Source organism: Macrosteles quadrilineatus, unplaced genomic scaffold (assembly GCF_028750875.1).
Source record: "Macrosteles quadrilineatus isolate MER2022 unplaced genomic scaffold, UCM_ALF_1.0 Scaffold_1__1_contigs__length_201487025, whole genome shotgun sequence".
Lineage (NCBI taxonomy): Eukaryota > Metazoa > Arthropoda > Insecta > Hemiptera > Cicadellidae > Macrosteles > Macrosteles quadrilineatus.
In genome coordinates this window covers 180,483,473-180,612,607 of record NW_026542594.1, presented here as the reverse complement: position 1 = coordinate 180,612,607, position 129,135 = coordinate 180,483,473, and the positions used below count along the sequence as shown (strand labels likewise).

The 129,135-nt window shown below is 34.7% G+C and overlaps 5 protein-coding genes across 7 annotated transcripts; 2 read left to right on the top strand and 3 right to left on the bottom strand.

The window, feature by feature from the left end:
- Window positions 1-7,483: 7,483 nt before the first annotated feature.
- LOC128990983 (inositol polyphosphate 5-phosphatase OCRL-like) lies at window positions 7,484-34,686 on the bottom strand. Its single transcript, XM_054413677.1, has 19 exons — window positions 34,589-34,686; window positions 33,240-33,315; window positions 31,022-31,202; window positions 30,065-30,193; window positions 29,442-29,545; window positions 28,538-28,677; window positions 26,838-27,011; window positions 25,399-25,561; window positions 23,620-23,798; window positions 19,149-19,370; window positions 18,406-18,541; window positions 17,918-18,097; window positions 17,411-17,507; window positions 16,838-16,975; window positions 16,106-16,203; window positions 14,623-14,809; window positions 13,906-14,033; window positions 13,080-13,191; window positions 7,484-11,935 (listed from the first exon to the last, which is right to left on the bottom strand). The coding sequence occupies exons 2-19, from the start codon at window positions 33,309-33,311 to the stop codon at window positions 11,772-11,774; spliced, it is 2,604 nt and encodes an 867-aa protein (XP_054269652.1). The 5' UTR covers window positions 33,312-33,315; window positions 34,589-34,686; the 3' UTR covers window positions 7,484-11,771.
- Window position 34,687: 1 nt separating this feature from the next.
- LOC128990993 (deoxynucleoside kinase-like) lies at window positions 34,688-44,140 on the top strand. Of its 2 annotated transcripts, none has more exons than XM_054413698.1 (6): window positions 34,688-34,777; window positions 36,746-36,923; window positions 38,056-38,234; window positions 40,393-40,511; window positions 41,041-41,237; window positions 42,304-44,140. In XM_054413698.1, the coding sequence occupies exons 1-6, from the start codon at window positions 34,743-34,745 to the stop codon at window positions 42,415-42,417; spliced, it is 822 nt and encodes a 273-aa protein (XP_054269673.1). In that variant the 5' UTR covers window positions 34,688-34,742; the 3' UTR covers window positions 42,418-44,140. The 2 variants fall into 2 exon arrangements, with proteins under 2 accessions (XP_054269673.1, XP_054269663.1); XM_054413688.1 differs by lacking the exon at window positions 34,688-34,777 and adding an exon at window positions 35,952-36,165.
- Window positions 44,141-54,523: 10,383 nt separating this feature from the next.
- On the top strand, window positions 54,524-58,922 carry LOC129002988 (bone morphogenetic protein 1-like). The gene is made up of 4 exons (XM_054431157.1): window positions 54,524-54,571; window positions 56,101-56,324; window positions 57,086-57,267; window positions 58,531-58,922. The coding sequence occupies exons 1-4, from the start codon at window positions 54,524-54,526 to the stop codon at window positions 58,920-58,922; spliced, it is 846 nt and encodes a 281-aa protein (XP_054287132.1).
- Window positions 58,923-61,355: 2,433 nt separating this feature from the next.
- On the bottom strand, window positions 61,356-82,227 carry LOC128983286 (adipocyte plasma membrane-associated protein Hemomucin-like). 2 transcript variants are annotated; one of them, XM_054402526.1, is made up of 9 exons: window positions 82,006-82,227; window positions 78,913-79,029; window positions 77,491-77,696; window positions 72,922-73,038; window positions 72,504-72,672; window positions 71,372-71,506; window positions 65,110-65,383; window positions 63,823-64,021; window positions 61,356-61,505 (listed from the first exon to the last, which is right to left on the bottom strand). In XM_054402526.1, exons 2-8 carry the CDS (start codon window positions 79,020-79,022, stop codon window positions 63,824-63,826), a joined length of 1,209 nt encoding a protein of 402 aa, XP_054258501.1. In that variant the 5' UTR covers window positions 79,023-79,029; window positions 82,006-82,227; the 3' UTR covers window positions 61,356-61,505; window position 63,823. The 2 variants fall into 2 exon arrangements, with proteins under 2 accessions (XP_054258501.1, XP_054258503.1); XM_054402528.1 differs by lacking the exons at window positions 77,491-77,696; window positions 78,913-79,029; window positions 82,006-82,227 and adding an exon at window positions 73,264-73,438.
- Window positions 82,228-87,945: 5,718 nt separating this feature from the next.
- LOC128990975 (RNA-binding protein 45-like) lies at window positions 87,946-113,313 on the bottom strand. The gene is made up of 11 exons (XM_054413665.1): window positions 112,966-113,313; window positions 110,036-110,150; window positions 106,888-107,085; window positions 106,546-106,766; window positions 105,660-105,841; window positions 103,987-104,120; window positions 102,890-103,029; window positions 93,741-93,867; window positions 92,913-93,069; window positions 89,351-89,464; window positions 87,946-88,927 (listed from the first exon to the last, which is right to left on the bottom strand). Exons 1-10 carry the CDS (start codon window positions 113,147-113,149, stop codon window positions 89,360-89,362), a joined length of 1,563 nt encoding a protein of 520 aa, XP_054269640.1. The 5' UTR covers window positions 113,150-113,313; the 3' UTR covers window positions 87,946-88,927; window positions 89,351-89,359.
- Between the last annotated feature and the right edge of the window lie 15,822 nt (window positions 113,314-129,135).

Sequence of the window (129,135 nt, the reverse complement as noted above, 5' to 3'; positions counted from 1 at the left end):
AACTTTATTTAAAAATTAGTCTGTTCAAACAAACAAGGATAAGTTTTGCGTTGTTTTCAAAATTACATGAAAGCTTAAAAAATACGCCAAATTACACTTAGGCCTATAGACTTACAAATATATTTACACTTGTACTGTTTACTCACAAGACGATAAATAAATATAAAAGATGGTAAATGGTGGTCGATTTCGATTGGACTCTCCAATCATCATCAGACCATACAGGCGAATGACAATTATCAAAATGGCGCTTCCTTACTATATACCATTGGCTACCAGAAAACCGGCCAGTAAGTTTATATAAGTACAACTGAAATCACAATTCACTTGTTCATTAATTAGCTTATTTCTATTTTAACATATTCCCTCGTAAATTTACAATTCTTCCCAAGCATTCATCACATATCCTTTCATACAATTATTTAAAATACATACATTGCCTTCCATTTTCTGTAATGAGTGGCCATTTCGTAACAAGTGCTCATTTGATCTTTCCGGTTTGTTTTTTGTCCATGCAGAGACATGGTTTTTGAAACGTTTAACAAAGTTTACATTTTGTCCTATGTAAAAGCTATCACAATCGTTACAATTTATTTTGTAGAATTTCCGAAGCGTCAAATTTTTTATATTCTTCTATTTGCGGATGCAATACTTTACTCAAGGTGTTCTAAGCTCTGAAGGCTATTGATATTCCATATTTCTTGAATTTTTAGGGGTCCTTTGTGTCTTGGGTCCCGTGTAACTAAATGTAGCATATCTGGTGTTTTTTTCTTTCATTTCTTCCAACTCCTAACTTTTTCTGGCTCTCAATTTTTTGTTCTCGTATTTTAGCGATTTCTTCTTTTGTTTTTACTTCAAATCCGTTAGCCGCAATCTTCTTTATGGTGTTCAATTCCTTACTCCTACTGGCTTCATTAAGTGGAATTATTAAACCTCAGTACAACATAAATCTGAAGGCTGTAGTCTTGTGGGTCGTTGGATGAATAGAGCAGTTACTAATCATTGTGTCCGTTTGCGTTGGTTTTCTGTAGATTTCAAAGTCTATCTTGTATTCTTTTCTTTTCATTGTTACTTCCAGGAAGTTGATTTTGTTGTCTTTGAATTTGTTAAAAACGTGAGGTTTGGGTGTTGACTGTTGAATATCTGCATCATTGTATCGTGCTCTTTCTCCTGGGTTTGCCTGAAAATAACAAGAATGTCGTCCACATATTTAACATAAAGCTTTACATCATGACTGAGTTTTCTAATATTTCTTTTTCGTGATGTTGTAAAAATACTTCTGATAAAATTGCCAAAAGTGGGCTTCCCATTGCCAAACCATCTGTTTGTTCATACAACTTGTTGTTTTCAAAACAGTTGTTAGCAGTTTTACAATCTGAATTACTTATTCATTTTCTAATCCATTATGTATAAGCCTACATTTGACAAGATACACAGTTTCAGTTACAGGTATGTTGGTGTACAGATTTGAAATATCAAATGAGACTTACCTACTGTTTTATTCTATATCTATGTTCTTAACACGTTCTTACTTACTCTTACTCCCATGGCTATTTGTACCCTAAGTGGTACTTAGCCTCACCAACACACTGCCTCCACGTCGCCCTGTCTCGTGCGGTATCTTCATAACTTCCATTCTGGCCATAACTTTCTTTACTTCATCCGTCCAGCGTTTCCTCGATCTCCCTCGTGGTCTCCTTCCCAGTGGGTCATTTTTCCATATTTGATAAAGTGTGCTAGTTTCCTCTCTTCTAATGATGTGGCCCGTCCAGCAAAGCCTCCTGCGTTTAGCCTCTGCAATTATATCTGGCTCTTTGGACAGGTCTCTTAGTTCCTGATTATGTTTAATTCTCCACACATCTCCTTCTTTAGTAGGGCCAAAGATTTTGCGCAGGACTTTATTTTCAAAAGTAATAAATTTTTTCTCCGTGTTTTTATCCATAATCCAGATTTCAGCTCCATAAAGAAGGACAGGTCTTATGATAGTTTTGTAGATTTTAAGTTTAGTGTGATGAGACAATAATCTTGATGATAATAATTTGTTTAGAGCATACATACTTCTACTGGGTAGGTTTATTCTATGCTTTATTTCTATGTGTTCCTCACTTAGTGAGCTGACAATAACTCCTAAATATTTAATAGACTCTACTTGTTCATACTGTTGTTCTATTTCTGTCATGTTCTCCTCGTTCTCTGCTCCCCTTCCAAATCTGACAAGTTTTGTTTTGTTGTCATTTATTTTCAGGCCCACTGCTCTTGTTTCTCTTTTAAGGATTTCAAACATTTCCTGGAGTTCTTCTCTGGTCTCTGCAAACAGTACTACATCATCTGCAAAGGCGAGCACGCTTATCTTCCTTCCAATTCTTATGCCATTCTTCAGCTCTTTAAGTGCTCCCTCAAGAGCTATATTGAAGAGTGTAGATAAAATAATATCTCCCTGCCCAACTTCTGTTTTTATGTCAAAGGATGTTGAGTAGTCATTTTCTATTTTAACCTTGCTCTTAGAGTCATTAACACTTAAAGTAGCCAATTTTATTAGTTTATATGGGATTCCAATACTTTCCATTCTATCCCAAATTTTTTCCCTATGAATGCTATCATACGCTTTGCTAAAATCGATAAATAGGCCATAGAAAGATTTACCAACATCCCATTATTTAACTATTGTTTCCTTAAGAATGTATATATTTGATCTGTTGTAGACCTGCCCCTTTGAAAACCAGCCTGGTGCTCTTCAATTATTTCCTCTGTGTATTCCTCAAGTCTCTTCTGGAGTATCTTTGACATTACCTTAATAGGAAGTACTTAGTAATGATATTCCTCGGTAGTTATTTGGGTTCCATTTATCACCCTTTTTGTGGATTGGGATTATTATTGCATTTCAGGGGCTTTGTTTTTTTTTTTCATATTCTTAATAGTTTCCTGTACTTCTTCTACAGTCGGTGCTTCAATGTTTGGTTGAACATTCATCTATTTTGGAGCATTCACTCTCTCAGTGTCCTCATCTCCATGTAATAAATCTTGAAAATAATCCTTCCAGATATCTAACACTTTGAATTTCTCAGTGACAATTTCTTCATTTTTCTTAACACCATAAGAATTGGGAATATATCCTCCAATAAATAGTTTGACTGTCTTATAGAAACTTCTAGGATTCTTATCACTTTCGTTTTGTGCTTTCTTAACACGTTCAACACAACAAATTTATAACTGTTATTTACATTGTAAATATATTATTATTCTAGATCGTTGCTGAGCTTACTTGCTAACATTTACAAAACATTGATGGCAGGGGCAAAGTTAACTAAGGGTCTGATTGGTACATTCTTCTTTTGTATTTTCGGGATCCCTTTAATCACCGGTGCTTTAAATTTAGGATGTTCATCTTCTGTCAACATTCTTTGGGAATCACTCTGGTGCACTTCTTCTTGACATCGGACAGCTCTTTTTGGTACCTCTGAGTAGGGTCCTTGATTAGCTCTTTCCACGTTATTTTCTTTGATAAATTCTTCAATCTTTTTTATTATATTCTTCTTTTCCTAATAACATATGGCATTACTTTTGTTTGCTTTTACTGCAATTGAGCTGGTCTCTTCCAGTTTCTTCTTTATTTTGTTGGATGTCTTCAGTTCTTCATTTTTACATTTTTTCAGATCTATGGGTCCTTGGCTAGTGAAAGCGTTTGATGTTACTTACTTCCAAACGGTATAATGGTCTGCATCTTTGATTGATTTTGGGTTGGGATTTTTCGTTTACCTTTGTTTGACTCAACTTCAGTGGCTAGTAGTTCGTTTTTGTCTTTCTTCTTCATTGTGAAATTGTGCTTCATTCTGTAGTTTAATGTATTGGTTTCTTCTTTGCTGAATTGAATGTTTGTAAGGTTGATGACTCTCAGCTGGAAATTGTGTCCTGTACTCGTCCTTACCAAATCTTTGTTGTCTTTATTCTTCTTTGCAAGTTTATCAAATTTGATGTTTATTCGGGTTTTGCTCCATTAGGACAAAGGATCGCTAAAAAATTTAAGAAATATTGAGTATCAATAGCCTTCAGGACTAAGAACACCTTGAGTAAAGTATTGCATCCGCAAATAGAAGAATATAACAAATTTGATGCTTCGGGGGTCTTTAAATTAATTGTAAAGATTGTGATAGTCTTTACATAGGACAAAATGTAAACTTTGTTAAACGTTTCAAAAACCATGTCTCTGCATGGACAAAAAACAAACCGGAAAGATCAAATGGGCACTTGTTACAAAATGGCCACTCATTACAGAAAATGGAAGACAATGTATGTATTTTAAATAATTGTATGAAAGGAAATGTGATGAATGCTTGGGAAGGATTGTAAATTCACAAGGGAATATGTTAAAATAGAAATAAGCTAATTAATGAACAAGTGAATTGTGATTTCAGTTGTACTTATAGAAACTTACTGGCCGGTACTTCTGGTAGCCAATAGTATATAAGGGATGTTGTTTTGATTCTTGTCATTCGCCTGTATGGTCTGATGATGATTGGAGAGTCCAATCGAAATCGATCACCACTTACCATCTTTTATATGTATTTATCGTCTTGTAAGTAAACAGTATTATTATAAGTGTATTTTATGTGCTTTCAGGTAATTTAATAAAACGTACATTGCTAAATAAAGAAGTTATACTTCAAAATGAGTCTAGTGAGTCATATCCATTGTTTTAAGAACCAAATTAGCCTACCAACATGTAGCAATTTTGTTACAATTTAAAATTGTTGGATTACAACAATTGTACGTTCCTATTTAATATTAAAAATTATTATGTGCATTTTTAATCTATAGGCTAAAGAATTTGTATAGTGGCCAACATTTTAAAACTGCGTTAAGTTTGCTATGGAACCATAGTTTTAAATTTTGAATAAAATGTGCATTTAAAATTTGATTGTGTTTTATGTAAATAATTTTATATTTAGTAAGACTAACTCCATCCTCACTGATCAATAATTGATCATAGTTATGTTTATCTGCAGTTTGTTGAAACAGTTCATGGACATTGTTATTTCAAATTTTTTGGTGCCAATCTTAAGAAGTTTGTTATTCTGTCTTATCTCAACGAAGACCAATCTTGTTTTCAAATTCATGAGAATTCCAGTTTATTTTTTAAAAACTATTTAACTTCTTCAATGTTTATATTGGTAGGAGTGTTCCCACAGAATGAGATAATGACTAAGATGTAAAAAGGAATTTTGTAAATTTGTTAAATTGTAAATTGTAAAATAAAGTATTTTTAAGTTTGTTGTAACTTTTTACCTTTTTTATACCCCATTTAAATGTATAACAGGGTGTCCACATTCTGGAAAGTCAGGTATAGTCAAGGAAAAAAATGCTGGTCATTGAAAGTCATGGAAATGGGGAAAAGGTCATGGAAATCCCCATTGATAGATGGATTTCAGGGGACCTTTCAATGCTCTAGTCGGCCGTAACCCCGACTATCGTAGCATTTTTCAGAACTTTTTACAAATGTACGACAATTCAATTTATACAGTTGTATTAGTTAATTGGTTTGAGCTTGTAGTTGTATTAGTTCATTGTTGTACCTATTGTACTCCATGTTATCTTTTAATATATATTTCAGTATTTTCTGTGAAATAACTTGTCCAGGCAGTATTATTCAAGTGTGAATCTAATGTAATGTGAATGTACACATTATGTAATATCTTATTATCAACTTCCCTATGCTCCCAACGCATTCACAGTATACTGTATATATTGTTCACCACACTACACGGTAAGCAATCGATTTCTGAACTCTTTGTAGACCAGAAAGTCCTTTAGAGAATGGGTCATTAAAATCAACTGGAGTCAGAAAATTTACCACTGTTTCAAAAAGATTGACTTTTTCAGTAGGCAGGCACTAATTTAAACCTTAACCAAGCTATACAATAAATAAATATTCGATAGACATGTTAGGACAGTCACATTTCACTAGAAGTGTAAATATTTAAACAAGTTACCTTATGTAAAAAACTCAAATTCTATTAAAATGTGTTTAACTTAAATATTGTATTTTATAGCTTCGTTTAGGTTTAGTGCCTACTGAAAAAAACTCATTACTTCTTTGTGAAACAATGTAAATTCACCCCCAATCCAGCTGATTTTAATACACATCAAGGTGGCATCCTGTATCAATTAATGATATATTTGTTGCTGGTAGTAAAGTAGAAAAGTATTGTATTGTATCCTTCTCAAACAGGAATGTGTTTAGTACTCACATGAAATCCCTATCATTCTCGTACCAAAAACACCTACTTACCGGCCTTTGTGGTGTTAAGTAAAATACCTACGGTAAAAATGGCAAAAGAAGCATCCCCATCTTTGCATTTAGTTTTCTTGTTCAACTAACCCATAAGGTTACAACTATCATTTTTGTGACCAATATTAGAAATATTCAAGGAATCAATCATGCTCAAGGATATTCAAAATATCACAAAGTTGTATATTACAATAAACAGATACAAACAATGCAAATACAACACAAACATATAAATATATCTTTAAATAAATTCTCAATGTACAATTATTAGTGTCATTTGGTAGGTGTCAATACAACAGTGCAGACAGTATGTTTACAAATGAAGTGGGCATATAAAAATATAATAAAGGACACTTTAACTTATTTTTATAACTTCCAGGCAAATATTCAGTTAAAGCTAAGTGTAAATATTTTAAATATCTCCGAAGTAATTTAAAAAATTTGTGGGTCTGATTAAAAATAATATTATGTTCCAGCAATTGAATACAAAAATATTTACCAACAAAAACCAAAGTATGAAAGTGATTAATTACCGTCAAAAAATTAAATACAGTATATGAATTGCCTTGTACAACACAGGAAGAATACCCTGTACACTTTTTAAATTAAATCAATTAAATTTAGAAGAAGCTCAATATAGGCCTAATGCAGAGGCAAGTCATTGATGATATTATGCTCTACTATTTTACTATATTTTATCAATACAATTATTATATAGTGCATAGAGTGTTCTGTGCCATTTATTCATTAAAAACATGGATTATTAAGTAACTACAATGGAGTCTCATATCTTAACGATTATGTGAATTTAATTATTTTTTCCTCGACAACAGAAACTCTGAAGATAAACAACTTTGTAACGAACAAAATAAAACTGAATGCGATAGCTATTAATTTTGATACAATGAAGTTATGGAGTGATAATGACATCCTCCAGGAAGATGACTGTCAAAGTTGAAACTAGTTGCAGTTGCGGCATTAGCAAAAATTTGGATAACTACAAAGCTGGTATTAACAATAATTTACTTGATAGGTTACATTACTATAAATGGAATAGCTAAGTTTTAGTGTCTCGTTCATAACATTAAAATTATTAATGTTAATAATATTATTTATTACCCAGTTAACAAATATTACAAAATTAAAAATCTATTGACTGTCCCAAAATAATATTTTTAATTTAATAGCATTCAATTAGTTCAGTATTTGAAAAAAAATGGTCGAGTAATAAATGCATTGAAAACCGTCGTTGCTGCAGTATTTTAGTGTGGTATTTTTCCAGGGGTTTTATGCAGTGCAACAAATTAAATTAAAAACATCGACAGATCAAACCAAAACTGACATACAGAAATAATCAACAATTCAATCAAACCTGAACATGAAAAATTGAGTCCAGCTTGTGAAAGCAAAAAAATTAACCAATAATGATTAAAATTTGAAAATTTCAGTTCATATCTTCATAAGTTAATGAGCTTCCACTATAGTTACTACAGAAATTTACTAAAGATTAAATAAATTACTTAATTTTATTAACGAGATCTCCTACTAACTACTATGAGTATTTCTATTATACTTTGAAGCTATTATGTATGTTTTTGTACTATGAGTGTGATGAAGGATGTTTTATAGTCAAACCTTGGTAGATAACAATACACATATAAGAAATTCCTAATATAACATCTTGTACCCCCTTCAACTTTCTGTAACATCCAATGTGATTTTCACATCTTCAAAGCAAATAAGGCTGATGTGAAACCTCAATGCAGACAAATTTTATAACACCAAAATAAATAAATTTATTTCTGTGAAATGAATGTAAAAAATAAATACCCTCGCCGCAGCAAACCTGCAGACTAAGCGAATTTCCATTTACCTGGTTGGATTTCTACTCAAATATTCCCTGAAATTGTGAGATTTATTTCCTGTTTAAATACTGTAACATTAATTTTAATGAGTACCTAGGTTTTCTGCTACAGGGAAGGTATTGAGGTGTGTTTTATTAAAATGTTGATAGCTTAGTATGAAATAAACCATATAATTGCCTAATTTGATAAAAATATGTCCATAAACAAGCAAACTACAACAGTTAGTTTATTCTCCATAAGAATAACATGTGAATTTAAAATTTAAAGTTTTTTTAATTATCTCCGTAACCGTTGGGCATATAACGACGCTTCAATATACAAAATTATTTTTTTTAAGCTCTACAAAATGATCTGAAAGAAATTGTGAATTTTTTAGAGTCAAAAACGGGAAAAATTAATTTTTATCCCATAAAAACCCCCATAAACCCCCGTTCCTATAGTCGGATCATGCTGGTTCCCAAACTCGTTTGAATAAACGTAGGTTTACACGTTTGTACCAAATTTAATCAAAATAGGATCATTTTTGCTCAACTTATCGTACTAACGGACACCTCACACACAGGAGGGTGTTTTTGGCCTGTGGGAACCTCAAAACTAAAAGTAAATCGGTCCCGGGTCTAGGTCTTACCATGAGACCTACGGTAATAGCTTATTCCCTATATGGGAAATACGCCAAAACCAACACATATGTATCAATGGAACTTCTATATAACAAACAGGGCTAGTTTAAACCTGAGAATAATTAAGTTTGACAAACATAAATTCCCACGGTTTACGAACATAAAAACCACAATAATAGGTACATCAAAGTAACAAATTATTTGATGTAATTCAATTGTCGATTCCCTTCAGATTGGTACCACCAAGGTTTGACTGTACCAGGATTATTTTTATATGGCGCTAGTAAATTTTGTTAGCAAGCTGACAACAACCAGAAAGCTTTGAAGACTAGAACGTATGCATCAAGCTTAGCTAAAGATTACAGTATGTTAGATTAAGCTACTCTATTGGCTTACATTCTACAGAACTGGTAGAGATTTGATTGTAGCTTTAACAATGTTCATAAGAAAATTTGTAAACTTGCAATTAAGTTCTATTTCGAGGAAAAGCTCTAAGGCTGATTAAGGAGTGTTTTTTTAAGAATAGAGTTCCGCTAGCTTACATCAGAAAATTATAGTCAAGACATAAAGATACCCATAAAAGACACAGGATAGTACTGATATTTTGTCTTAGTGTAGGGCTTTTTCAGAAAGTAGATTAATGAGAAAAGGATGAACAAGTCCTGAAATTTGGGAAAATTTGTATAAAATATATCTGCAATTGTTTGGCGGAGTTACATTCGAATTAAATAGGGATTTTCTCGGACCGGGAATATTTCTCGTTATATCCAAAAACTATAAGCTTATCTATGCGCTTACAATAACGCATCTTGTCTATGGAGAAAATAACATAAGTGCCATCATGGATATCATGGATCATGGATCATGGATAATCATAATGAGATTGTATGTTCATCTGTACACATTACACTCTTTTTACCTGTGTATTTTTAACCATTGTTGGTTTTTACAACAGTGCAATTATGACTGAAATTGATTTTCTTCGTCGTTATTGATATTTGCACGAATATTTCTTAAGTTTTTTAGAACGCACTTGTTACACAGGAAGAAAAATGCAATTTTGAAAATCACGAGGTAAATAAAAATCCCTTCTCGTCCTGCACCGAACTGAAAGAACAATCCCGTCCATTCCTGGTTAAAACTAACAATGTACTATAACATACAGTTTTCCCTACTTTGGTTATTATTGGACATTGTCTAGTTGCACATTCCATTTACCATCACTGATTTAGTATTACTTCCGATGGTAACCACACTGTTGCTAATCGTGCATTGCTACAGTTTAGGATATTTTAACTGACTTCTCTTCAATCGACTCTCTAAAGAAATCCTACACTAGGATAAAATATAAATAAACAAATGTTGTGTAAATGTTTTGTACATCTAGAAGCTAGTAGACAAATTTTCTCATGTAAGCTAACTAAAACCATAGACAAATAGAATTAAATATTGACCGACAGCAATGCTACGATTAGCATAAGTTCTGGCATCCACCGACGCTCCTAGCATTGGACGCCAGAACTTATGCTAACGGCAGCAATGCTGTCGGTCTATACATAATTCTAATTGTCTATGCTAAAACATACGTCCTTCCAAGAAATGTAATATTCTCAAACTCTTTAAATAGTAAAATTTTGGCATCCCGAAAATACTTCATTTCATAAAAGTAGGCAGTTATAAACAATTGTACACGGAAACAATATTAACTAAACCCCCTAAGAAAACATACATTTATACCTGTCAGTCCAAAAATTAGAACCACATCTCTACTATATTCATATGCATAAACATATGTATATTGGATATTTATAATTTCTTAAATAAATAAACAAAATCCCTGACAAACACTATGATAAACCCGTCAGTCTAAATAAAAGAGTCAAACATCTTTCATATTACAAGCTTTTACGTATATCTAAATTTACACAATGTGTGTTACTCTAATAATATGCTATCATATATTAATACATTTGACTAAAATATTCAAACACAAACACTAAAATAAGTAAAGCAAATTACGTTCTATACAAATATCATCAGAGCCGTATTTTACAAAATATCATGTTAGACTAAAAAATATGAGCTTTTTAAGATCAAAAGTTTATTTCACCTTAATTGTATTTGAGTTTAAAAATTAAATGAAATGTTTAGATGGTTTTTATTGTGTTAGATGTTATGTTGCAAATAATCAGTGAAATATTACCTGTAAGTAAGTGTATATAAAATTTGGTGGTAGCAAAATAGATTCATCATCCACCAAAATCATTGATTCCAACAATAACAAAATTTAGCATTTGACATTACCATAAAAATTGCTAGTATTTGAGAGATAATATTAATATTCCACAAGAATGTTTTAATTTGGTATGTAAATATTACAAATTTAACAACATCTTTGATTGAAAAATCTCTAAACAAAAGAAAAACACCTTTTAGCATTTTGCACCATCAACTATAGGAACACAACTTCAGAAAACAATTTTCTAATCGTCTTCTTAACAGTAATATTGTAGTTATAACAGTAACTACAGTATAACATCTTCTGATCATGTAAGAAGTTCAACTTAACCTTTACATTTCCGACTCAAGCCATAAAACTTATTTTATAAATAAATTTCAGGCTGTCTAAATGTTATGGAACATCTGCCATTTTTTACCTCTGGTAACAGTTAAAAATAAAACACAAACCCAAAAGTAAATAACGAAATAAACTACAAACTCAGATGATGTCTAGTAGGTATTAATCATTGTTAAAGAATGATTTTGTTAGGATAATCTAATTATTTAATGCTGTTATGAATGAAAAAATGCTTATTCGGATATCTTTAAAACTGTTTACGAATATCTCAAAATGCTTTCTGATAGGCCTTTCCCAAAACGCTTTAGCAGATATCTCAAAACTCTTGAAACTCCAAAATGTTTTTGGGAAAATCTCAAAATGCTTTTGTGGGTAACGAAATGCGTTAATACCGGTACCATACATTTTTAGGTTAAAAATATTTACGAGCATCCCATAACCAGTTCACTAGTGTCATTGACAAGAAAATGGTAAACAAAATTAGCCTTCTTGCGATCGGCCTCTTGTTGGTTGGATTTTGACCGAGAGGAGCCGACATTTCTACTTCGAGGAGGCTCACGCATGAATATAGCCCCAAACAAGGTCGCTGGAACAGATGTAAGTGATTAAGAAATTTAATAGATAACAAATAAATAAGTTGGTGTGGCCAAATCTGTCTTTCATTTTAAGGTTAGTTACGAGCTCCTTCAAACATATGTAAAAATTAGGTGTGTATTTGTCTTTCCATCATACAAAAACCTCTGGAGAAAGTAGCCTAAAATTCTGCACAAAGATAACCTACATAATCTGGATTACAATAGGCCTATATCAGATTAGATACTGACCTATTATATCAGGTTTTAAAATTCCGAGGTAAAATTTCAGGAGGTAAATATTGATTGGTTTGTATGGCAAAAAAGTGCAAACAACCATTTTTATTTTATCACTTTATTTATAACTAGCTGCTGTGGCTGCTGTACTTCGCAACAGGATGATGTACCATACCACCTAATCCAAAGACTTGTTAAGTAGATTGAATTTATGAACAGAGAGCCACCAAATTTTTACAAAAAAATAGGACCTACACTGTAACTGTCCTACTGTTTACAGTTTACATTAAAATATATCAATAACATAATTTTCATAACTAAAGCCATAAATAAACCTAAATTTGTTTGGGTCAACTGTCTGAAATTGTGAAATAAGCATTTAGCAGTTCTGACTGTTTTACATTGAAATGTCAACGCAAAGGTAAACAAAGTTTGTTAATTTTCTCATGCTTCCATGGAGACCAATTAATACTGTTGAAAACCTAACCTCAAATCTTTGGACATCCAAGGGGCGTAGCCAGAGAGGTACGTGAATAGTCCTATGACATTCCTAGGTATGTGGACAATCTTTGTGCTTAATTTGGGCATTATTGGTTCAGTATTTCAGTCGTGGCAGCCGGACAGACAGACACCACCTCAATTTTATAATAGTATAGATAGATGGATAGATTACTCGGCTATTTGGCAAAAACTGTTTTTTACTCTTAAGGACTGTTGATTTTTTAATAAACCCATGCTACAACATTTTGATTTTACAGGAATAAGTTTAACAAATTGGATTCTATTAGAAAGGGTCTATGTTATATTTAAAATCTGCAGCCTTGTCTAATGCTTTCTCAACCTGCTGTTAAGCAGGAGTAAATCTAATAATGTAAATAACGTAGAGACAATATATTAATTTTAAAACTGAACAGCACTTACCTAATGTTTTTCCATCAAGTTGGTTTTCACTTGAATGTGAGAGAAGTTCTTGCAGAAAAAAGCAAAGGTAGAGGAAGACATTTTTACTGGTGTCTGGTAACTGCATCACAAACTGAAACATCCAATATTTTATAGCTGAGGTCACAACAGTTATTTTATTTTTTTAAGTGAGTAAATTTAATACACAATATTAGAGTAGAAAGTATCAGAGTTAAAATAAATTTTTCTTACTGTGGATACGTCAAATATGAACTCCACGTTGTTCCAACAGGACATGAAGCTCTCTTGGGACGTCAATGGATAGAGCCATGGGAATCCAAGTGAAGAAATTGAATAACGACACAAATCAAAGCACCCGAATTTCTCAAATCAAAAGAATCTAGACTGCTGAGGGTTCAAGTTTTTTTCCAACATTTTCTAAGAGAAAATTGGATGCGTTTCGGACTTCAAAGTGTTATTAAAGCTTCGAAACGGCACAAAACCTATTTTTACTGAGGAACAAAATATATCACATGCTTTAATTGACCAAATGAACAAGGAATTGGACACATTGGAGAGTGACCGAATCATTTCACATGTAGAGGCTAGTGATAAGGGATCACTACTTGTCGTTTTTCCCAAACCAGACGTAGTAGCGTAGAGGTTACCGAGCTTTCCTTTAAAACAAAATTTAGTTCGATAACACATTAACCAATTATCGTAGTACTATTGTTGTTGGTTTCTTACAGGTCAAAATCAAATACTTTGAAGACCAGGGAATGGGCTGTTTCCTTACAAAAACGTAAAATCGCTGAAATGAACACAACCTTTTGAAAAACCAATCTACCTGTTTGCACGCGAGGTAGTTGGATGATGCGCCCAAGCAGCCATTTTGTAAGTTGTATGGAATGATGGGTTCTGCCGTTGACTCTAACAGCAACAATAGAGCCTCTGCGACAGAGTGTACACTTCCAGCTGATCAATGTGTTAAGGTCCTTAAGTCATAACTGTGTGAGTCATTTCAATCATACAGAATTAATAAAAGCTCTGTTGACTACCTATAAAGTTGTGAAAAAGCTGTACATATTGGATATTAACACATTGTCTGATTATAGTTCGGGGAGCTGCCAATGCCCTTGTGAACAAAGCTCAAGTATGGAAGGGCATCAATATTTCATTTTTTTATATTTTCAAATTTTTTATTCTAGCCCTAGTATTGTTATGTTATATATTATTTTTGTATTAAATATTTTTCTTTAATACTTTAAATACTATATTCTGAAATGGCGATAAGAACACCTCAATATTTGTATCATATAGAGGAGGCAGTAATAAAATCTTTCCTCTTTAATCATCGTTACCTCCAGGATTGATAATATATTAGAAATAGGCCTACTTTTCTCTTTACTGTCAGAAAAAAATGCGTCTCATATTTTAATTAAAGAAGCTACAATGAATCATGATGAACACTTGCCAATTTCAGATTTTAGAATTATAAGATGGAAATTATGACAAAAGCACCAATAACTTGGTCTAAACAATCAACAGCATTACAAAAGGATACGTAACGGATCGTTTGGGCTCACATCAAGCCAATTTCTGATCTGTATCAGCTCGCTGTGAAGCCCCGGGTTTTCAAACAGGTGCTGTGTCTTCAAGGCGTGCCGATACAAATGGTCAACCAGGTACCAGATCTCCTTAGGCACCATGTACGGAGGCGACCCACTCAGGCCTTCACCCTTATTGTTCTCCTGAATGAAAACAAAGAATTAACGCTACCGAGACCAGAAGCTGGAATACAATTGCAAAGGGTAATGGAAGTCAGTGTCAAATTGACTTGAATCTTGGTTGAATTTCTCGCCAAATTCCAAAATATTTATAAGTAATTAGTTGAATTAAAAAATAGAACAGGAAAAATAATTTGTCTAAAGTTAATGTTAGTGATGTTAAGTTGGTGTTTTTATTTTTTGTTTGTTTTGTGTGTTTTTAAGCCAGTGGCATTTTTTTACTTTTTGCAAGGGAACGGTCCAAAACCTGGTTTTGATAAAAGGACTGTTGCTGAGATTTCCAATCACAGAAATTTTATTTGAGTTAAATTTATACTAAGCAGTTACAATGTATTGCTTGCAAAGTTACTCTGCAGTTAAACTTTTTACCGATGTTGCACGAAGAAGTCAATAAAATACTTTTTATAAGCTTGACACGGTGACGGTAACTTAGAAGGCAGGGCAGAATCATAAGCAAATTTTAAGGCAAAGAATGGGCCTTTAAATACAATATGATTTAAAGTAGACATTCCATCCCCATGTTAAATTTGTAGCCAGCTTTTTTATAAAAATTGTCGTAGTTGATGCGAGCCACCTACAGATTGCGCTGATCTAAATTACTAAATTCTGCTGAGTACACTATCTTTTTAACCAAGTCAAACTTAATGACTTAATGATGAGTTACAGCAACTGTTATGACCCATCAACCTGGTCAGCAATAAAAAATAAGATATAATATAGAATTTTTGACACTAGCGCATTGTGTGACTGGCTCACACAACTACATTCTTTTTTAATAAAAAATTGGCTACAGCTGGTCCATATAGATGAGAATTGTGGTTATTTTAATTGTGAGTAATGTTCATACAACATTTTAGTGCTCTACTTTTTTTGTAGTATAGTCACAAACTTTGGAAATTTAAAATTTAGAATACTACAAAGACACTAGCCAATACTAACAATTTTGGGGGAGCGAGCTGGTCTAGTAGTTAGAGCACAGGACTTTGGTCCCTGTGGTCCCAGGTTCAAATCCTGCCAAATCACCATTGAATTTTATCTAAGTGATAATGCCGCAACCCCTAGATATAGCCTGAAGTAATGCGAAAAACAATCCCTTGCTCGTGCCTAGTGTCCTAGGACAAAATAAATACTAACAATTTTGGGCCCTTACTCTGCTTTCAAACTGTCCAGTAACATTAAAGAAAAACATTAGATCAACTTTTTATACTTAATAGAGTGATGACAATTAGTTTTTTCCACAGTCATTCGATAAAAGCTTACCAACTCAATGATTTTTCCTGCAGGAATCTCCCGAACTGGAACATTCATGTGTACCAGCGCTTCGATGGAGGATCCGAAACAGCTTCTTTCATATGTTCCTTTAAACAGGAAAACGCATACTTAGGATGGAATATATATATAAACCATTGAGTTGAGTTAAGAAACTTCTCCGACACAATATGTCCATTTTTATCTCAAAATTTTAGTTAACATTTTAGTTTTAAAATTTTAGTTGTACTTGTTTATTTTGTATTGTTTCTTTTAAGGAATAAAATTGTGTCAATCTACACATAAAGATATTCCTCTTTTTTTGCTTTACGATGGTTAGCTTTTCAATTCAAAATATTTTTCATCGAATAATGTTCAAACATAATCTGCTTTGAGATGGTACCAAGTTCACTACGTTTTAGAAGAATCTTTTCTTGCCTCCATCCAGGTTTGTTAAGGCACAGAATTCTTCTTCTTCAAAGAACTCATTCCATATTTTATCGTTGACTTAAAAGCCTTCAAAGTATGAGAAGTTGTTCCACTGATTAAAAGCAAACCTTTTAATATATAAAAAAAATTTACCTGTGGTTTACCGTTTATGTAAACGGTTTAATTAACTGCATAAGGAGGTGGTAATGTTATGGTATTATGTCAAAGATTACTTGCAGGTATTCAAACGATCAAATACAAATCTTTGTAACAAAATTTCTCGACTAATTTATTTTGTTTATAGTTATAACCTACCAGTGACAGTTATGAAGATATCCTTCCCCCCCTCTAGGTGCAGTACCAGAATGTCGTACAGCTGATCTTGTCCCGAGTTCATTTTGCAGGCTGATTTCTTGTCTACATAAACCTCCAGTCTTATGTCACATTTCTCTCCTGTTATTAAATCAAGTTGTTTTAAAATTGTCCCCACAAAACATATTCATACATTCATTTACAAATAACAATTTTCAGGAAATGTAGTTTCCACAAAGAAAAATCCTGTGTGTGGACTATTTGATTATAAATCTACAATATTTACCATAAACATCTTAGAATTTAAAATCAACGAAAGTAGAGAAGAGAGATACATAAAAACACTGGCAAATCTACAGGATTATTATCGATATCGTCAAATGTATCACATTGAATCATTGAAGGAAGTGGCTTTATAGTGTTATCACATTAAGATGAGATGGTTTGATGTTGTACATTTGAGACTTGTATTTCAGTATCATTTATTAGTTACAGTAATTATGTACATGCTTAACAATTGTTTCAAAATTTGCATCAAAACAAAACCACTTCTACTAGACTAATAGTATTGATCACCTGGCATGATGAATCCGGAGTTAGGTTCGATATTGAGCCACTCTTTGCAATAATTGGAGTCATCAAGCTTCTTGATAAACTCAAACTGTACTGGAACCTGTAATTTAAGAAAACAATAAGATTGATTAACCAACAAATTTGGTTTGGTCCCAAAAGATGAACGTAGAATAGAAATATTTGATCAGTGCACAAAAAATTATAGTTTTTTCAGATAAAACCATTCAAAGTTTTAATCCTTGTCTTAAAAACAAAATAGGATGCTAATAATGTGTCATTAGGCTGGACCTTAAGTGACAATTTTCAATTCTTGAGACAGGGACACACACTATGGTGAGTATTTAAAATTTAAGTAAACAATGCTGTTATGTGAAACTTTTAAACTCTTAAAACTGAACTGCAACCAACGGCTACTTTAAAGACATAAACAGCTGTTCTCAACTAATTGTAATCACTAACCAACTGTATTTTCCGAGTGTGTACAATGTAAGATGTGGTCTAAGATCCAACCTGGCCTGTGTTGGCAATGATGAGCTCCCTAGTCTGTGCCTCGAGGAATCGCAAAGTGTCAAATATGATCTCCGTGTTGTCGACCATGACTTGAGGTAGAAACTCGTTCTCCAGTTTGTCCAACTTCTTCATGACGTCCTCGTGGATCTTGCGAAACTTGACAGCATCAATCACCCTAACCTACACGAGTAAAAAAGAATTTTTAACTATATATTTTGAATGGTACAAATAGTATACTTTAGAAGCAAATAAATTACTTTTGTATTGAAATTAAATCTGTTAAATAAATTTTAAAATTACAACCGGAGCTTAAGTGAGGGGTTTTTAAAATAGGTATGCACTACGCATGCAATCATAGCTCACACATTATAGAAAAAAAAATCTATTTGAAATAGCTTGAGGCTTGAAACTTCTTCAAAAATATTTGCCAATTAGGTGTTTGATAAACTAAATATAATGAACTTATCTCATTGTCCCCTATAACTTACGTCTGATGAGAAGACTGCGCTGACAGGCTTGTGGTCACTTATCCTTAACACTGGATGACTGCGGTACTCAATCTGTCTGATTCCTTCCCCCTTCCATAGCACTCGATCACACCATGCTGGCGCTCGATTCTTCTCACTATAAGTGAAACAGAGAACTTTTTTTTTAATTTGACCATATTCATTTTTGATTAGGATTTTTATTGGAAATTTACCAGGAAAAACATGATTGACGTTTATTTATCTTGAAGGAAAAGTAGTAAATTGGTTTCAAACAGTCAATTTAAGTTTTAATTATTAATTTAGGTATATTTTGTGTATTAACTGTTAAAAACTTGGAAAAAACTAAATATCTACTAAATATATGACTACTGGTACAGAAGTTATGTTTAGAGTAAGGTTGCCTAAACATACAATAACTGCTATGAATCTTAATAAAAATCAAATTTTCCCATATTTTATTGGTTTTTATAAGAAGAACACCATTGAAAATCTAAATTTCCAGAAAATGAAAAACCGCCTAGAAGCCTGTACAAAACTTACGACTTACCAAATTTCACCAAAATCTGACCATGTGTTGTCTTAAGCTCTGTGTACACATAGACACAGACATTGAAAACCACTTTTTCCAAAAACGGATACATCCACCCAAAACTCAAACTTGAAAATGTTGATGTAAACAATACTTTCTCCATATACTATGTTTAGTGGGAGATAGCAACAAACAAATGTAGTCAGCATCTCACCTAGAGTCCCAGTCGTCACTGCCGGGGTCATACTTGTACGTAGGCCTGAAGGTAATGTCTCCCTCCGTGTATCCAACAAACACCGCCTTCTCCCGATGTTGTCGCCGTAACTGGTCGTACTCCAACACTGGTCGGTAGTTCTGCTGCTCTATATACTTCTTCACTATGTTAGGCTCCAACTCCGTTATCCTGTAGTTCAGGTCGCCCAGCCAATACACCTGGCTAACACAGAAATTGTTTAGTGAGTTTTTAACTTTATTACCTTTGACATCTTCCACAACCAACAGTGTTGTTGTAGGAGCAAGCTGGTTTAGTGGTAGAACGCGGGACTTTGGTCCCTGATGTCCCAGGTTCAAATCCGCAAAATCAATTTTTTTTCCCCAGGACGCTATGCATGAGCCTGGGATTGTTATTCACATTACTTCAGGCTAGACCTATGGGTTGCGGCATTATCACATAGATAAAAACCATTGGTGATTGGGCGGGATTTCAACCCGGGACCTCTTGTACCAGAAGTCCCGCGCTCTAACCACTAGACCAGCTCGCTCCCCCACAAAATCAATAATGGATTTGATCTAAGTTATAATGCCACAAACCGTAGGTCAAGCCTGAGATATGTGAAAAACAACCCCGGGCTAGAGCCTAGCAACATGAAAAAAAGAAAAAAACTATGAATATTAAAATTAATTTATCTTTAAAGTTTGTCAACTTTTAATCCCTCATTATTAAATTATTTCTTACCCTCAATCAGATTCATATGATTAGGCAGTGTTGGGGAAGCTACTTTTAAAATGTAGCTAGCTACAACTACTGCTACATTTCCAAAAAAGTAGCTTAGCTACAGCTACAGCTACAGTTCCGAAAAAGTAGCTAGCTACAACTCCGAAAAAGTAGCTAGCTACAACTACAGCTACAATGAAATGTAGCTACAGCTACAATTTTAGCTACTTTCCCAAAGACGTTACTTTTTATTCCACACACATTAGGTAAATGTAAAATTAATTGCAACAACATGTTTATTGAACAAACATTTAAACAAGAAATGTCAGTATTGTATCTAACATTACTTGGAAAACAAATTATTCCTAGATTTTATTTAATTTGTTGGCATTATAAACCTAACATTACAACAACAGCATCTAATAGTTGGGTGTCCCATCATATTTAGTACTTATTTTTAAATATTGCATTATTTTTAAGCATCTTATATGTAAATTTCATTAAGTTCAAAGGACATACAACCAAACTATATTTTAAAAGCTCATTTTATTTCTTTAATATAGATTCATTTAAACAACAACTAAACAATCTTAAGCAAATAATTAATTAATCTTAATTAAGCAATCTTGTGTCTTATATCAACAATTAAGACCACTTAAACTGTAAAACGATTATTTAAAAATACTTTTTTGTGTTACAGAGCCTAGTCTATTGAAATTGGAGTTTATTGCCTTTCTTTACTTTTAATGTTAAAAACTTTTATCCATAGTGATAAGTTACTTGTTCTATGAATAACACTTTTCAATGTCAAGAAATCGTCCTTTATTGTCATTATGCATAGGGCAAATTGTGCTTCAACCTAGTTGGTACAGAAAACAGTATTCAGCAACTTATCCTGAAATCGGCTTTTAGTTTAAACACGTTGAAATTTGTAAAGTAAAAATAACATGTAGACCTACTTGGCTATGTAACAAGTTGGCTATAGTAGCTTTGTTCTTGCAAGGACTAATACAAGAGCTGTTAGCAGGAGCAAACTATGCTATTTTTTAAACTTAAGTTTCATGTTATATGGAGATTTTTTCGTCATAATTATCATGTAGTCTAGGCATATCTTAAATCTCATCAGGTAATTTCCTCTTTGTTAATTTAGTAAACCTTTGAAAAATCTTTGTAATCTAACCAAGGAAGGGCTTGTGACGATGAACCGCAATCAACAGCTGAAGCAAAGGTTGATAGACCAGCTTTCTCATTATTTTAAGGTTTAGTGTTGGTTTCCATTAAAACCCTAGTTAAAACACTATCGATATAACAAAGAAACTAAATTGATTACTAATTTCCTTGTCAATCACTTGCAAGCATTCAATAGCTTCTCTTGTCACCGGTGACGTTTAAACGTCGTCTGCATCTAGCGATTTTATTTTATCTGACAGTAATCATAGAGTAGTAAATCAAGGAAATGAGAGCTAAAAATGTGGATAACACTCATTTAATGGCCTCCATGTCCACACAACGTTGTAATAGGGAATGAAACGGCTGCAACCAGCTGTATGAAGCCAAGAAAGTAGGCCTAATTGTTTTGAAAATCTCAGTTTGAAAGATGTTGTTTCACGTAAGGTTGAGGTTATGGTAAAAATCACTATCTCAAACAATGTTAATGTAGCGAGAAAAGTAGCTAAAATTCCGCTACAACTACTTTAAAAATGTAGCTAGCTACAGCTAAAGCTACAAAATCTTAAAAGTAGTGACGCTACAGCTAACGCTACAAAAAAAGTAGCGCGCTACTGTAGCGTCGCAACTTGTAGCGCGCTACTTCCCAACACTGTGATTAGGATCTCAAATTCTAAAACTTATAGATTGATGAAGCAAAAATAGAGCACTAAATTTAGATGTATAATAATGGCAAAGTCTTTTGGTGACGGGCTGGACGTCGAATTAGTCCCACCAACAGTTATTTTTGTGTTATTTTTAATTGTTTCTTACGAGCACAAATTTATGACGAAATTTCGGGTTGAGAGACAAAATTGAGATTTTATAGTACGTGATTGTCGTCTCACCTGAAATTCTTTCACACCTTAAATTTGTCCAGATAGCTTAGCCTACAATGAGATAGTCCAGGGCTCTAACGTGTTTGTTAATTAATTATAGTTTCGAGTTTATTGGCTCAGAATTAAATACAACAATAATGCTTACAATGTTAAGCTTACCTTTAACAAGTGTTCATCATAGCCACTCGAAAATACTGGAAGTTAAATTTAGAATTTTGAATAACCTATTATGAATGCGAATAACCTAATTAATTAGAAACTTAACTAAAACGAGACTCGGTCGTTATACTTGGTAATCACCAAAGTAAACGTGTCGGGAAAATTTGACTCGGTCGATCACCAGAGTCGGTACGGGGTTTCTTAAACCAAATTTACGTAGGACGGTCCGGGGTAACGAGGTAAGTCGTACGTAAACCGTTCCGGCAACTTAACTGATTTCCGAAGCTGGTTTAAGACAAAAGGTAGTGTGCTCGTACGTGAAAAAGCGTGCGGGGTGCGCGCGACTGCGGCACAGTAAAATAAAAATAATAAAACTTCTCTAAAAATGAGATTAAACAAAATAAATTCGGTAGCACACTAACCTGATGACTTATGATTCTACCAGGAACGGGGGAAATCTTTAATTGACCAGAATTTAGGAGGTTATAGACTGTTGGATTGTCTCCAAACAGCAAGCGTGCTGACGGTTCGGTAGCGGGTGGACGACTGACTGTGAGGTCTGCTCTTCTGGTCCTTCTTCGCCATCGCCCCTGGCGGCGGGGTAGGTAACTAGCGTCATCCCCTCTACGATGACGTAGGACCCTTGTCCCTACGATGCCGCTGACAACGCGGGCGCGGCTTACCCCGAACGTAGAAAATTATAATATTTAAAATGAAACTTTGTAAAAATCGGGTTTTTACCCCTTGACGGGTTTTGGGTCGTTACAAATTCTTATACCTTTAAAGATCACAAATCAAGCCTTACATTTTTTTCATGGTGGTGCAAACTTCACGATGGTTATTGGGAGCCACAAATAACTTACTATGACATTTCTGAGGTTTTACCTTCCGGATTACTTAACAATTACTAATCTAGAGGTTGTTGCCAACGTAATCGTTGGTAGACGTAATGGCTACCAGTTTTGACACACTTATGGTATCATTGTCAAACCTAGACGCAGTTGTCGCTCCTAGATCGTCAAGCCTTGGAGCAAAAACCACGTCTAAGTGTGACGAAACCAATAGCCATTAAGTCTACCAAGGATTATGTTGGCAAAAAGGTATTCAACCTCTAGATTAGTTTACTATGACTGTTTCCCACAATGAAAAATTTTACAAATAACTCTAGCATAGATTTTTTTTATTTACTATCATCATTAATTGTCAAAGTACTCCTGAATATTTATGGACCTGCGTATTTACAATTTTGTATTAGCAACTCATTTCCAAACACAGACGGATAGTCTACTTGGGAATTATTTTTGCTGTACATACACAGTTTTAACAACATGTGACATTTATTCAGGAATAAAGAGATTTTGATTTGATTTGATTTGAGATATAAAAAAAATGTATCTCAAGTTATTGATTAATTACTTTGGTTAAAGTTGTTGAGCTCGTGAATTTTTACTCTTGAATACTTGATACCTTACAGTGGCAAAAAAATTAAAGAGCTTCAATCACTGCAAATGATGAATAAAATTTACAAGCAAGCAGATTTTACTCACTCGTGATCCTTGATGCCTTTCGGTGGCAGGAACGTGGAGAAGCTGGTGCGGGAGCAGATATCGTGAAAGTCCTGATTCCGTCTCTCAAACTCCTCAACATGAGCTGCAAGATGGGAGTTGACAAAACACAGGGACGTGTTGTGAAGCTCAAACCTAACACTGACTCCACCCTTGTTGCCCTGAACAAAACGTCAAACTGTCAAGTACCAAGTACATTCATTCCCGTAAACCAAGGACCATTCATTCCCGTTTCATTCGTAAGGTGGGGATGGAAAAGTTAAGTTTAAGACAGAATTGTAACGGGTTTTTTATTTTCCCTTAAAAATATTTGTAAATCTTAAAATTTGGGTAGTAGAGGAAAATGTACAAAGTTTGGAAGTAAATTATATATCTCTTTAAGATTTATAATTTTACTATCAGAGTACCCGTACGTGGCAAATAAGTATAAAATGCTTATTGCAGTTATACTCAATCTTTGCGTTTGCAATGTGAGAAGACACGGAAAATTTGCTTCCTCAAATTTACGGTATGCTATAGTATTACACATCTACCATAGCCATACTGTTTTACCACTTCACCTACACAATAGAGAAAGATAGATTATTAAGAAATATCACAAATTATTCATGAAATTAAAAACATAACTATAAACAATCCTACTTTGACAGTTCTCATTGTGTATAACAGTTTTTTTGTTGCTGCTATGTTCAAATTAGCTGTTTTCATAAATAATGAAAAAAATAATAGTGCTGCACCAAACACCTTGGCTTTTGCCTTTTTTTGGGGTCTTTTGCTGTTGGAAAATATTATAAATTTTTAATGCTTTTGCATAACATAGAACCAACTCTTTTTGTTGAAACAGCTAGCTAAATTCTTTAATTCCCTTTAAATATACTCATAAGGTTAACTTTGGGAACTGCAAAGCCGCTGGGGCGGAGCCCGAAAGGATTTTTGAGATAAGAATATGCCTATCGGGAATGTGAGCTATCATCATGCCAAATATCAGCCCAATCCGACCAGTATTTTTCGTGTTTACTTGTCACAAACATACATACATCACATCCAAACTTTCTCATTTATGGATATTAGTAGGATTTATGGACAGAATGATTTTTTTTATTAGTAAACCTTTTACTAGTAAACCACGATTTATATCTTATATCTTTTTTATATTATCAGCAAGTTTGGTTGGTTAGGTTAGGTTATTACAGTTTAATCTTCAATTGTAAAATTAATTTTATAGCAAAAAGTTAATTTTATAACTACAATAGCTTATTCCCTATATGGGAAATTCGCTAAAATTAAACATTTAATTTAAAATGTTTCTTAAATCGACATGAGGGGCTCTCCCACAATCCCCCACTCATTCGCAGAAAATGTTCTCATAGGTTCCGGACCAGGTAAATGAGACACTAGTGTTAAGAGAGCTATTTACAGGTTCAGTGCCTAAAAATGTTATTTCCCTGCTTATTTTGGTTACTGAGATAATACTCGTGACTCGTGACACAACAGATGCTAAAGTTTACAAAAAGTCATCCTAGCAGTTTATCTTGGTTAGAAAGTTCGCATATTATGTGACTGAAATCAGTAATTAACTTTGGCGCAATCTGTCGGCGGCTCACCTCAACTACGTTCATTTTGATTAGAAAACTAGCGACAACTTTATATGGGGATGGAGCATCTAGTTCTATCAACAGTCCATTTACCTAATTAAACTAAGATTCCTAAACACCTTAAGGTAAAAGTAAAGAATACCATAAAATAAATTTCTAAACTTACCATTTTGCCCATTATCCCAGTGCCGACAGTTTCAAAAGCTGCATTGCGTATGTAGTTGTAGTGGTGTTTCTGTACAAACACCAGCAGCATCATGCCTACCAACCTCACGAGAGCTACTTGTTGGTACTCTGCCTTGGGATGTAGCCCTGCTATCACCACCTGCCTGCAATACATAATGTTGGCATTTCTGTTGTGCACTATAATCTACAAAAGAAATCACACTAAACCAACATGTACATCTGGAAGATTCTTTAAACCTTTTAAATTATAAAGTCTAGGTGTTCCAAGTGTATGTTTGTTTAACTTAAACGCAAAACTACTGAATTGATTGAGCTAAAACTTAACACTGATACCGAAACCCCGGTCTGAAAGGCCCACGGGAATTTTCGAAAACGCATGTTGGCAACACTGTTTACTTGGGAGATTCCATTCCCCCAATACCTTCCCCCCTTTTCCTCCCCTACCTATTGATATATTGTTTTTTCATTTTGCATGGGTGCCGTGACCTTGACAGGTTGTCTGTTTCACAAAATGTCCGTCTCAGAAGCCCTGCGTTAGTGTATTTTAAAGCGGGGTCTCACAGGCCGAGGGTTTCGGTTTGTGTGTTTCTAAGCGGGTTCCATTATTTTTCAAATGGGGTCTCACAGACCGGGGGTTTCGGTTAACGTCAGCCGGAGTAGGGTTTCGGTATTAGTGTTAACATAAGGTAAATACCGACACGGCCAAAATACAGGGTGCCAAAAAATCCCGGACCAGTTACATAATAAAAAACTACATATAGAGCTACAAAACATGGCATGCAGTTACTGGGCATAAAAATCAATTTTACACATTATTCAGTGTTATGCTACCCCCTGGGATAGCCCGCTAGGAATCAAAAGAAATGTTTAAATATAAGCAAAGGATGATATGCACATACATCCCTTTAAAGGTAAAAAAATTTAATATAAATCCAAAAGTTTGTAGATCAAAAGTTGATCCAAAACAATTGAATAAAAAATAACAGCCGTTCAAATTTTTCTGAAATTTGCAGCTTAGAATGTTTGCAGTTTAGAACAGCTGCCATTTTTCACTCAGTTGTTCTTTTAAACTCAAATTTGCAACATTGTATTTGATCAACAAAGACCTTTAAAGTTATGTGCATACCAAGCTATGCATGGATTTAAGATTTTCTTCTGCTAGTTTATGGATATATAATATTTTGATTAAATTTAGCAAATTTATTTATTTCATATAAGCTATTAATATTTCAATAAAAACACTCTTTATTGCCTTTCCTGTAGCAGCAAACCTACATCTCATTGAACACATGATGCCCATAGGAAATTAATCAGGCAATTTTAAGGAAATATATTAGTGATAGTCAAACTGGTCAAATGAAAATTTATTTTGTTTAGTCTGCATATTTACTGCAGCTGGGGGTTATCTACATAACATACCTCCACTCCTCTTCCCTGGGGGAGTCATGGAACAGGAACGCCTCTTTGCTGAGGTCCAGCTCCTGGAAGCCGACAGCGTAAATGTCCGGAGGCTCTGAGTCACAGGCAAGCCACGGCTGTAGTGACACACTCATGGGAGGCTGTCCGTTAACATTCCACGTCCCTACGAACACCCTGCAAAACCTCTTGAATGTAACCCTTATGGTGGTATAAAAGTAAAAATTCTTAATGTGGATTGTAACTTAACACTAATACCGAAACCCCGGTCTGACAGGCCCACGGTAATTTTCAATTATGCATGTTGGCAACACTGTTTACTTGGGAGATTCCATTCCCCCAATACCTTTCCCCCTTTCCCTCCCCTACCTATTGATATATTTTTTGTTAATTTTGCATGGGTGCCGTGACCTTGACAGGTTGTCTGTTCCTAACATGTACATCTCAAAAGCCCAGCGTTAGTGTATTTTAAAGCGGGGTCCCACAGGCCGAGGGTTTCGGTTTGTGTGTTTCTAAGCATGGTCCATTATTTTTCAAACGGGGTCTCACAGACCGGTGGTTTCGGTTAACGTCAGCCGAAGTAGGGTTTCGGTATTAGTGTTAATGTTACTTTAATGTCTCAAATCAATAGAGCGGTAGTGGAAGAGCGTGGAACTTCGATCCCTGAGGTCCTGGGTTAGAATCCCACCGATCACTAATGGATTTTATTCATGAGATATGTTGAGACCCTCTGGACCTAGCCTGACGTAATTTGTAAAACGGGTGTGTCATGCTAGAGCCTAGCATCCTAGGATGCTGTAAAAGTGGGACATAGTTCTTATATCTATACTTTGAAAAAAGTGTATGTATACAATGTGATGCTGATGGTTCAGTAACGATGGTCAAATCTAGGAATTTCAAAAATTAAATCTGAATCAAAATCTTTAAGAATCAAGTCCCGAATCTGAAATAAACATTGGTTTTCACACATGTGATATAAAATATGCTGTGAAAATTGATTCACCATTGTGTCCAATAATATGAAGCAGCCTATTACGAATCAGTTCAATGTCTTTCTCATTGATTTTCAAAACTGTTTACGCCTAAAGCGCAGTAACAACGGTATCCTATTTATTAATAGGCAAGCATGTAAACCTTTTTTCTCAACTTGTGTGCATTGCAGGGAAAATTCAAATATACTGTTAAAAAGATATTTTAATGTAGATGTGGAGAATCCCTTTATAAACTAAGATAGGCTTAAAAAATAAGCACAAAAAAAGATTTTAAAATTTTAAAAATTAACATGGGCCTTATGGGTTGCCATGCTGGTGACGAAATAACAACGAAATACAAACAGAAAATTAAAACAAATGGAAGAAAATCCAAATTTATGTTTAATTTACAGCGTGGGGTGAAAATAGAGGTTCATTAAATATTTTTGGTTAAGTTTTTTTACCACTGGACAACATCTATAATTTCTGAATATACTTTTATACATTTTAATCCAGCAAAAAATGATTACATTTTTCAGTAAATTAATAAATATTTTACATCAATCATAAACTGCTGCACAGAAGAAAATAAACATAGGCCCGATAGGAATAGGTAGGGGCCTACTGCACATTTTCGCTCCTGAAGGGTTTTCATCATAAACCTTGACAATTTTCCCCTCCTTAACCAACTCTGCTGGCTTTAGGTAAATGAAAACATTGACTACAGAATACCTGAGTGTCTGTGTGTACGTGTAGTCGTCTTCCTTCATCGCCATCTGGTATCTGATGACACTCTCTCTGGCTGCGATCGGTGTGTGACCTTTGGCGATACTCTGTCTCGGGACGGCCATCTCGGGACTGTCCAATAGTAACTGTGGAAATATATTGAAAATATAAGTCAAATGTTACCAGAAGATAACTCTTGAATCCAAACATGGAAAATGTAAAGCTTATCCTGCTTATCCAGTGGCTTTCAAAGAATGTGCGCCTACTTTTGTTTCATTATCTGCCCGTACGGTTTAGCTAAGGTATCAATCAATAAATCAAATCATTCTTTATTCAATAAAACACAAGAGTAAATGTGTTGAATAGTGTCAAGTCAATCAACAGCTTATTTATCCTCCAGAAGAGAAATGGAAATTTTAAGCCATTAAGTGTAAAAAAACAAACACTTCAATATACTTAATTAAGCCCATTGGATTACTCAATTTTTTAATAAGATATTGCAAACTATTATAAGTTTTAAGGATGCAAATTAGGGTAAACAATTTTTATCTCAAAACCTTGAGTCCCCACAGTTCATTCATGCTGATTTGTGAAATCATTTACATAGCCTAGACTTAGGTTTTACTTTTTTGTACCAACTTTGATCAAATCTGATCATTTTGCAAAATTATTTACATAGCCTACACTTAGGTTTACACGTTTGTACCAACTTTCATCAAATCCGATCATTATTACTATCTCTAAAGCTTTATTTAATGCTTTATGTATTTGAATGAATAGTGTTTTTAGCCTCCGAGAACATAAAACAAGAAGTACATTAGTTCTTTAGGGAAGAAACAGCTTCGTCACTAAAGAGGAAATTTTATGAAATGAACAAATACAATGTGTCTTCTGCGCTTTATACACTTACCGGATCCTTAGTGTCTTCAGCATTATCATCAGCTCCAGTTGAAACAGGGTTGTACTTGTTGAGCCATGAGAAATCTTGAGATCCATTCCTTTTCTTGCCTAACACTATAAAAATAATAATCAAATGTCAGTAAAACATCATAACAATATGAAAAACATACAAAGAATCAGTAGGCCTATTATAGATATGATACACTCAGGAATTCAACTATGCGCTAATTCACTTGTGCTCCAAAAAAAGCTTCTAGTAGATCCTTGACATCACAGGATTTGTAAATGGAATTCCTATATATTAAAATAATAGACCTACTGCTAAATTTTACAAGTCATCACCATCTTCTAACCTATTTAAAAAATCCCCTGTCCAGTTTCCATTCAATAAACGATAAAAACTGTCCGATATTACTCTTGGTTTAATTGTTTTTACTTAATCCCGTCATTTGAAATTGTTTAAATTCATTTGCCACTTTGTCTACACTATAGGCTAGAGGTTTTCATCATAGCCTTTTACTTGCTTTAATTCATCTACAATCTTAAAAAAAACCTGAGCAATCCATTTTAAATTATTTCCATCAAAACCCTAGCGCTAGTAGCTTTAACGATCAATGTGTTTCTTAGACTTACAATCAATTGCACGTAGAACTTCACTGACGAAATTGCTGGTTTTATTTCCAGGGACCATTTCAAAGAGCAGTTTGAGCTTCCGAGAAGTGATGTATACATCTGTTCCATCTTGATGTCTACTTTCTGTGTCTAAGAAAATTAAATGACTAATTAGAATTTGTGCAGTTCACTTAAAATAAAAATAAAAAAAATAGTTTAACACACTTTAAAAATATCTGAGACCTATAAAAGATGGTTAAGTGCCGATCGATCTCGACTGGACACCCTAATCAAAATTGATCACAGTCAATAATCTTTTTTATATTTACCATTTTGTGAGTTTCAAACTGTGTAAGTTTAAGGTCTTACTAAAGATGTGTTTTTAAAACTTTTGTGAATTTGAAAACACATAGTATGCCGATTAAAAAATAATTTAAAATCTTTAAAAAAGTACACCGATTGTTAAATTATTGTCTTATTAGAGGTTCCAAAATTACTTGCTGAAGCCCCATCTCAAGTTAGGATATAGTTAAATCTGAAATAAAAATAAAAAATTAATACCTCGGGTAAGAAGTAAGTTTTAAGTTTTCAAATACTAGGCCTACTTTCTACAAAAACTATGAAGTACAATAAAAATTATATTTCAAACTAGCAGAGCTCGATTTGTAAAAATTGAGGTGCCGGAAGTATAACCTATTTAATTTGTTTAGTACCTATTAAAGCCAGTATTTTTCTGTAAAAGAGGAACCACATCTCCTGTCCGGCGTTTTCCCCATTAAATCGAGTTACTGCAAACTACTAAATGTTCAAACAATGTATGTGAGGAAGCCTCAATAGCTTTATTTCTATAGGCCTAATGTATTTATTAATTTAATAAAGTTATTGTGATCACTCATTACTAGCCTATATTATTTATCAATGGTAAAGCCTGAATAACATCTAAAATCTATAAATATTATAGGATAGAGTGTTACTTACCTATATCACATTTGAAGTCAGAGTTGATGGGCAGAACTCGTTCAATGGTGAGTTCAGAGTAGGCGATCGGTGGAGTCTGGGAGGACAGGAACACGATCAGAGCGTAGTTAGTGTCCTTCTCTAATAAAGCCAAAATGCGAGACGTTCTTACCCAACCCTGCATCAAACTTGCTTCATGGGCCTGTCTCAACGTCAAGGAATAACTTACGTAGAGTCAGATTGGATTCATCAAGTCTACCTATTTCAAAACATTAGACAATCAATGGGTTATTGGCTGGGTGTTTAATCAGTGTAAAATTTCAGTCCAGTAGGTTGGTTGGAATTTGCGTTCACCCGCGACAAACATATACGGTATACAGAAACTCGTGTATATTTTATGACATTACAGACCAAATTGATTAAAACCGTGTAATTAGATAGTGCAAAAAATAATGAATGTAATGTGCTCTAATTCTCTTATATCAGAGATAGTTCCATGCACTACAGAATTAAATTTTCAATAAAACTTTTAAAATTAACTCAATCCAAAGAGATTCACTTCGCTCCACTCAGGGAAAACTCACATGTGCCCGTTCTTTTAAAATATAAGTTAAATTAAGACAGTACTTATTTACAGTAGACCCCCTCTTAACCGACCTCATATTAACCGATAATCGGATTATCCGCCTTCGATCGTAAAATAATACAGTTTGTTTTAACCGACCTTGCTTTGAGAGCAGCTCGGTTTAACCGCCGCTTTCTAGGAATCTCGGCATTTCCGCTCCCACGCTGGGCGATGAGAACTAAACCATACGCTTATCTCCACAGGATATGACTAACAATAAGTTATTTTGTGTTGATCACAAAAAATATGGCATAGCCTATTGTCAGTTTGCCATCATCGTTCGTAGCTCGAGCACATCTGATCTGATTTGTTATCTGTGCGGCAAATTTATAACATCATATAGTGCGTTACGATTTTGATAACTGATTACTGATTATCTTATCGCCGGAGTAAACAAACAATGCAACTTGTAGGGAAGGCAGGGAAGGGGGGTTAACAACTCCAAGGTCAAGATAGTTTTTGTGCCTCGAGCCTCCAGTGAGAGGCTATAAATAAACGTCCTGTTTTGTAACAAAATGGTCGCTTGTATCTTTAATGTCGACAAAAGGTTCTGTACTGTATTACGATGTTTTTGGAAGTTATCCATTTGAGTTATCCGACCTAGGTCCGGTCCCATTATGGTCGGTTAAGAGGGGGTCTACTGTAGTTTGAAATTGCCGGCGTCAATTAGGGGCATGAGTGGTGGGCAGCCCACTTCTTTTATAGTACGGTAATGAATTTGTTTTATCTATCAATGAATTAACTCATAAAAGTTAATGTCAATTCCCTCAAAAATATAAGTACCTATATTAAGCTATGAATTCACTAAATTAATCAAATTGAATGAAAAAAATAAATATTAACAAGCAACAATAATAAAAGGATTTTTAAAAAGATCAGCTTACATCAGACGAATTTGAAATAAAAGTATGATTCCACACAATGTAATTTCGAAATAGGAAAAATAATTTTTAAAGAATTATTATTAGGTATCAATTATCAATTGAGATGGGGACACCACTTAGGTGTGTATTTTAACCCAAATCTGAGTGAAGGATAGGACCTGTAATTTAAGAAAATAGTAAGATCACTTCACGAAAAATTGTGGTTTGACCCTAATAGTGCAAATAAAATAGAAATTTTTGACGACTGCACAAAAAAATTACAGTTACTGGTACATCAAATAAAACTATTCAAAGCTTTAATCCACCTTAAAAAACAAATAGGGTGCCAATATTTTATCAGTAGCAGTATTAGCACCTGAAGCAAGACTTATTAATTCTTAATTCTGTGAGATAGTGATGCAAACTTTGGGTGTATTTGAAGAAATGGAACGCAAGCAGAGTGTAGAATGGTGTGAGTTAGTGTAGCTTTGTTACTAAGATCAGCTGTTTCATTAGCCAGTATCATTTATTTAAAGCCCAACAATCAGGAACAGCTGGGTCCTGTTTTGAACCATCAAAAAGCTACTTTTCAGATTACCAACATGGAATGTAACCTCTCTCTTGAACACAAAATTGGGGTATGGTCTGATTCATGCATATGCATCTAGTATTAAATTTGACCTTGTAAATTAGAACATTGTATGTAAGTTGTGTAAAGATAATTAACATTTCTGATATATGAAAAGGATACAACAGCGACATGTTCTCCAGGACCGGGAGACAGCTTGGCTACCACCAGCGCTGCTAACTCAGCGTTGGCCATTTTTCTGAAAAAATATATTAACATTTATTTTCTGGGGTATTAAACTAAACTAGAGGTCGTCCAGTGGTCAAAAACCCGACCAAAAATGTGTAATGTACAGACTTCTCTATTTTATCACCAGGCTGTAAATAAAAAATTTGATTGGACTTTCTTTAATTTGTTTTAATTTTCTGATGTTTTGTTGCTATTTGGTCATCAGCATGGCAATTCACAAAGCCCGTATGTAAATTTTTAAAAATTTTAAATTGATTTTTGTGCTTATTTTTTAGCCTATTTTAATTTATAGAGTGATGAATGGTGGGTTATTATTCTGTAGATTATGCACATCAACAGGAAATATCTTTCCAACAGAATGCATAGATTTTCCCTGCGATGGACACAAACTGAGAAAAAAGGTTTTAAAGAAACAAGCTTGCCTAGATACTGACATACGACTGATAACTTTGATAGCCTGTACGATTTAATTTTGATAAAACAAAAAACTACTGTATTAAGCTAGTGTTTTTAGCGAATTTACCTATAAGGGAGTAGCTAAACTTATTGCCGTGTAGGTCTCATGGTAAGAGTAGGACCGATATAAACTACTAATTTTTGGCCGATTTGGATGTAATTTGGCCTGAGATGTAGGACAGGATTAACTTGAATAAGTTCGCGAACCAGCATGGTCGGACAAAGGGAAAATGGGTTTTGTGGGAGGGGTTCTTATAGAGTAAAAATTGGTTTTACTCATTCTTATCCCTCAAAACAAAAAATTTCTGTAGGCCTAGCTTATTGCTTGGCAGATTCAACTGGGAATTGCATCAAGAACAAGGCTTCTGCTGGAAATTGAATTAAACTAAAAAAAGGCAATTAAGCTTATTCCGTACGTTAACTGACTACAAAGTAACTTAGTAAGTTGCAGCAAGTTACTAAACTTCAATCATTACTGCCAGATTCTTCTAGACTAAATGTCTAAAGCTAGGCCTAGGCCTATAAACACTTAAATTTTTGGTGTAAAAACTCTAAAAAAAAACTCATATTTTAAAGAAGCTTGTCGGTAAAACCATAGACTATCCTAGGAGTATGTTTAATGTACATGGTAAAACATTATAAGTTCATCTCAAGAAATGGCTTATAACTTAGGCTAAGTTGAGTTAGACTTAATATTGCCTTTATTGTTTAACTTCTTGGGGTTGATTAACATCCTAGGCCTAGTTTATTTCCTTATTAAGTAAACAAATATTGAATAGATTGGGCCTAGTCTAATTAATACATACTTAACAATATTACTAACTTACAGAATTCCTCTTCAAGGATTTCTTTGCATTAGCATAACTATAACAAATTAACTGACAGACAGGGCCACTTGACTTTTGACTTCCTAAGAACAGACAAGCGACGACAGAAAACAACACGCAACCAACCACGAACCGGAGTATCCCACATCAGTGAATGCAATGCAGCCTTGCAGCGCAGCAGCGGCAGCAGTGAGTGACAGAATCTGACAGTATAGTGAGTAGTGACAGTACAGAAGAGAACACTAGGTTAATTAGATTAACAGACAGGAGACAGTAGACTGTACATATGGCAGGAGAGAAGAAGGAAGAACTAAAGAAGTAAACATTTTCCCTCAACATTTTGTCTTTTGTTGTGGTTGCCTTGGAATTGTTTTATGAAGCACTGATGCACATCATGTAGTCAAATTTAACTACAAAATATATCTGTTGATTATTTTCTACATACAGATTGTATTGCTAATCTCAATGTAAACATAAATAAACATTCTCTGACTGCCTTTTTTGGACTCAGTATAAAGTTCATAGAATCTATTAAACCAAATAAATTGCCATTTCACTAGCAGAAGGGAAAACCTCAGACCGTGGCCTGTAGTTAAAGGTGGCCGTGGATAAACTTGAATGAGTTCACGAACCAGCATGATCGGACCATGGGTTTTATGGGGGTAAAAATGGGGTTTTCTCATTTTTTACCTTTAAAACACAAAATTTATGCATTTTCCTCCAGACCTTTTTAAAGAGCTTTAAAAAAATAATTTAGTACTATCAAAGTGTTTTTTGTACGGTGATTGATTACCGGTACGTAGAAAATTCAAAAAATTGTAATTTAAAATTCCCATGTTATTTTAATGGAGAATGTTGTAAAACGTTGGCTTGTTTATGGATATATTTTTAAGAACTTGGCGGATTTATTTACTTCATACTAAGCCATTGATATTTTAATAAAAAACACACTTTATTAGTTTCCCTGTAGCAGCTAACCTAGGTACTCGTTAAACATAAATGCTAATTTTAATAGATTTAATTGAAAATCAACCCAGGCAAATGGAAATTTGTTTAGTCGGCAGGTTTGTTGCAAAAACTGTATAAACTGTCACTGGATGAAGTTATACTACACCTACAGATTAAATATTTTCCTCTAATAATTAATTAATCTATGGTTATAATTTCTATAACAGTTTGCAGTCTATGCTTTTAAATCTAATGCTTCTTTCTCCATGGCGAGTATTCATTTTAGTCTGTTCGTTTATTTTATTTTCTTCGGCGGGAAAATGTTGGAGGTTATTGACGTCGTTCGTTGCTGTTGTTATTGCGTGTTTACGATTTTCGGGTTTTCTTTTCCGATTTAAGAGTTAGAGTGTAGGCTTGAGGTATAGGCCTATAACGGAATACGGATGGATAGTAAATTAATATTTTAGAACATTAGAAGTGTCATCTTCATCTTGTTAACCTGTGGTGGTTCGTAGAGTGTATCTATTAGCCTATCCATCTAAAAGGTTACACCTAAGATCTGCAAGTTGACACTGTTGACAGTTGATGCTGCGGTCATCATTTAAGAAACTAGTAATCCAATCCAAGTCGTAAGTCTAAAGTCTATACTGTACTATAAAGACACTAGACAGTAAGTTAATATGTCATCTTACTTCGCATTTTACATAGGTTACCTACCTTACCTCATCATTACATGTTAACACCTGATTCACTGCTGGTTAATATTTAATAAGTTAGGGCCAGGGCCCAGTGTTGTTAACTTAGGCTGAACGAATTGGTCTAATTATCAGGATATTACTGCAGATAGTCGTAATAATGATAAGCCTGTGTGATGACATTTTTTACACTCCATGCAACGGAAAGCTCATTCAAACTTAGGTCTCAATTCTATGTATTCTGAAAGAACCACAGAAAAATCGGGTGCTTGCAATTTGCAATTAAAATAAATTAACAAACCCCCTCGTTATCTTCTTTACCTTTCCCTGTTGTGGACAATAAATAAAGACAGTGGACATAATCGGAAACTGAACAGAGACCTGCTTTGATACTTGATCTTACAAAGTTAACTCTACTGCGTATTCATGCCAAGTCTATTTAGTAATAAAACAGTGTAGGCTACTAATTAGTCTGAAATAGACCTATAACATACTCAATTTCAGAATTTTTTAGGTGCTTGCCATCATCAGTAACCTTCAAGAAAATGGGTGCAGATTGTAAAAGTAGCGAAGCTCAATCAGAAGATCACTCAAAGCGTCCATTAAGAGTGTCAATAGAAGGAAACATTGGTTGTGGGAAATCCACTCTTATAAACTATTTCAAGAAGTTTTCTGAGGTTGACTCACGTCCCGTACGTAAAATATATCTGATAATACTTTTGTTTCATTTTTTACCATCCTGTTGGATGAATAAATAAAATAAAAATCACAGAAGCTACCCTATAGAAAAATGAAAGTTCTACAATTGTTACAAAATCTCTTACTGTTTCTAAATTTGTCACTTTTTAGGAGGGAAATAGCTACCAGCCAGGTTGAATTTTAAGTTTATTGACTTTGAAATTTAAAATAATAGTTAAATTTTGGCATTCTTAAGGGAAGGAAACTATTTTCAGCGAAGAGTAAAAATTACTAGTTAATTTTTGTGATGAAAAGATTTTGAAAAATTAGCCAAACTGCAGGGCTGGGTTCTGGGTTCCAAGATTAATGGTCATAGCTATCACTGCTATCAGTTACCGTACACAACAAAAACAAACATTGATAAAAAGAAAAAAACCTGAACAGTGTTGCTGATCCTTTAAGCTCAGAACACGATATGGTCCCTGTTGATCAAGCCTATTTGATAATAACAATTTGTTTTAAAAAGCTTGATCATTTTTTTAAGAAAATATGCTCCACTGTTAAGTTAGCTGCCTCCAATAAAGTGGAAACCAACCGTGGAAGGTTTTACAATTTTTTACCATAAATAATAAAAAAATACCATTTGTGTAACCAGATATGATTTGTATTAAATTAGCCTATTTGGTACAACAAGTAGCGACGTGTCTTTTTTCAACATTTTTCTAACTGCTACCGGTAATCTTGGACATGTTATTAAAGTAGAAAAAGTCACATAAAGATCATTGAATACAAGTTTTTGTTTTATCATTCAATAATTTATGTTGCAAAGTAGTATCCATTAGCAAAAAGATTTTCTTTAATTTTGTTCTTTTAAACTCTTTTTACTACTAAGGTTCTGTTTATGAGCATTTCTCTGCCTATTGTATTGTAATTATTTTGAGGAAAATTAGATGCCATCATCAGTACTGTAATTGTAGATTGATCACAATTTCAAGAATATAGAGGAAAGTCATGAGAATTGGTCTACCTAGGCATTTGAAAAGTATTTCACAGGCCCTATTCTAAATGGCAAATATAGTGTCCTCTTGTAACACGCCTATGAAATACCTTGAAATTTACATTAACCGCTTAGTAATTGTTTTGCAGGAGCCTCTAGATTCCTGGAAAAACGTACAAGGACATAATCTGTTGATGTTGACATACGCTGAGCCTCAACGCTGGAATTTCACTTTCCAGCATTACGTTCAACTGAGTCGACTCAGTCTTCAGGTTCTGGAGTCGGAACACAAGATCCAGATATTTGAACGATCTCTTCAAAATAACAGGTTATTCTAACCATATAATTTAGTGTAGTAGAATCATTTGTTTACTTCATTGTCGTTATAACTTTGACACCATATGTACCCCTCCCCTAGGTACGGTACCTATTTTAATAAATCTGAATGAGTGTAAAATACTACTTTGGGTTTAAATACCAAACCCAGCACTAATAGGTAAGTGCTTTAGTAGGAATTGCTTCTATTCCATCGAGGAATACTTTACCACAGCAATGGACTTTTGAGTATGAATCCGGCCCCCATGGAGTGTTTTTTAAATGTTGTTACAAATATTAGTTTATTTCATTTTTAAAAGTAAATTTTATATGACAATATCAATCCAGACATCTGGTCAACGATCGCCATTTGGTAATGGTAATAAAGTGAGACGATCAATGTACAGTCTAAGAAGACCTTTTTGGTTGTTTTATCTTTATCTTGTATGTTTGTTGCCTTTTTGTTTTGTAGATGCCTTAAGTTCTTGATGAGTTTTTTTCCTTGTGCACATTTCACCACAGGTTGTGGCATCTTCAGAGGTCACTGTGTTATGCTTACATCTTATATATATGCAAACAGTTTATGCACACATAAGAGTTACTGCTCTGTTTATCACATTGCACTGTTTAAACTCGCGGCGCGGCGGGCGCGTGTTGAGAGCTTGGAAGGCTTACTTCCAGTGTATCTTTATCTTGAACCGTTTGACTGACAGTGTCTGGGGTGTGGGTTTCTCGGAATTGTTGTACCAGCGACGTTGTCTATTTTCTGCAGGGCCAAATCGGTTAGATTTAGTTTCTATTTAATACATAGTTAAAACAAATGAAAAGAGTTGTTGAAGTCTTCTTTTATGTTAAGTATACTGTCACTTGATAAGCTTAGTCCAAATCCATGTTTTGTTACATTCAAGTTCTTACCTAAATTTTACCACCCACTGAAAATAAGCCCAACAGATCAACTTAGTTTCATATTTTTCTCTGGATTGATCAAACCGAACTAAGCTGAATTATCATAAATCATTTGTTGACTATGGAAGTCCTTATTAGATTTTTTTATAATTTTAATCTTAAACTATTAGTGGCTTGTGTCTTTTAATTTAATCACTGATCAATTAATTCCAATCCATTTACCAACAAGATTAGTTCATTTGAAATTCCCTTGGGTTAAATTTTGATCCTTTGTTTGTTCTTAGTACTACAGTCTATCCTTGATATAACGAATTCCTCGATATAAAGAATTTTTTTAATCCCCTAGAACTCTCCATCAGACACAATGTATATTCTACCTCACAACAACAACAAACCATATCAACAACCTAGATTTAAGGAATTTTTGACGATCCCAGCTAAAATAAGACACCCCAAAACCTCTACATAGCTTTACGAATTTTCTGCGCTTATTTTTAAATCATTAGACTAACAAAGAATTTTGAGTGTAAGTTAAATGTAAATTTGATCAACTTAAATTCCTGCATCATCAACATCATTACAATTAAAAAATTTTCTACTTACCCAAAAGATGCAACTGGCACACAATTTATGAACATATTTATTTCACAACTGGTAACATTAAAATACACTACAATTTGTTCAGTATTAGATTTTAGAAACATTTTAAATTGTATTGGCCAATATATTAGTGGACAAAAATACTTCATTTTATGTAGGTAATACTTTGTTATGGTGGATAAACATAATTCCCTGGTAGTAATCCATACAGAAAGATCTGGAAAGAGTTGAAGTTGACACAACACAATGACAATACATCTGCAATGGACAAGTACATCTGAACAGAAGACAATTTTATTTATTTTTCTATTCAACAGAAGACAACGACAACAGTACACCTTATCAGTAGGAATTACTCATTGGGATCCACGGTTGACTCTGTGATTTATTTATTGACAATTTGTCATTTGTAACATTATCATTGTTTATCAACATTAATCATTTATCTCCTTACTAAAACAATCTTCTTTTGTCTTTAGGATGTAAAAATTGTTAAATGTAATCTACTTCTACACGCATGTCCTTCTCAGTTCTCCCTTTCCCTGACCATAAATAGGGTCAAGGATTTTTTTTTTTTTCAAAGACACTGAACTTTTTCTCAGTCTATGAAATGGAAAGTTTTTTGCACTGCTGATACACAAGATAATGATTTTTGTTTGTTACAGGTACTGCTTTGTGGAAATGGCCCATAAAGCCGGTTTGTTGGCAGATCCTGACTATGTAGCAATGTGTGAGTGGTATGACTGGATTGAAAACAATCTCGATATCGGTCTTGATCTTATTGGTAAGTGATAGTGACGACGATTCCTGATAAATTATTCCATAGCACTTTTTACACCATGGACTTATTGGTGACAAAATGAAAATATACACTTGCAAACTCAGCCGAGAACACGGTAGTTTGGATTTTTCAGCAAAACCATAAAAGAATTTGCACGCAAGTTCCACAGAACCCTAGCCGGTGTTATGTACAGCCCTGTTGGAAAACTGCTGTATTCAATAGGCACAAAGTACATTTGTCATTTGCAACTAGTGCTGCTTGTGGAAATTAATACCGTGGCGTGTGAATCACTCGTAGGTGACAACCAGAGTGTTAGCCCTGTAGCTTAGTCAGTCAGTCTGTTATTAACCATGCACTTTTTGTAAAAAGTAAGTTTTGTATTTTCTTCAAGAATGAAACAGCACTAGCTCTTTTAATTTGACACAATTTCTTTTACTCCACCGATATACAATGCAAAACAAGTGAGCCATACCAATGCATATTAAAAGGGAGTTGCCGTTTATGTTGTACTTAGACTTTATATTCTTTTCAGTATACTTGCGTAGTGACCCTGTGGTAGTGTATGAGCGTATGCAACGTAGAGGCAGACCAGAGGAGAGTCCTGTCAGTCTGCAGTATTTGACAGATCTACACAACAGCTACGAGCGTTGGTTGGTGGACTGTGATCCGTCTTCGTTACCTGCACCTGTTTTGGTTGTTGACGTTAATAACGATCTCCCTACAGTACAGGTACAAAACATAATGAACAAATTTGAAAAATCTTAAATTCTTAACCTTGAATATTCAGCATATTCAGCCTTTGACAATTTTCTGACCTTCTAGGAATTCCCTTGGTATCATCCTTCAAAAATCATATCCTAAACCCGGGCTCTCCAACCTATAGCCTGCAGGCCACATCCAGATTTTTTCTGTTCCGCAGAAAGCTACCAAGTGCTACTAATTTACAATTATTTCCATTTGATAGCATACACATACAATCACACTTCTTTTGAGCATCTTTTATGCGGTCTCGGGGACACCGTGATCGTCTCCCTCAATCCCAGCAACACCCGTGAGCATAATTCACTAATTTACACGATCTGGCCTTTTCATAAATCTAGCTTTCTCGCCACTCGTTTAAGCCAGATTAGGTGCTACTGTATTGCCAAAAATAACTTTAAGCATACTGCAAGTTTTGAATGTTACCCCAATTTTTCCCTCATAGATTTTTGTTGCAAATCTTATTTATATAATTTACCATACAGAGTAGCTCAGTGGTATCGCCTTTGGCTGAAGAACGAGTAATTGTTGTTCCAAGACTTATCTACTGCCATTTGAAAATTTTTTTACTTCATTAGATCAATATATAGCCTATTCTAAAGAAAATTAATTTCTAAATTGGGATTCTTTAAAATTGTACTCTAAAAACGTTTTGGGATACCGGTATTTTTTTTTTAATTAGGTTTTCAAGAGCAAGAAAATGTGTTCAATGTCTTCTTCAATAAAGAAGTTTTTTTGTTACATGAAATGTGAAATATAATTAATCAAATCGTTAACACTATGAAAGCATGAATTATTATTTTACAGTAAAGAAAATTCTTTATTGTAACCTGTTAAAAGTAAACCAGCAAGTTTTTTTTGTCTGTTCTTTTTTTGAGGTTTTCAGAAATATAATTGAAAAGGAATACTGTATAGGATGGTATATTTTTTGTATTTGTTCAGTTTGAGTGTTGGTGGGAAAATTTGATTACATCTACAGATAATACATTGTATTGTCATGGATGTTATGTAATTCTACTCTATTTTTCATGTCAAGGCGATGTACAAGACGGTAGAGCAGTACATCTTGGGCCGCAAAGCTATTCCAAACACAGGCTATGTGAAAGAGTTCGGCTGGGGAATAGACAGGATAGAAGAAGTTACATGCTAAAACATTTTCTCAGTACCAGTACCTAAGGTACTATGTGGTCTCGCTTTTGTTATATCAGCGTAGTGCTAGTAGTAACGTCTTTTTATGTGTGGTTAGAAATAAGTTTAGTTTGTTCAAACAAACAAAAATATGACAAGCAATGTTTTTTGTGCAAAAGAGATAACAATATTTCTAAATTTTGGAATTTAAAAAGTCTAATTTTTCAGTAGAACCTTGCTTCAGAAGAAACCCGTACTACATTTGAGGTGAAAATGAGAAATTTAAAGTAGGATTTAATTTTACATAAAATTTGTTGACAACAAAGGAAAACTAATACTTCATGTTCCTCCCACTGGTAGCAGATCACAGATTACACAATCTAAGGAATAATATAATCAGTTGTTCCATCGTAATCAGATTCAATTGATGGTTTAGTTCGTTTCCTTGTTTTATCCAAGCAATTTGAAGCAGAAAAACCAAATTCATTCACGTTCAAAAAACAGGTTCATTCCTTAAATGACACTTTTAGCCTGTCTGTCAGCTAACAGTCAGTTTATATAATTTCCCTAGTCTGTTTCCTGTAAATGTTGAGTTAAAATAAAAATTTATCCAGAATTTGTTTACTGAGAATGACATTTGACTGTTAATTTGAAGAAAAAAAATAATTCCCTTTAGTCTGATGATAACTGGAACAGGGTTCTACTAAATAACAATAGCTCTAAAATTAGCTGATCAACACAATTTATTCTGACTTAAAACTTGCATTCCAAAAGACGATGTTTATAAAGGACTAGTTTGAAAGTGCCTACAATACCTGAAAGGTACCAAACTTAATTAGATTATACTGTAGTTACTCTTATTAGGTATCAACAAACTATATTAGATTATGTGAAATATAAAATATAGGCTTAATTTTGTGTGTTTTTCAATGTTATCTAGGGAACAAAATGTAAAAATTATCAAATTGTGAGATTTCTGAAATTATGTATATACACTTTGACAAACAGCATTAATGTAACTAAAAATGTCCAAATAATTATAAATAACATTAACATTATTGATTTATTGTTTCTGTGTAAATTCATGTTACCTAAAGTATTTATTTTTCATTACTTTTACCATTCATGTTACCCAAGGTGTTTATTTTATTTGTCATTCCATTTACCAAATTTCCCATAAAACCCTGCAACTATTTTTTAGAGAGTCAAACATAAATGAAACTCAAAGAAAACAATTTTTCACAGGGTAAAATCATCATTTTTATCCTGGTATCATGTATAGTCAAGAATAGTCAAGTATAGAGTAAGACTAAATGTGAGATCTGAGTAAGCAATACAATTGTTTGCTATTTGCTACAAATTATTTTTAGCATAAATATTACAAGATGCTTCTGAAACAACATAATTTGTGCAATATTAAAAATTACTAAATACAAAGATTATAAAATTTGATTTTAAGGAGATAGATAAATATTTTTTCAAGTGTTTTTGTAATAGTCGGACAATAGTTATATAGCAATAATTTAAAAAATTGTAATTTTAGCTAAGTAATAATAAATTTACAATTTTTATCTTATTTGTTGTGCTTCTGTTATGAATGCTATGATTTCATTCTTTTGCTATATTGATTTTATCTACAGACAACTTGGGAGAGAACAATAAACAAGTAGGGTTATAGCCACCTCTAATACAAAGCCGCGTCGGTTGGGCTCTAATACGCCGGCATGCCTAATGCGATGGTAATAACACAATACCCCCGCCGCAGCAAACCTGCAGACTAAGCGAATTTCCATTTGACTGATTGGATTTACACTGAAATGTCTACTTAAAAATATAACATTTATTCTCTATTTAAATAGAATTAGTTTAACTAGTACTTAGGTTTGCTGCATCAGGGAGGGTAAAACTGTTTTTTTTTTGTAAAACGTTAATAGTTAGTAAGAAATAAAAACATTTTCCAAATTTGATCAAAATATGTTCATAAACAAGCAAACTACAACAATTTACTTATTCTCCATAAGAATAACATGGGAATTTTAAATTTACAATTTTTTGGAATTTTCTCCGTAACCATTAGGCGCATAATAACGCTTCAATATACTAAATTATTTGTTTTTTTAAGCTCTACAAAATGGTTTGGAAAGAAATTGCTAAATTTTATGTTTTTTGGGTCAAAAATGGGAAAAACCTATTTTTACCCCATAAAACCCCCCGTAAACCCCCGTTCCCATGGTCCGATCATGCTGGATCGCGAACTCGTTCGAATAAACGTAGGCTTACACATTTGTAACAAATTTCATCAAAATCGGATCATTTTTGCTCGAGTTATCGTGCTAACGGACACATATATATATATATACTGTATATATATAAATATATAAATATATATATATATATGAATTTGAACGGATGGTGTTTTTGGCCTCTAGGGACCTCAAAATGAAAAAAAAAATCGGTCCCGCGTCCAGGTCTTACTATGAGTACTACGGTAATAGCTTATTCCCTATATGGGAAATTCGCTAAAAACAAACATAAACGCACACGCTCCATTATAAATTAGTGCAACAGCTGTTTCATTATGCCGGGTCTGCAGTGTTGCCATTTTTGTCTCGCCGCGGCCTCGCATTAGAGGAAACTATGGTAGGGTGAATGTTGAAGTAGCAACGTAGGTCTACTATCAGTAGCATCAAAACCAGGCCTAATACCACTAACTAACACAAATAGACTTCGCATCCCATTGTAAATTTGGAAGCTCTTTTTTTGTGTCTAGTTCATGTCCGGTGACACTGGTGGCTAGTGCCGACAACATTTTCTTTCTATTATTTTTTCATGATTTGTGCTTCACTGTTTGGTTATATAACTAAAGGATGAGTTATTGTTTATGATTATATCGTTTTATTTGGCTAAACGGGGTTGTAAATTACTGAAATAACAAGAAACAAATTGTAAACAAAACACAACCTCTACTGTGCATCGGACTGAACTAACAATAAAATTGGCTTCAGCTGTTCCATAAGGATGGGAAATCTACTAAGGGAGTATGTTTAATGGGTGCTAATACTGCTTTGCTAAATATATCAGGCTCGTGGCTTTTGAGTTTACAGCTGTATCATATAATGCATGTTTTCCTGACAAAAAATGTTATGTTGCAACTTCATAGATGACATTTTCTTGTCTGGTTACTAAAAATAGGGGAAACAGCACAATTTTAGCTTCAAGGCAGATGTTATAGTATATTTCATAACAAGAGTAGAAAGTGAGTCATTACATATTTGAAAAATCTCGCACTTTAAATCGTCGACAATATGTATAGATAGACCCACTTTCACTCGTGTTTTGAACGTCACTTTTCGCTACACTACAAAGACTAATTATTTTCTTAATTAAAAAGACATTGGATATTTCTTTGTTACAGCTAGGATCTTACAAAACTCTAAATATTTTTTAGGTTATACCTTCAATTTAAAGTTAGTATTGACGTTGATTGTACAATAAAACAGTTGACAAAACAATAAAAAATCTTTGTTTACGTCGGAAAAATCCAAGAAAGATAGTAAACATTACTTTTGCATAGTAAACATTCTTTTTCCATAGTGTACACACAACAATGTAATAATGAATTTTTGCAGGTGATAAACATGTAACAAAAGCAGGTCATTTCACAGTAGTGTATCGAAAAATATTTATTTTTATTCTCTTTTCACTCTACTTCCTCAATAAGATCTACAATAATCTAAGACCTCTCTCAAGAAGATATACAGTCATAGTAGCATACCAATTTGGCAATATGTTACTTTGTGTTAATATTTAGCAAAAGTTTATTTGGTTAAAAAGTTTAATTAAAAATTTGCTTATTCAACCTAAATATTTAAAGGTTTATTTATGATCCACTTTCGAATTTAATTCTGCTTAGATTTATTCTACAAACATTTTATACCCTTATGTTAAAATCGTTAACTGTTTCTTCTTTCCGTTAGTTGAATTAGTTCAAATAATTTACTTTACTATTAACCTCATGTATTAGTCTGAAATTTTGGTTATCCCTTATATTTTTACTTAGCTTAATAAAATGTGATTTAAAACGTACTTTCTATGACCGCAAACCTGGAAAATAATGTTATTGGTTTCATTATAATGTTAACTTCATGCTTAAAAGCATTGTGATTTAAATTAAGTATTTGGTTTATAAAAATAGTTTGGTTACCACTATTTTAATTTCAAACTTTTGGTTTGTAAAATTTTTGTTTGGTTACCTTTGTACACTAAATACATCGTCTTAAGTTTTCATTACCAATTTTGTAAATAAAGTAAAGTGGTATCATTTCGTAACAGTTGTATTATTTCTTACCCACCTATATTTTAATAGAATAACTATATAAAAGACTTGTAGTGCCCAGGGCTATATTTATGCTGTCCATTTTTGTATACATTGACCATTGAACTATCTTCTATCTTCTATCTCTATGGTTTTACTGAAATTAAAATTCACAAAACAATGTTTAATTTTATGAATCCCCAGCCCCCACATTTTGACCTTGTATTTTTGGGCCCCTGGTTTCAGTGACCAGTGGAAAAGATCATCCTTGTATAGTTCGGCTGCTTATAAAGCGACCTCCTCCAGCATTGGTTTAGCATTAGCGCGCAGGTCGTTTTCTAAGCTGCCGAACTATTGTAGTTAGTTTTCCTATTGGTTGAGAGCTCAATTGTTTTTATAATTGGGTGGGTGAATGGAAAAATACATAGGGGTTGTTTGAAGGATGAAATTTAGTATCATCCCTAATACTATGCATAATAAATAGGCCTGGGCCCAGAGATGCAAGAGCTTTTAGGTTTGTTGAGGGCACAAGGATGAGAAAATTCCCCCACAAGGCAGGTGATTAGAGATGAAATTCTCTCTGGCCCATAGTACATCAATTGCAAAAATTTCCATTAAGAAGGAAACTAGAACAGTTTTAGCGAATTTCTCATATAGGGAATAAGCCATTACTGTAGGTCTCATGATAAGGCCTAGACCCGGGACCGATTTACTTTTTAATTTTGAGGTGCCCAGAGCCCAAAAACACCCTCCATTCAAATTCATATATACATTTATTTATGAATTTGAAGAAATTTGTTACAAACTAGTAAACCAACATTTTCCCGAAAGAGTTCACGAACCAGCATAATGGGACTAAGGAAACAGGGGTTTATGGGTTAAAAATTTATTTTTCCTATTTTTGACCCCAAAAACAAAAAAAATTATAATTTCTTTCCAAACCATTTTGAAGAGCATAAAAAAGAATTTTGTATATTTGCACCCCCCTCCCCCTTAACTTTTGAACCTTTTCAGATATTTGAAATCGGTTTGTGGCAGCCTTCTTAGATATGAGGGGGCTGCAATAAATGATGATTAATTTTGTAAATTTTGCCCTTAGGGCTTAGTAGTTTAAAGTTTTCAAATGGCAAGTACAGTCGAGTTTGGCATCATATTACAGGTCCTGACAAAACTAAACAATTGACATTAAGAAAACAAAAATCGGACCAGTAATAACAAAATGGCGCCCTTAAACATATCAAATCAAAATAACCACGAGGGTGGCTGAAAATTAACTTGCATCCCCCATATCTATATTTGAGTTGTTTGAAATCAGTTTGCGGCAAACTTTTTAGATATGAAGGGTTACAATAATAATGATGGTCAATTTTGACAGTTTTTCCCTTCAGTGGGGCACGGGTACCGGTAGCTAAAAATGTTCAAATAGGAAGTATGGTTGAGTTTGGTATCATTTTACAGGTCTTGACAAAACTAAACAATTAACATTAAGACAATGGAAATCGGACCACTAACAAAATGGAAGCTGAACATTACTAAGACAATGGTTATTAAGAGTACAGTAATTTTTAACTGTTATTTTTTTATTAGTGGTCCGATTTCTATTTTCTATAATGTTAATTGTTTAGTTTTGTCAAGACCTGTAAAATGATACCAATCTCGGCCATACTTCCTATTTGAACATTTTGAGCTACCCACTACCCCTAAGGCCAAAATTTTCAAAATTAACGATCATTATTGTAATCCTTCATATCTAAGAAGGTTGCTGCAAACCGATTTCAAATATCTCAAATGGTTGAAAAGCTAATAGTGGGGTCGTATAGCTGCATATAGTGGCAGAATATTTCAGTTCTGGCAGACAGGCTGCAATTTTAGGTGGTTATAGTATACAAGTTTCTGAACCTAAAACCGCCCAGACCCCAATTTTTAAGGACCTCGGTCGTCCGTAATGACGTCATCAAAATGGTGGCCGTAAGAGGATGCTGGGTCCCCATGAATTGGCTATAACGACCGAATGCCTGAACCGATTTTCATGAAATTTGGCACACAAGTGCTTGAATACATTATCTCGGCTTGGGTTGAAAATGGTCAAGTTTCATCAAGTCATTTCAAAATGGCGGCTGATCAAAACTATAAAAAATTATGAGGAAAATAATTGTGAATTGTTTTATACAGGGAGAGTTTTAAAAGAGTTCCCCCCTACTTTTTTATACATTTCTTAAGATATCAACTTTGAACCATGTCAGATCATTGTAGAGTAGCAAGAACTTCATTTTGACTGGGTTTACATTTTTGGCCGCCATCTTGGATCCACCATTTTGGAAACAAAGTTATTTTTTCAAATGTAAAGATAGGGTTGTGACCCACCGTTTCAAACAAAACCTTTACGCTGAATACGATGCTGCAATCCGTTTAAAAAAATGTTGATCCATTCTAAAGTTATGAGAACTTTTTATAACTTTATTTTTAGTCCACTATAACATTGTGCATTTACAAACTAAGGCCATAATCTCAAAATAGTGCTAGATAAAGACAAGTGGACACCACCATTCATTGTTGACCTATTTTAACTCGGTTATGACGGATGTATTTTTTTCAGCCGCCATCTTGGATCCGCCATTTTGAAATGTGATAAATTATTTTAAATATGAAGGTGGTGTTGTGACCGATCATTTTGAACTACTTTTTTATGGTGAATTCAATGCTGCAATTCGTTTTTCATTGTCATGTTTGGTTTTTGAAATATTGACATTTTAAATAAAAATAATTGTTATATTTTATCAAGAAAGCTTGATAACAAAAAACTGATACAATAAAAACTAGTCGAAATGAAGTAATCGCTACTCTACAATTATCTGACGTGGTTCGGAGTTGATATCTTAAGAAAAGTATAAAAAAGTAGGGAGGAAACTCATTTAAAACTCACCGTGTATAAAACAATTCATAATTATTTTCCTCATAATTTTTTTAGTTTTGAATGGCCGCCATTTTAAAATGACTTTATGAAACTTGACCATTTTCCACCCAGGCCGACATAATGTATTCAAGCACTTGTGTGCCAAATTTCATGAAAATCGGTTCAGGAATTCGGTCGTTATAGCCAATTCATGGGGACCCAGCATCCTCTTACGGCCGCCATTTTGATGACGTCATTACGGACGACCGAGGTCCTTAAAAATTGGGGTCTGGGCGGTTTTAGGTTCAGAAACTTGTATACTATAACCACCTAAAATTGCAGCCTGTCTGCCAGAACTGAAATATTTTCCTGCTACCCAACCTGACTATAAAGGTTGGGTCCAAGCTACTTTTCAGCCACCCTGTATATGCATTGCAAGTAATTTATGTACTGTACAGAAATCTTTTACAATAAGCCAAAGTATCCCTATTATCCTAACAACTTATTTCCAAAATCAAATACAAAATACCTATTTAGTTAAATACAACTGTTGCGTAACATTAAGTGGATTAACTATCACGGATGATAAGGTTGATTTAGTTCATTAGTGTAGGATAGACAAATGACCAAGAAACAATGACCGGCCCCAGAGATTCCAAAGTTGTGTTTTCCTCTGCCTTAGATATGATGGGTCTCGTTTTGGTAATTTGCCTTGTGTTGCAAGGTTCGGTGCTTTCTTTAGCTTTGCCTCTGCCAGAAGAGGGAGATCTGTTCGAAGGTGATATAATTCTACGGCCTGAACAACAAGCTCTTTTACAGGTAATTGTTTGGAATTTTTTTGTTTTCATTGAATGTTACTGAACTTTTATATAAAGGGTATCCCGGAACTCTCTACCAATATTTTAGGGCGTTGTTACTGGGTAAGAAACATAAAATCTAAACATCATATTTCAATTGTCCGGAAGTCCTCAGTTACGCACACAGTTTTTTCAATTACTATTTTTTTCTAAAAAAAAGGTTAAACATACAAAATTGAAACTATGCAGAAACATTTAGGACAACTAGACAAAGCTACAAAATAATTATATAAAATAAAATCTTTATAAAATCAACGGTTTTTGAGTTATTTAAGAAACAAAATTTTAAATGGCCGCCATTTTGTTTTATGAATTTAGAAAATTGTCATAATTTTTGTAGCTTTTTCTAGTTGTAATCAATGTTTCTGTAAAGTTTCAATTTTGTACGTTTAACCATTTGTTAGAAAAAATTAATAAGTGAAAAAAAATGGCAGATGTGTGAGTAACTAAGGACTTGCGGACAATTTAAATATGATATTTCGATATGTTTTTCCCCCAGGAACAATGCCCTAAAAAATTGGTAGAAAGTTCCGGGACACCCTGTATACTTGTTTAGTTGTTTGTCCTGCATCATATTACAATTTGTTTATTTGTGTAAAGTTGTGTTGTATTTGAATCCACCATATTTTGTTTTAGTGTAGATAAAATAGAGAACTTGTAGTCTTGAGCCAAATAAAAAACAGTCTGGTGTAAAATGAAAAGTACCGAATGGTAGTCATTTTACATGTAGTATACAATCAGCACAAAAATGTGGTGTGGTGACTGTTGAAAGAATATTCATTTCATATTTTCAGTAGACCTATGCTTCTAGGTGTCAAATGAGGCAAATGACATAGGTTTCCCTCTGCATCATTTGTTTGTTATTTTTTAATTTAAATTTTTATCAAATTGTATGCCCATTGTAACGTACTTTCTCAGGTTTTTACCTTTGTACAGCATTCAGACCTTTTCGGGGATTTTAGGACTCAGATTGACTGAACACTTGCATGGATTACAACACATTTATTATTTCAGGACTATTTACACAAAAACTATACACAATATATACAAATCTCTTCTGTTCGTGAAGCCCAACCTGTGGCTTCTCCCACTTGCTCCACGGCTCTCAGGAGTCCTAACAGCACGGCTCTACCCTTCTCCTCTCGGCTCAGGCAGACCTTTTCTCACGGCTCCTGCAGTCCTCTCCTTGGCTCCTGTAGTCCTCTCCTCGGCTCCTGCAGTTCTCTCCTTTCGGCTCCTGCAGTCCTCCCCTCTCGGCTCCTGCAGTCCTCTCCTCTCGGCTCCTGCAGTCCTCTTCTCTCAGCTCCTGCAGTCCTCTAACTGGCTCCGTCTCGGGAAGTGCTGGGCGGCTCACCAACCAGAGCCCAAACGCAGCAGCTCCACACGATGCCACCAGTCTCGCTGTCGGACGTCGGCTCCTCTGTCTCGAGAAGTGCTGGGCGGCTCACCAACCAGAGCCCAAACGCAGCAGCTCCTTACAAGGTCGCCTGTCCCACTGTCGGATGCGGACTGCCCGAGAAGTGCTGGGCGGATCGCTGTCCCAAGCGCAGCAGCTCCTCGCGATGTCGCCAGCAACGCTGACGGATGTCGACTGCCCTCTCTCCTAGACGGCACTCTTCTTACATAGTGGAGGTGGGCCTCTTAATCCCCCTCCAGGCGGATTCATGGTCCCGGGAGGCAGCTCCATTGGCCACCGGGGACTTAAACTGAAATAAAACGGATGCTGGGGCTCAACACGCCAACCAGCTGCACCGGGCTCAACACGCCTCTAGTGCCGGAACGGAATGTACCGGGCTCAACACGCCTCTAGTACAGGAACGGAATGTACCGGGCTCAACACGCCTCTAGTACGGGAACGGAATGCACCTAGCTTAACACGCCTCTAGTGCGGGGACGGGATGCACCGAGCTCAACACGCCTCTAGTGCTGGGGGACGGGATGCACCGAGCTCAACACGCCTCTAGTGCTGGGGACGGGATGCACCGAGCTCAACACGCCTCTAGTGCTGGGGGACGGGATGCACCGAGCTCAACACGCCTCTAGTGCTGGGGAACGGGGTGCACCGAGCTCAACACGCCTCTAGTGCGGGGGAACGGAAAGCACCGAACTCAACATGCCTCTAGTGCTGGGGACGGGATGCACCGAGCTCAACACGCCTCTAGTGCAGGGACGGGAAGCACCGAGCTCAACACGCCTCTAGTGCGAGGGAAGGGACCCACCGGTGGCGGAGGCCCAACTAACTAGAGTCCCCCAGGGATGCTCCTTATATAGGGCCAGAAAGTGCTTGGAGGGTGGGGGGAAGTACCCAGTACCGGCCCCCGGCGAAAGTACTGGGCCCTTTTCCCTCAGCACTTTCCCTCAGTCCTTTTCCCTCGTGTCACTGAGCACCTTTTCCTGGTGTTTTCCCTCAGGTCTTTCCCTCAGTGCTTTTCCCTCATGTCACAGAGTACCTTTCCTGGTGTTTACCTCAGGTCTTCTGAAACACTTCATTACACTCCCCCCTTTCTTTATGAAAACAAAGAAAAGAAAAAAAATTTTCTTTCTTAAAACCAATATCCCATTTTAGGTCAAAATAAACAATGAGCTCCTTTCAACTAACACCAACTCTTCAAATATGGAAAAAAAAATCTTCACAAAATGCAAATCATAACAAAACTTCTCAAACGACATTTAAAATGAAACCAATTTATACAGTTTTCCCTTTGTGTCTATAATACTTTACTTTCATTGTCCTATCTCTGAATTTGCGCTCTCTCCTTTGGGGCTTCTGGTCCTCCCTTTGCCATTTCTTAAGCGAAAATGACTTTTCTCTCTCAAATGTAGTATTTACGATCTGGGGTTTCGCCGGTATGGTTCCTTTAAAATCTCTGGTATTAGGAACAAAATTTGATCCTCTGTCTGGCAGCAATGTCTCATCTCTTTCAACGTAAAAATTAAGATTCAATTTAGGTTCGGTAAAATAGATTACAGGATAACTGTCAGTGGTACTCACGGTTTCCTTCCCTGCCTCTGGCACCTGTTGTATTGTGGTCCTTGCTTCTTCTTTCCTAATCATTGCTGACGATGCAGTTGTCTCCCATTGAGACTCCAGATAACTCTTAGTGAAGCTACTGATGGTGTGCTTGGCATCTATGGTCGCAGAAGTCGATGGACGCACAATTTTCTTCAGCACCTCCTGTAACTCATTAACTTTTCGTTTATAAATCCATGATGATTGAAAATTCACGTTATCTTTTTGTGTATGTGGACTTTGGGATTTAAAGTCGTCACCAGACATTATGTTGATAATTTGCCTAATCTTTTTCTAGTTTCAATGAGTCCACCCCTGGTCTGTTCTACAAGTGTCAGTCAATCAGGTCCCTGTTCGGGCGCCAAAATATGTAACGTACTTTCTCAGGTTTTTACCTTTGTACAGCATTCAGACCTTTTCGGGGATTTTAGGACTCAGATTGACTGAACACTTGCATGGATTACAACACATTTATTATTTCAGGACTATTTACACAAAAACTATACACAATATATACAAATCTCTTCTGTTCGTGAAGCCCAACCTGTGGCTTCTCCCACTTGCTCCACGGCTCTCAGGAGTCCTAACAGCACGGCTCTACCCTTCTCCTCTCGGCTCAGGCAGACCTTTTCTCACGGCTCCTGCAGTCCTCTCCTTGGCTCCTGTAGTCCTCTCCTCGGCTCCTGCAGTTCTCTCCTTTCGGCTCCTGCAGTCCTCCCCTCTCGGCTCCTGCAGTCCTCTCCTCTCGGCTCCTGCAGTCCTCTTCTCTCAGCTCCTGCAGTCCTCTAACTGGCTCCGTCTCAGGAAGTGCTGGGCGGCTCACCAACCAGAGCCCAAACGCAGCAGCTCCACACGATGCCACCAGTCTCGCTGTCGGACGTCGGCTCCTCTGTCTCGAGAAGTGCTGGGCGGCTCACCAACCAGAGCCCAAACGCAGCAGCTCCTTACAAGGTCGCCTGTCCCACTGTCGGATGCGGACTGCCCGAGAAGTGCTGGGCGGATCGCTGTCCCAAGCGCAGCAGCTCCTCGCGATGTCGCCAGCAACGCTGACGGATGTCGACTGCCCTCTCTCCTAGACGGCACTCTTCTTACATAGTGGAGGTGGGCCTCTTAATCCCCCTCCAGGCGGATTCATGGTCCCGGGAGGCAGCTCCATTGGCCACCGGGGACTTAAACTGAAATAAAACGGATGCTGGGGCTCAACACGCCAACCAGCTGCACCGGGCTCAACACGCCTCTAGTGCCGGAACGGAATGTACCGGGCTCAACACGCCTCTAGTACAGGAACGGAATGTACCGGGCTCAACACGCCTCTAGTACGGGAACGGAATGCACCTAGCTTAACACGCCTCTAGTGCGGGGACGGGATGCACCGAGCTCAACACGCCTCTAGTGCTGGGGGACGGGATGCACCGAGCTCAACACGCCTCTAGTGCTGGGGGACGGGATGCACCGAGCTCAACACGCCTCTAGTGCTGGGGAACGGGGTGCACCGAGCTCAACACGCCTCTAGTGCGGGGGAACGGAAAGCACCGAACTCAACATGCCTCTAGTGCTGGGGACGGGATGCACCGAGCTCAACACGCCTCTAGTGCAGGGACGGGAAGCACCGAGCTCAACACGCCTCTAGTGCGAGGGAAGGGACCCACCGGTGGCGGAGGCCCAACTAACTAGAGTCCCCCAGGGATGCTCCTTATATAGGGCCAGAAAGTGCTTGGAGGGTGGGGGGAAGTACCCAGTACCGGCCCCCGGCGAAAGTACTGGGCCCTTTTCCCTCAGCACTTTCCCTCAGTCCTTTTCCCTCGTGTCACTGAGCACCTTTTCCTGGTGTTTTCCCTCAGGTCTTTCCCTCAGTGCTTTTCCCTCATGTCACAGAGTACCTTTCCTGGTGTTTACCTCAGGTCTTCTGAAACACTTCATTACACCATAAATAGGTTATATTTTAAGTTTGCATTCATGTCTAAATAACATTTTTCTTTACTACCTACTGTAGGTTCTTCATAACTTCTTTTTTCATAAATTCTATACCAGGGGCATTTATACTAAAGAATCACAAACATTTTTTAGGTGAAAGTTGTCCAAACCCATTTTTCCACCTCCAAAAACATTTTTTTTTACTTGCATACAAAAAAAGGGTCAGAAAACTGACATATTTTCTCCTATTAGCTTGTCAACAACCCTTATACATGGGTAAGCGGTGGGAGTAACTATGATATTTTTTGGGAAAATCACAAAAGATGCAAAATAACTTTATAACCAAAGTCAAAATAATAAAGATTGTGTAGGTATAGTTTTTGTAAATATCTGATTTTCCATTATTTTATGGGAAAACTTAAACATAAGAAATTAATTTAAAAAAAAACCAAATGTGAGATACAATGGATTAGGACCCATATACCAAGAAATTTCATCAAATCGGACCACAGACAGTGGTCTGTAGCTCTGTACACATCAACACATACATACAGATTATAGACAGACACACACACACACACCACATGCACACATAAAAATCACTTTGAAAACCACTTTTCAGAGACACCAAAACTCAATCTCCAAAATTGTTATAAACAAATTGTCTACATTTACTATGTATATGGTTGAGAGTAGAAAACCAAATATTTTTCCAGACCAAAGACTTGCCTGGGGACTCACTCAAGACACTAATAGCTGATCCAACAGCAATATGGCCCAACAAAACCGTACCTTACGAGTTTGCTCCCGGAGAGTTCAACTCGGCACAGCAGGCCCGTATCTTGGACGCTCTCACGGACATTATGTCTGTCAGTTGCGTGAGGTTCGTGCCTCGCACCACCCAACCAGCCTACATTGTACTGCGGAACAACGGACTGGGGTACGGTACTGCTGTTTGTTTATTAATATAATCAGTGAACTCTTCTCATCGAATTAGGTTTTTTATATATGAATTATAAATTCACACACTTGAGTTATTTTATCCGAATAACAATAAATAGTTTTAAGTTTTTGTAATCTAAGATAATTGACTGACCCGAAGCCCTTACTGGAACACTGGGTTATTAAAAAGAAGCCTGTACATAATTACTTAAAATTCTCTTATTTGTTTATGAAATTTAAACAGTTTCATAATTTTAGGAGTGATGTATTTTGCAGGTGTTAAAAAAGTCAAATATTCAAACAAGAACCTCAGTGACGTAGCCAGGATTTCAAAATGGGGGGGGGGTCGACTGACCGCCCGGTCGGGTAGAAGGGAGGTCCAGGAAAATTTTTGAAGATATAGGCCCTAAAACAGTCTTTTTTAGCTCTCCTGGAATTGAAAATAAACATCCCCAACGTCAATACAATATTATTATATAATTTATATCATTATTATTATACAATTTCACGTTTAATTTAACTAAGAAATATTATATTTAGGACCTGAAAGGGGGGGGTCCGGACCCCCAGGACCCCCCACCCTGGCTACGTCACTGAGAACCTTTAAGTTGAATGAAAAATTCCAACAATATTTGCAAAATACTTGAAAATTGTGTTATTTGATAGATCATGAAGAGAAGATAATTAATATACAAAAACAACCAAACTTATTAAAATACCGTAGCTTTTCTATTTAAATTCATACAAACTTGATTATAGGTGTGCAGCTGCTGTTGGATTTCATAATTATGGACCATTAGATTTGTTCCTTGGCGGACCTTCGTGCCAAACTCGTGGAACGATTCAGCACGAGTTCCTTCACGCTCTTGGTTTCTGGCACGAACACACGAGGCAGGACCGGGACCAACATATCACTATTCTTTGGCAAAACATCTTTCCAGGTATAGGATTGATTTGTCGATATGTAATAGTATATTACGTTACTAGTCCTGAAAATAAGTGTTTACCGGACGAGTGTGGTCGTTCCCGTGCGAGACGAAGTCGAGTACGGGATTACCATACGAGTCTGGTACACACATTTTGGACGAGTTACGTACGATAGTTTACGCCATACTACTTAATCCGTACAAATCCTTGTATATTTCCACCAACTAAAGGACTAAAAATCACTAGTCATGAGAGGTTATGTTTTTGTTTATAACCACTAATTGCCACGAAAATACAGTATAATCAGCTGATTGGTGTCCGGTAAAACTCATTGCAGAACAGTATTACGCAATGAAACCCCATTTGAATAAGCTGGCGGCAAACAGCTGTTTTCTGGACTAAATCCTTGCGTGGAAAGTTCATCAAAATAGTGTAGTGTGGCGTAAAGATATTTTACACTCAATCTATCTATTTTGATCTTAGCCAAGTATCTACTGTATTTCAATCTAACTACCTATCATAATCTCAACTCTATTTTTATTGCCCCTTTCAATTAACCTGAATCGCTCTTTCAATCTGAATTTATGTCCTGATTTTGATAAAATGATTAAAACCAATTTAACAAATTTGTTGATTTAAACAAAATAAAGCTATGATAGGTGTATCCGGTTAGTATTTAAATTCAAAATAAAGTTTGAAGGCCTTGTTGCGGCAAAACCTAGCTACTTTGGTACTCATTCTGTCTAGTTCAATATTGCAAAATAATATTAACAATTTATTCAAATTTCTTTTCACATGTTTAAATTTAATTAAATAGGACTGGTATTGAAGCCGTTCACCTTTCAATGAGTAACAAACATGATTATTAGAACAGAAATGATATGGATCATTAACAAATTATGTCCCTTGCCCGATAGTAAATATTAGTGATGGAACTGTCCAAAACATGTTAATGTTATTAATACAGTAAAGTATTCGGGCCAGTTACGTTATTTGTTTGTGTTTATTATCTATACCGCTGTTATAATATTTGTGGAGGCAAATAAGCATTGAACAATGTTTATCTTTCAAAGTATAAAGAATACAAAATCTGTTTGGATGTCTGCTGAAAGTATGATAAAAGCCGTAACCATTAAATTAAAACCCTAAATATTGAAGTTCAGTGTAGTAGTCTCATCTAGAGTAAGTCAAACGTCAAAATCTCTAGCATACATAATCTCATACAGTACAAAATTTATTTAAAGTTGCAAAACTAACAGATTGCGATTTGGTTGTAGGAAAGGAGTTCAACTTCTACAAGCGAGACCCGTCCGAGATTATGACTCTGAACACCCCTTATGACTACAATAGTGTGATGCATTATCGGAACATAGCCTTCTCCAAGGACTCAGTGAGCGAGACGATCATTCCGAAGATGCCGGCCGCGGCTACCAGGATGGGACAGAGGGTGCGGTTCAGCCAGATAGACCTGGCAAAGCTCAACCGGTTCTACCAATGTCCTCCTACATATTACCATGGAGATTATTCTGTCAAATCAGGAAACGAAGATGAAGAGATTGATCCAAAATCTCCAGATCAAACTGAAGACGTGATGCAAATCTCAGCCCTCAAGGAAGACGAGGTGCAGAGCGTTAAGAGAGAAAAAGAAAACAATGCTGCTGTTAAATAGTTTTGAAATTAAGTGGATTCTCTTTTATTTGTATGTGCTTGGTCTGGAATTTAAAACTTAGGTAGGCCTACCGTAGTTATGACACCTGGACTCACGCAAACACATCTTTTATTTTGGTAAAGAAAACAACAAAATTTAGAAACTTTCAGTATATCACTCACTGTTTGGAATGAATAGATATTATTGCTGTATTAGTATAGTGCAGATATTAAATGCAGTTTTATATTTTAATTTTCAATTTCTTATGGTTCAGACATTTTAAATTCAAACAAATGTTCGAATGAGAGGAAATCTTCTGTAAAAGAAAAGACAAATAAAGCAAAAATATTGTTCTCCTGGAGGAAAGCATTTTACTTTTTAATTGGAATTGTTATATGTACAGTCAGTTAGTCAACAAAAACTCAAAATGCTCACCATTAGGCCTTTGCATTAAGACGTTATATTCAATCATCCCGTAACTAAAAGCCATTGGAAATTGGCTTCAGCTACACAGAATAGGAATATATAAAACAGGCTGTATGACAAGGTGTTGATTCAATGCATAGAATATTAAGTAAATTCACTGATTAACCAATAAATTTTTAGATTATCACAAATTACTTTGCAAGTCTTTATTCATTTTTAATGAATCCATACTGTTGAATAAGCAAAACAACATTTTGAAAATTGAAAGTTTGGGAAAAATTGTTTAAGAAATGCCTAATATTAGACTTACAAGTTGAAACTTTAATTCGTTTGACATACAATCTTCTTTCCTCAGTGAGAGTACACAGTCCAAAGTTTAGGTAAAGTCTACAACTACTTAACTTGAGTTCTGATGTTTCATTACTCCATCTCAATCTTCAAGCGAGGCGAAACAGAATTTTTTTATAGATATCTATAATTTATTCTTTTATCAATATTAACTTAAGTATCTGAGGTGAAAGGGCGCCGGGGACCGATTGTTAAATTGTTTTTTTGTTTTTTACACTTTTCTCCAGTTTTAGGCCTTGTACTATTAAGTTGTCTGAGTTTTTTTACTTGGATCGGAAACACTTCCTTGGCTTCCGCATCTTTTGATTTTTCTGGCAGTGGAACTTTTTTCAGTTTTACTCCTTTTAAATTTTCGACAGTAATAATCGGACGAGGTGGAGAGTTTTCATCAAAAATTACCTTCTTTGAAGACTTTCCTATTCTTACCCAAGAACTGCTGGAAGAGATAAAACCAGGAGGTGGTAGAGGTGGCGGTGTAGGAATGAAATTCTTTCCTCCCGAGACCGGAACCGACGGAATAGATTTGGCATTGTTCGAAAACACTAGCGATAAATCTTTAATACTTGTCACCGCATTATTTAGCTCACTTCTTAACGAGTTTAAACTATCGCACTGCAAACTTAACTGTTCCTTAATAAAGTCTAACTCACTATTCATTTTATTCCATTGGTTTCTATACAATATATTCTTTATGTAATTTTCTTCATGGATGGCACCAAAATGGTGAGTTATCAAATCCATTAACTCTTGTGAATTTTCTGTCTGAGTCGTAATGTCTTTGTAACTTGGCTGTTGATTCACAATGGTTTTTATTTGGTTTGAAATAAAATCAAGAAAATGTAAACAATATTTCAACACTGTAGTAAGCACAATACATAGAAATGAGGCTATTTTCTTTTTGATGTTGCTTTGCTTCACCATTTCATACAACTTTTCCCCATTGAGCTCTCAGATTCATTTATTTACTTCATTTTAATACTCTAGTAGCAAAGCAACTAGTAATATCAAAGGTGATTTAAAACTAACCTAATTTAAACATACTATTTTGAAAAGCAAAACTACATTGTTTGTAAATAAAAGTAAAGGGCAGGATTCCAATGTAACTATGAAGCATGTTTAGCAACAATAAAAACATTTGATTGGATGTAAGAATATGAACATGCATCACATGTAAAATTTAATGCCTAATCTATTATTCAGGTTTTGTTTAACAGATTAAATCTGGAAAAAACAGCTGTGAATAAGAAATATTAATTTTGTAAATTTGATAGTTGCTTTGATCTGCTTTGATGGTATGAAGGTTTACATCCAAAAATATGGATGGTTTTATAATTTTTTTACTTTTTTATTTCTTTTCCCTGATGGAAGGTAATTTTGTTTCTTGTTGTATGAGTATAACTTTTTTTGAGACATACCAAGGTGCGTGTAAAGGTTCTTAGTGTTGTTTTAATGAAACCTTTGAATAAAAACAAGTTATGAAAAAATTAGATTGTAAAAAATAAGCGTGCACCGGGAAATGCTACTTTTGATACTAGTAATGAAATATACTATTCCTCAAATCATAGAACAAAATTTTTAGTGTATTTTTTCTTCAGTTAATCATAAACATTTTTTTTAGATTGCTGAAAATATGGTTACATAGATGAAGTAAAACATGGAACATAAATAAAGTAAATTAAATGTTTATAACAATTTTATTGAAAACCACCAACAAAAATAAATATTTTTTAACCGTAAATAAATTATTAGAGATCCAAAAATTATTTTTAAATGGAATGTTAAGTCAAAAATATTCAGTCTCTGGTACTTCTTGATTGTAATGAACTGTACCTGAAAAAAAAGAAATTTGGTCAATGCAGTTTGTTTAATAGTTATAAACATGAATTATTTACAAAATCTATTCTTTAAGCTTAAACTAAAAATAGGCTAATTAGGTTTTAGCTTAAAATAGTATTCATCCCACTCTTGACTCAACTCGACTAAAAACTTTACAAAACCCATGAAATTGATCTCTCACTAAAACCTCAAAAACATTCTTAAATACGATGCTGAAATTACCAGTATTGAAACGAAACACACATTAAAGCAGTCATAAATGCAACAATTACTGATTTACTAATAATTTAAATAATAATTTCTAACAAGCCATGGCTCTTATCTGGGCCTGGAGTCCACCGTGTAGATCAACTTTGTAACAAACATTTAAGAACATGATTTCCAGTTTCCTTTTAAAAAATTAGGCAAGGATGCACAATTTTTATTTCAGCGGCAATTTTTCGATGCGGACAAAATGAGAGCAAAATGAGTTTGTGTGACGCCATTGTCTTCTCTTGAGGGAACACCATTACCACAACTATACGAAGAGCAGTCATCGGTGTTCGTGGTGTAGTGGATAGAGTATAGTAGTGGAAAGTTTTTGTCTGTATCGAAAAACCGCAGCTGAAATAAAAATTGTGCGGTAAGGATTTGGTTAGGTAACCCAATGCTGCTTACCGTAGCCTCACCTAACTAAACGTAACCTAACTAAATTTGTTTGCGTTGGGTAGGTTAGACAATAGACAATTAATCTTTATTTACAAATTCATTAAGAATAGTAGTAGCGTCAATTTACAATTTTTTCTAAATATGTGGTTGATGTGTTGTTTGGTCAAAGATCTGTTGGTAGTATTCTTTTAAAGAGTAAAAAGGTCGATTAATGAGCCATTGATGCAAAGCTGGTTTGAGCTCATCTTCTGTCTTGCTTCTTAGATCTGGTGGTAGCTTGTTGTAGATTTTCATTCCTGCGTATGAAGGTTTCTTTTCAAACTGTGCCGTCCGATGTTGTGGAAGGTTGTACTGCATGGTGTTTCTCAGGTTGTGTTGGTGCATTTTGCCACGCCTTGTAAGGTTATTTCTTACTGCAAATAACACAACTTCCTGGATGTAGAGTGCTACAAGGGTACTTTGAGTGACCTGAATGCTTCCCTGCAGCTGTCGAGTCTGTGGAGTCCTGCAGTTATTCTGACTGCCTTTTTTTGTTTTGTGAGAACTCTTTGCATGTTAGTGGCAGAGGTTCCACCCCATGCTACAAGTCCATATGTAATGTGCGACTCAAAAAGTGCAAAGTATGCTACTTTTGTTATGATGTCATCTGTTGCATTTTTTATATGTTTAAGAGCATAGATGCTTGAACTTAATTTTTTACAAATATTGTCCACATGAGGGGTCCTGGTTAAATTCTTGTCGAGTGTCATGCCCAAAAACTTAGCTTCATCTTCCACTTCTACATCTGGAAGTCGTGGCACTTCATGAGATTTACGGCCAAAAGCTATTTGAGTTGTTTTAGACATGTTTACTGCGAAATCATTGTTGTAGCAGTATTGGTAGGCCATACTGAGTGACACATAGGATTTTACTTCTAGATTTTTAGCTCGTGGTTCATTAAACACTAAGGTTGTGTTGGCGTACCATCACCATCAGCGTACATAAGAGTAAGGCAGTCGTCTCCTATTTGTTGCGGCAAATCGTTGGTAAAAAGAATAAATAGTACCGGACCCATAACAGACCCTTGGGGAACTCCACGATTTATTCGTTGAAAACTTGACCTTGCTTTTCTTATTTGGCTGTTATCTCTGTGCCTTAGTTCTACAAACTGACTCCTGCCTGTAAGGTATCTTTGAAACCATTCTCCATTGTTAGGTTTATTATGGCTAGGTTATATTCAGTTTTACAAGATTGTTTGGATTACTAGTTTTTTCAACACAAACGCACACATGCATAGGATTGATACTTTTTGTTTCCCACAGTTTACTAAATTTTAACTCTTATTTTCATGTAAATAAAACAACATCATTGTCTTAAAAAATATATATCTACTCAGCTCGAGGATTTACAAGGCAAGCTTATGAACTAACTTGTGGTTAAGAGTCTCTGATTTCGTTACGTAAGGGACGGTTTAATTCCCGGCACATCCACAACACATATGGGTTTGGAACTCTTTCCCAAGTGTTATTTGAGTACACTGCACATTGCCTCTATTTTAAAAATACCACTAGAATCAACTTAAAGAATAATGGCAATGAAACAACATTTCTCTCATCAAAACACCAAGTATGTAAAATCAAAATGATTGTCTAATTTGCATTGATCAAATGCATACTGTAAGTACCTCATGTGGCTTTGACCCTAGCCACATAAGTGTTAAACGGTGAGCCGAGGTAGTAGTGTCCGTCGTGCTCCACAAAGTCCGAGACTCCTAGCAGTCCGTCAGTGGCGTGCAAGCTACGGCTGATCTTGCCTTCCTTGGTCAATAGCAGGACGGTCGTACGCTTAACACTGGGCGACGGTAACGACTCAAAATGTCCAATCTAGAAAATATTGTTCATTTATCCGTTAACTCTTTACAAAAATGTTTAGAGCAGTTCTATGGGGTATTGTTATAAAAATTCATAATCATAGTTGATCCTAACAAATCTAAGAAAAGAGTTTGGTTGGAACTGGATGGGCTGGTTGTAGGTTTTATTGATTTTATCAAAATAATTATCATGTGTTATGATATATTAATGAATTACGATAATTTCCTTCTCAATAATTATCTCACAACGTGTAGTTAATATGCTCTCAAATTAAAACACAATTTTTGTCAAACAACACTTCACAGTTTGACAAAAACAGTGTTCTGATGTGAAAAAAATGTCACGGGGATCACTGGAGACAATAATGATGTCTTTGTGAGCACAGAAGATGCTGTAAATTGTTCACACAGCGAAAAAAGATAATGGTGTTTTCAACATCATGGGAGACATATATGATCTTAAAAATACTTAAAATGTAAATAAAAATAAAATTATTGATGATAGTTCAAATAATCAACATTCTAAGGTTATAACATATTTAACAAACTTAAGGCCTAAGTAATAACACCAAAAGATTGTCAAACTTAAAAAAAATGTTTTTCATATGGCTCGAAAAATCATTAAAATCAACACAAAAGAAATACATTGTCCATCTAAATCTAAGTACGGTAATAATTGGGGCTACATAACAACTACCCCCCCCCCCCCAAACCCAAACGTTGTTTTTGTGCTAGTAATTTCAAAAATGCTTGTAAACCAAACAAAGGCGGTCAAATTGAATATGATAAACCTTGTCTAAAAAATCACAACTAAAATACAATGTTTTCAGTGCACAGACCCTCATAACTCTTTGGCTCTCTGGCCAATTAGTAACAGGATGACCCAAAATTCCATTCAAAACAAAATAGATTTTGTCCTTAGCCTATCAATTAATTAATGCTATTTAACAAATGGTCAAAGTTAGATAGTAAAAACATCAGGGTTTAACGTGTTCTCCTCAAAGAATTAAAATACCAATTTTAAACACAAAATCAGCTAGGTAAACAAGAAACTCGTAAATTGCAATAACAGTTAAAGAAGAAAACTAATTCTCAACCAACCAGATGTGCAGTCTTCTTTAGCACCTCGTGGGGATACAAGTCCCTGAGCAGGGAGACGGCGCGCTGACCTAGATACATGAGCCTTGCCAGCAGCTTGCGCACCAGCGGGTACGGCGCCAGACGCTCTACCATGGAGGGATGATCCATGTCTCGAGGCAGCACCAGACTCAAGACAAACCCACCACGGCCGTCTCTGTGAATGTTGTCGGGACAACCTGGCAGTCGGTCAACAAACACCTCGCTTTGGCCTGCCTTGGGTCCCTTCAGGTGGTACCTTCAAACATTTGAGCCACGTTAGAATAACTGGAGTCAGGGATACAAAAATTATGATAGTTATTACAGAAATTTTCTATAAGATTAGGTAAAAATCAGTTTTCAAGTTTTGGATTCAGATTCTAGATCTCATCCTTGAAAACTGTAGTGTATACAATAATAATGTACCATAATTTTGCCATTGTTACGATATTTAGATTTGTTTTATAAAGAGTTGGCAATATGTTTTGCATTTGTGTCCTGACTGCGATCAGGCGACTGTGACGTCATATCGTATGATTTCAATAAAGCTCCCGGATTGGCTACAACCCATCACGCCACTATTCCCTCCACGTTTAACCGCCGTTCCAAAAGTTTCCTTGCTCTCCAGTCCTCAAGATTCCAGCAAACCGTAACCATGTAGTCGGCCGGGTTTTATTTAATTCCCCAAATGGTGTTTTTATTTCAAGTCATTGCACCCCAAACGTTCCAGTGGCGACGAGGTACGAAAATGACTCAACGCGTGAAAAGTTTTTAAGTGATTTTAAGTGACAATCGAAGTGCACCGTAGAAAGGTACGTGTGTTTTTAAAAGTGACAATTGAACTTCTACTGCACCGTAGGAAGGTACGTGTGTTTACAGAAGAATTCGGTCAAGTTAACTTCGAACAGTGCGTGTGAGTGTAAACATTAATGCCGCTTGATGAGAACCTTATTGATAACTTTGGAACTTTATTAAATTTCAAGATGTCGTTCATCGGTGCAATCGGTCCTTTTGATAATTCAGAAGAAACGTGGGACTCATATATCGAGCGTTTTGAATTGTTTGTTACATGTAACGATATTACCAACGCTAAAAAGGTTAGTACGCTTTTGACGGTTGTCGGAGTGAAAACTTATAACCTGCTTAAAGACCTATGTACACCAGACAAACCTGCTACTAAAAGCTACGAGGATATTGTACGGATCATTAAGGGACATCTTCATCCAAAACCATCATTTATTGCCGAAAGGTACAAGTTTAGTCTACGAACACAATTGGAGCATTAATCAGTCGCTGATTACATCGTCAACCTGAAGAAACTCTCTGTCAACTGCGAGTTTAAGGACAAACTACCGGATCATCTTCGGGACAGGATCGTAAGTGGGTTGAGGGACGACGCCACCAAGAAGAGGTTGCTGGGCGAAGAAGATCTCACCTACGAGAAGACGGTCCAAATAGCCACGTCGATGGAGTTGGCAGCGAGAGACACCGCGGCCCTGACCTACCACAACATGGGGGGAGGAAGTCGTCTCCACAACGTCGCTTCGAAGCAGCAGCAGCAGCAGCGGAAGCCGTGGCAGTGCTCAAAAAGTGAAGTAAAGTGCTATTGTTGTGGTAAATCTGGTCATTTAAAAAGTGAGTGCCGTTTTAAAAGTTTATCTTGCAATTTTTGTAAGAGGAAAGGCCATTTAGAAAGTGCGTGTCTGATGAAGAAAAACAATGGTGAGTCACAATCTAAATTTGCATTTAATGATAAGCGTAAGGATGGACAAAAGAACTTTACACCTAAGTTTACCTCTGGTAACAAGTCTCATAAGTATAAGCAAAACTATGTAGAGAACACAGGTGTCAATGACAATGACGATGATTATAGTGATTTAGCTAATTTATTTTCCATCAATGATGAGGAAACTAAACCGAGGGATAGAATAAAACCTATCACGGTTAATCTTAAAGTAGAACATACTGTATTGCCATTTGAGGTTGACAGTGGAGCATGCGTGTCAGTAATTTCTGAAAAGTGTTATAACGATAATTTCTCTGATCTCGAATTAATGCCCACTAATTTGGTTTTGAGCTCCTATACAAACCAGCCAATAAAACCTGTAGGAAAACTTAACGTAAATGTACAGCATGAATCTGAGCATAAAAAGTTGACTTTGTATGTTGTGTCTAAAGGGGCTAATCCTCTAATGGGAAGAGACTGGATTAGGGAACTAGAAATATCGATCCAAATCCCTAAAGAAAATAGTTTGAACACGGTTGAAAAGCTAGATCAAAAACCAGTAATTGTCAGTAAACTGTACAGTAAATTTCCTGAGGTATTTACTGATGTATTAGGTTGTTACAAGGGAGATGCAGCTAGATTAGAGTTGAAGGAAAATGTAATTCCTAAGTTTTTCAAACCCAGACCTATGCCATTTTCGATCAAAAGTAAAGTGGAGTCTGAGATTGATCGATTAGTAAATAATGGGATTTTAACTCAAGTTAGCAATAGTGAATGGGGAACTCCAATTGTGCCTATTTTGAAAAAGGACGGAAGTATAAGAATATGTGGCGATTTTAAAGTAACGCTCAACCCCTATTTAGTAGTCAATCGCCACCCAATTCCAAGGATTGAGGACATTTTTAATAATTTACAACAAGGGGAGACATTTTCAAAAATCGATCTTTCTCAGGCTTACACTCAGGTAAAGTTAGACGAGGAATCAAAGAAGTATTGTACAATAAGTACATCGAAAGGATTGTATATGTAACAAAGGGGGCAGTCAAACTAGAGAACTGTCAATAGGACAGCCTGTTTTAGTCCGTGATTACAGGGGAAGAAATAAATGGACACAAGGTGTAGTGATTAAAGTGTTAAGTCCTGTATCTTATTTAGTAAAATTAGACTCAGGTATTGTATGGAAGCGCCATATTGACCAGCTGGTCGGGTTAAACACTAAGGTAAATTTAAATGATCAACAGAATGATATTACTAGAGAGGTAGTGTTGCCTCCAGCTGAACCCATGTTTGACCAGGATGTTGGTAACAATGCTCAGTCAGCTGGTCGGGCTTCACCCATGAGACCGGAAATGCCGAGTACACCTCGTACTCCAGGACGTAGTAAACGTAGTAGTATGCGCTCATCGCTTACTCCACCGGACGTGACCTTTACATCACCTGTACGATCAGCTGATCGACCCAAACAAGCATCACCATTGAGGCGATCTGCCAGAGAAATAAAACCTCCTGAAAGGTTGAATTTGTAAATAGTTATTTCTGCGTTTTGTTTCCAATTTTAAAGCGTTTTTAATGTTCCAAGGTTGCTTGTTTTAATGTTTATTGTTTTTAGTCCACTGTCAAATGTACACCCGTGTGCTCCTTGATGAGGCAGGTGTGTGAGTAGTCTTAATCTCTTCGTTTGACCTTTGAGAAATACAATTTCGATGGTGGCACTCTTGAAAATTGTGCGTTTGAACGCTGCGGGTAAAAAACAAAATGGCCGCCATTTAAAATGTTTAAAGTCAAATTCCATGAAAACTAGCTATTAAAATAAAATATTGCAACACATTATTTAAAGTCCTTTTTATTCCAAATCGAATGACACTTTATTTGCGAAAATAGGATAATAAATAAAAAAGTTATGTAACTTTTGTTATTAACCGTGTTATTAACCGTAATGCTAATTATCAAAATGGCAGTCAATTTAACACCACAAAGTTAAATTCCATAGAAACTAGTGACAAAAACATTATAAAAGTTACATAACTTTTTTATTTATTATCCGATTTTCGCAAATAAAGTGTCGTTCGATTTGTAATGAAAAGGACTTTACATATTGTGTTTCAAAGTTTTGTTTTAATTGCTGGTTTTCATGGAATTTGACTTTAAAAAATTTTAATGGCCGCCATTTTGAAATTCGATGAGCCTGATCAAAGACTTTTTCGGAGCATGTTTATAGTTGTAGACTTAAAGTTTATACCAAGTTTCATAAAAATATCTTTAAGGGCTTTTGAGTTATAAGTTATTTTCAAAAAAATCAAAATGGCGGATTACGGCTAAACTTAGCCGAAATCAAAAAAAATTATACAACATTTTGGACTTATTTTTGCACATAGAATCTGAATCTGCACAGTCCACTATGCTTTAATGAAACACCCTTTATTACCTTTTGAAATATTTAACTGTCCTGGGACATTACATCCACCCTGATTAATTTTATTTATGAAAAATATAAAATTATGTTTGATGAAATAATGGTTGATCCTACATAAAAACTGTAATCATATTTTTTGTGCAGATTTAAAATAGCTACATTTTGGTATCAACAATTCTTTTGTAACCCTAACGGTTACTGATATAAGTAAGAAAACAAGTTTGCGATGGCGGCCATTTTGTTTTTTACCATCCGGCGTTCAAACGCACAATTTTCAAGAGAGCCACCATCGAAATTGTATTTCTCCAAGGTCAAACAAAGAGATTAAGACTACTCCCACACCTGCCTCATGAAGGAGTACATGGGAGCCTGTATATGTACATTTGACAGGGGACTATTTGTCTTATTTGATTGAATCATACAATATTGTTTTATGAAAAAGTGTTTTTGGTTTTAGGCTATTTAATGATTATTTAATTGGTTTGATGTGTTGATAAAAATTGCGTATTTTAAGAAAAAAATATTTTAAACTTAAAGGGGAGGAAATGTAGTGTATACAATAATAATGTACCATAATTTTGCCATTGTTACGATATTTAGATTTGTTTTATAAAGATTAAAGAGTTGGCAATATGTTTTGCATTTGTGTCCTGACTGCGATCAGGCGACTGTGACGTCATATCGTATGATTTCAATAAAGCTCCCGGATTGGCTACAACCCATCACGCCACTATTCCCTCCACGTTTAACCGCCGTTCCAAAAGTTTCCTTGCTCTCCAGTCCTCAAGATTCCAGCAAACCGTAACCATGTAGTCGGCCGGGTTTTATTTAATTCCCCAAATGGTGTTTTTATTTCAAGTCATTGCACCCCAAACGTTCCAAAAACATAGCAGTTACACAAACCTAGTCGAAGCTTGAAAACCACTAAAACAACCACACAGAGAACTGTTTTGTAGTAAAACAAAAATCTAAACAAATGTCCTTAACAATCTAATAGCAACAAATTTTGAGAACACAAAGGACACACCTGCATAAGATGGTGGATAAAGCAAGACCTCTTTTATAACATTAACTCACTACCAGCAAAAATTAACTTTAATCAAAAAATTGGATTATAAATTTTATACTTCACCGGAAACAAAAAAAAATCTCATATTGAAAATTGTTAATAGGCACAAAGCCACAAGTATAACTTCCGACACCGAATTAACTGAAATTTCCCCCCAAAAAAAAATAGCTTAAGTTAAGCTTCATTTTGCCATTGTTACAACTGGAGCCTGCTTCCTCTCGTATGGTCAAAACAGTTTTACTTCTTTCTTCTTGTGTATTTGTGTGTGTGTTTAGAGTATGTATAAATGTGTATTGGGGTTGTAATAAATGATATTTAAATTGGTTCTATAAATTGAAGAAGGAAATTATTGTGTCTTGACGACTGCTATACCCAGGAATGTTTTTTTATAAAACAAAGGTTGGTAGCTTCTTTTCATTTGCATGTCAGAGCCCTAAAGCCTGAGCAAGGAACATATCAACCAAAGCAAGGGAAAGCTATAACAGTATACAAAAATCATTGTCGTGATAAGTTCAAGTGGAAGCACCACAACGTAAAACCCACAACATTGCTGCCTTGGTATTACAGTCTGTTGTGCTACCAACAGTGGCGGTTCAAAGGGGTGGTGGCTACAGGGGCTAAAGCCCCCTCATTGGACCCTAGAATTATAAATTCAAACATACATTTCATTATAAAAACGTAATGGAGGTTTTTGAACATAGATCTAGACCTTAAATATGGCTTTAAAATTTGAAATTTTCCTGGGGAGGGCCCCCCGAATCCCCTCCTGGTTATGAACACCCCGATAGCCACCCTTGACATGGCCCTAGAACCACCAATGGCTACCAATATGCCTCGCCCAACACCTTCAAACTTTGGAGGTGGTATTTAAATATTATATAGCATAAAGTTAATTTAAACCAAATTTTACTATGGGTTGTATTAAACTGGATCAAAAAGCACCTTTGATGTCACACCAACAAACATTTGATCTATGTAGAAAATTTGGGGAAAATTCAAAAAATTAATTTGCAAGTCGTGTAAATATCTCAATACTAACTTGAGCACCCTAAAGTTGAACGTTTCGCTGATGAGCAGAAAAGCCCCGTCTTCTGAGAGAGCGACTCCATTTGAAAAATGTAACTTGTCCAACAAAACTTTGTTGGTTTTTGATGACGGGTCATACTTCAGCAGCCTGAAAAATATAATGTGAGTTAAAAGAATCAGAGTGAATACTTTTAACAACTGTTCATGAATCAGGGCCTAAGGACATAACAAAACACTTTTGAAATGTGAAATTATTTAATGAGTTAGATCGGAAAACAATTTTTGCCAATCTCAAAACAAGCTCTAGAAAGGAATTAATTAGGAAGTAGAAGCGGGGGACCAGTTTTGATTTATTCCTATAAAAGTCTAGTGTTGTTTTTAACATATTTTTGTAAGGAAAGGTCTACCCTGGTCTTGTTACTATCTGATATCAGATCTTTTGTAAGAAAGCATCATTAATTAATAGCCCAATGGCAAATATGGTATCTGAGTCTGGTAACAATCTCACTTGGAATTAAACCAGGAACCTTAGGATTTAAACACAAGCACTACATACAACCACACAGATCCTCAGACAATGTTGAGGCCCGATGCACTTTCAAGGATCTAAGGAAAGAGTCATACTAAAAACTGTCTTACAAAACTATAGCCATTAGTCAATTAATATATTCATTTATATTTATTTCCATTTTGATTAGGTATGTACCCTATTTTATTGTTATCGTAGCATAGATCCTGCAAGCATGATATCAATAAATCAATGGATAAAAGTAACAAACCAGTATCGACAGTTCTTCCCCATTATACTTCCCTTAACATTGGCACTCAATTTATATTTTTGGATTATATATAAAATGGCATGTCTTGAGAAGAGATACAGGAACACTATTGAAGGAGGTAGGAGAATGGCAGCCGAGCGGGATAAGAGCACCTGGAAGGCTTAAAAGAAGATGGTGGGATAGCGTGTGAACAGACATCGCAAGAAAAGGAGCGGAAGTAGATGAGGCGACTGGAAAAGATGGCAAGCAATTGTTGGCGAGGCCAAAATCCTTCTAGCGTATCAAGTCAAGTCAAATATATAAAATGGCACTGTAATAAACAGAGACAGTGTGCAAACAAAATTAGATTTTTATAAAACCACTCACCTTCCGTTGCCGTTTAGTAGAGCGAGAAATACACCGTCATGTAAGTAATGAGAAGTGGAAGAGTCAGTCCAAAATATTGCGCCGGTATTGTCCACAGCTACAGAGTTAGGAATCATGGGTTTCTTGCCTTCAATCGTGTCATTCACTGACACCAAGTTCTTTGATTTACCTTCAACAAGAAATTAATCAATATAGCAGTAATACTTTAACACTGCATCATACGTAGTGAACAATTTAACGGGTTGATAACAACTACAATAACAACGATAAAATAAAATAACACTCAGTGTTTAAGTAACTATTTGAAAATAATAATAGTCATATTCGTTCAATAAAACAGTAGAGCCTATGTTATAGGGTAAGGTCATTTCGGATAACCAAAATTTCGGTAAAAAAAACATGAATGACTCAAACTTACCTGTAGCTAGGTCTACCTGGAAGATACCATAGTAAGCATCAGCCACGTACATTTGATTCTTTTTGTCAAAAGCCAATCCAAGTGGGCGTCCACATTTGGCCTCCTCGTGGAAACCCTCTGAAAAAAGCATAGAGGTTTAAAAATTACAGATAAAAAAAATATAATTTGGACTTTTCCTTAAAAATAATTCTAAAATAGCACAAATGGTGACAGACATAGTATAAAACTTATTTACCAGTTAGACATTTATTTAATTGTAAAGCATGTAATGTAAAATTTACCCTAAAATGAGATAGAAAAATCCTACTACTTTTCTTTAAAGAGGTTGGCACCTCCTTTTACCTTGCATTCGCCTGTCTACATGGGCCACTGAGGCCAGTGCATGGAACATATCCAGGATAGCAAGGAGAGAGCTGGTACAGTACAAGGGTGAACTGTACTGATAAAAAGTAGTAACAGTGACCAGGATCCGAACCCACGACATCGCTGCCTTGGGCCCAAAGTCCGTGGCCCTACAGACTGAGCCACTGACTCACCAAACTTCACTTTATCGATTAAAACACATTCAAACAGTCTTCAGATTACATTACAAGACGAGATGTCTACTTAAATAATCAAAAGATAATGGTAATGCTAAGTGATTGTGACATAAAAAGACTAATTAATTATTAGTAAGCTTTTGAGCTTTTTAAATTAAGACAGTTGAGATGTTGATTGTCCAAAGACTTCAGATGTTTAAATAATGACACAAACTAATTACATTTTGTAAAGACAAAATACTAAGGCATACACAATAAAAATACTAAAAAGAACCAATCTTTTTTTTATTAGGGCATTTTGTAAGTTTTCCTATAAAAAACTGGGCCCTTATCCTGATTTGTAGATACTGGTATTGGTATATCAATTTAGGCATAGTTTCAAAATGCTGAGGCTAATTCAGGTAGAAAATTTAAAAAAAATGTACTCAACAATCGTTTTCTTTCTAATAAAAAAATGTCTTCATGGAATAGATACCGGTAAATCATTGTACTCGATAACAATTCAATGAACCAAGAATGTACAAAAAAGACAAGAAAAGACCTAATCTCGGATCCTATTAGGTTATCTAATGATTAGGTCATCATAATTTTATTTGACATTGAAACTTTGAGCTTTGATTATTCGTTATCAAGGTGATTCAGACTAAACTGAATAAATGTTTTACATCAGAACATAAACTTACTTATTACTGTATTGTCAGTTTGAATATTCTTTATAATACTTTCATTTTGAGAAACTCTTTTAAACAGAAATCTGTAACAAGCAGATAAGTTACTTAGGCCTAGTTAAAAATTTAAAAGTTAAAAATCAATGTCACCATGTAATTTTAGCAGTTGGACATCTGATATTTATAACTATGTTGTATTTAAAGATTAATTAGTAACTTACATTTATTTACTTAGTAATTCAGTTATATAGTATGCACAAATACTAGAAAAATACTGGTATTAAAGTAAGGATCATAAAGATAAACAAATGAAACAATTGTAGTCCGAATCCTATACTAATAGCATTGAACATATGTTTTGGCAGTTCCGTTTAAGCAATGTTAAATTTTTTTTCGGGCCAAAAACGTAATTTGTTTATGTATTTTTCTAGTATTTGTAATAGTATGTCTCGTTCACTCAAATAAAACAAGATATGTTCATGATTTCCATAGCTATTCAATATCTATATATTTAATACACAGTTGTAACACTGTTTTCTCAGTAATTACTGGACCGATCTACAAGATTTATGTCTCAAATTAAAGGGGATAATGTGTAGATTTGCCGAACTTCGTTAGAATTTACGTTCTTTCTAAGGGCTACGACCTACAGCCCTTTAAAGGTCGAGTCAACACAATTCTTATTGAAGAATATAATACACAGTTTATAAATTATTCGTCAGCTGTTTAATGTTTGTCAGTCATTTGTTATTATTTTTATAACCTCACTTTCAGTATGCAATTATTAAACTTGGAGTTTCTGTTTATAAACACACGATTTTGATCAAGGAAAGTGTATTTGTTAACTTATTTTTGAGATGTTTTAGTTTTCCTGCAAAGTGATCTGAAGGAAAGTGGTAATTGAGTTTAAGTTTGAGTATGGAATGTGAAATAATACCCATAGTAGGGAACGGAATCTTATTGTTTTGATCAATATAATTTATTCTCTACGGCCACCAGAATAATCATGGGGAAATCCGCTTGCAAGTTGTACATACAATTGCTAATGAGTGGGAAACATACAAATATTTTATAGTAGGTGACGAATCTTACTCAAGATCAGTGTTAGACGTTCAGTGGTACCAAACTTTACCTTCTCGAGATGGCGAGTACGCTGGGATACGTGGAACTACAATATATCAGTGAATTTTTTTTCAAGTACACAGGGAAGTTGCTTGAGAAACTGTGACTTACAATTCGGTTCTGGCGAAGAAGTATGTGACTTGATGTGGCAATGTTGACTCGGGTCATTATAGCGTTATAAAACTTTATAATTAACCCCAGGGTGTGAAAAGTACAAAGAGAAAAAGAAAAGGTAATCATTAACCAGGCGTAAAGAGACATACCGAACAAAAAAAAAATGTAGAGAACCATCGAACTAAAAAGGTAAAGAGCAGTGTTAGTGCTAAATGTGCTCTGGAAGTCCCTACAAAAAAATACCAACTCTTTTGAATTGGGATCGTTAGATTGGATTTGTCACTACTTCAAATCTATGAATTTCGAGTCAGAACAGACAAACTGGGACACAAAAATGTTTTAGTTTTCCTGCAAAGTGATCTGAAGGAAAGTGGTAATTGAGTTTAAGTTTGAGTATGGAATGTGAAATAATACCCATAGTAGGGGACGGAAACTTATTGTTTTGATCAATATAATTTATTCTCTATAGCCACCAGAACAATCATAGGGAAATCCGCTTGCAAGTTGTACAGATAATATTGCTAATGATTGGTAAACGTACAAACATTTTATCGTAAGTGATTAATCTTACTCAAGATCAGTGTTCGACGTCCAAATTTTACCTTCTCGAGATGGCGAGTACGCTGGGATATTTGGAACTACAATTTTTCAGTGAACTATACCCTAACTATATTTGTTCGAGTAGGACACAGGGAAGTTGCTTGAGAAACTGTGACTTACGATTTCGGTTCTGGCGAAGAAGTATCTGACTTGATGTTTAAGGGCAATGTTGACTCGGATCATTATAGCGTTATAAAACTTTATCATTAACCCCATGATGTGAAAAGTACAAAAAGAAATAGAAAAGGTAATCATTAACCGGGGGCGTAAAGAGACATACAGAACGAAAAAAAAAACATGTAGAGAACCATCAAACTAAAAAGGCAAAGAGCAGTGATGGTGTTAAATGTGCTCTGGAAGTCCCTTCTAAAAATTACCAATTTTTTTGAATTGGGGTCGTTAGATTGGATTTGTCAGTACTGCAAATCTATGAATTTTTTGTCAGAACAGACTAACTGGGACACGAATATTTTTTCCTTATGTTGTCACAAGGGGAAGGTAAAATTAACTCCTTATCAACATTTTGAGTTTATGGAAAATCTTATCAACAGCGACTATAAAAAAAAGTATCAAGGGTCAAAAGAGACAGAAAACTATTTGAGTAAAATATAATACAAATCTGCATTTGAAATGGCCAGTTCTAAGTCTCACTTGAATCAACATCTTTCTGGTAGTGGTAGTCTACATAGTTTTAAAATCCACGACTCCTTTTCCATCAAATTGGACCGTTGATACCCTCTAACATTGAACAAAGTATGCCCTACTTTATATATACGCCGTAAACACAGCTTTTACTCACAGTATGGGTCAAAGATTCGTGAAATGCGACCAACTGCTGATGCGTGATTTACATGTAGGCTAAGTGACTATCTTTATTCCATACAACAAATGTAATGAAAAAAAGACGAATATAGGAATATACATGAGCAAATTATCTAAATATCATAAATAGCTGCTTATTAGGTTATCAGCATTGCCCAGTTCGTATACTATTTATTTTTCAAATGAAACTCGAATTAATATAAAACATTCATTTGGTTAAAATAATATATCGGTTTGATTAACATAAAATAGTTTATACAGGCAAACTATCAGTTCTATTTCATGTAAAAAATTAAACAACCCCTAAATAAAATACAAAGATAAACAGTATTTGGTAATTATTATTTCTTTAATTGCTGACAATATTCCCGTGGCGGAGCACGGGCGGTTAACTAGTTCATATTAAACAGTAGATTGCTGTTATTCTTTCTATTCCCTATTATTCATTATTTTGAAGGAAAACTGTCGTTTCTACTTTCAGTTTCATAATAAGTTTATTATTAACTAACGTCCTAAGAACTTATGATAGTTTTTACAAACAAATTTCAGTGAGACAATCTCCGTTTTACCGAAACATTACTTGCAAAAACTTGAAAACCTCCTGATTAATCATGATTCTAATTCTAAACTGCAGAACCATACGGAAACTAATATTTATCAAAAGGAAATTTTACTGTATATAAAGAGTTAAATCTAAATCTTACCACATTTTTGTCCAAACTTGGCAACAGGCTGTATTTTGTTTCCTACGATTTTGACGACATGGCCGCCATGTAGAGTTGTGTAAATTTCTCCGTTGTGCACTTGTATATCTTCTGGGCCATGGATTACATCTTCAAACAATTTTTCGGCTCCATTCAATCGTGAATTGACAGCCAACGAACCCTCCAACGGGACAGAAGGAGGTATGCTGTAACCCTAATTGTATTAATCTTTGTTTTAAATAACAGATACTTACTCTATGTAAAAACTAAGTCAAAAATTGTCTGCACATAACATTTGTAAAACACCTGTTTTAGCAAATTTCCCTATTGGAAAAAAGTGAAATCTATTGTGACAAAGCGCACAGCAAGCAGATGTGTAATAAAGAGACGATTGCCAGCGCAAGCGTTGACTCATCTTTGAGCTACTGATCGATATTTCTTTTGAACTACTTCCAAGTTATTTTTGCTAAACAAACTGTAATGTCTAAAAAATAGCGTGAGAGCCTACTTCTTATCAATAATAGGCCAAAACAGTTGAATGCACAGTACAAACAATGTATTTATGTAAGATAGATTTGTTACACTAGGCCTAGTGCAAATTTACAAAAAACTTTAAATTCTTCAAGATTAAGCTGATCTTTTAATTAGCAGTATTTGGACTAGCAGGAGTCAAGTGTATAAGTAAGAAGTGTGTGTTTTTTGAGAGCATGATAACCAGCTGACAACTTCCGGAAGTAGGCTTGGTACTTTTCTACTATACCGACCACACCTAATAATTATAACCTAACTTAAGGGTGGACCATGTGTTAGGTTAGGCTTTGAAGATATTGTTATTTAACTGATGCAACCGATCTACAATGTACGTTATAGTCGACTGATTTACCAGTCAACATTTTAAGACCACACAGCTAACTCCTCTTAACCCTCAAGGCCCCAAGAGCCATCTTATGACGTCATTAAACAGTACCATGACTTCCAAATTAAAGTGTACAAACCATACTGAAGCTATGGGGCTACCAGTGTTACTGCCACAGACCATCAAGTCTGACCAATGGTCAGGAGGTCTAAGTTTAGTGTGTTGTTCAATGGCCAAGAGATAGCATTACAGACCATTCAAATCCATGTTGTCTTTCTTTATGTGTGTGTTAATCTTGGTGCGAGGGGGGGTTCCAATTTTTAACTAAATTATTCAAGGGTGGCAACCCTGAACTGTACCATAAAAATTAACCTATGGTTGGGCCTCAACTAAAAAAAAAAGGTTAAGATAAAAAGAGTTACCTTTTATTGTTCAAAGGGTAGCGGTAGCAGGCATGTGTTAATTAGCAAAAATAAAGAAAACGATCTGATTGTTAGTAACATGCATAGCTGAGTTCAACTAGAAGCTTATTTTTCAAAGTTCATCCTGGTAAACTTTTATCGAACCTGTAAGCTTCAAATTCACCATCAGGAGGTATTCCCGGGATCACAGCAATGAGCAGTAAGAAAATCGACAATTTCGAAAGCTTATGGATTGCTGAGATTACAAAACCCATAATGAACCTGTAACAAAACATTAAAGAAATTAACATTCACATAAGTTAATCTAAACAAGGGCCTTTAAAATATGACAATTTTATTTTTATCATAAAATAATACTAGACCACCTAAGTTTATTAAAGTTTTAAGTAGGTCTAGGTTATGAATACTTACTTGAATACTTGTCTTCTACATCATTGACCGACAAGTCGGATAGATTGCGTCATGTTTTATTTTTATTTACATATTTACTAAACACTATACAAACTATAAATAATATCTAATATACTTTTTGTGGCAGACATGTCACGTTACAAAAAGGGGTTTGTTGTCCAACTCTTGCAAGGCGTACAATGGCCTATTCAGCAGTCCATCGTGAATCGCACTCTTAAAGTCTGGCAGGTCCATGTCACACACTCGCTTAGGCAAGGTGTTGAAAACCCTAATTGCCGAACGCGGGTAACTCCTCATCGTCTGTGCAAGTCGGCACCGAGGCATGTTGAGGTCTAGGGCTCTGCGGGTATTGTGGGTGTGGACCTCCTCCCTCCTGCCAAAGAGTCCCACCTTGTCCTTGAGAAGTACAAGGATGTCGAGGATATACTGGCTGAATACAGTGAGCACCCTATGTCGGATGAACATAGGGCGGCAGTGCTCCTTGTAGAAAGAGCATTTGTAGGCCTATGTATTTTGTTAGGTTGGAGCAAATATAATTTTAGGCGTATACCCTTCAAGATACAGTTCACACTTGAAGAACTGAAAAAACTTACAGTTAAACTCAAGATTAAGTTAACTTAAAATAAGCTCAACTTCAATCAATCAGCCATAGGAATTGTTTAGCCTATAGCCTTCTTAACTGTAGGACTGTTAAAAACCAGTTTTAAATTTCTAAGAGTCAAGGATTGTGGTTAGCGTATTGTACCTGAATAATGAATAATAAATGAATAAATGATTTTATTTCCATTAAAAATTAACAATGTATGAACATTTATAATATTGGAAATATAACTGACCACTTTAACAAGTTGTGTGGTCAGTAGAATAAATTATAATAATCTAAAAATCAACATCAAATAAGCCTCGATGCAGGAGGGACGGGTTAAATTCCCCACAAAACTTTTACGGGTTTGGATTGCTTTCCCTTAAAGGCGTTAAAACTAAAAACTGCCACTGGCAAAGACACAAGAAAAAAATAGAAAAAGGATTAAAACAAGAAAGAACTGTAATAACTTAAGTAGGCCTAACCCCACAGCCCTATGTTAAGTTTAGGCCTGTGCATGTTTAGGTGAGTCAATCGATGGCTTAACGTAGTTGATAGAGCCCAGACGGAGTGTGAGGGTACAGTTTCTTAACTGGGCTACGCTAATATCGATTGGAACTATCGAATTGAAATATTGATTAATAAGATAATTTTAAAACTAATCTAGGCTATTATAAAATTAATTTATCATAACCTAACCTAACCAACCAAACTTGCTGATGGCGAAAAAATCGCATGAAAGTTTACTAATCTGATTGATAGTTTCAATCGATATTAGCGTAGCCCAGGTAAGAAACTGTACCCGAGTGTGAATCCATGGCAGTGAAGTGGTGGATCCAAAAGTCTTTAAATTTTATCAATACAACTCGTCAATACAGTCACACCCTTCTACAGTATTGAAGAATTCTTTGCCTGTGATATTAGCCTAGTTTTTTAACTACATTGATTTTTGATTTTTCTGTGATTTTATATTGTGATTTTATCTTGTGTAAATTTCTAACTTGTAAAACTTTCATTGCTAGCTGCTTGCCTAGTGTATTATTTATTCAAGTAAGTATGTCGCCCACTGTGATTTAACTTTTTTATACTTAATTACTATTGCATATATTATTTAGTAAGCCTGTCTGTATTATTCATAATTTATCTTATAAGTACCTATTCTTTGTGCATGTAAACCTTAATTGATGTAGCTTGATTGCATGTACACTTGTTTACTATATTGACATGATCTATTGCATTTTATATATAATGTTTAATGATCAAATAAATCTATCTATCTATCTATCAATACCGATTAACCACTTTAATCACTGCATGTGCACGTTCAGGACCTAGGCCTCTGTGGACGGGCAAATGCAACATCAGGTAGGCTATAAAAAGCTGCAAAACTTATAAGAAAATGTGAATAAAATCTATTCTTTATGCATTTAATACAAAGAAAGCAAACTCAGGGTCAGATATTAAAACAGTAAAAAGCTGACAGTAAAAATATACAGTTAACTTACAACTAGGTTAGACATACAGCACAAATTATTAAAAAATTTATCATTGTTAGTCTACATTTGCTCAGGTTTTAGTTTGTTGCTCTTGTCAAGATTTTTCTGTTAAGTAATATAAATACGTCCCATTGCATGTTTGGCTTGTCCCTTAGATATTAGTAACATTGAATATTTATTGTAAACATAATTGTAAATTGGTTTGTTTGGACCGTTGGAAGCAAAATAAAATAAAGCACTTTTACTTTGAGAAGAAAATTTGCTACTTCTCAAAAAGGTACACACAAGAATGCAAGATTGTTTTGCATTCGTCTAACTTATATTACCTATTAATATTATCTAATGCCCTACTGTTCTTTACTTAATTTTGGAAAGGCAGTTCATATTAGTTATTGATGAATTAAGTTTATTGGCTACCTAGTTATAAGATGTGTGTCTGAGGTTAAGAAACTATCTTAGTGGAAAGCAATTATTTAATAAAGTGTTGCCAAGACTCTTAAAACAATGTTAATATTGGACCTAGACATGTACTTAGTTAAAATATAAGACAATAGATTCCAGATTAGTAATTTCTGATCTAGCCTTTGGCTTTTCCTACCTCCTAATAAATAAGAATACAACCATAAAGTTTTGTTAAGAATTTTTTTTTTATTATAGAAATAATTATGTAAATCACACAACAAAAGCACAAACAGAACATAACCTTATAGGAATAATTTAAAATACTGTAAGATTTTTTTTACTTACCGGTACTGGTTTGTTTTTGTTACTTAAAATTGTCTTCTAAAAGTTATGTATTTAATTGACAATTATTAACTAATTTTTCATTTTCAGAGTTATTTTGTTCTGGAGTGAAATAAAATAACAACGCCAACTAATAGAAAAGCTAACAAGTGAGCACTGAGCAACGAGCAGTTGATGAAATGTCATTAATAGTAAACAAAGACAAAAAGTGACCCACCGATCCAGTCTGGCAGTCTGCTATGCTTCTGCCTTCTGCCTGCCTTCTGCTTCTGCTAGTCTGCTAGCGACAACCAAGCTTGCCAATGTAAAAACTAAAAATAGATAAGTTAGTTTCTTAAAAGTGAAATGATACTATTGACTTTGTATGTTAATGTATGTTGTATGATTGGCAACGAAATCAAAATTTTTGAATCTTATCTTACAAATCGGCAACAAAAAGTTTACGTAGGAGACGCAAAGTCTGCTGCTACCGAGGTGATGTATGGAGTGTCACAGGGGTCGGTCTTGGGACCTTTTCTGTTTTTAATAATGGTAAATGACTTGCCCGAAAACATATCTGCAAAAACAATCATGTTTGCGGACGATGCAACTTTTTTTGCATCTGGAAAAAATCATGAGGTCTTGTCCAACCAAATGAATACTGTAGTTTTAAAAGAAGCATCTGAGTGGTATGCTGCAAATAAATTCCTTCTTAATGTAAATAAAACACAGAACATGACTTTTTCTTTAGATTTAACCACTCTTAAAAAGGTAGACAATGATGTGAGTGTTAAACTTCTAGGGTTTTATCTGGACCAAAAGTTAGGTTGGGATGATCATGTTGCAAAAACCTGTTCAAAACTATATCAAGGGTGGTTAACATGTTAAGATGTCTGAAAAGTAAGCTTCCATGTAAATATCTTCGATCGTGTTATTTTGCTTTCTTTCAAAGTTTGTTGCTTTATGGTTTGTTGTATTGGGGTAGTAGCTCCAAAGTTGAGAATGTGTTAAAGGTTCAAAAAAAAGCTGTTAGGATCTTGGCAAACGCAGTTTCTGCAGATCACTGATGTAGACCACTGTTTAAACAACTTAAAATCCCCACTGTTGTAAATATGTATATTTTTATTTGTCTAGTGTATGTGAAACGTAATTATAAAAATCTTACGCTGTCGAATCAGGTCCATGACCACTTTACCAGGGCAAGTCACAAAATATTTATTGATAGATTTAGGCTTAGTAAAACCTCAAAATCATTTAAAGTCATGAGTGTTAGGCTGTTTAACAAACTACCTCCTAAAGGACAAACAGCACAAGAAATTTTTAGTAAAACTGTTTTTGACTGGCTTGTAGAAAATCCATTCTACCATGTTGATGAGTTTTTAAATATGTCATTGCACGACTCAATTCTGTGTTTCAAGTAGTAAGTTAATTTTGACAATCATGTTGAATGTGACTTAATTTAGGCTATTTTAAATGTGACACTGTCTATTACATGTATTATGTTTAACGACAATAAAAGATTCTATTCTATTCTATTCTATGTATTTAAAGCATTAAAGTGATGAAAATTGTTGACTTTCTATGATTTATAGTCAATAGGAATGATACCTTGTTTCCAATGATCTACGCGTTTAAAAATCAATCTTTATATGCTATTTTCCAAAATTTCCATAAACTTTTTTGCACATTTTTACTTTCTCCCCTACACCATAGTATATGGAGAATAGTATATTTCATTACTAGGACCGAAAGTGGCATTTTCCGGCGCGCGCTCAAGTTTTTGTGTAAGGCGAAGCCGAACACAGGGAACACCAATTTCACGTGCGAGGCGAAGCCGAGTACGTGAGAGCTATTTTCACGTAAGAGGCGAAGCCGAGGACGGGAATAATGAAGCAAGTGCCGGATAATAACTTTCGGTACGAGTTATAAACGATACTTTTCATCACGACGCAAAAATACACAAACACAGAATAGCAGACCTCATCAGTAATATTACAATAATTATCTATCAAACAATTTGTTGAAACATAAAAATAAAATAAAATTTTCTAAAAGTAAACCTATGTTCATTTTTGTTTGATTTTTAAAACATAAAATAAAATAAAATATTCTAAAGGAAACCTTCGTATATTTCTCAATACTTCAAACATCAAAATAAAAGATTAAAACGACTTTGAACAATACACACAGCTGATTTGAATCATTAAATTAAACCGTAACAAAACACTAGCGCGCGTAGTGAATAAATGGAAAACTAATTGAGAGCGAGGGAAAGTAAATTTAGAGCGAGGGAAAATCAGCTGATCAATTTTCCCTCGCCCTAAATTAGAGCTTGGGAAACGGCTACTTTCATTGATGTCAGCTGTTATCGAAAATAGTTACTTTCGGTGAGGAGTGATGAAAAGTATTTTTTAAATCTAAATTTTCGAGTTTGAGTGGATGTATCTATTTTGCCCCTCCCCTGAACCCAAAAAGGTGGTTTTCGAAGTTATGTCTGTGTGTATGTGGTGTACAGAGGTACACACTTGTGGTCCGATTTTGATTAAATTTGTTATGTGGATACTAATCCATTGTATCTCCCAGGTAGGCGGGGGTAGACTTCCGTATCTGTTGGCACAAACGTGTGAAAATATCGTTATTGGATTGTTTCATTCGATATATTCATTGGGTTGTTTGTGCCAACAGATACGGAGGTCTACCCTTTTCTTATAATAATTGAACCAAATGATTTTGGTTAAAATTTACTATGTTAGAATCCCTTTGACTCTTAAACAAGATGGTATTATAGACTGGCTTAAGATGGTCAACGAACATTGGTTTATCTCTATCTTATCTCCCAGCCCAGCTGTAAAAGGATGGAGCCTGACACGCCATCATGGCTGCAGGCTGCAGTACAGTACTCTTTGTTCAGGTTCAGATTGCCTCACAACACTAGAAAGATGTGTTAAGATTGAACAGTGCAAATGAAATTTCTAATTTCCTCTGAAAGTAGAGAACTCTTTAAAACTACAGCATACCTTTGTCTGTATCTGTGAATCCTAAGTGGACAAATAAAGGCTCTGGTCTTACCCTCATTCACTTGTCTTGTAGTTTATTCACCATGACCATTTTCTTCAGCCTATGTGATGAGTCTGGCAGTTTTTACCTGAAGATCAATTTTCCTACCACTTATGAAAAGAGTTAACATGTCAGCACCAACAATGTGTGTGTCCAATGAAATGCCTTAAGAGTGGAAAACATTAAGATAAGGGGTTGTGTGTAGGGCAGCAGGAAAGTGTGTTAACCCTCTTAAAAGTGGTCTAAATCACTACATAGACTCAGTGTTGGGGATCACCTATAGAGTGCAATTTTTTAACCAATAAATCAAGGAAATAAAATAATGTTTTCTGCATGTACAATAAGTTAGATCTGCATGAAAGCAGCTACATGCCTAATTTCTGAGTGCTAAGAGGGAAGTATGGACAATTTAATTTGTACTCTATTTTCATCATAATTGATGATAATTCCCAATTTCTACATTTACATTTCTTAGGTGATGAATTAGTAAAAGTTTACCCAAGTGAAGAGCAGGTAGAACAACTAGTTTTAAAACAATTCTTTCAAAGTATTTACAATCCTCAGTCATTATTTATGTGAATTTTCATTTAATTTTTGTTTGAATGAGTGAAAGAATTATTTTTAGTTTGGAAAGAGGTGGATAACATTAAGACAACCAACACCAAACTCAATGATAAAAATGTTTATTTCACACATTTAATACAAATAAATGCACAAACAAAAACATTGACCTTATTACTAATAAAAAAATCTTATTTAGGCCTATTTCAAATGAAAATAATATTATGCATTGTAAAGAGCAGAGTGACAAATTATGAAAACCATTCCTTTAAGTTAATGTATATTTACCACACAAACATTTAAAGGCTGGTTTACAAAAGTGGAGTTTGAAGACTTGGCTCACCTCTTTTTTTACACTTTGCAAAGAGAAAATTGATCATGAGTGGACGGACTTGTTAAGAAACTCCTGTTACAAAATGTCAAGTGAGAAAGGAGAATCATAATGTAATTAGAGAATTGGTAAAAGAAAGTTGTAGGTTGATAACTAAAAAGAAAAAACAAAAAAACTTAGAGGGTGTTGATTTTATACCTGATCACCAGGATCACCTGAAAATAGATAAAACCCGTATCTATGAACTCTTTACTTTCTACGTGATAAACGTAAGAGGTTATTTAACTGGTTCCCCTTTCGCTTGACATAATGTATTTTATACAGTAGAGTCCCGCAAACTCGGTGTAATTTGGACTGGAAGGGTGCTGAGTTTGTGAAATACCGGGTGATCGGGAACTAGGGTTAAAAATTTGAACAATAAAGTTTTTAAGCTTTTTAGTCGCATTTTTTATTTGTATTAGAAGTCAGTATTAAGTCATCAGATATAGCACAACAAATTCTTAGTACCAGTTGCGAATAATTTGACTTAAGCTGGCTTGAGTCCATGATTAACTCGGGACTCGAAAAATCACTAATTTTCTGAGCCAGGTGATTGCCGAGTTATCCAGACTGCCAGGTTATCGAGTGCCGAGTTTGCGGGACTCTACTGTACCTCAAATCTGCCTGTCATTTTTTTTCACTCACCTTTGATTCAACACAGAAGAATTTCATGCATTTTAAAACTTTCTTGCTAAACGAACCAAATAACTTAAAGTCACAAAAATAAAAGTGCTTTAGTAAGAATTAGTTCAGTTTAAGTGTTGTAACATATTTCAACATTTTCCGTAATCGTTTGGTAGTTTTTCATAAACAAAAGCTATGGTCAACTGCCTAAAAATCATTAAAAACAGTTATCTTATCGTGTGTCCTTGTTCTTATCAGTTTCAATATGTACATTTTTTCATTGATTTGTTATCCGTTGTACGTAGTTTGTAAATATGCTGTCAAATGATCAGGATTCAAAGGTATCAAGTGGGTATTTTTTGTTGGGCGTGACAAGTTAATTATTATTTTTTGTATATTCAGACCAAATTAAGAAATTTCCATATAACATTACTGATACATAACCAGTAAGCTATTATGAGTAAACTTGAACAAACCTTTATAGTTTGGCCGCTTAGAAAACGACCTGCGCGCTAATGCTAAACCAATGCTGGAGGAGGTTGCTTTCTAAGCGGCCGAACTATAGTTTTATGAATGAACACTGGAAGTTAATCAATGTGAAAAAGTCCATATGATTGGTTGTTTGGTTTATGATACAATCAATAAATAAATATAAGATCAGATAAATTTAGATTTTTAAAATTTTGTATGCAAAATATTTCCTATATTCTGAAGTAGGAGAATCGGTTAAATTACATGTTGAACACTGAATTAGATCAAACTGTTGATACATTCTGTTTCCAGCACCTATCCCATATTTTGTTGAGATATAATAATAAATTAGTTGAATATAGATTTTTGGAAATTTTTAAACATCACTGTAGGTTTAACATTTAAAAGGGCAAAAACTTGTTCATGAATACTACTTACTTAAGCTACTAATTCGCCTTTATTATTTTTATTTATGTAGAAACGAATCCAGAATAGGGACATTATACGAATATAAATATTACAGTAAATAATTCTAAGTATCTGTGATTGAAGCTTACAAATATAACTGTTTCACCACAATTTTGATAGGATTAGAAATAAATTCAAAATAATTTAGTTTAATTTTCATCGAAGTTTTTAGCATTATAGATTTCTTTCTATATCCTTGCCCCATTTACAATACATCCTGGGTGTTAATTTAATTAAATCAGAAGTTTGTGATAAAGCAGAATTTGAACCTTAATGTGAGATTGTATTGTTTCTAAAATGAAGAATGTCTAGTAAACGCAATACAATTAAACATCATGTTATTGTAAACAACACAAGTCTATGTGGCAAAGAGTCATAAGTTCCTGAAAATGTAAAAAAAAAGTAAGTCCAAATCCAGATAAGTAAGTTTATTTCCAACACATCAAGTACCTTATAATAAATTTGTACTAAAAGTAAGAAAGTTACATCATTAGTATCAATATGAGATTCATGTTGAGAGCTGAAAAGGAGAGGTGTGCGAGCCTGATATTTTGGATTGAGCTGTGTTCCGAGTCGAGGTTTTTGAAAAAAAGGCTCGATTCCAAGGAACTTATTTATATAGGCTAACATTTTTTGTAATGCCTTATTATAAATGAATTTATCTTTCTTTTAACAGAAGAATCATAAAAATATGTCAAGTCCAAGTGGTTGATTCAAAATTTGCAAATAAAAAACCCTCCCATGGTTTTATAAGATCCCAATAATAAATAATTCCCTACTTAACTTATTAAAATTAAAATTTTTACTAGGAATCATCCACCTAATACATTAGCAAGCAAGTCGTTATTTGAAACAAATGTAGGTAGATATTTTACAATCGACAAAAATCAAAAAGTGATCACAGTAATTTTGTGATAATCCCCCCACCCCCCAGTCTGGGAAACACAATCATCTTCCTCAGGCAAAGCTAAATTTGCAATTCACAAAAACATCCCCACGGACTTGTTTACATCATCGTCAATCACAGTAAAATCCTGGTTATATCTCACGTTACGGATACATCATCATTGCCTCTCACAATCTGTGAAAACATGAACGTTTTAATGGCGCAATCTTTGAAGACGGGTTGCACGATTGCGATATCAAAACAGTCTGCGACTGGTACGTTCGCACACCTCTAGTGAAAAATGTATGAAACAAGACAAAGCAAGAGGAAAGTGTCAATCAGTAAAAGTTTAATCTTAACTTAATCAAAATAAAAGTTCTTGTAGTACAGTCAAATCACCAAACATATATCGTAAACACTAACACTAAAGTCTAGTAAATGTGAGTGAGTGCGGTTGACCCAGTATCGTACTCTGTAAGTCTAAGTCAAGACTCAATTAACTCGGACCACTGTAAACACATAAATCATTAAAGCAACATAAGCATAAGCAAAGCGCACTAGATGTATGGAAAGTTGGATACCATTCAGTACAACTGTAATCCTACTAAGTTTCCAGTATTTCAGTAAGTACTGTACAGAAAAAAATTACAATTCCAGCATGTATTTGTATTGGACATACCTGAACAACATTATTGTCAGTAAAATCATTCGTTCAAATAGGATGTTGTAGAGAATTTATACATAAAATCAATGTAGCTGTAAGTTAAAACATACTTTGTTCAGTAATAAGTTATTGCAGCAAATGAAATGAGTAAGTAAGTTTACACTCTTTCTTGTCACTAGTCAGTCATAAATTTTCTGACTCTTATCATGATATTTGTAAACTAAGTCAAAGTTGAAACGCTCAAGCAAGCAACAAAAAGGCAGCTTACCTGAGATATTTAATTACCAGGATCCATTTTTAAACGTTTCCGACTGTCGTTCTTTGGAGGGTCGGCCAAAGACACCTTCAACCTCATCTGACACACGTCGGCTCCATGTAGCATCTGGGTTTCAAAATTCACCATTTGTAATCAGATAAAAACTGTTTGGTTATCTAGAAATTTTGGTGTTGGCTATACAGAGTTTATTATTTCATACTTCCTCAGATTACGCTAAGTTTTGGTCCAGTAAGATTAAAAAGTCAAATAACTTAACCAAAAACAACTAAACCAAAATGATAAAAAATTTTAGTCATAGCTGAGAAAAAAATCACTTCTAACATCACTAATCCAACCTGATCGAGTCAGAGCGGATTTGACAAGAAATATGACTTAACGACCGTGGGAAAATCAACAATCAAACGAGACGTAGGAATTGGCTAACTCAGGAACTCGCTAACTCGGTCGTGTGGCGGAACTGGCTAACTCTGGAACTGGCTAACCGTCTCAGTCAGGAATTGGCTAACTCCGGAACCCGCTAACTCGATTTTGTCTCGCGGCGGAATTCGCTAACTCTGGAAGTCGCTAACCCGGCCGCGCCCACTGCTCGGAGCGGTGCCAACCTTGTACGACAAAATAATCGTACACTGCCGTATTTCAAAATGTCAGTGTCTATAAAGATACAGTAAATGTTATTGTTTTTTGTTATCAATTCCACTTTTAACAGATAACTAGCCCAAAGTAATTAAAAGACAATTAAAAAATCATGAAAAAATGTTTTTTATTAAACTGTACAATGGCCAGTTAAATGTTTATGATTTCGATCTTAAATATAAATGCCATCAGTATAAAAGAAAATAATAGAATATGAAAAATATTCAAAATTTAGTTTAATTGGTAATAAATAATTAAACCTCTACGAAATTAAGCTAAAATACACGCAAGTTCTTAAACACGGAAAACAGATTTAATTGTAATGTCGTAATAAACTAAAACCATTAATTAATACAGTCATCAACCATCGTAACTTTCATAATTAATTCATAGATTTTAAATTTAATGTTCGTCTTTGAACCGTCCAACTTACGTGTACACATATGATGACATAGACTAAGTTATTATCTAGGCCTAATAGTTTGAACTAGCAAAGCATTGTAGGCCTACTAGTAAATAGTTGCCTAATTCTAAAATGTGTTGAATTTTTTAGCAATAATGTTACATGTTTTAAAACAGTTTTTAGATTGTACACCTAAGCACCACTAGTAAAAAATAGGAGAAGATATAGTATTCATATAATAAAACGTGACAGGGTTATTTTAATTCACGATTTTTAATAAACTAATTGACGGATTTTCCTGATTTGAGTGTTGGGTTTCCTTTATATTGCTTTCACAAACGATATAAACTATAGCAAGCCATTGCTCGGTTCACTGTTCCCCAGTACTGAGCTACACAATAGACAATAGCTTTGTTTTTGGATAAGATAGAACCAGCCTGGAAAAAAAACTCCAGACTTTTAAAAAGTAAGCCTACTGAAAGACGTAAAATTAATATTAATTCAACAAAATTAAGAGGATGACCCGGGTTCTACACTAATAGCCTACGATAAAAGAAATTTACAAGTTGTATTTATGCATAGACCAACTTTTAATGCAATCCATGAATACATTAGGCCTACCACTTTATAATGTATTGATAAATATTTATTTAAATTCAATAGCTCTATTTAAAAATGCGTAACCACTACAATGTAATTCTGTAATGACGTTTAACGTGTAAATTTTATTATGATTTATGATTTAAGGTTACTACAAGCCCAGTATATAAAATACGAACTCAAAAATTTTATTTGCAGAAGTTCACAAAATGGTATTTATTCGAATAAAAGAAACAAATGGCAGACTACGAAAATAGATATTTCATAACATGTAATAGATCCAAATTAAATGTGCATTTTTATCTTTTTCATACCAATAAGCTACTATTTAAGTAAGAAACCCACATATAAAACATACTCCCTTATATTAGTACATTTCTAATCCTTATGGATCATCTGAAGACAGTTGTATTGTTAGTTCTGTCCGGTGCACTGTCTTTAGAGGTCGTGTTTTGTTTACAATTGTTTCTTGTTTTCAGTAATTTAAAACCTCGTTTAACCAAATAAAACGTTCTAATCACAACTAATAACACGTCCCCTAGTTATATAACCAAACAGTAAGGAACAAATCATGAAGTTAACTATAAAATGATAGAAACACAATTTTGTCGACACTAGCGATCAGTGTCACCGGACATGAACTAGACACGAAAAACGAGCTTCAAAGTTTACAAAGGGATGTAAAGTTTACTTGTGTTGGTTAGTCTATGGTAAGACTATAATGCATTTTCCACCCTAATAACCATAAGAATAATGTTAAACATACTTCCAAATATATTTATTTTATCGACTACGTTGTTCTTACTCCTAATTAATCGTAGGATACGACATTATGGTACCGATACGATATAGGTAGTACACTTTCGGCAACACTGGCCAAAAATATTCGTGCTTGGCTCCCATTGGACGGCCCGCGAGGCTTCTGATTGGGAGTTAGCGAGTTCCGCCGAGGGACCGAGTTAGCGACTTCCGTACGAGGACGGAATTCGCTAACCCGGCTTTAGAGCGGGTTAGCGGGTTCCGGAGTTAGCCAATTCCGAAACCGAACAAGTTAGCGAGTTCCTCTCATCGACCAAATTTGAAGATAGGGCGTTTAACATGGGGTTAGCGAGTTCCAGAGTTAGCCAATTCCGCGGACCCAATCAAACTATAAAAATACTATTGACATAATTATCAAACCTAAACTGAACTGGCAACATGCAGTTCAAACAGATGCTTGGTTAAAAAGTAAAAACAAATGTACTGAAATGGTTTGAGAAATTTTTGCAACATTGCAGAATTAGTCGTAATTTTTAGGCTTAAGCGGCCGGTGTCATCGCTCAATACTCGGTCTTCCAGCGAGAGGTGTGTCAGGTTCGTATAATATACACTATGTACAAAACCAAACTTTTCGCCCATGCTAAGATGTGGAATACTCATTGGCAAAGCTGAAGCAGATTAGACAGTATCAGCTTTGTCACTGAGGATATCTCATCATAGCATGGGCAAAACGTTTGGTTTAGTACATACAGAATGTTTAATGATTAGCTGTTTGGATTAGCTTTAAAATGTCAAATGTCATTAAGTAGAGTGCTTTTAGCTCATAGTCTTGGCTTACAAATCAACTAATTTTAACGAACACCAACATTTCACAGGAGTTTTACCGTTACACACACACCTTGTATTCATTAAAATTGACCAGTAATAAGCTAAAAATGAGGCTGTGTGTGTGTGTTGGTAGATCTGTATGTTGCCATACATGTTGCATACAGCGTGTATGTTGCCATTAGATAAATCAACATGGCTATCCAATATTCACAAATTGGAATGCCTTAGTCAATGTAATTATAGGATATATTGCATGTAAATAAAAATTAAAATACATTTGGCAAAGTTTAGGCTACTGTAAAAGATTATTTCAACGAGTAATTATTTCACCTCCATTGCCCTCTCAGCTGATTCCTTCTTTGCGTAGTTGACAAAACCGCAGTTCTTTCCGTTGATTATGTAGACATCAACAAGATCTCCGAAACGGCCAAAAACGTCCCACAGAGCATTGCGAGATGGCATAGAAGGCTGGCCTACAATAAATAGTCTGAAACACAATTTATTGTGAATAATTATTCCACAAACCAATATATCAGACTTAGAATATAATAATTAATTCTGGAGAGTTTGTATATGACATTTAAGTTACCCAAAAATAATACATACAGAGGAACCTTGACAGCAAAGTTCTTAATGGGGCTAATCCAATCTATATATTAATAGGCAAGTATGTTTCTTTAAAACCTTTTTTCTCAGCTCCTGTGCATCACAGGGAAAATCTACGCATACCGCTGGAAAGATATTTTCCTGTAGAAGTACAGAATCCCTTTAAAAATTAAAATTTAGGCTCTGAAATAAACACAACAAATGAAATTTAAAAAAAATAACACGACCTCTAATTATTATAATTAAGTTAACTCAACACATAAAATAAACTAGAAAGCAATTTATGTTCTCTATAAATAATTTTACAATCAGAAATTCGGTTAACGGGTTCTCAATTTTCAGTTAAGTGAATTTCATCTCAATTAGTCAATTAATAGCAAACTGCAACTAAAAATAGAAAATTAACAACCTATTGGAAAATTACCAAACATTTAAGTTATATCAAGAACAATTCTTATATAATTGTAATGACAATGGAAAGGGTCTTATTTTTATACAAAAAAACAATGTAAACAAAACAAAATTTGTTTTATTAGCTATGTTACTTTTTACCTTTCGACAGTTTTGGATTCAACTCGTGCGAGGGGTTGAGGAGGGGGAAGTCTGACGGAGCAGAGGGAAGGATCGTAATTGTCTGATCCTTGACCAGGACCCATCCTGCTTGCTCCTGCCAAAGCTCCTGAAATAGAATGTTTTAGAAACAAACTATAACCTTTTGACTTTTGATACAACTAGACATTCCATCCCAATTTTGAAGTTGTCGCCAGTTTTCAGATTGTGCTGCTCTAATTTACTATTTTCTGTCAAATACACAACAATTTTAGACACTAGAGCATTCTGTGACTGGCTCACACAAATATATTCTTTTCTATAACAAAATTAGGGACAACTATAACCTTTTGACTATTGATACAACTAGACATTCCATCCCCATTTTGAATTTGTCGCCCGTTTTCAAATCAAAATGTTCATAGCCACAGACAGATCATGCTGCTCTAATTTACTAATTTCTGTTAAAAACACCACAATTTTAAACACTAGAGCATTCTGTGAATGGCTCACACAACTATGTTCTTTTTAATAAAAAAATGGCGACAGCTGGTCCATACAGGGGCCCATTTCATAATAAACTACAAGTTACAAGTTACAACTTGTAACATTTAATTTCCATTAGATTTGCATTGGGTGATCAGCTGATTTACTAATAATATTAGTTTGTACTTTATTATGAAATGGGCCCCAGGTGGGATGTAAGTATGTTCAGTATTCAATAGTCAATGCTATATCATTCAGTTAGATCTTTCACTCTTCATTCTTACAGCTATTTGTCTGTCCCACCTTCACATCTTAGGACTGAAACCATTTTTCTTGAATTATTCTCCCAAGTGGAGGTGTTTAGGGATAATCTAAGCAAAACTACGACGAAAAACGAATTTAAACTATAAAATAATCAAATGTATTTCTCATTAAATGTTTTCATGACAAGGAACAAAATTGGACAATAAAACAGACAGCTGATAGTAAAAACAACATTCATATCATCTGTATGACTATTACAAATAAATAGAAAAGGCAGGCATTTTCAACACTTTCCCTTATTTGCATAGTCCAAGATTTTCTCGCAGAACTTGAAGTCTTGGTCGAGGTATAGGCTTCGTCAGTATATCTGCTAGTTGATATTCTGAACCAATGTGCTTTACAGTCAGCATACCTATATTTATTCTGTCTCGAATGAACAGGTACTTCCGCTGAATATGTTTTGTACGAAAGTGAAACTCAGGGTTTTCACAGAGTTTTCTTGCTGATTCGTTGTCAACTTTCAGGATAGGAACAGCAGACAATCCTATAAGTTCTTTGAACAAACGAGCAATCCAGATTGTTTCTTTTGAACCAAGATTAGCTGCAATGATTTCAGCTTCACAAGTTGAGTCCGCAACTAACTCCTGACGACGACTAAGCCAAGTTATAGCTGCACCCGCGTATTTAATAATAACTCCACTTGTTGAACGCATTGTAGTTGGACAACCAGCAAAGTCCACGTCACTATAGCACTCCAGTAGACGTGTTTTAGGTTTGGATTGGTACACTAGCTTCTGGTCCACAGTGCCGGTCAAATAGCGTATAACACGCTTTGCTCTTGTGACATCATCTTGTGTAGGATTTTCTAAGTGACGTGATAGAACACTTACACTAAATGCAATGTCAAAACGAGTACCACGAGCAACATAAAGTAGGGCTCCAACTGCCGATCGGTATGGAAAATCGGAGGCTTTCCCTGGTGTTTGAGCAGTGAGCTTCTCTATGGGAGTAAGTAGTGGCTTGCATCCTTCCATGTTGAATCGAGAAACGATCTTCTTGATATACGCTGATTGGCAGACCAATATATCACCATCACTTTGAGAAATTTCGAGTCCGAGAAAGTATGACACTTCTTTAGCAACAATTTCAAATTGTGAACGAAGTTGCCCAATAAATAAGTCCATTTCAGTCTGACTAGTCGCTGCGACTAATCCGTCATCAACATAGAGTGCAACGATGATTTTTCCAGCAGGGGTAGGACAAATGTAGACGCAGGGATCTTCACGGCTCTGTCGAAATCCTAAGCCTTTCATGAAGTCGTCAAACCGTTTATTCCAGCATCGAGGTGCCTGTTTCAGGCCGTATAAGCTGCGTTTGAGACAACAAACACGATTTGTCCCATCTGAATATCCTTCAGGCTGCTTCATAAAAATCTCTTCTTCAACGTCTCCGTACAAGAACGCAGTTGAGACGTCAAACTGCCGTAGAACCATCTTCTCAACAGCTGCGATGGACAATATTGATCGAACGACCTCCAGACGAGCAACCGGGCTGAAGGTTTCGGCATAATCAATACCAGGTCTCTGCGCACATCCTTTGATGACCAATCTCGCTCGATATTTGTCAACACTTCCATCAGGATTGCGCTTTATTCGGTAGACCCACTTGTTGTTGATAGTCTTCTTTCCCGGAGGGAGTTCGGTCAATTCCCATGCACCGTGTTTATGCATGGACCCCATTTCTTTGTCCATTGCTGTTTTCCATTCAGCACTATCTTCTGAACTGATGGCTTCAGTGTAAGACTTAGGTTCATCGTCAACAAGAAGAACTTCGGCAAAGTTAGACGAGACGTAATCGTTTAGCCACTCGGGTTGCGTTCTTTCCCGAGTCGAGTGCCGAGTTGCAGGATCATTGGATAACTCTCCATCTTCACTATCACTGCTACTTGACGAGTCCTCAGTTAGTATAGGCTCATCACTGCCCTTCACTGGAGAACTAGGCTTGTCAATAGTCTCTTCAACTTCTTGCCAATCTTCTTCGACGTCATTGGTTTTCTCAATCTTGATGGGCCACTCAATTTTCTTGTCACAGTCTCCAACAATTTCTTGAAAAACGACGTCACGAGAAACTACGATATCTCTTCTCTCTGGGACGTAGATTCGATATCGTTCATCGCCATCGTATCCAACCAGGTAACCAACCACAGCTTTCTTGTCCATTTTTCGCTTCCTCTGAACAGGAACATGGACGTAGCACATTGAGCTGACCACTCGCAGATGTTTGATGCTCGGCTTTTGACCAAACCAGAGCTCAAAGGGTGATTTGTTGGCAACTGCTGACTTTCCCACTCGGTTCAAAACGTAGCCAGCAGTGATGACAAGTTCAGCCCAGATTGCTGCAGGAAATGTTACATTTGGATTGGCATACTTGAAGGTACGGGCCATTTCGACGATCGTTCTGTTCTCTCTCTCTACAGCACCATTTTGCTCGGGTGTATACGGCGCTGTCAGACGTTGGTTAACACCATATTCTCTGAGAATTTGACGAACTTCAGCGTTGTCAAACTCACCACCGTTGTTGCTGAGAAACTCTTTGACGTGATGACCAATTGTGCGTGCTTTAGACAACACTTCACGCAACGCTTCCTTCACAGCAGATTTTTCCCTTGCGACAAAACAGTATCGGTACCTTGAAAAGTGGTCTTTTATGACGATCAAGTATCGGCGACCTCCGAAGGATGGGTCAAACGGGCCGCAAACATCTCCGGATAACAACTCACCGGGTGCTGACGGGCGTTCTCGTGTTCCGAATGGTAGACGGCGTGCCTTTCCAAACTGACACGGCTCGCAGATCTCGTAGTTGGCTGGCACTTTGATACCCATTTCGGATTCGAGCTTCGATCGGACGTAGCGTTTATCCATGTGACCCCAGCGCTCATGATATAACTGCAGAATGCGATTGTCTTCTACTGCATTAGCGCAAACCTCAGACGGTTGAACTGTGTGAAATGAGGCACGATACAAAGTTCCACCACAGTTTTGAGTACCTTTGAATACAGTTTTTTCGTTAATAGTGAACCGACACTCGGTATTAGTCGATTCAAACCTGCTATTAGGGTTTCGATCATGAGCTGCGAGAATGGACACTAAGTTGAGAGAAACGTCAGGAACATACCAGACATCATTGAGTGTGAACGTTTCCAGTTTTCCATTTTCATAGTTCGCTACTTCAACGACTCCACTGCCAAGAGCTTTTATAACTTCCTTTCCCGCCGCCTTTACTATTGCGTTCGAGTTTGCAGGAAAAGGTTTGTACTCCGTGAAAATATCTGTGGATATAAAGGGGTGTTCACTGTACAACTTTGAACCAACCAACAAAAATGAAATTTTAAAAATAATATTTTCTTTGAAAAATAAGACATCGGTGGGTTGGGATGAAGTTCCAATTTCACTCATCAAAGCAGTAGCAAATAAAATTGCTGAACCCCTCTCAGATATAATTAATAAATGTTTTGAATGTGGTATTTTCCCGGAAAAATTGAAATACTCTCATATTACTCCGATATACAAAAAAGGGGCTAGAACCGATATAAATAACTACCGCCCAATATCTGTTTTAAGTAATTTTTCAAAGATATTTGAAAAAGTTATCAATTTCCGGCTAGTAAACTATTTTAACAGCAATGATTTGTTTTATGAAAAACAGTTTGGGTTTAGAAAGACATTCAGCACCAACAGTGCACTGATTGAATTTATCAATGATGTTACAAAGGCTTTGGACAGGTCTGAAACTACTGCTGGTGTTTTCTGTGACCTGTCTAAAGCCTTTGATTGTGTGGATCATTCAATTTTGCTTTCTAAATTAAAAGACTACGGTATAAAGGGTAAAAGTTTTTCTTTATTAGACTCTTATTTACAGAACAGAAAGTATAGAACAATAGTGACCAAAAACGGTGTGAAACATATGTCAAACTGGAATTTATCTAATTGTGGTGTACCTCAAGGGTCAATATTGGGCCCTCTTTTTTTCCTGATCTTTATTAATGACCTTCCAAAAGCTATTGGCAGAGATTTAATCTTATTTGCTGATGATACAACAGCAATCATAAGAGAGGATTCAGTAAATAACTTAATTGTATCAATAGAAAACACTTTGGATTGTATGAAAAATTGGTTTACAGATAATGGTTTAAAGCTGAATATTGACAAAACTCATATAATTAAATTTTCTTTAAAAAACAATGTAATTCTTGATAAAATTCCAAATTTAGTAGAATCTCATAGATTTTTGGGTGTATTGCTTGATACTCATATTAATTGGAAGATTCACATAGATAAGATGAAAGGCAAACTAAGATCTATTTCTTTTGCTTTCTTTCACCTGATAAACTGTGTACCTCAGGATACATGTATCACAGTTTACTATGGATACGTTGAATCCATCTTGAGGTATGGAATCATACTGTGGGGAGTGTCAACAGAAGTCAAATCCCTACTAATTTTACAGAAAAAAATTATTAGAATCTTAACCAAATCAAGAAGGAGAAAATCATGTAAAAACCTGTTTAAAAATCTTAGAATTCACACCATTTTTGGATTATACTTAAATGAAATTCTAAATTGGATACATAACACTAAGGAAAATTTGTCAGATGTAGTCAAATTTACACATAATTATAATACAAGGAATAAATATAATTTCAGATTACCACATCACAAATTGACGACTTTTAGGAACAGCCCTCAATATATGGGACTTAGATTGTACAATGAATTACCCCTGTATCTTAAAAATTTAAATGCTACTCAATTCAAAGATAAAATAAAAGATAAAATAATTGAGAAAGCCTACTATTCACTTGACGAATTTTTGGAGAACCCTATAATGTAGATAAAAATTCTCTGATATCCTACATGAGTTTATTTAAATTATTTTAACTATTAATTTTACTATAAAATACATCACTATGACGAAACACCTGTTCTTATGTATGAAATGTACTTTATAAAGAACGTATTGTGTAAATAAAATATGTCTTATGTCTTATGTCTCCGTGAACCAACTCAGATTTGACGTAATGTGCCGCGTAGCGCCATTGTCGATCCACCACTGGTCGTTCGTGGTCACGATATTCGTGTCACTGCTGATGGAAATCAGCGCACTTCGGTTGTCGGTCACGTTAACTTGCGAGCACTTCGTTCTCTTCTTATCAGTGTCACTCGTTTTTGAACTAGTGCTAATGCCATTAGCTCGAGCTGGATACACAGGCTTGCCGTCAGCTTTCCATTTAGAGCACTGGCGAATCCAATGACCTTTCCCCGAACAGTATTTGCACGAAGTGTCACCTTTTGGTTTCCTATTCTTCTGACCACCGCTGTTTGTGGCACTAAGAATGTCACCAGCTTTTGAAGTAGGATCAACATTACGCTCATGAAGGATCAATGCAGATGAAACATCTTCAAGTTTCTTGCTCTCGTTTGCCTTCATAAGTAAGTAGCTAGACTTGAACGATTCAAAACGCTTCGGCAAAATGTGTAACACTTTTGACACAAACAGGAGCACAAGAAAATCTTCGACTGTTTGGATGTTACGCGTTTTGAGGCCAGCTGCAAATTCGCGGTTTTGATTCTTCAATCTTGAAAGCACGGTCGGGGCATCCTCGGTATCATCCCATTCCATACTGAAGAAATCCAAACACTGACGAAACAACTGATCTTCTGCCTTGTTATCAAACTGCTCGACCAAAATGTCCCACGCTTCCTTAGCTGATAATCTTCCGGAAATACGTTGATGTAGATCATCACTAACGCACTGAGAAATAACTATTTTTGCCTGAGTCGTGGATTTGTTAAATTTCTGAAGTTCTTCCTTTTCGGCTTTAGTCGGAGGCTCAGAGAGGGTAGGCTTTTCTCTCTTTCCCTCGACGATATCAACCGCGTCGAACAACTCTAGAACGTACAACACTTGATCTTTCTACGTCGGCCAATCTTCTACTCCTTTCAATGGTTTTATACCTTTCACGTATTCCATTTGTAGAGCTGGACGAACTCGATCGAAAGATATACCAAAGAAATAATACTTTTGAGAAAAAAAAAAAAATACGTCAGTATAAATTGTTCTTACCGTGTACGTAGTAGACTAGATTTCCCAACACTGTTATGTACATAAAACGATGCTGGCGACCATAACCTCTTGAATTATTCTCCCAAGTGGAGGTGTTTAGGGATAATCTAAGCAAAACTACGACGAAAAACGAATTTAAACTATAAAATAATCAAATGTATTTCTCATTAAATGTTTTCATGACAAGGAACAAAATTGGACAATAAAACAGACAGCTGTATGTTGTAAAAACAACATTCATATCATCTGTATGACTATTACAAATAAATAGAAAAGGCAGGCATTTTCAACAATTTTCATTCTACACATTACTTCAGAATAGGTGTAGAGTGCTTGTGGCATTGTCAGATAGATTAAATCCATAAGTTGGTGGAATTTTATTCTGGGACCCTGGGGACCGAGGTCCCGCATTCTACCACTAGACCAGGTGATTCCATAGTGATTAATAATAAGCGGCTGTTGACAAGGGGAGGGGGTGCGAGAGAGAGTCTGCGACACTAGAGTGCGAGAGTCATTTAAGCTTGAGCAGATCATATGCCAGGTAATTTTGTTACCACTTAATCATAAGAAAACGTTCAATCATCTTTTTAAGAAAATTAAAGAATTAAAAAAGAAGTTGCAAACACTAAACTAACGAAGCGACAATGATTCATATAGAAGAGTTGATTATTAATTGAATTGTTAATAAATAGTACACACTATACAGATTCACTAAAAACAAAATCACTATTATGCTATTAATTTTCTTCACAATTTTCCCAGAATTGTGACTTTTATCCTCCCCTTATATATTTAATCAGGAACAGACTTCAGTATTATAAATAATGTTTGGTATTCCTACTTCTTAATAGTAATAAAAGAATCTGCGAAGCAAAGAATCGTACAACTGTTTTTAACATGAGGTTAACTATAATTATTAGGTTGAAAAAATTCTACAAATTGATACCTAACATTTAGTTACAACATGCAATGGTTGGAAAACCAAAGAGTAGGGATGGTCAAGTCTCGAAATTTCGGGAAATTTTCGGGAAATTTTCAATCTCGTTACACGAGACGAGATTACTTTTTGGCCGAGATTTTAATCGAGACGAAAAAAAAAAATATTAAAAACGCCTGCAGAAAGTCAATGCAATACCCGCAATACAGGAGCGTGTTGTAGTTGCGTTTCCTTTTCGAAGGCGTTCTTATTTAATTAATTCTTTTAATGTAAATATTACTTTAATTTTTTTAATGTAAATATTACTTTCATTATTTTAATAATATTACTTTAATAACATTTGAGAAGTTTTGTTAAGTGTAAGCAGTGTGAGGAATGTTTTATTACTATAAAAAAAGTCAAAACAAGTAACTATTTTATAAAAATTAATATTGCTTTTATTTTATGATTTATTTTATTTTAGGATAAGTTGAACTCTATCCTAACTGATATCAACATGTTTCCTAATCGTAGGCATTTTTAATAAGTTAGGCGTGATTAATAAAAAAATGTTATGCTGATGTTATTTAATGAAAGATTGTAAATATTCTTGCCTATTATCATTATTTTAGTATTTAAACAGTCATCTAACAATGTTACAAAATCAGGTAAAAATTTTGAACGTGCATTTCCCGTTGTGTATGAGAAGAGAAATCTCGTCTCGAAATTTTATGAGAAATAAAAAATCTCGTCCCGTCTCGTCTCGAACTAAAAATCCAATCTCGTCCATCCCTACCAAAGAGCTTAACAAATTAGCAAGAACATTCGGTACTTTCCTGTTAAAGGGAACATTCATTATTATCGATGATTTTTTTCGATATATCGATATTAACAAATTGAAACATATCAGCTGACAACTACGATAAATATTATTCAGTATATGAAACTGTTCTAAAAAAATAACCTAACATAACTAACCAAACTTGCTGTAACGTTTAAAAATTCCGTGTTTAACTTGCCTTTTCTACTATCAAACCCAAACGGAAGTTTTAAATGGTACAGCAAGTTTGGTTGGTTATGTTAGGTTAGCTTAGAACAGTTTCATTTCTTAATCCATATAGACTATTTTAGCATAAACAAGATCAGTTAGTTGTTGTTGTCAATTTGTAATGGATCTGATCGGAAAACAAAAATATCGATATATCGAAAAAAATCATCGATAATAATGAATGTTCCCTTTAACAGGAAAGTACCGAACATTCAAAGTAATCTAAGAAATATAAATGTTAAACATTTTTCTTAACTCTGACATGCACAATTGTGCTTTGCTATAGATAAGAAATAGCTTTTTGTAAAGACATACCTCCGACTTGCAGTTTTATCATGTTGGTAGCCTCGGCTAGGGCTTTAGTCAGGGTTGCCAGCTCCTGAGTGATCTCAGGTGCAGACTTAGCGGCTACGAGACCCATAGCGTCTCTCTTGCCTGACACACCTCCGAGCAACCTGAAAATCACTCCACTCTTAACACAACACCGTCCGATCACAAGGGATCTATCAGTTCCTTTCAATAATTTTTTTTCATTCAGATGATATCAATTTCAGCAGCATAGTTTTTAGAGTTTCAATCCTGTTTTGGTGAAAAACTCATTATTTACAAGCTCGGCATGGTTTGGACATAATAGCTATTTGTGTATCAAGAGTGTAAAGTACGTCATCGCCTCTCGAGAACTGTAGATGGCTGCACGAAACTTTAGCTGAAAGAGCGGTAATGAATGTTCGTGCTCTTAATACACACAAGATTTTTCCCACCACCATAATTGACTTATCATAACACACAGATTAAATTTTTAGTATATTATAAAATGTCATTTAGGTGATGTTATTTGCTTACAGGATGTTAGTATTTTATAGAAACGCCAACAGTGAAATCTGCTGATTTAGCAAGAGGGAATGAATAAAGCGGAAATGAGCTATTTTCTGTGTACTGTACAGGTGTTTACAGGTCATGTGATTATTTCCATGAAAAAAAAAACTTGTAGGAAAAACTGTGGTTCACTGGCCATGAATAGTAGTGGTACACCATGTTTTAACTTTTCCTTAGGCATATTTATCCCCTGTATGTGTTTATTCAGTGTATGAACTATATACAGAATTGTAATTTCACTGGTTTCTAAGTCAGTTTTTATATTCCTGAATAAGCCTCCGAAATATAGTTTAGACATATCATAAGTGTAAAAACTACTCTAAAACGTTGTAAAATTTTCATTTTTCTCTAAACCATTGATTTAATTAAAAAAATCAAATAATTTGATAAGACCCGCTATTGTTCCAGCATTTACTATTGGATACTGAAGGTTCCAGGCTAAAAGGTAACTAAAACAAGCAGAAAACATAGTATACATTTTGACCATTTGTATAAACTGAGCACTAAATTAATCATAAATGTTCAATATGACTTACCCGTCCCCACCGTCATATTCTGATTTTACAACGATTTTCTTTCCCGGGGGATATTCAAAACCATGCAACTTTTCCAAAGCGTAGGATGCGGCGTTGGGACTTGCATATTCTAGGAGGACTCTTCTCAGTAAAGGCTGAAATAGAAAAAAACCTTCACCCAATCAAATTCATCCTTTTTATAAAGAATTTAGAATATAGAATAATTAAATTATAGAATAATTTTTGTAACCTTATGAGGAAATTTCCCATATAGGGAATGAGCTATTACCGTAGGTCTCGTGGTAAGAACTGGACTCTGGACCTATTTATTTTTTGTTTTGATGTCCCCAAAAGCAAAAAAAACCATCCGTTCATATGTATGTGTCCATTAGCACGATTACTCGAGCAAAAATTATCCCATTTTGATTAAATTTGGTACAAACGTATAAACCTTCATTTATTCTAACAAGTTCGCGAACCAGCATGATCGTACTATGGGAACGGGGGTTTGGAAAGGGTTTATGGGGTAAAAATTTATTTTATACCATTTTTGAGAATAAAAACATCCAATTGAGCAATTTATCACCAAACTATTTTGTAGAGCTTAAAAAACAAATAATTAAGTGTATTATTAAGGCGTTATTAAAATGGTTACGGAGAAAATATAAAAAAATTGTTAATTTAAAAAACTGTTGTAGTTTGTTTGTTTGTGAACAATATTTTTATCAAATTTGGAAAATGCATTTATTTTATACTAAACACTATTAATATTTTACAAAAACAAACTTTTTAACCTCCCTGTTGCAGCATCGTAAGTACTCGTTAAACTAATGCTATTTAAATAGCGAATAAACATGATATTTTTAAGGAGAAATTTTAGTGTAAATCCAATCAGGCAAATGGAAATTTGCTTGGTCTGCAGGTTTGCTGCGGTGGGGTTATTTATCCATTGAATGTTGGTAGAATATTTAGTTCAAATTTTCAATAACTTGTTCTTAAATGATTTGTTGTTGGCGTAGGAAGGAGACATTCTCATTCATAGCAGTCAGTGCCCTTAGTTTGTAAGTAATTCTTCACTTCAAAAAACTCGCAGCATTTGGTTACCTTAAAAATCCCGTTTCTTTGTAGAAAGAAAATATCCCTTGCTATGATTTTTTTTAAACATGTTATGTTTGGCGATTTTGTTAAGCATAGACGGTGCAACTGAATTTGCTTAACATTTTTTCACTTCTGTTGGTGAAGTTTATTTTTGTAATAAAACGAGAGTTTGGAATCTTATTTCCAATTTGTATTCCACATGATTCAAATTTACAATCACTGTTAACCATTTTTTTTTTTTTTTTTTTTTGTTAAAAACCCATAAAAACACAACTTTTATAGTCTCTGCTACCACAGACACCAACTACTATGGCTATTATAGTCAACTTGCCAGTTGAAAGGTTAAATATAGAAACTTCAATATGACTATGTTACCTAAATTCCAAAACTTTCTGAAATTCCCCAAAAAAGTATTAGTAAATATCTGAGATACACGTCTTGGTTTAAAAATTTGAATTATTTAGAACTGATGGAACATATGCAAAATTTCAAGATATTACCTAATTGTTTTTTTTTATTAGAAGGCAAGAATTAATTCATACAGTAGAAATGCTTGAATTGGTACAGAATTACCTCTCTTCCAAAACTGTACTTACAGTGCGATTGTAGTTTGTTGATTCGTTAACAAACCGACAGATCTTGAGTCCAGGCACGAGGTCAAACAAACGTTCAACTTGGTCCTCGGACAACTGAGTGGACACCAGGGCCGTGAGACGAGCAGTGTCCAGACGACCGGAGTAGTTGTTGATCAGGTCCATGGTGCTGGGTCCGGGGTAGCCTAACAGACAATATTATAAAATATCACACATAATAAATGAAAACCTTTGGTAAAAAAATTAACGAACTACTGTTTCTGCAAGAATGGCAAGATAAACATGACTAAAATCATAATAAAAATGTTACCTAATAACAAAAGATTGATAAATATGAAGCAAGTTTGATAAAATTGCCAAGTTAACAATAATAAACTTGTAACAAGGAAAACTACTGAACTGGCTGGGTTGAAATTTTACAAAGAGGTAGAACCCTGGCCCAAACATTGGTTTATTCCGTTCTTGAAATGGTAACGATTGACCAACCTAAATAAACAATTTATTAATAGTTAAGTTAGTTAAGTAATGAACTAACAAAGTTGGTGACAGAACAGAAATCAACATTTCAACACTTTCATTTTCATTCATAATGTAAAATAATTTACTTCCTCGCTTCAAGCAATAAATAGAAAACAAAGTAGGCTACCGTATCACCCGTTATGAAAAAGATTTTCCTAGTTCAACTATACTTTCACCAAAAAATACTTCACCCAACCAAACAAATCTATAAAGGTAGGCCTATCTGCAGCTATAGTTTCTATAAATATCTTTTTTTGTGCTAAGTTCTTTCATGTATTAATGGCGGTTTTCAAACAATAACTTTCAAATCAAGCTTTTTCAAATAAAAACATTAAATACACAAAAAACACATTACAAAAATGTTAGAAACCTTGTCGACTGTGCGAAGCCATATCCATGAAAGGCGGTGGAGAAGGTTGTTGCATTGAGTTAAATGAGTTGGACTGCATGGAATTGTATGGGCGGTCAAACGGGTCCATGTAGCGATCGTGGTGATTGGACTTTTTCTGGAAGTCTTGCTCCTTGGGCCGAGCAAAGACAGCCTTATAACTGCGATTGCACTCCTCAAATGCTGTGGCAGCGTGAGAGACTCTTGAAATTATTGAAAATACATAAATTAGTAAAATCAAAATGCCAACTTTAGTGACAAAAGAGAATATTTAACTGTAAGAAAAAATAACTTTAACAAAATAATGAATTACTAAACACTTACTTTTTGTACTTAACAAAAGCGTAGCCTTTGCTCTCCTTAGTTTCTCTGTCTCTAATGACGGAGATGTAGTCAATGTCACCGTACTTTTTGAACTCAGCATTAATATCGTCTTCGCCAATACTCTTAGGAACCACAATAAACAGCCTGAGAAGTCGCTCCATATCATCAGACTTGCCCATCAGATTAGGCTGGTCTCGTCTGGAAAATTAGCATACTAATATGTTAGCCAAATGTAATTAAATTCAAAGTTTAGTCATAGACTTATCAATCATTTAGACAAATCATTTTAGCTATTCAGTGTTTTGAGAAGCAATCCATCCAATAAAAATTGGCTTGTAAACACAACTCTTTGTAAAGTTTTTCTTAAAAATTCATTACCGGTACCCCGTAAAATAACTTTGTTCGTTACATAAAAAATTAAGTTAGGTCTATAGATATGTTGATTTGTTAATTATTTACTAATAACTTATTAATCTTATAACACATAATTTAATGAACACATTTTATAAATGAATACCTACCTAAATAATTAAGTAAATATGTTTGCAATCAGTGATTAACTATATTATTAAAAGAATTTGTTGGATTTTTGTATTCAGCAAATCGACCTGTTAAACATTTATTTTTACATAGGTATATTGGGTATCAATTTAAAGCTCTTATCCTCTAGATGTGCCTTTTGCAGGTTTGGATGGTGTCCTGTAAAAAATCCCTTCGACCTATAGACTTTTAAAATTTCATAGTTTCTGCTGAATTCTGTTGTCAAACATCTGAAATTTTTAAAGTTTACGTTTGTTTACATCAAAACAGATGACAATTGTGTTTACACATCCATACAAAAATGGGGTTATTGTTACAGTTAGTGGTGTTTTAGTGAATTCAAGTAACCTAAGTTATTGTACCGTATGTTATCTATAATATTAAAACGAAGCAGTGTTTTTTTATTTCACGATTCTGAATCAACCACTAGACCGATTTTCATGATTTTTGTGTTGAAAGAAAGATAATTTTAGGAACTAGGGAATGTCGAAGCCATAATTTTAGTTTAGGGTCCCAGTTTTATAGAAATTAAGTTTTAATTCTTAAAAAGTCTGGCAGCCGACGCTAAGATTCTAAATTAGCTTTTGGCATAAAATAATTTGCTTAACATAACAGCTGTAAACATTCAGCTTTTGTGTCACAAATTCAGCATTTGGATAAAAATGTAAAGACATACTTAGGGTTGACTTATTTATACTATGTGTAATGCTAATCACGTTCAATTCTTCTGTAAGAGGATGACGGATTAATTAAATATACATAGTAAAATACTAGGATGTTCAAATTATTTTTTAAAGCAATCTTCGATTTGTTTTAGAGCAATATAATTTGTTTTAACAGCTGGTTAAATAAAAACTATGGAACTATGAGGTTATTTTATTTACTCTTATTTTGTCATTGATTATACGCAATAAGTAAGATTAGCAGAGATAATTAGACCACAGTTTAAAATAGTTTAGACCAAAATTAATTAAACCAAAGTACAAGTCGAGGCTCTGTACACGAGTCTCAATAAAAATGGATGAATGCAAATTATTTTACTGCTCCACTTTTCAAGGAAAGATTAGAAAAATAACAATGTTTACATGTTTTAATTCTTCATGGTAGCTTTCTGTTTACAATTAATGTTTGTCTGCTTTAATTTTGTTTGGATTAGGCCCGGAAATATTGATGTCATAAAAAGAAGATCAAGAATAATCACGAGGAATCACGATTTTAAATTACCACCATAACCTCAGCCGGGTTTTTTACAAAGATAAACAGATGGATGGCATAGATTGAACACAACTTCGAAAATATCACTTTTATTTCAACTATGAATATATTGTAGTTTAAATTAACTAATATGGGAAATTACGATGTACATTTATTCAATGAGGGTGGGTAATTATCAAGGATAGAACTGATAACGGTATGGATAATAAACATTGACAATTACGTCACTAGCTTTACTAGCGTGTTTACTTTTTATATTCCTGCTACATGTGACCATTTATTTTTTTCAAATGAATGTTATTTGAACCAAACAGCTGTTTCAAAACAAACTGTTATTGTTTTTACTTTTCTTTGTTTACACTTATTTATTTAGCAATTAATGCAGTGAAATTGATATAAAGGATAGGTGTGACGATTAGTTTTGATGTTAGGACACCAAAGTTAATTTATGTGTACCTACTGTGAATTTATTGGATATTATCGTTTTATTTTAGGTAGTTTCTATTCAGACCTACTGGAAATTGTGTATGGTAGTTGTATTGTGGTGATAATAACTATGGAAGAGTCAGGTATGCTATGGAAGTTGGTATCGTTGACTAGGTCTATACACTTCTGAATTGACTAATACTCTCTCTACTGTAGGCTACTTATAATCAGTGTGCGCGTCTGTGCGAATCGGCTGAAAATCTCACTTCCTTTTCACATTGTAAAAATTGCAGAATTGCTGTTTTATTGTAAAATTATTGGATTTAAAATGCATAATTATCGTATAGGCCTATGATGGAATAAAAACATATTTGGTCACACAACATTTGTTTACAAGATGATTATTCACATTAAAACTGCAAGAAACTTTGTCTTTATATGTGTAAACTAGCTGATCTGAATTATTGTACACGGTTTTAACTGACTACTGAATTCCCGTACGTAGGACGGGCTAACACCTCGTTTGTATAAAATGTAAAGAAGAAATTGACTCCAAATAAGTTTGATTCACTATGCATGATTTTATTTTGAATTGGAAAAACTAGTTACAAAGCTATGTTCAGGGTTTGCTTAAAAAATTAAAAGTCAGTGACCACTAAATGATTAGCATGTAAAAATAGATCATTTTTAACTTAGGTACCGGTACCTAATTCAGGGCAATAGAAAATTGTAAATTAATTCATATACATCACAGATTTTGAATTCACAAAGTGACTCTGGCTGCTAGTGTGGATTTAAAAAATTACTGTAACTGTGTCTGTAAAAGGTACGTTAGGTAATAAAGATACAGAGTTGCAGCTGATGGTACCGGTTTTAAGCATTAACTTACATGTTGTTAAATCCTAGTGAGCAAATAAATTATTTTGCAAAAATGAAACTAAAAACTAATGACAAAATTGGCACTTACGAAAGAGCAACTGTGACTTTGATAGGTTTAGAATGTCCGTCAAGAACTTGTCCGTTAAGTCCTTCCATCGCACGAGCAGCATCTGATGTTTTAGTAAATTTAATGAAAGCAATATCTGAAATTGTAAATCAAATATTAGAAATAAAAAAGTACATGCATACAGTAACGTTTTAAAACAATTTTTATAACAAAATAAGGCTCATCTGTTATCTGTTACAATAGTCCCACTAGATTCTTTATCAAATAAAGTTTTAGTTTGTCAGTAAGTTAGGCAAACTAACTTATTTAGGCTAACATCATAAGTTAGGTTAGTAAAAATAATTAATTATACATGGTGAGGCAGTTAAACGGCACGATTTTGAAAATTCACAAACAATTCATATGGGCCTATACCTACAGTAGAAAAAAATAGGTTATACTTATTTGTCTTATGATAAATCTTAAGCACATGAGTGGAAAATAACGTATCAACTTAAAAATAATTATTTTGTTTGATATAAGGTCAGTAAAATGGGGTCCTTGGTTTTGCACATATTGTTGAATTCTGAGATGAAATCCACCTTTGAAGTTTTTGGCGTTTGCAAAAACGTCTGCAATTGTTTTGTAGCGCTTTGTTGTGCTAGCATTGGCTTTAAAGTTATTCATCCAAAGAGGGATAGCTTTTCTTGATAGCATTGGAGCCTGTGGCGATAGACTGAACTTACAACAGAAAGTGAACTGAGCACAAATCCCACTATTCTCGTTTTTTTAAATATGCCTTTACAGCAAACACACGTTGTACGATCGTCCAACCCTTCATGGCTACTGAAATTTCCACTTGTCTAGATGCCTAAGGTCATTTCCACTGTACTCTAATAGCTCCCTATTACGGCTTGTCAGCTGGTGACGGAATCGTGCCGTTTCACTGCTACACCCTGTACTACAAGAAAAATAGCTAGTTTAAGGGTGCGCTCTACCTCAGCTCGGATTTCTCAGTCCAATGTTGCTTAACACCGATGTTCCTACCATTGCACTGAACAGAGAGTGCTTGCAGAGCTTTTTGAATCTGGTTGATCACCACATCGTTATCCTTAAACCTTTTAAGAAACTGACTGCAGATTCTTGTTAAAAAACTATTGCACTCTCCCTGTTTGGTATGTTTTTCCTAAAATAACAATTATTTGAAGCCTATTCGTTAAAACTTATGATCAAAAACGCATATTTTAACATTTTTACCAAACTTTTAGCCCAAAATCTTTTTAAAATATCTAATGTAAATTTTAAAAAGCGCAGGACCTACAATAATGTTTAACGAAAAGTATGACACCAAGATCTTTTAAATCGGTTCACATGGGGCTACAAATAGTAAGAACCAAAACCCTTGCATTTGTGCGCGCCAGACCGGTAGAGCGCAACCTTAACATCAACATTTCTAAGGGTGGAACCTTGGAGGATGAACAATTTTCTATCCACTCCATTAAGTTACCAGTACCCAATGAAGTCTAAGAAGTAAGTTAGGCCTATATATCAATATCAAACTTTAAATCTGAACCCTATGTTAAGGCCTGAAAAGTGCCTAATCTAAGCTAGGCTATTGCTTTCATAAACTAAGAAAAAACTTAAGCTTTGATAGAAGGTAGACTTTTGGACTTGGATCAAGTTTTGGTACAAAACAAAACTCTTATCATAAAACTTTTTGATAAAAATACTATAGAACCTTTACACCTTTACCCTTTTGTATTACCTTTGTACCTTTTTGTATTAGGCTTACAATGTCTTAGGTAACCCATTGGCTGCAACTAAGATTTGCCATTTGTCAAGGGGCTGTCTAAGTTATGCCCCTAAACGCTGGAACGTAGTAAGATAAGTTTAGACCTACATTGCTTGCCTCAGTATTAAGTTTACTATAACTTAGGCCTACTTAGAACTTAAATAGACCATATGCCTAGTTTCTTAAAATTGGTCCATGCTCAGAAAGTTGGTTGTCACATCCCCCGCTAGGCCTATCTGTACAGCCAATGTTTTTAAAAGCATAAATGACTAAACAGTACAGTAACTTCGACCTTAGAGGCTAAAATATCAGGAATGTGAATTTATTTGGGCAGAATTCCGCAGAGAACCGAAGATATATTATCGGATGAATAATATATCAATGTTTATCCGGTTCGATAATAATATTGTATATAAATACCTCGTCACAGCTCTGAAGTTTCTGTAGATTACAGCTGTTTCGGCATCAATATGCCATCCTCACTAATTTGAAACCATATCCACGCCTTATTTGAAATTTACTATGGAAACTGAACAATCAAATAAAATAAATTTCCTGGATATAACAATAGAAAAGATAGATAACAGATTAGATTTTAGCATAGGGCCTATATAGAAAGCCTACCACGTCAAAACAAACCATTCACAGCACGTCTTACCACCCCGTATCACATAAACTGGCCGCCTACAATAGCATGGTATATCGCCTATAACATGTCCCAATGACAGAGTAGAAGAAACATATAATTCAAGCCCCGCAAGGTTAGGTTAGGTTAGGTTATGTTACGAATTAACCTAACCTAACAGTTATTAACTTAACCTAACCTTACCGGTACTGTCACAACTGGCCTTCCGTGCGTCTCCCGCAAGCCACTGTTATCGCGACGACTTTGAACCTTCTTATCGCTCGGCAACCTGTACGATAGCCTTGCGGGGCTTGAATTATATGTTTCTTGTTTTCTGAGAACATCCTTATGACCGTAGTAAAATATGAAAAAGTTTGGGGTTGACCAAGTAATTGCTCAGAATTACCAGAAATTGTGCAAGTTACTTAATAAGCCTAAGGACACTTGCTAGACTATTGATTTAGGACGTCCTTAGCCTGTCTAGGCCTATTTAAATTAGACTACTTACAAAGTTTCTTTTAGGGCTTTAAAAGTACAGAGGCTGTTGTGACTTACTTTTCGGCTCTCCTGTGTGCTTGTCTTTACATATCCACACGTCTTCCACTTCACCATAATGCCCAAAAGCCTCCCTTAGTTCTTCTTCAGATATATCTTTAATCTGGGCGACAAAAAGTCTAGAATTCGGAGGGTCGTCGAGCTTTGAGAATTTGTCATGATCTTTTGAATGACTATCCCTCATTTTTAATAGCTATTATTTAGTTATTAACACTTTTAATCACTATTTGAAATTATGATTTAACAAAAAATGCAGTGCAAGGCCTTAAATATCAAACCAAGTTTCACAGATCACAAACTAAAATTCAGCACGGCAGCTTATACTATACCATACTAATTCGCTTTTGACAACTAACTAACTAAACTACTCTACTACTCACTATTCACTAAAATCTACTACTACCAGTGTTGCCACACTGGACCTGTGAAAATTCCCCGTCTGACTGAGAAAAAATCCCTATTTTATCCCCAGCTAAAGCAAAAATCCTCCAATAATCCGCCAAGTCATTAAAATCTATGGAAAGTCCCCAATTTTCCTCCATCCTTCCTCATAATTCTACAAAAATCCCATATAACTGCCAAATATCCCGAATGCATACCTATCTATGCCATTGTGTGTGGGTAAAAATTCACTCTCCGTGAATATAGTATAGTATAAGTATCACCTCTCATGTCATGTTTTTTTTTGTAAAATCAAATTTTTTGCCACATTGTACTATTATCCAAAACTATCTTCACTGCTTCTAATTTATATTGTTAACTTATCGTCTTTCCTTGTCTATTTTGTTATTTTTGTTATTGCTATTGTTATTGTTATTCAAGATTGTTATTATATAGTATCTATTACTTGTTACTTGTTACTTGTTAATTTTTGTTCATTAATTATGTTCTTGCTGTTACCACTCACTGTTGCATGTATTTTGCCATCTTTTAATATTGTATACATTCTTGTAAACTGGTGTAAACCGTTGGGAAATAAATAAATAAATAAATAAATATATTACACTATGACATACATACATTATTTATTCACTCCATATTAAATGTGCTGACGAGGAAAAATCCCCATTTTATCCCCAGGACCTCAGCTAAAGCAAAAATCCTCCAATTATCCGCCAAGCCATAAAAATCCAAAGAAAATCCCCAACTCCTCCTCCATCCAACCGCCAAACTCTACAAAAATCCCCTTTTAACTACCGGTAACATGGTACCAATGATTATAATATATTATTTTAACGTACATACATTTATTCACTCCATATGAAATGTTTAGTAACTACTACATTACTAATATATATATATATAATTAGGTACAAAGGATTGGGACTGATAACATTTTCAGATATCCTTCTTAAATTATTTCCCCTCCCTTAAAGGTTGTTCTATTGATCACTGACTTTCTACTCCTCATTCTTAGTTTTATATCATACATTTATAATAGTCTATATTACAAAATGAGTCATGTTGTATATTCGCACTAAATGTCTGAACTTGGTAACAAACTGTTTGCATCATCTATTCTGCCATTACGCGGTTTTATTCGTCTGAAATCATTTTTTTAGCTGTATTAACCTTATTCCTGACTCTAAATCACAATACTCCAATAAATTCTATAACATCCCAATAATCCGCCAAAAATCCTCCACCAGAACCAATCCGCCAAAAAAATCCCCAAGGCTTAGAAAAATTCCCAATTTGGCGAAAAATCCCCAAAAGTGGCAACACTGACTACTACACTGTACACTGCACTCGCACTGGTCACTGACTTGACTTGAGCACTTGACAGACACTTCCACTTAACCTTGACTTGCCTTGACACTCTCGAGACAAGTCGACTCGCGGACTCGCTAGTCGCTAAACCGTCGTGTCGTGAAGTTAGCGGCTCTTTTTTCGATTTGTAATAGATACGGGTTGGTACGCCTGTGGACGCCACAACTAAATGTGTTTTGCGGGGATGTCGGAAAAACAATTCAATGACAATATTCAATGACTAAATGATGTTTTTACGTGTATAATGTCAATAATACCTTGACAAAACGTGTATACACGTTAAAACTAATTAATTCATGTATTTTAATAGGCATATTAGAGGCCGTATTTTTATTTTATTTATTTTATTTTATTTTATTTCCCAACGGCATAGCCACTTTACAATGAAAAACATTCACAACTTGAAATTACAGAAAACAAAATAGTAAAAGTTGTAATGTTATATCTATGGTTGTACAAATAGTGAACAATAACAATAGTAGTAACACGTATTGTAACTACGTATTGTACATTATACGTAGCTATGGCTTAACAAAACGCGTTCAATTAAAACTCCTAACATGAAAAAAGTGCATGATCTTTTTCCTAAGCCCATCACATAAACTTTGAGCTATTCTAATGGTAATATACAATGTGTAGAATAATCCGTATAAATATGGTTGAGGCAGTCCCGTAAATTACGAAGCTATAAGGCCAAATCTATATGGTTGATAGGAACTCGCGTCAGGAAAACGTGCACAATTTATTTCCTAAACCCATCACATCAACTTTGAGCTATTATAATGTTAATATACAGCGTGTAGAATATATTCAGTATGAGTATGATTGTGATTGAGATTGATTGCTTTTCATCGGCACTTTTTCGATTTTTGTAATAGATTTTATTTTGGTTGGTACAACTGCGGATGACAGAAAGGCGCTATGCTGGGATGCTGGAAAGTGAAATGCAAATACGTTGCATAATAATGCTTTACATGTATATCACGTCAATAATACCTTGATAAAACGTGTATACACATGCTAAAATAGTTAATTCATGTATTTATCAATATGTGTATTTGAGGCTATCTTTCTAAATTATACGTAGCTATAGCTACGTAGCTACGATAGCTACGTAGCTATATGCACGTTCAATAAAACTCCTAACATGAAAAAGTGCAAAATATTTTTCCTATGCCTATTACAATTTGAGCAGCTATTAATGATAATATACAATGTATAAAATAATATTTAGGATTATGATTGTGGAGCTGGAGGAGGAGGTTCTGCAAATTACCTACTAAGTGTTATGGCTAAATATACAGTTATGATCGGTACTCGCGTCAGGAAAAAAGAGCACTTTTTCCTAAGCCCATCACATCGACTTTGAGCTATTCTAATGGTAATATACAATGTGTAAAATAATCTGTATGAGTATGATTGAGGCAGTCCCATAAATTACGAAGCTATGGCCAAATCTATTTGGTTGAAGAGAACACGCGTCAGGAAAAAGTGCACAATCCGGCACAATCATTTTCCTAAGCCCACCACAACAACTTTGTAATATTCTGATGTCAGGTTGACTTGCCCATTGAATGACTGGGTATTTTTGTTTGTTAACTTAACAATGCTCTCTAATGAGAGTATTAATTCCATATATTATTATACCTACTTTTCAGTTGATATTTAAGGGTTTGCCCTATATAGCATAAATTGTTCATAAAAGATCAACTACGCATGTAAGAATTGTTTTTTATACACCAAGTCATGAGTCCAGTAAATGACCGATGTCATGCCATTGAATGACCGCGCGGTCCTATGCCGGTGAATAACCGACTTCGGAATGTTTTTAATCACTTATAAAATCAGTAATATACAAAGAAGGCGATTTATATTGTTTAAAAACTTTAACAAAGCTTAAAACATTTGAACCGTAATGGATGCGAATAAATTCAACATATACTGAAACTATTTGTCTATATGTGGCAGGCTTGGGCCAAACAACATGATGAAGCAAATGTCCTCCGTCCAATACATAAACACAATCTTGAGGCCAACTATGAAGGGTTAAAAGAAAAAGCCTAATGCTACATAAAAACATTATCAGAAGTATATAACATTTTACATGTAATCTAAAAAAAAAAACAACGCGTATAGGCCTAGTTAGCTGTTGGAAAAAGGTCTTAAAGTGCCAAAGAGCAATATTCAATCGGGATAAAAAACACCAATCAATAACCCTTTCAATGACAAATGTTAACTATAAAAATAACTATAGATGACTTGATAGAGTCCGGTCATTCACTGGGTAGAACAAAGAAAATTAATTATAATTTTAATCTGGATATTGATAATAATATTTCTTTATAATTTCTGAGCATTTTGATGTTAATTGTAAATTAGAGTCCGAACCCAGTAAATGACCATCATGAGTTAATGAGGTCATTCATTTTGGTTTAGCCCAGGAATCTGTTCCAGCATGTGACCGCTTGAATAAAATCCAACTTTTTGGCTTTTGTATAAAACAGATAGTTTTAGATTAATATATGTTAATATGCACTCTTAATATTAAGTATTATCCAAAGAAATCGCCTTTTCAACAGCTTTGTTTGAAACCACAAACCACAAAAATGAGGTAATGAAACATGTTATATGTTTTACCACCTGCAGAGTTCTTTATTTGAGTATGATTGAAGCAAATATGAATAGTACTCAATATGATTGATCAGTACTCGCGTCTTGAAAAAGTGCTCAATCTTTTTCCTAAGCCTATCACGATTTTTAGTTTTAAAATGGGGTAGAATAAGGCTGAAGCTAGTCAGGTTTATCCCATTTTACAACTACTAAAAATCGTAATATTTACGATCATTATTTTTATTGATATTATTTAATATTTATTCATTATTTTTATTTATTATTTTAGCTATCGTAATATTTAGTTGAATCATGATGATTTTTTTTCTAACGTTGGTCTTTTCTACCTTAACCTACATAAGATCGGTTGAAGAAATTCAAAAATAAAAATGTTTATGTAAAAATACAAAATGGCGGATATCTGGTTAAAAAAGCGATAAAAAAAATATTCTTGATTTTCTCATTATTTTTACCCATAGAACCTTTCCCGGAGTTATATATATATACATACATTTTTTATCAGTAGCCCATGACAACTTTGAGCTATTCTAATGGTAATATACATTACGTAGAATAATAAGTACGAGTATGATTGAGGCAGTCACGTAAATTACGAAGCTATAGTCAAATCAAATCTATATACAGAAACTCCCGTCAGGAAAAGTGCACAAACTTTTTCCTAGGCCCATCACATCAACTTTGAGCTATTATAATGTTAATATACAATGTGTAGAATAATTGTCATGAGTATGATTGAGGCATGCTCATAAAATTACGTCCCAATGAATGTTTTATGATTATTTGTACCATAGAAAATTCTGTTTTTCTACTGCAATTTTTAAACGGTAAGAGATAGAAAGAAAACTGAAATACGTAAAATGTTTGTTTAAAAACGACCTTTCACATGATACGAAATTTGTTATACCTTGCTATGTAAGAATTTTGAGTTTTCAGCTTTCTTTTATTCTTCAAATTTGAGAATTTTTTTAAAATTAGAAAATAACATGGAAAATGCCCTACTAAAAGTTATCTTAAAGAGTAGCTCAAGAAAATGCTTGGAAAGAAATTTGGCGCTGTTCCGTTCAGTAGTTAGGGTAGTACGGTAGTTAACTTCAGACTCCTTTTTAAAAACGTTTTGACCCACTCTGTAAATACGGTTAAAGAAAATTAATTTTTTTTTCCTACAGTCACCCGACAAAGTTGGCTTCCTTGTACTGTTTATAGTACAGAAAGCTGCTTATTGCTGCATATTTATACTTTGCCGTACGGTTTATACTTTGCCGTACGGTTTATACTTTGCCGCACATCAGGATTCCAACGAAACAACACAAAACAGCGTGGTTCTATTATGCACGTAATCCGTGTACGCTTGGAAAAAGGTTGGCAACACTTAAAGATAATAATACTATGAGCAGCTGATTGACTATTATAACTACGATTTAACCTGTCATTTCGTGTTTAAGGTTTCGGTATTTCTGAACTTTCTGGACTTTTCTTTTAAACGTTTTCAAAACATTCCTACGATCGTAATAAACAAGAAAATGCCTTTAAAGCATTTTTTTAGGCGCGGAAACCACTTCAAATTACAAAAACATACGGAACTATATTCTCAAAATGCGGAGCACATTTCTTGTCGAGGAAAAATAGCGGAGTGATACGGACCGCGGGTACTACTTTCTCTAGTGCACCATTTGTGTTGCCAGCTGAACCTAAAAACGTGTTGTATAGTGTTTGAAAGACTAATTATTTATATGCTTTGTAGTGACTGTAAGAAAAATATAATGTGTAACACGAGTGAAAAAGGCCTTTGCTGCACTCGAGATCATTCCGAGCCGTGCGTAAACATTGCTCTCGTGTGCAGCAAAGTGCCACTTTCACCACTAGTTACACAAATAACTATTTCGCACTAAAATGATCGGGGTGATTAGACCTTTAAATTGATGTTATCACACAACCCATGTTTACATTTGAAAATTTCTCAAAAAGCACCCCCACCACCCAAATGGGACCCTTTTGGGGCTTTTTTTAAAATTGAAAATCATTTTATTGGATTTGGCATGTCCAAATTATGGGGGAATGAGAAAAAACAAGTGTTAAAAGCCTTACCTTTGCACACATAGATATGGAAAGTCGGAAAGTCTTGAAATGCACACCCTGCATATATTTATTTTATATAAGTATATTATCATCCTACTATCCTACTAATATTATAAATGAGAAAGTTTGGATGTATGGATGTATGGATGGATGTATGGATGTATGTTTGTGACGAGTGAATGCATTAACCACTAGACGGATTTTGCTGAAATTTGGCATGATGATAGCTCACATTCCCGATTAACATATAGGCATATTCTTATCTCAAAAATCCTTTCGGGCTCCGCCCCAGTGGCTCTACAGTTCCCCATGTTAACCTTATGAGTATTCATATTAAAAGGGAATTAAATAATTTAGTCAGCTGTTTCAACAAAAAAGTTGGTTCTATGATATGCAAAAGCATTAAAAACTTTCAAGGATTACCAACAGGGTGCAGCACTATTATTTTTTTTATTTATGGCAACAGCTAATTTGCAACCAAAAGGTGAGTGAGCGTAGCGAAAGAACTTCATCCTGGTGGCGAGTTAGCGTAGCGAACGAGCTAACCTGAAGGCAAGTGAGCGCAGCGAACGAGCTCCAACCTAAAGGTGAGTGAGCGTAGCGAACGAACTTCAACCAGGACGTGATTGAGCCATGCGAACGAGCTCACTTATGAAGTAAAACGGGGCAAAGCCCGCGGGTACAGCTAGTAATCCTACTAATATTATAAATGAGAAAGTTTGGATGTATGGATGTATGTTTGTGACAAGTAAACGCGAAAAATACTGGTCGGATCGGGCTGAAATTTGGTGTGATGATAGTTCACATTCCCGATTAACATATAGACGCATTCTTATCTCAAAAGTCCTTTCGGGCTCCGCCCCAGTGGCTCTGGAGTTTCCCATGTTAACCTAGTTAAGAAGTTAAGAAGTTAAACGGGGCAAAGCCCGCAGGTTACAGCTAGTAAGTACATAAATAGAAAATTAAGTCTTGAAATTCTTTCATGTCTTTTCATTGACAACAATAACACAACAGAAAATAATATTTAACAGGCTATTAACAAAGGTGCATTCTGACAATAAACAAAAATTGTGTGTACAATTGTGTTCTATTGAAAAAAGTAATAGTTTTGTCACATTGATGAAAAGTAAAAATTAAATTAAAATGCCACTTTACAAAAAATAAGAGGCTCACAGGGAACTAAAATAGTTCTGAAAAAAATTTATTTTTCAATTAACAAAGCATTTTTTTATCCACACAAGATATTATCAAATAAAGTATAGGAATATATCACTTAATTTATTGGTGTTTATGTTTCTGAATGTTCTGTCCACTGACATGAATGACACCTGAAAACATTTTTTCAACATTGTCAAGTTGTATCCCGCTAAGAGATCACCTGATCACCATTGTTCATCATTGTCCTGTCCCTACTGTTTTGTAATATATTGTTTCTATAGGGATATTAAAGTATCCACCTAAAAATGATTGGTATCGAATGTCAAAGTGTTTCCCATTTTCTACTGATGGCGACCCTTGGTAATGGTCATGAGTCTGTCCACAAGAAAATACGAATGTGACTGAATATGTTGAATTTGGAGACAAACGCACATTTCTCGTGTCATCAAGAATAATTGGAATGTCCCTGTTGGAAGCTCCATCGATCAGTCCTTGATATCTCACTTCAGTAGGGGGTCCTGTCACATTTTGTATTGTTATAGTGCAGTTGCATTGGTGTTGATTTGTACTGGAGCTGCAAAGCTTTACTGAGCACAGCTCTATTGTGACTGCTTTAGTTTTGATAGTTATTGTCGATTGACGTTGGTTACCAAAGTGATGAGGTAGTTTCAATCTTTGTTCCATCAATTCTGACAACGGTCCTTCCCTCTTATCAATCTTGTTGCAGATTGTTGTCAAGTCAGGCTGTACTTTCTCAGTTCTCAGAGTTTCACCAATCAACTTGAGTTCACCACACGTAAGCACTTCTAGAGGTACCACTTGAGTCATCAAATCTTGGCCAGACAATGTACAGAATCGAATGTGTTTAAGATGGTCATTTAACTCTTCCCTCAAGACTTCGCCACTTTTCAACTCTCCTGAAACTGAAATTTATCTTTTGGGTAAAAAGAGTAAACATTTCTAAATAATTATGCTAACAATGACTAAAACTACAAAATACCCTTGTCGCAGCAAACCTTCAAAGCAAATTTTAAATTGCATGATTGGAATTTTTACTAAAATATATTTTTTAAGTCATATATTTTTGTCACCTATTTTGATGGTACTAGATTTAAAGATTACTTTAGTTGCGTCGCCATCTTCTTGTACCGGTGTCTAGTTGTACCTGCTGCAATTTGGCGACAGGCGTCACTGTCATACCTCATTGTTATATCTCGACAAAATCTGTAGATACAAATTGTCGGTGGCGCACCTGTCTAGTTGTCTCTCTTAAAAATCTCCAGAGGTTTGTAATATTTCATGTCATTTCATTCATTATTTAGTATTAAGTTTCTTAAAATGTTAACTTTTGTTCATATACCTTTGTTAATAATCACTCCTCAGAAAGGCTGGCCTAATATTCATTTTCCTGATTTATATAATTTCATTAATCTGTTTAATTAATCATTAATAATATTCATTCCATAGCCTATATATTTTTTTTTACAAAGCCCACAACTTAGTTATTTATTAAATATGTAAGAGAATTGCAATACATCAAAATTTCTTATAATATCATTTCAAAATTAGTCCTTAAGGAATCAAAATTTAAGAAGCCGTGAAAGTGATCCCATGTGTTCAACAATGAATGATGTGAACATTGAGATTGAAAGAGAAGGAAGCCATTGTGAAGTTGAAACTGTTAGTTAGAAGAAGGAGTCCAAATTTTATCTAAATCAAATTCATTAAAATTATCAAGAAGACCAGTTTATATCAAGCTATATCACAGAGCCTAAACCTCAAGAGGACTCAACTCCATCATTGTTATCTTCAAAATTAAGTATAAACTTTTCCTTTAAACTCTTTTAATTCAGTGCTAATTGGACTTACCTTTTGGACAACATCAAAATTAGATTTTTCATTGTTGGGATTTATAAATTTAACACCTTAATTAGGCCTACTTGGACACTATTAAATTTATTAATTATTAGCATTCAAGCCAGCACGACACCCTACCCTGAGATATATCACATCTAAAATATTTGAACCTTCAAGTTATTATTCAAATTTATATTTTATTTCAATTTAATTTCAACCCCACACACCATTGTCAATCCTTTCATTGTAACGTCAAGCCTTTTCTCATTGCATGTTAATTGTTCATTTGTTTAAATAAAACACCTTTTGTAATTCATATATCTTTGTCAACTTATTAACTTTAAACATTTATAGAATATGCCTAGCCTAAATGAATATTGTAAGGTGAGTTTACAGGTTCAATTTGACAGGTACGCTAGCGTCAAGTTTTACCTTATAAGTTTGCGTCTAGTTGTATCCACGACTAATTGTACCTACGACTAGTTGAACCTACATCAACCTTTACCTATCCTATGTCTGGTTGTACATACGACTAGTTGTACCTACATACTAATGTAAACTAGTTTTCATTCAAACTATAATTAAATGTTTTTGTTTGAAGTCGCTAAATTAACTGATTATATAGCACTGCAAACTGTTTAATGGAATCTGTCCTGTAAGATACAATAAGAAAATTTAATTAAATCAAAAGCAATTTATCATTAAAAAAAACAATTATCACAGAATGTACATAATTTTTGAAAATGGGTAGGGGGACATAGAAAAGCCTGTGTGCAGGGCGACCCTAGGGTTGGCGGTGCCCAGAGCAAACGTGGCGCCCCCTCAGCCACGACGCCCGGGGCAACTTGCCCCCCCCCTTCGGACAGCCCTGCCTGTGTGTGGGGAACGAGTTAACATCAGTCTTTAATTGGCATAGTCTTGTAACCTAATTAACTTCCACTATAATAATTTAATTATATTATACACTTTCTTAGGATCATCATCATGTAAATAAGCAACAGCCTCCAGATCACCAATAAAAATAAAAATGCTTACAATATTTCAACAATAAGATTAATTAAAATAATCGGCACATACTCTGGACAGATTTCTTAAAAAGGGTAAACTACAATAATGTGCTTGCTGAGAATATATTCTACATTATTTTATCTACTATCAGTGATCACCTGTGTATTGTTTGTGCGTGATCATATATTTGTGCATTACTAATACCTAACGAACTACAAAATAGAAACGCCAGCACTTTCATTGATGTTTTATTTATAGCTGGAAGTTTTTTATCAGTGTTTTTTTTTTATCTGTTTTACTCTATAATACAGGGTGTTTCGTGACTTTCTTTCATTGCTTTCTTTTTATCCTATTTCTATTTGGAGTCAACCAGCACAATCTCGGTGTGTGATTCAGAGTGCACCCAATCTCTCTACCAACTCAGGGTTCCTTCATTGGGCTTTAAATAAATTATCCTGACTTAACAAAACAGCTTATCTATACAGGGTGAACAACTTAACCGTGCCACATGGTATCTCAGAAACTATTAGATTTAGAGAAAATATTAAATGGTGAACTTCAACTAGTTTTTAATGACATATTAAAAAATATGAATTCCAATATTTCAAAAATGGCCGTCATTTTAAAACAATCATAAAATACCAGGGTGTCACATAAGAAATGTTGGCCACCATACTGGAAAATGGCGGCGATTTTTGAAACATTGGAATTCATATTTTTTAATGTCATTAAAAACTAGTTGAAGTTCTCCATTTAATGTTCTTCCTACATCTAATAGTTTCTGAGATACCAATGGTGGCACAGTTAAGTTGTTCACCCTGTATATTTAGGGGGGCCACAAGTAGACCGACAAGATACTTGGTCGTCTGGCCACTAGACCGTCTTTTAAATTAAATAGATAAATACTGAAAACCAGTACGTCGACAAGTTATTTCATCGTCAGTCCAGTTGACCGGCCTGTAAAACGAAATTATTATATACGAGAAACCAACTTGTCGTTAATCGACCCGACCGACATACCACTTGCTCGTCTTTTAGGTGGGGATGTGTTGAGCAGCAGTGCCAGCGGCGCGCGCAGCTGTGGAGGGCGCTGCAGGCGTACCAACTTCTGTATCTTGTAGCGGCGGTTTTTATTCCGACGATTTTCAGCTATCACAATGCAGCGGACTAGTGAAGTTTTTTATTACGTGTAATTGTTTGTTTCTCAATCGATATTTTTTTATATACAGTACAGTGAATATAAATAGGCATATATTAATTTACTTCAATTTAATAAATGTTTTATTTAGCTACTACAATTAAATGATTGAAGAATAACATGAAACCTATTTGTAAAAACTCACTTTGAACATTTCATTACAGCTAAGAAAGTGGTGTCAATAGTATAGTTAAATTAGAATTCTCCGCGAATTCTATAATTGAAACTCACTACTTCATACTTTAAACTCCTTTGCAAATAGCGGTTATTCAACGATTGTAATCACTTAAACAATGATCGGTATAACAAGCCATGACCCTGATTGAGGAGAATATATCCTGTATATTATAGCATATGGAAACAGAATAAATAAACATTGTTATTATCCTTTTTTAATATAGCACAGTTATGGCTGAAAATTTCATTTTAATTTAGACAGTAGGAAATATCGTTAGACCTGGGTTTGAGTCAAAATTGATAATAACCCAAACCTCTCTCTTCAATAATATATCATCTTGATTTTAAGTTAAAGAGCTTTAGAAATTATCGATGAATAACCAAATACTGTAATAAGTAGGCCTAAATATCAGTAAATATATACATTAACAGTGAAATAATCCAATTTCTATTTTACTGAAACGCGTCATCGTCCCCTCAAGGGCTGGAAGGGCCATAAATCAGGGCATTAGATTTAACAATCCTTCTTTCAGTTTTTAAGCGTGTTTTCAAATTGGGCAATTTGGAGTCGTTATAGGACAGATGTCAACTAATTTATACTTGTACTGTTAGATCCAAAAATGATATGTGCTGTAGCTAGGTCGATAGTCCCATTCGGTTAAAAAAGTATTAAGTCAGTCTTAAAAACGTCGGCTGTGTATATGAGGTTGACCTAATGGGATTTTTACTAACAATCCTTAGTCACTAACAAAACCACAATATCGTGCCACTCATCCTTAACTCATATTTGGGTTAAAATACGCACATAGTGGCATCCCCATCTTAAATAATAGCTAAAAGCTAGGTAATTGATAATTGACGAAGTGAACAGTTTCTACGAAAAAATATATATTTGCTTAACAATCTATTTTGCTGTCTCAATATGTAGAAATCGCATTAGGTCAAAAGTATAGTGTGTTCAAAAGAACGATAGTTCTCTCGACGTATGACTTCAATATTTTTTTGTTTTGACCTACTTAAAATTGTGCTACAATTTTAATTGGCAGATTTTTGGTTAGTACTACTTGCTGATTTTTTGGTTGGAATTTAAAACAAGCTATCAACTTTATTAACACAAATTGATGATATTTATGGGAAAATTTGTTTAAAATCGTGATTTGTGCCATACAAAATTAGCTTGCGACTAAGTTTTGTTTAAATTTTTGGTTAGAGAGGTTTCGCTTGTGGTAAAGTTGTAGCCAATAGTTTTATGCGTAAAATAAGCTATATTTTTATTAATTTTTACAAGCAATGGTTCTGTAGATAGCTTGGGTTGAAGAGGCAGGGAAATTTAGTATTTCGCAACGTTTGAAAAAAAAACTATATCGTACGCGCGCCGTATGGACTGATGTTTAATGTACTAAAGAAAATATCAAAATAAATTTAATATCACCAGTACATTTAAATTATTTATAAAACATCTGTTTGTATTATCAACCAGCTTAAATTGTTTACAACAATTAATAACAAAACTTCATTTCTCTATCAATTAATTTGTACATTGCAAAAATTATGTTTTCACCACACTATGATGTTTTTGACTGTATTACATACGTTAATTGGTGGCTGAAAGTTACGTTTTGCTGGCCATGCCAGCTGTCATCGTAATTTGGGGACCGAACAGGTTTTTACAGCCCGGGGCCGCAAAATCAGTTGTCCGCTTACTTACTTAAAACATGAATGCTTTTTAAATACACAATAAAATAATTTATAAATAAAAAAACTTTTTAAAACAAAACGTTTTTAAGCGCACTAAAAAGTAGGAAATAATTTATAAATATGTGGAGAGTATAACTACTTGTAAGATTTAAAACGAAAAAAGTGGGGTGCATGCAAAATATAATTTACAATTACCTTCACCTATTGAACTAATGTATTATTATCAATTGCATGCACCCCACGTTTTTCGTTTTAAATCTTACAAGTATTTTATACTCTCCACATATTTATAAATTATTTCCTACACTTTAGTGCGTTTAAAAACGTTTTGTTTTAAAAAGGTTTTTTATTTATAAATTATTTTCAACTTTTTAGTTTTCAATGTTTGTGGATGTTAAATATATTTCAAGCATCTATATCAGATTAAGACAGAGGCATGTGGGAAATCTAAGGTTTATTTGAGTTTATTTTCATATAATTATGTATGAGATTGAATGTATGGCCTACCTACTAGCTATAAATATATCAATCTATTTAATTTATAGTTTACTTCATAGAATACTAAATAAAAAACAATTGACATTATTAACAAACACCTTTCTGCAATCAGATTCTTTATCTTTGTTTTGAAATGTTCTAGTCAAATTTAAGTGTATACAGCTGACTTAAATTAATTGATATATTTACATTCTTTCAAAATGTAAACACGAAAAATTTAGGAAGCCCATGGGGCGTAGCCCAAGGGAAATGTGAAAATTAAATGATATAATATTGCATTGTCATCCATTTGTGAGCTATGTTTCAAATTTCAAGTCTCTAGCTCATCACGAACTTCGTTTGAAATTGATATCGAAATTTGTAGGAAAGCGAGCTAATAAGAACAAGCCCATGGGGCGTAGCCCAAGGAAAATATGAAAATTAATATTGCATTGTCATCCATTTGTGAACTATGTTTCAAGTTTCAAGTCTCTAGCTCATCGGGAAGTTGGTATAAAATTGATTCCAAAATTTGTACCGAACAAGAAAGCGAGCTAATAAAAACGTTTTAAAATCCATAGCATTGCAATAGAATTGTCTTATTGTCACCGTTGCCTAGGAACTATTTATTTTTATTTTTGCTGATTCCTCAAATTATTTCTTCACATAACCTTAAAGTTGTAGTTGTGTTGACTATCAGTGTGCATTATTATAGTGGTAAATAGTGTTAAATAGGGGATAGTGTGGTGAAAAATAGCGTTTCTACCACGGACCGAAATGGTTTTGCAGCTCTGTAGCCCGAATGTAAATATTATTTAACATGGAGCTGTCAAACCATATGTGAATGTAATTTCATTAGTATAGAATTCTTTTAGTTACTTCATTTGTTTATGTTTATGATCTATGATACTGACTACTGAGTCTGTTCTAATATTTGTGAAAGGCTGTAATAATATTTTCCAGGGAATAATTCGTTGTCAAAGAAATCATTCATGGATATAGGGAATAATTAAGATTCTATAATCATTGCTGTATCAAGCTAGGCCCTTATCCTGAGTTTTATGAGGTTTATTTTAGTTCATGACTCTTGGTTAGTGGTTTCTCTTTTAGCAAATGTCCCGTAATAGGGAGTAAGCTATTACCGTAGTACTCATGGTAAGACCTTTACCCGGGACCGATTTACTTTTTTGTTTTGGTAGTGTATCTGGTTAAATGTGTATCTCATACCACGTTTCCCAAACAGTATGCTTGAGTGCATATATTTAGGACAATAATGTGGTTACATAATCTAAATATTTAATAACGTTAGGTAATCATTTGCCTCCAAATTACTAGAGCCTTAAGAACTTGCCTCTCAAAAAGCCGTTGAAAGACTTGAGTTGTCCAAGATTAAAGGTCTGCACTCCGTTATGGCAGTAACATTAGTGGAATTGACAAAATTATAATAAAAAATGGAGATATAATGTCAAACTAGTGGCTTGTAAGGACATAAGTCTCTAAAAAGCCCAATAATGTATATATGTCAGAATAGATATTCGTACACCATATCTTTTGTAAAAAAACACAGTTTGTTGTTTTGTCTTTGTGTACTTTTGTTGATGTTATTTTCAATAAACTAGGTGGCGTTCGCAGAGGCATCCACAAAATTGAGCGGAGTCATCAAGGGTTCGCATTATATTGTTTTTGTTAGTAAAATCGGAAACATTTAGCATTCCTAGTCCTTTAAATTAGTCCTTTAAATTCCGAACAAAATTGTACAAATCCCATTTGCGTTATTTACTCTCACCACTTACGCATGATAAAGGTTGTTGACTAACTTATGGGAGAAAGTATGTGTCAGAATGCTGATACCGTTTATTAATGCATGCGTTGCGGGTCTAAAGTAGCATTTTTACTCTTTAGGGAGTAAAAATAGTTTTTAGCCTCTATGGAGTAAAAAGCAGCTGTTGTCAACTCAGTTGTAAATCTCTATTTTAAACGATTGCATGAATCGAAATATGTATCGATTCGTGCTTCGTGATCATTATAACCTACAGTCTACAGTCTCTTCCCATAGCATTTTAGCATTGCAGATACATTAATCCATTCCCACACTCAACACTGCTCACCTATACTACTTC

Excerpts from the sequence above, each read along its gene's own strand:
- LOC128990983 (XM_054413677.1), bottom strand. The coding sequence starts at position 33,311 with ATGGCCAACGCTGAGTTAGCAGCGCTGGTGGTAGCCAAGCTGTCTCCC. Across the intron at positions 18,098-18,405 it reads GCGCAGTCTTCTCATCAGAC|GTTAGGGTGATTGATGCTGT; the intron begins GTAAGTTATAGG and ends TTACTCGTGTAG. Across the intron at positions 16,204-16,837 it reads TATCTTCATAACTGTCACTG|GAACATATGAAAGAAGCTGT; the intron begins GTAGGTTATAAC and ends TCCTGTTTAAAG.
- LOC129002988 (XM_054431157.1), top strand. The coding sequence starts at position 54,524 with ATGTCGACTGCCCTCTCTCCTAGACGGCACTCTTCTTACATAGTGGAG. Across the intron at positions 54,572-56,100 it reads ACTCTTCTTACATAGTGGAG|ACCAAAGACTTGCCTGGGGA; the intron begins GTGGGCCTCTTA and ends ATATTTTTCCAG. Across the intron at positions 56,325-57,085 it reads CTGCGGAACAACGGACTGGG|GTGTGCAGCTGCTGTTGGAT; the intron begins GTACGGTACTGC and ends ACTTGATTATAG.
- LOC128983286 (XM_054402526.1), bottom strand. The coding sequence starts at position 79,022 with ATGGGTTTTGTAATCTCAGCAATCCATAAGCTTTCGAAATTGTCGATT. Across the intron at positions 73,039-77,490 it reads CAAGTTTGGACAAAAATGTG|AGGGTTTCCACGAGGAGGCC; the intron begins GTAAGATTTAGA and ends TGCTTTTTTCAG. Across the intron at positions 64,022-65,109 it reads TAAAGAAGACTGCACATCTG|ATTGGACATTTTGAGTCGTT; the intron begins GTTGGTTGAGAA and ends AATATTTTCTAG.
- LOC128990975 (XM_054413665.1), bottom strand. The coding sequence starts at position 113,149 with ATGAGGGATAGTCATTCAAAAGATCATGACAAATTCTCAAAGCTCGAC. Across the intron at positions 105,842-106,545 it reads GGCTTCGCACAGTCGACAAG|GCTACCCCGGACCCAGCACC; the intron begins GTTTCTAACATT and ends ATTGTCTGTTAG. Across the intron at positions 103,030-103,986 it reads GAATATGACGGTGGGGACGG|GTTGCTCGGAGGTGTGTCAG; the intron begins GTAAGTCATATT and ends AGTGATTTTCAG.
- LOC128990993 (XM_054413688.1), top strand. The coding sequence starts at position 36,122 with ATGCTGCGGTCATCATTTAAGAAACTAGTAATCCAATCCAAGTC. Across the intron at positions 36,924-38,055 it reads CTGAGGTTGACTCACGTCCC|GAGCCTCTAGATTCCTGGAA; the intron begins GTACGTAAAATA and ends ATTGTTTTGCAG. Across the intron at positions 38,235-40,392 it reads CGATCTCTTCAAAATAACAG|GTACTGCTTTGTGGAAATGG; the intron begins GTTATTCTAACC and ends TGTTTGTTACAG.